The sequence below is a fragment of the Trichosurus vulpecula genome, chromosome 1 (assembly GCF_011100635.1).
Source record: "Trichosurus vulpecula isolate mTriVul1 chromosome 1, mTriVul1.pri, whole genome shotgun sequence".
Lineage (NCBI taxonomy): Eukaryota > Metazoa > Chordata > Mammalia > Diprotodontia > Phalangeridae > Trichosurus > Trichosurus vulpecula.
Window position 1 is genome coordinate 521,190,615 of NC_050573.1, and position 139,907 is coordinate 521,330,521.

Genomic DNA, 139,907 nt, shown 5'->3' on the forward strand with positions numbered 1-139,907 from the left:
TTCCACCTCATGTCTAGGTTCTCCTTTCTCTGTTCACTAACCCCTATATTTATAGGACTCAGACACTGAATATGCTGTGGTTAAGTAATCTCTTGAACATAAGAGAAAATGAAAGGAAAACATTAAGTGCTCCTATGTGGAGCTGTCTACCTTCAGGTATCTCTTAAAACTTCTTCCCACTTACCCTCCTAGTTCTTCAAGTGTGGCCGAGAAAATTCCTGAAACTCATGAACACCTAGATCATGGAAAGAGCAAGAAATGTGCATCCTAGACCCCAGCTCTGGATCACAGACTATACCAGAGGTAATCAAAGGAGAGAAAAGCAGTTTTTCCCCTCTAGCTCAACAGCCTAGCAGGAACTGTACCTGCCAGACCTGGCACTTGAAATTGACTGGTATTGTTTTTACAGCACTGCTCTCCTGAAGTCTTGGTTGGCCACTTGAGTCTCTGGCCATAGCCAACAGTAGCTGGGAGCCTAGCCATCCCCATCACCCTATAGAAGTTATATAATCTTAGTAGTCAGATGGCAAGGACGATCATTGGAACCTTTCTGTCATCCTTTTGCTCTCTGAATCATCATCATCACCTTGGGCCCAGAGTAATATAATAATAACTTAAATAGATTGTATTTCAAATGAGCAGAACAGACTACAATTTCTATAGTCAAAAAGCCAAGTCAACATTCACTAAGTGCCTTCTATGTGCCAGGCACTCTGAGAAGAGAGAGTTCATGCTGATCTAGAGTGGGTAGGGAAGGGTTCTTGGAAAAGCAAAGATCTGATGGACGTAAAAGGATGGATAGAATTTAGCTCAGCAGAGAGGAATGGAGGCGTGGCTTTACAGGAATGAGCCTGGCACGACAATGAGAAGGAGACAATGGGAAAACCTCTCTGATTGTTCTTTAGTCATTTACAATCATGTCTGATTCTGTGACCCCATTTGGGGTTTTCTTGGCAAAGACACTGGAGTGGTTTGTCATTTCCTTCTCTAGCTCGTTTTACAGATAAGGAAACTGAATCAATCGAGGTTAAGTGACTTGTCCAAGGTCACAGAGCTAATAAGTGTCTGAGTCTGAATTTGAACTCAGAAAGATGAGTCTTCCTGACTCCAGGCTAAGTACTCTATCCACTCTGCCGCCTTTGAGCAGAAGGAGACAATGTAAGTCTGGAAAGAGAGAGAGATCCCAGATTACAGAGGCTTTTGAATGCTAGACTAAGGAGTTTAGACTTTAACCTATAGACAGAGTTACAGGTTTTTAAGTAGTAGAATGATTTGGTCAGATCTATTCCTCAGGAAGATTTCCCTAGCAATGTGTGCATGATGGGAATAGACTGCAGGCAGAGAAATCAGTAGGGAGGTTCTCATTGCAGTCCAGGAGAGAGGTTTTGAGGGCCTGGACTCATGCAATGTTATGAATTAGAAAATTCTAGTGGAGGTAAGATTGACATCATTTAGTGCCAGTTGGGCGTAGGGGATGAAGGAGAAGGAGGATTAAGGAATGATGGAGATACTAATGATACTACCAGTGACAGACTCAAGGAAGTCAAGGCAGGGGATCAGGTTCTAAAGAAGAGTTAATCTAATGGTGATCCTTGACATGACTGTTCCATTCTAGAAACCCTCCTTGGTTTCCTAGGCTTTGACTTTACCATTCCTTCTCAAAGTGTAAGAGTACCTCTCAGCACACAGGTACTCAAAATCTGCTCTCCTTCATCCTCTGCACTAAACAACCTGCAAAAGCCACATCTTGTATCAATGGAAAAAGGGTAAATGGGGGTTCTCCCTACCCCCTACCACTTGCCCCCAGTACCTTCCTTCTGGGATTACCTCCCACTTAAACATTTGTTTTTATCTTGTATATTTGTAATCATTTATACATGGTCTCCTCCATGAGCTCCTGGAGATCAGAGACCCTCCCCTTTTTTTTTCTTTTCTTTGTACCCCTAGTGCTTAGCACAGTGCTCGGCACATGGTAAATGCTTAATAAAGGTTAATTAATGATGATGATGGACAATGGTGGTCGTAGAAAGGGAATGGGAAGTGTCATGCCCACTGTGTATGAGCCCTACCTAGGGATTTTTGCTACTAGGACAAGGACCACAAAGGAGCCAGGGACAAGCAGTCAATTGGGGGTGCGCAGAAAGGGTAGCTCAGGGGAAGAATTCACCCTATACCACCATTTGGTTAGCTTCTTTATTTAAAACTGATTTTTATCTCTGCGATAGGGACTGGATTTATGGTTTTATTAGCATAGAGAATTTCCAAATGTGGAAATTCCCTCTCTCAAAGCAGGTTAGCCTTATCTCTACAACTTTTAGTCTCAAGGAGTTGCCTAGGGTACTGAAAGGTGAGGCACTGCTCAGGGTCACACAGCCAGTGCTTGTCGGAAGCTAGACTCAAACCTGGGTCTTCCTGACTCAGAGGCCAGCTCCCTATCCACTGCACTACATTGCCTCTATTTTTATTAACCAATTGTTAAACTGTCAATTCTAGCTACTGAAGGATGTACAAGTGCCCTCTAAACACAGCATTCTGTAAATTTGGACTTGGAAGGAAAACTCCAGTTACCCATCCCTCCTGTTGCTATGGGTGTCTTTACATAGCTGGACCCCTCCAGATTTATGTATGTGCCAGAATGTCTTTGCATTTGAGTCAAGGTGTGAGGGTGTGTCTGTCTAGTTGTTCCTCTGTTGGTTTTTATTTATCATTTTAAAAATAAAAACTGCGTTCATGGAGTCACGTCTATGTCGTCTTTCAATGTACTGTTGGGATTTCTCTGGCGGGGATAGGGGCTTTGTGAATTAAAGCTTATTGGGCAACCAATGCAGCAAGCAGAGATCTGCTATGGGGGGGAGGGTTGGGGGAGGGTGTAGAGGTTGTTGGGCGTGGGGGGTGAGCAGTATGAGTCTGCTGGTGTCTAGGCTCCAGGCTGCATCAGGGACTCTGCAGTCTAGAACTGGCTCATCTATGTCTGGTGTCACAATGAAAAGATTCACATTATTTTTATTTTCCCAAGTTTGCACACACACACACACACACACACACCACAGATAGAAACACAAGGGCATGTATACACACACAGTCGTAAAGAAACACACAGGTACACTGGCAAAACAAACGAAACCCAAACCATGAACTGATATAAAAAAGGACACATCGACACACTACCTTTCTTGCTACCCTACCCTTCGTTTTCCCTATCTGCCCCTTCCAAATCCTTTTTAATCACCCTTTTTTTCTGTCTTTGTCTCTGTCTCTGTCTCTCTGTGTCTCTGCATGTCTCTCTTTGTCTCTTTGCTTCTGTCTCTCTGTGCGTGTCTGTCCTGACCTTCCCTTCTCTCCATCACAACGAATGTTCCCTACCACCCCTTCCCCTCCCTCTATTGCATCCCTCTCTACCCTCCCCTCCCTTCCCTTTTTCTCCCCTTCCCCCGGACTACATCCCCCAGGCGCCCCCAGACCCTGCGTTGCGCATGCCTCCTGCTCCCCCCACCCCGTTCTTCCCCCTCCCTCCCCTCCACCTTCCCCCCTCCCCCGCGCCTCCTCTCCCGCATCCCTCCATCCCTCTGCCGCAGCCGCATCGCCACCGCAGCCCTGGTACAGCCGAGCCCGGCCCAGGCCCCTGATCCTACCCCTGTTCCGGCCAGGCTCGGTCCCCTGCTCCCTTCCCTGGGGAACCCAGGTGGCTCAGGTAGCCCTCTAGTCCCCAGGCTCCGGGGAACCCCTGCGCCCCCGGCCCGTGCCCCCTCACAGCTTAGGCAGGAGGGAGAGACGAGGAAGAGGAGGAGGAGCCGCCGCAAGATGAAGGATCGGACCCAGGAGCTGCGGAGTGTGAGCTGGGGGGCAGGGAGGAGGTGGGGTGAGAGAGAATCAAGGGGCAGCAAGCACCCCGTTATTTGGGGAGGGGGGTATGGAGAAGGCATTGAGATGAGGGGCGGAGAATTCTACAAGAGGTGGCTTAATGAGATGGATATACTGGTTAGCTCAGGGGGATTCCAGTATTTCCAGAGTGTACCCCCATATTCGGAGGGGATTGGGAAAGCCTAGGAGGTATTAGGAGACTGAGATGAGAAGAGGAATTTGGGGAGGTAGACCGGGGCCTCTGATACTCTGTATTTCCAAAAGAGGACCTAGTATATGGCAGGGGATGGGATATGTTTAGGAGAGAATGGGGAAGAAGGGCCCCCTGGAGATGGGAGGTGAAGGGGTCTGGGGCTCAAAGACTGTCATATGATGATATTTGGGAGAGTGAGAGACTGTAAGGACTAGAATAGACTAATGGTAGCTGTGTAACAAACTGCTGTGCTCCAGTGTCTTCAGTGGGGATCATAATATTGGTAGGGGGGAGGAATAAGAGGAAGCCCTGGCTGGGTAGCTGAAGAAGAGGCATGTGGGGGAAGGGGCTTGTGTAAACATTTTCCCCCACCTTTTCTCTGAATGGGGGTTCCTGAGATTTGAAGAACCTGAGAGAGCTTGGAAAGGCCTAGAGGGAGGAGGTATAGACAGACAGCAACTGTAATCGTCAGGACACCCCAATATTGGATTGGGCTTGGGACCAAGTATGAGATGTGGGAGAAAGGGGAGTTGGCGGAGGAAGGCTCAGGGGAACAAGGCACTGTGATAGTTTGTGTGGGATGGGAAAGCGCCTTGGAGTGACAAAAGGTACTGGGTATGCTGATTGGGGAACGTGATGGGAAGTGGTTTGGGGCAGCAAAAGTCCCCTATGTCTGGGGGAAGGTGAAATGCATGAAGATGATAGGAGATTCTGGACCCCGAGGGGCAGTAGGAGACTTGGGGGAAGGATGAGTTTGAGGGGTTGAGGGTCACACATTTTGCAGAGGAAATGTTGCTATTTTGGAAGGAGAATTGAGAAGCTCAAGAGAGTCTGGGATGTGGGAATTTGAAGAGGAGGGAGGGGTCCACAGGCTCATGAGGAAGGACTCCAGCAATTAGGAACAGTGAGAAAAGGACTGAAAGAAACACAGAGACTTGGAAACATTTGGATAGGGATGAAGGTGTTTGGTTTGAAGGGGTGACTGGTAATTCAAGGCCTTCTATAAAACTAGGATGCCCCCAGAGAAGGAGGGGAAAAGCAGTTGATGGCTGAAGGTATCAGGGACACTGATACTTAGTCCTTGACATTTTAGGGGCAACAAGAGAAAGGGAATGTTAAAGAAATTGTTTTGGGAAACTGAGTCGTCTGGTGGAGAGGGAACTGGGACACTTTAGACAGAAGGAGGGAGCTGAGGGTTAGGAGATGTCATTTTGAAGGATAGGGCCCCCCAGATTTTAGGAAGAAGGACGATCAGGGAAAGGGAGACAGATTATGTGGCTTGGGATAAAGTGAATTTGTGGGATTGTGGTATAAAAGGGAAGAATGAGAACATAGAGGGTCCTTGAATATATTCTGAAGGGGTGATTCTAGGGGGGGGAAAGGGGAGGAAACTTTATATCCGAGTAGGCTAAGGAGACACTGGTTCGGATGTGAGGAATTGTGGGGGTGGCAGAATTGTCACCCAAATGTTGGAAGGAGGGGTTGGAGGAGCTGGGGAGTTCTTGGGAGGAGTGACTAGGGACTGATACAGTCATTCTGGGAGATCAGGACCGGATGTACTCGTTGGTCAATCAATGACCATTTATACTGGTGCGGGGGGGATCAGGCCTCCATTGGTTTAGGAAGAGTTGGAGGAGTTAAATTCTAGTTAAGAGAAGAGGAAAGGGAGGAAGGGGGGAGACTGAGTGAAGATTATCCTGGCTATCATATTTTGGGGGTGAAGTTCAAAGGGTATTGGAGAAAACAGATACCTTGAAAGAGACTGGGGAGGGAGGAAAAACTGGAAAGCTTTGGACTATAGGGACATAGTCCAGAGAAATGAGAGGGATTGTCCCTTCTGGGTTTTGAAGGCACATACTGGGAAACTACAGGAGGGGGATATTATTGGGCTGAGGTAGTCACTGATTGGTGACCTAAGTCCAGGGAGTGAAGCCTTGGATTTGAGGAAAGAAGAGGTCTGGAAAGGGGAAAAAAAGAGGGTTGGTAGGGGAACCTGGAGAAGGAAAATGATGGAGCCTGTGGGGAAAGGAGAAAGAGGGAGGTGAAGGAATAGTGGGAGGCAGGAGGCTGGAAGAGGTGGAAGTCAGGAGCAGCTGGAGACACCCGAAGGGGCAATGGATGCCCGAAACTGGGGAGGACAGATGGAGTGAAAAGGAGGTAAGGCCTCGAGGGTGAAGATAGAAAAGAACATGGGGTCAGGAGGGAACAGAAGCTAGATTGAGAGACTGGGGAGAAATAGAAAGGCCAGAAAACACAGCAGCAGAGAATCTGGGAAAGCAGGAGCCTAGGAAGAGTTAGGAGAGAATGAGCTCAAGGAGAACAGATAGAAAACTGCCTTAGAGGAAGAGGGAGATTTGGGGAAAGGGAGACTAGAGCAGGAGTTCCTGACCTGAGTCTGTGGATAGATTTCGGTTGGTCTGTGATCATGAATGGGGAAATGTGTGTGTGTGTGTGTGTGTGTGTATCTTTATTTTTCACTAACCTCTAATTGAAATTGAGCATCCTTCGATTATGAATGTAGGTGATAAGCCACAGTAGTATTAGGCTTCATCAGACTCCCAGAGGGGTCCATGATCTGCCTCCACCCCCCAAAAAAGTTAAGAACCCCTGTTAGAGTTAGGATTAGAAAAGGAGACAAGAGACAGGGGTGCAGTGGAGACTTGGAGATATGGAGGGATAAAGAACAGATGGAGGAAGGAGTGAACAAGAAATAAGGCGTACTTGAAGGAAAGAAGTATTTAGTGTCAGAACTTGGGGTATAAATGAGGACATAGTGAGTGGGGCACCCTGAGTGAGAAAATAATTGGCCTGGGAGGAACCCAGGCACGAAGCTGGCCCTGGGGGTAAAGGAAAAGGGATGGGGAAGAATGAAGAGAGAGTAAGAGGTGAGCCTGGAACATACAAAGAGTAAGCTAGAAAGGGGGGAAGGAAAAGGGGACCTAGTGCTGTAGGATGGAAGGGGAAAGGAATTGGGAGAGGGCTCAGGTCATGGGAGGAAAAGGTATGTAGGAAAGGGGCCAGGAGAGAAAGGGGAAAGAGAGAGGGGAGGGAATGGAGACTGGATCAGGATAGGGGAGCCAGAAGGACAGAAGCCATTATAACTACTACTTGGGCCCCGTTAGAACTCAGATTTGGGCATAATTTCCCCAAAGGGAGTTAATATTCCCCCAGGGGAGAGAGAGAGAGAAAGAGAGAGAGAGAAGAGAGAGAGAGAGAATGTGTGTGTACACATGCTTACATGTTTTCCATTTGATCTCTCACCCAGTTTGCTTATGTGTCTCTCTGTTTGGGTTTCGATCTCAGTGTCTCTCTGTTTGGGTTGTCATCTCTATATGTCTCTCCATCACCATCTGTCTCTCAGTCACTGCTTCCCTGTCTTTTGCTCATGTGTACTGGCTGTCTCCGACTGACTCACTTTCTCTCTGTTTTCTCCATTTTTTTCCTTTCTTTTTCTCCCTTTCTCTCTCTTTTCTGTGTCTCTTTATTTTTCCCCTTTCCACCTTGTATTTCTCTGTGTCTCTTCTTTTCTCTCTCTTATCTCCCTTCTCCAAACTCTCCCCTTCTAGTCTCTCTTATCATCTGTGGGTTTCCAATTCCCAAGGAGTTTGACTTTATTGGGCCCTTAAAGGGCTGGACATACCAGGCAGGAGACAAGACAGGATTTGGATGGCCTCCTCCCAGCTTGCATTTCCCTGAGTGAGCCAGTGCCTGAGTAACAGCTCTTAGGCCGGCTGGAGGCCCAAGCTTTGTACCCTCCCGCAGGCTTACAATCTGGAGCCAGCTGGAGGCAGCAGCCCAAGATCTGGTGTGCTGGAGGTACAAGGCAGGGAAACCCTGGGTTGGAGGTTCTGGGAAGAAGGCTTGGGGAAAAGATGAGGGAGGGTAGCTCTGGAAGGGAGGCACCCACATAAGCAGCTGCATTCTCTCACATAACCTACATTTTCAGGGACCCCCTCTGCATGTTACACAGCCTTAGTCTTTCCTTAGAAGATTTTGGAAATTGTGGGGGTTGGGGAAGAATTAAAAACAACAGACATTTTTCCATTTTCATTTCAAATCTAACCTGCCTGCAACATGCTTTCTTTTGGTCTGGGTCTAATTCCTCTAAGACCGAGAAGCTATATTCATTGTTCTTGGAATCATAGAACCACAGAAAGTTGCAAATGGGAAGGGACCTTTTAAGACATTGTAGTGTACCATAATAGAAGGGACCTTGGAGCCCAGTGCAGAGGGTCAAAACTTTTTTGTGTTATGGATCCCTTTGATAGTCTAGTGAAGCCCATGGACCTCTTCTTAGAATAATGTTTATAAACGCACAACATAAACTACTTATGATTATAGAGGAAACCAATTATGTTGAAATACAGTTAATGAAATGTAAAAAAACCGAGATCCAGTCCAACATACACTCTGTGGAACATTTTATACCATTTTATATCATTTTTTGTAGTTTCAATAAGACCCAGAGCCTGAATTAATGACCAACTGGAAGGAGAGCCTTGGCCTGGGCTTCTTTGTTCTCTGAAGTTTGCTCAGAGAATACCTTTTTCCTCTGTCAACAAGGCCAGATCAGGCTGACCTAGGAACAGTCTTTCCCCTGTTAACCATTAAAGGATGAGACCCTAATCCCGAGAAACTACCTCGCTTAATATATTATGGGCATATACTATGTTATGGAACGTTAATGGTAAATTAAACACAGAAACGCTGGGTTGTAGTTTTAACTGACACTTGTCAACACTCTTATCTTATTGTATTTACAACCTATTCCACTAAGGAAAATCGTTGTCTTGTACCGGTTAAACATACGTGGGGATCATAAAACTGAGTAACACAAAAACATGCTGAATTGTGACTGTTCTAAAAATATAAAAACCTGTTCATTCTTATGTACAAGTCAGTCAGACTTTCTCTGGCTCAATCCCATGCATGTATGTCTGTCCGCTATGCTTAAGTGAATAAATGAATAAGTAATATAAATTTTTATATCGCTTAGGTCTGTTTGCCTCCTTTAACCAAACTCTCAGGTCAACAACGCACACAAATTTTTTTTTACAGTAAAAGAAACTGAGGCCTATTGAGAGGAAGAGATTTAGTTAAAGCTACACAAGCAGTCAGTAGCAAAATTAGGACTAAGACCCAGGGGAATCCTGGTAGTGAATTGAGATTGGACATAGACTCTAGGTCTGATGAATTGCAGCTACTAACCTTGAAGTTGGTCACCAGTTGTCCATATGACTAAGAGGAAGCTAGCAGGAGGGGCTCCTTCTATGAGTGAACCAGAGAAGAGAAAAAGAAGGAGCCAACCCAAGCAGAGAAAGAGAGATCAGCTCCCTGTGGAAACCAGCCTGTTGGTGGAAAGTTACATGATTTCCAGGCCTTGGAAGAAGACAGGCATACTGTGAAAGCTAATAGAAAGATCACTGGCCAAAGAATCCGGAAGCCTGAATTTCAGTCTAGCCTCTGATTTAAGCAAATGTTTCAGGTCTCTCAACCTCAATTCCCTCATCTTTTAAATTAGGGTGATAGACCCACTTCCCTGCCTCTCTCACAGATCAGATGGTAAGGGAATTCATTGGAGACTCAGCTGAAAGGACACAAGTTAGGCCTTAAGAAGTTTCTAAGGCCATCCATAACAGGATGGAGGGAGGGAGGCTGGGGATGGGAGAGCTCTCAGGTTTTTGGCCCAGAGGTGGAAGGATCCAGTGACTTATAGAAAGGAAGACAGAGTTGAGAATTTAAACAAAAGTCTCCAGAGGAAACAGGCTATGCAGGGAGAGTTTTTCAGTTCAACAATTTTTTGTGCAGTACCTGGTTTTCTCCTCAATCATTTCCATCCACCCTTTGGAGGGCAGAAAGAGCCTTTTGCTGGGACCTTTGGGAGCCCAGGGCTGAGGTCCATCTTCAGTGGGGCAGGAAGGGGTGGCTGGCATGTCCTCCAGCCACTAGGGCTAAGTAAGGCACCCATGAGGAGGGAGGAAGAAGAAGAAGAGGAGGGTGGGAAGAGATGGGGACAGGATCTGAGATGGAGGCCAGAGGCCTCTGGAAGGTAGCAGCTACAGGAGGCAGAAGAAAAAAAAACAGAACAGAAACAGAAAGGAAATATATGTATATTGAGCTGCATCTGTGTGTATCCGTCTGTATGTGTGAGTGTGAGTTTATGAGAGTGTGTGTGTGTGTGTGTGTGTGTGTGTGTGTCTTCTGTGCTATGTCTCATTGTGTAGACACCTGTCCACGGATAGACATGTTGAGGTGTACTCTGGTGCAAATTTCCCTGTTGTATATGTGTATGACCATGTACCATAGAAAGGTGTCTCTCCCTGGTATACACCTACCCTATGGTCCTGAATCTGTCTGTGCCCCCATACATATATTCCTGGGGGATTCCGAGTGTGTCTTAATATGTCTGTCTGTTCCCATGCCTGTGTATACCCCTCTACATATATTCTTTTGTTTTTGGTAATTTTTAAATTCATTTTACACTTAAACACAAAATGAGAAAAGAAAAAAAGAACATTTCCATGTACACAGCAGAACATGAAAGGATTCAATAAAAAAAACAAATTTCCATTTCAAGAAAACCTATAAAATAAATGCTACACATTGTTTTCAAAGCTGCCCAGCTTTTCTTTGCTTCCTTGTAGTTTTTCTTTTATTCTCTGCTGTGCATTTTTTATTTTATTTTTTCCCCTTCCTCCCTAGTCCCCACTTTAGAGAAGGCTACAATTAAACTCATGTAAACTCATGTATATGTACACATATACACATATATACACACACATACATACATATACTTAGATATCTATAAACACACACACACACACACATATATATACATATATACATACATTCATACAATACATGCACTTTTCCACCTGTCATCTATTTCTCTGGAGGTGGATAGCATCTTCCTTCATGGGTCCAAGTCTTTCCATGTTTTCCTGAACAATCAGCTTATCATGTCCTACACCACGGCAATATTCCAACCCAATCACATCCTGCCTGAGAGATTGTCTATGAAAGTTTTTTTCCCCAGTTTTCTGCATTCTTCCTATTCTTGGCTACATTGGTTTTATTTATACAAGAAAATTTTAATTGAAAATAATCAAAATTATCCACTTTACCCTTTAACAATGCTCTCGCCTTATAATAAAGTTTAAGGTCTGATACTGCTGAATCTACTTCCTCTACATCTTTTTTGCTTGGTTTCTTTGAAATTCCTCACATTTTGTTCTTCCAAATGAACTTTGTTATTATTTTTTCTAACTCAGTAAGATAATGTTTTAGTAATTTAATTGGGATGGCATTGAATAAATAGATTAGTTAGGTAAAACTGTCATTTTTTTATTATATTGGCTTTACCTACCTATGGACAATAAATATTATTCCAATTATTTAGATCTGACTTTATTTGTATAAAGTGTATTATGGTTATGTTCATATAGTTCCTGTGTCTGTTTTGGCAGTTGTATACATATACTCTTGGGTATATCTGGGTGTCCACGTTATATATTAGTGAATCTTCATGTGTTCCCTTGCACAAGAATTCTTGGAGCTGTTAGTTGCTTTCTCTCTCTGTGAATGAGCACTGAGTGTTTCTGTCTTTATGTCAGTGGGGTCTGTGTAGAAATGAAGGCTGGACATCCCCAAATACTTAGCATCCCCAGAATGGACAGAGATGGGACCACACCACAACTGTCTCCCTGGGGCATGGGTGATACAGGAGCATGATAGCTGAAATCTCTGTTGTCTGGAGTTCTGTCTAGTCTCTAGCTTCTAGGCTTTGTCTTGTTTCTGTCTGGGATTTCACTTGAAAACTCTGTTTGGGCTTAAGTGATGTCTGAGGGCTTTTTGTTTGTTTATTTCCTGAGGATCTGAGGGTTTTGGCCAGGCTCCATTTGGGGTCTAGGTGGCCCCTGCTTAGACATTGAGGCTTTATCAAAACTCTGAGACTTTGGGTTCTGTCTAGGTTCTGTGCTGTCCGAGTGCTGTCTAGATTCTGTCCAAGTTCTGCTTAGGCTCTGTCTAGGCACTATCTAGATTCTGTCTAGGCTGTCTGGGCTCTGCTACAGTTGTCTAGACCCTGTCTAGGTTACAGCTGAGACTTTACCTGGGTTCTTTTTGGGTATTGTCTAGGTTTTGCCTAAGCTCTGTCTGAGACTGTCTGGGTTCTGTCTTGGGTTTGGCTTTGCACTCATCTGGGCCTACACCTAGGCTTCTGGGATTTCTGCCTAGGCTCCCTCGACATTCTCAGGTTCAAATCTGAGGCTCTGTCTGGGCAAAATTTATATGCTTGGTTCTGCCTAGGTTTCATCTTGGGCCCCATCATGGCTCCAGTCCTGTCCTGGCAGGTATCCCAGCTCCCATTTCCTTCCCCAAACCCAGATCCCAGATCTGTGGGAATCACTTTCTCAGGTGTCTTTTTGAGGCTCAGCCTGGGATATGCTTCAGGATTTGGGCTCCTACTGGATCCTTGTAGGACCACTAGCTTGGGTTGCTCTAGGGCTCTGTATGGGTGCCAGACAGTGAGATAGACGGGCTCCGCATGGTGGACCCTGGATTTGACCTGAAGGACCTTCTTTGCCAGGACCCAGGAAGGGCTGGGAGGAACCCTTCCTTCTGCTCTTCTCTTCTGAGAACTGAGGGATGTGAGCAGATCTACACTGAGACTTAGGGGGTAGAAGCAGTCTGTAGAACAGGTGGGAGGGGATGCATGTGTCTGTCAGTGTGTGTGTGTGTGTGTGTGTGTGTGTGTGTGTGTGTGTGTGTGTATGGGCCTTTGTGTGTTGGTGCATGTCTGTGTGTATCAGTGTGTGGGTGGATGACAGCAGTTCGTGTATCAGTGTGCGGGTGTGTCTGTGTGAATGTGTGAGTGTGTGCCTCTTTATGCCTGTGGGTATTGGGGGTGGGGGGCTGAACAGTGCCACAGGAAAATCCAAGCAATAGAAAGTAAGTGGGTGTCAAGTTAGGGGAATGAAAAGCAGAGAACTGCGTGGAGTGGAGTGGAGGGGTGGGGAAGGGGAAGAGCATCTCGGAGGCCTGCACAGGACGTCAGGGCTGAAGAATTGCGTGAGGTCTCAGCCTTCTCCTGTTCTCTCCTGTCCCAGCTCCCCAGCTATGGCCCTGACTATGTTTGGCTCCCCACAGGCAGGCAGCAGGGCTGTGACCTTGCAAAGGGGACACAGCCAGATGAGGGAGGAGCAAGAAGGATGTGGGGAATGGGGGACCTCAAGGGGGGAGGCTGAGACTGAGCCAGGCCAAAGTGGGTGAGAAGAACCAGGGTCGGGTATGGACATGTCGCTCCTGCCCACCCATACCCGGTCCTTGAGTTTCATGGCAGGGGAACAAAGAAGCAGGATTCTGCCTCTTTTTCTTGGTCCCAGAGCTGGAAGTGCTTGGATGAGGGGGACTGGGGTGGAGGGTAGTGGCTTTGACCTTGACAGGACAGAAATGTATATTGCCTACCGTTGCTTTCCAGGCAAAAGACAGTGATGATGAAGAGGAGGTGGTACATGTGGACCGGGATCATTTCATGGATGAGTTCTTTGAACAGGTAAAAATTTCACCAGAGGCTCCAGTCCCTGTCCTGGCAGGTATCCCAGCTCCTACTTCCTTCCCCAAACCCAAATCCCAAATCTCCAGGCTTCATCTCCCTCTGGGCCTCATCTACCCACCAAACTTCCTTGAGTATTTTTTTTTCCTTACCAGAACTACGATTTCATGGGTGTCCCGAGCTCTCTATAAAGAACTCCCTAAAACACTGCAGATTGACCATTTCTTGGCAAATTATATTTTTAGAGCATTGTCTGGAGAGTCACACAGCCAGCATGTGGGGTCTTCCTGACTCTGAGGTTAGCTCTCATTCATGACCTCTCTCTACTTCGGTTTTTGTCACCATTGATACCATACTACCAATGAACCAGGGGCATTCTCACCTCCCCTTCAAGGCCCAGGACCCTGCCTCCATTGCCAGCACTCTGGGGCCCTTCCACCTGTTATCCTGGGTCTCTCCACCCGTCCCCCCTCTGTTCAAACTCTGCAGGTGGAAGAGATCCGAGGCTGTATTGAAAAGCTGTCTGAGGATGTGGAGCAGGTGAAGAAACAGCACAGCGCCATCTTGGCCGCCCCCAACCCTGATGAAAGTGAGTGGGGGGGAGGATACCAAGGACCCAGGCTGGGAAGGGGTCCTCAAGCTAGGACAGGGGGAGGGGGAAAAGGTCCTCCATTGGCTCATTGTCATAATCAGCCACCAAATCCTATGGATTCTAACCCAAAGTATCTCTATCCCTTCCTCCCTATTATCACCACTGACACCTTCTTTCGAAGGACCTAACTACCGCCTACCTGGAATATTACAATAGGCTTCCCAATAGGTCTTCCCACCACCTCTTCCTCCCCACCCTTATCTATCCTTGCTTCCAGAATACTCATTCTTACACATAGACCTAGTCGTGCCTCTCCTTTAATAATAAAAAAAAAAATCACTAATTCCCTATTTATTTCCTCAAAGTTCAAACTCTTCTGCCTAGCATTCAAGGCCCTCCATGACTTAATGCTAACACCTTTCCAGCTTTGTTTCTTATTACACTTCCGCACGTTCTCCAGGTCGAATCTGCACTCTGTCTCCTAAACATGCCCTAAGCTTTTCTACCTCAGGGCCTTTCTTTAGGGCTCTCTCTGCCTACATGTTCTCTCTTTCCGTTTCCCTTGTTATTTCTCCCCATCCTGTAGGCCCAGTTCAGAAAGCCCTCTCCCTCCCCAACCCCCTTGTTGGTAGTGACCTTCCCCTTGGACCTCACGTAGCACTTTGTTTTTCGTGTCCATAAAACATTTACAAGTAATACCATGTACAATATATAGTTAACTGTATTTGTCTCTTATCCTCTTACTTTATTGAAAGGTCCACAAAGGCAGGTGCCATGTCTTACCCTTTGCCCCCAGCTACTCCAAGACAAGACATATTTCACATATATCCCTTTTTTCCTCCACCAACTCTCTCTTGGGTTTCCTCGTCCCCAAAACAAAAAGTTGATGATAATGAGAGGTCTCATTTCTAAAGCACTTTATGATTTAAAAGATGCTTTCCTCACCTCAGTACTCTTAAGATGAAAATTGGTGATATGTGCAAAATTGAGCAAGACTTGTAAATCTTATCTCCATTTTACAGAGGGGAAAACAGACCCAGAGAGAGGAGGGTCACCTGGCTAGCAAATTATCTATGCTGAGATTTGAACATGGAACCAGAGATCAATCCCATCAATGAATTAAGGTTCACACAAGCGAAATAACTTACTCAAAGTCACATAGGTAGCAAATGGCAAAGCTGAGATTCAAACCCCTAGCCTCTGACTCCAAAGCCAGTCCTTTTTTCACTTCAGCACACCGGCCTCTCGGGTCTTCCAACGAATGCAGTGTATTCTCTGCTACATTGTGGTCACTCTCTGATGACATAGTTTGCCTGCTCTCTCCCCTCCACCTACACAGTCATGGGGTTGTCGGAACAAGACCTCCATGACTAACTCCTGTCTCATCATCATCCTCACCCACCCTGTGATTGATTTCCTATCACTTCACCGCTCCCCCCCCAAAAAACCCTACAGTGTTTTCTAGTGTTCCCAAATTCCCCATGATTGGTTGAAGGAACAGGGGATGTTTAGCCAGGAGATGAGAAAACTCAGTGGGGATGTGATGGCTGCCTTCAAGTAGTTGGGATGCTGTCACATGGAACAGTAATTAAACTTGTTCATCTGGACCTCAGAAGGCAGAACCGGGAGCAATAATAAAAACTCAAACTGAGAAAGATTTACAAAGTACTTTCCTCACAATGACCTGGGAGGTAGGTAGTATTATTCCCATCTTACAGAGGAAGAAGCTGAAGCTCAGGAAAGTTAAATTATTTCTCCCAGGATCACACAGCTATTAAGTGGCAGAGCTACGACCTGAACCCATATCTCTTGACCCTAAGTGCAAAACCACAGCACCTTTTGCAAAGATGCAGAGATTTCTGCTCCATATTAGGAAGTTTTCCTCTATAAATTAGAGATAACCAAAAGTATAATGGGCTGTCCCGGAAGGTGGTGAGTTCCTCATCACTAGTTCTCCATCAGTGGAGAGAGAGAGAGAGAGAGAGAGAGAGAGAGAGAGAGAGGGAGAGAGAGAGAGAGTCCTTAGTCAATGGACTAATGACTTGGTCAGTTATGGGTTACACCAGATGATCTCTGAGACCCTTTCGGATTGATTCTAACCTTTAACTTTTCCCCATTGGCTAGCACAGAATTCTGCTCACACTGGAAACCTAATAATTGTTTGTTGAACTTGAATTTGGATTTAGACTTGACCTTTTCCCTTTTTTCCCTTTCAGAAACCAAACAGGAGCTGGAAGACCTGACTGCAGACATCAAGAAGACGGCCAACAAGGTTCGATCCAAGTTGAAAGGTGAGGAACATACCTCCTAAGGCCTTGGGATCTCACTGATTTAGTCTGTGGGGGGAAATGCTATCCCTCCACCAAGATAAAAAATATCATCTCCTATATAGATTTACGGGTAAATCCCATTTGTTTATCGGACTCCCAAACAACCTCAGACTTCATCACTGACTATTGAGAAACAAACAGGTGAACAGGGAAGTAAGCTCACCCCTCCCCACTGAGAAAGAATAGAGATTCTGTCCCCAATGGCTACCATTAGCATGTGTTATCATGACAGGTGTGTCTCCTATTTGACTGGCACCAATTTAAAAAAAATCCAAAACCCATTTCCCCAGAAACCTGAGGGAATGAACTCTGAACCCTGTACTAGTATGAGCTCAGCCTTATTTCCACTCAGCAAATGCTTGTGAAGTCCTAGGCTGAGTACTGATTGAGCGCATCCCTGTGATATAGTGGAAACAACTCAGGGCCGGAAGTCACGAGACCTGGGTTCTGAATTCTAATCCTGACCTCTCTTACTATGTGACCTTGGAGAAGCCATTTCCCTTCTCTGGGCCTCAGTGTTCCCATTTTGTAAAATGAAGGGGTTGCTCCTGGATGGCCTTTAAGCTCTTTTCCAACATTCTCTGGTTCCATATGCTAAGATTCCATCCAGGCCTGAGACTGTTGTGTTCTGTGTTCCAAGTTCCCTTCCAGTGAGGACTGTCTGTGTTCTAAAGTGGCCAGCTCTGATTTTAGAGATCCTCTGTTGCTGGAGTTCCCAGCCTGTGGACCGCTGACCATAATGGGGGGCCATGGAGTAGTAATTGCAATCACTTTGCAAAGTAATTTTTAAAATTATTACAGAGTCCACACACTCTTATAGGCTCTTGTTTAGTCATTGGCAATGTTCATTTCTTCAGCTTCCGGATACTAGTAGTACAATAAAACATATATTAGGCAGCGAGGTGGTGCAGTGGTTAGAGCTCTGGACCTGGAGTCAGGAAGACCTGAGTTCAGATTTGATCTCTGACACCTACTAAGTGTGTGATCCCGGGCAATTTGCTGCCTCAATTTACTCATCTCTAAAATGGAGGCAGTAATACCACCTACTTCTTAGTGTTATATAGTGAGGATAAATTGAGATATTTGTGAAATGTTTTGCAAACCTTAAAGCGCTATATGAATTTTAGCCATGGTTATTGACGTCATGATTGGATAATTGTGTGAAATGTTTTGGTTTTAAAAAGAGACCCTTATACTTGAAAGGGACACTGTTAAAGGCAGTGGAGACAGAGGATCTGGGTTTGAACCCCACCTCTGACACTTAGTACCTGCGCAATCTTGGACAAGGTCCTTCACCTCATCTGTAAAATGAGTGGGTGGGCTTGACGGCCTCTGAGCTCAGGATGTGTGACCTGATCAAAACTGTCCAATCATAAGATCCTAGATTTAGACTGGGAAGGTTATGCAAAGTCCTCAGTCCCATCTCCTCATTTTATAGCTGAAGGAACTGAGGCTTGGAGAAGGGAGATAACTTTCCCAAGGCCAGCACAGTAAGGGAGGCCAGAACTAACCTCTTGCTCAAGGTCTCAGGGGTAAGGGAATAGCAAATGCAGGATTTGAACCCAGGCAGATCCTCTAACTCCAAACTCAATGCTGTTTCCACCCTGCCACCAAAGCTGCCACCCACTCATTTTATTTATAAAGCTTTATTGATGCTTTTTGGTTTTTTGTTTTTTTAACACCAAAGTCATTCCCTCTTTAATCACACCCCATGCCCGACCCTTCCTCTCAACCACCAGAGGACTCTCCTGAACAAAGGAAAGCATTTAGGCAAAACTAACACAGGGACCTCGTCTGAGAGCGTGGGCAGCATTCCCAACCCGGTATGTCAATCTGACGCTTAGTTTGTCAAATCACTCCATTTTATAGAGCAGGAAAACTGAGGTCCGGACCGACTTGCCCAGGGTCATCAGTAAGTGGCAGCTAGAGGAGGAGTGTATGCTCTGACTCTAAGTCAAGTCTCCTTCCCCTACAACATGGAGCCTCCTCAGCAATATGACTGTTCCTGCAGTTGTCTTAAAGCTGCCAGTGACTGGCAGGCTGCTGGTTATTAATCTCTGTTTTATGGTCCAAGCTTCATGCATAGATAGAGGAGCCAAGGTTCTTAGACACAGCCCTTAGGCCTTAAATGGCCCCAAAGATTCCTCCATCTCCAGTCTTCTTACACTGTACTCCCCGCCATGCAGTCCATGATCCAGTTACACTGGTCTACTCGGTCTTCCTCCTACATGAAGCTCCATGTCTTGGCTATGTGCATTTTTCACTGGCCATGTACCCTATTTCTGGAAAGCTCTCGGACTTCCCTTCTACCTTTAACTTCCTTCAAATTCCACCTTTTCCAAGAGGCCTTTCCTGGTCTCTTCCCTCCCTTCCCCTGTACTTTCCCCTCTGATATTTCCATTTATCAACTCTGTATCTGTACATTTATCTCTGTGTACATAATTACTTACATGTCTTCTCCCCCTCATCACAGTGTAAGCTTCTTGAGGGCAGGGTTTTGGTTTTTTTTGTTTTTTTTTGCCTTTCTGCGTGTCATCTGCATTTAATACAGTACCCAGTGTATAGTAAGCACTTAATAAATGCTTATTAATCATTAAGGGAAGATTGAATTACATTTAATAGAGTTTTAGGCTCAAAGTATGTTTTATTACATTCCCAATTCTCCGAAGATTGGGAATCAGTGCATGGCTATTCTCAGTTGTAGAAGATTACTATTACCCAAGATATGCTGCCTCGAGCATTCCAGATAAACTGAAGCCTGTCACAGGAAGCTGTGATTAGGTTGGGAAGGAGGGTCATAGGAAGTCTTGTGGGTCGCCCCTCCCTGCCTGATGGTCTCCCTTTTGTCCTTCCCCACACTCTTCGCTCTGCTTACCTGCTCTTCTGGCAGCCATCGAGCAAAGTATCGAGCAGGAGGAAGGACTGAACCGGTCTTCCGCTGACCTTCGTATCCGAAAGACCCAGGTAGGAGGGAACAACTCCTCCCCAGGAATGCTCCCCACCCATCCTTTGCCCCAAGCAGTACAGCAGTCTGGTGGAGTCATCTCTGGCCTGCCCAGATGGGTCTTCACATCCCAGTCATCTGACTTTTCAGAAGCCTGCCCAGCCCTGAGCTCTAGAGGGGCACAGACGGTGCCCATCCCCAAACTAGGGGGTGCAAGGTAGAGGTGGGGAGGGGGGAAATAGGACTTAACCAGCTCCCCACACCTGGCTTTCTCTTTCCCTTTGCTCTCTATTTTTCACTCTCTTTGCCCACCTTTGCCCCACCCATCAACCGCTTCCCCTTGGTCACTTAATCTTTGTCTCTTCATCTCTGGCCTGTCACTATCTGCATGTTTTCGTCCTCTCCCTTCCCTACCTTTCTTCTGCTTCTTCTTTCATCCTCATTGTCTCTTTCCACCCTCGTTCCTGTATCTCTCTCCCACTTCCTCCACCATCTTTCTCCTTTATCTTCTCTGTCTACCTTTCTCTTCTCATCTCTGTCTCTTTCTCCTCTTCCCCCTGCCCTTCTCTTTCTTATCCTTTTCTTTTCTTCCTCTCTTCCCTCTTTCCTCCTCCTCCTCCTTCCCCTCCTCCTCCTCTTTTCCTCTTTCTCTCTTTCTCTCTCCCTCCTCTTTTCATACCATTCACTCATCTCTCTCTCTCTCTCTCTCTCTCTGTCGCTCTGTCTCTCTCTGTCTCTGTCTCTCTGTCTCTCTATCTCTCTGTCACTCTGTCTCTATCTCTGTCTCTCTCTCTCCCTCTTTCCTTCCCTGCCTTAACTTGCCTCCTCTCTCTTGGCCTCACCTGGGGTCTCTTCGGCCCTCCACCCCCTGAAGCACTCCACACTGTCTCGGAAGTTCGTGGAGGTGATGACCGAATATAATGCAACGCAGTCCAAGTACCGAGACCGATGCAAGGACCGGATCCAGCGACAACTCGAGATCAGTGCGTATTTGGCCCTCCCCTCCCTGTCCACCCAACCTTCCCCAAATTCTGACCTGCTCCTGGTCTGTACTTGAGGTTCACAGACCCTGGGACCAATCTGGGATCTACAGGTTCCAGGACAGAAATGGGGTGGGGAGAGAGGTCTAGACTGAGGCTGGGCCCACCTCTTTTAGGCCTACACTGAAGAGTGGCTTGGGGACTCCCCTAGGCCCAGACCATTCCCTGGATATCCATCCCATCTTCCCTTCAACTGGCCCCTCCTCTACAACATCCCTTTCTCTCTGCAGCCGGAAGGACCACAACCAACGAGGAGCTGGAGGACATGCTAGAGAGTGGAAAGCTGGCCATCTTTACGGATGATGTGAGGGAGGGACAGGGGTGGCGGGTGGGGGAGGCCTCGGCATTCTGAGATTATCCTTCAGCCTAGGACAGAACTGTTTTGGCTCATTTGTCTGTGTCCAGAAACAGTTCCTAGGGACTCTCTCTCCTCTTGAGTTCTCTATTATTATTATTTTTTCTCAATCAAGCCCTGTATTTCTGTCTTGACATCTTTCTGCCTCTTTCCCTCTCCCTATCTTCCTCTTTCTGTCTTGCCCATTTCTCTCTCTTACACAGTAATCAATCAGTCAACAAGCATGTATTAAGTACCTACTGCATGCCATACATGGGCCCCTTAATTGTCGGGATGGGCCTCTCTGGGAGCTAGGGAAGATGTCAGAACTAAGGACTGTCAGAAGGGTCAGATCTAGGACCAAAGGAGTTCATTTTACAATGGAGGGAATGAAGCTGATGTGTCTGCTGCTGAGGTCCATTCTCCATTCCAATCCCCACCCCAACCCCTACCCCCAGATCAAGATGGACTCACAGATGACCAAGCAGGCTTTGAATGAGATTGAGACAAGGCACAATGAGATCATCAAACTGGAGACCAGCATCAGGGAGCTGCACGACATGTTTGTAGACATGGCCATGCTCGTGGAAAGCCAGGTAGAGTTGTGTGAGCCCAGCCTGCTAGCCCTTGTCCCGCCCCATGGCCCTCCCCAGACCTCTGCCTATCATCTTTGGCTGCTGGACCACCTGGAGCCACACGGGACCCTTATCTCTGCAGGGGGAGATGATCGACCGAATTGAATACAACGTGGAACACTCTGTGGACTATGTGGAGCGGGCTGTGTCCGACACCAAGAAAGCCGTGAAATATCAGAGCAAGGCCCGGAGGGTGAGAGGGTTGGGCTGGAGCTGGGCCGGGTTGAGTGGAAGGGAAGGGAGTTGGGACTGGGAGGCAGAAGGCTGGGGTTTAGGGCGAGAAGTATGAGGTAAGTGGTGAAATAGGGTGGAAAGACCTAATCTCCTGCTCTGACCTCTTCCTTATTTCTGTTTGTCTTTCTTTCCTGCCCTCTTCCTCTGTGCCCACACCCCCTTTCTCTCTTCACATTCCCAATTCACCTCATCCTCTTTGGCCCTGCTCATCGCCTGCTGTCATCTTTGTTTCTCCTGTTTAACTTCCTTCCTTTTTCTCCCCTCCCTTTCTCCTCTATTTCCTCCTTCAACTTATCTTTTTTCTCTACCTCCTCCTATCTCCTCTCTCTCTCTCTCTCTCTCTCTCTCTCTCTCTCTCTCTCTCTCTCTCTCTCTCCCCTTCTTCCCCTCCTCTTCCTTCTTCCCCTCCCCTTCCTTCTTCCCCTCCCCCTCCCCCTCTCCCCCTCCCCCTCCCCCTCTCCCCCTCCCCCTTCCTCTCCCTCTCCCTCCCTTTCTCTCTCTCTCTCTCTCTCCTCCTCTTTATTCCTATCTCCATCCTCTTCCTCTCTCACCTCTCTTTTCATTCTCTATCCCTGCTTTTCACCCCTCCCTTCTCCTTCTTTTCTTCTTCCTTCTCTTTCTAACCTCTTCTCTTGTTTTTCTTTTCTCTCACCTTCTTCCTTTTTTACCTTCCTCTTTCATCTTTTTCCTTCTTCCTGTTCTTCTCTCTTACCTTCTCCTTTCTCTCACTGCCTTCATTATTTCCTTCCCCCTTCACTTTAAACTCCTGTCTTTCTCCTTCTTCCTATTCACTTTCTCCTTTTCCTTGCTCTCCTCTTCTCTTTCCTTTCCCTCCTCTTCTTCCCCCCTCTTTTCCCACTTTTCTTCCTCTTCTCCCTTTCCCCTCCTCTTTTTACTTCTCTCCTCTCTTACCTCTCTTCTCCTTTCTCCTCTCTTCCTCTTTCCTTTTTTTCTTCCTTCCTCTTCTCCCCCTCTGCTGTCTCTTTGTTCTTCTCCTTCCCCTTCTCTCCTTTCTCTTTTCCTCTTCTCCCCCCTTTACTTCCTCTTTCCTCCTTTTCTCATCTCTTCCTCTCCTCCCCTTTCCTGTCTCTCTTCATCTCCTCCCCCCTTCCTGTCCCTTCATCCTCTCCTCCCTTTCCTCCCTCTTTTCTCCTCTCTGCTCTCCTTGCCCTTCTTCCTTTCCTCCTCTCCTCCCTCCCTCCCTCTGTCTCCCTGTCTCCTTCTACTTTCTCCCACCTGCAGAAGAAAATCATGATCATCATCTGCTGTGTGGTGCTGGGGGTGGTGCTTGCGTCGTCCATCGGGGGGACGCTGGGCTTGTAGACCTGTCCCCTCATTTTCCCCTCATCTCCCCAGAACCCTCTCACCAGAATGGGAGCAATACCCATCCATCCATCCATCCATCCATCCATCCATCCATCCATCCATCCATCCCCAGGCTTCCCCCAGCCCCTCCCCCTCCATCCACTCCAGTCTCAGCCTCTAAGATTGGATCCAGGCAGTTCCCCCTCCCCCACCCACCGCCCATAATGTGGACCTGAGCAATCCCCTCCCCAACCTGAAGTGGGACCCCCGTGTCTCATGCCCCCCTCCCCCCGCATGTAGATTACAGCAGGCATGAGCCCTTGCCACCTGCCTCTCCCCACACAGGCCTAGCACCATAGGGGCCCACATGCTGGCAATGTGTAGGGTGGGCACGTGTGTACTCGGGTGTGCGTGCACGCTGGATCCCCTCACCACCCCCCGCTCCCCTCCCCCATTGTCCCATCCCATGCGTCTGCCTGTGGCCTGAGCTGTCGTATACATCGTGGCCAAGTGTATCCCTCCATCAATCCCCGCCGTGTGCGTCCAATACGGATTGTAGGGGCTCTGATAGTGGGAGAAGGTGCGGACATGTACGTGGATCTGTATGCACACTCACCGGCACTGACCAAGTTTGTCTGAGGGACAGCTTCCGCATCCACACACACACACACATGCACGCACGCAGGTTTGTATGCTTATAAACTGTAGACGACATCCTGTGATGTGAACATCCACCCTCGTCTAGCCCATTCACCCAGGATATATGGATCATAGGTCAGGGCGCATATGTGCTTGGTTACACACATGGAGGCGTAAATGATGTGAGTTGGTATGTATATAGTGACACGCTCATTTCTTCCCAGCCAAGAGTAGGTAGCCACGTGTACACATACACCTTCTTGCTCTGTTTATCCACACAGTATGCAGATACCTATTGTGTTTGTTGTATTGCCAGTCTTTGTTTAAGCAGTATGAAAATTCACACACATACACACACACACACACACACACACACACGCACGCACGCATGCACGCAAATATGCCTCTATACGAGATGTACATAAATGACCTTTGCATGTGTGTGCATGCTCCCGCACACAGTTACCTCCAGGAGGGATGTGTGGAGTGTGGTTGTATGTTTTCCCCAGGCAGAGCCCACCACACTGTGTATATAACATCTGTTTTTGTGGGCACAGAGATATATATTTCTATGACCTATCTATACATATTTGCGTGTGTGTCTGTGTATACATGTGACTACACAATGTGTATATAACCCAGTACGTATCACATACACACATATATTTATCAGCACAGCTGTGTGTCCTGTATGGGTTTGTGCGCATCTGTGTTTAATCTGAGATCATTTCCCGCCCTCCTCCCCCCACTTCAGGTCTGCTCAAGTTCATGTGGAAATGCAAGCACAGACACAGAGTCACTCAAATATTGTGCAACCAGGCATTTTGCCACAAGATTGTGGATCCTTCATATACACACAACCAGATTGCTATCTGCACCGTTTCTGCCTCTAGCCTTCATGTTGGTGCATATAGAGGCCCTGACACCCCAAAGCTGGCAGGGGCCTCACCTGGGTGGCTGCATAACACATACACACGTGCTCACATAGGCATGTACACAGACATGCACACACATGCCTCATTTGTCGGAGACAGCCTGGGGGAAATGATGGGTGTGAATTTGGCATACCTCCTGGAGCCTGACAGCTAAAAGAACAGAGGGGGTGGGCAGCCAAAGGCCTGAGAGCAGGATTTCTTTCTGTCCCTGAGGCCAGTCTTCCCTATTCCCTCTGCTTTAGTCTTCTAGGCCCAGCACCCATCTTTCTCCCAACTGTGTGATGATCCTGTTACTGAGGCGTCCCATACTTACTCCCTCTGTGCCTCGGTAACATGGGCTTTGGCTGCCATCCATGGCAGAACTCAACCTGCCCTGAGATGCACTCAGCCTACGCTCGAGCTCCATAGTTAGTTTTTGAGCCATGAAGCTATTAATTAGTAACTTTATTTTGCTTTGTATTTGTCTCAGATGCATCAGGACTACCGTATTTCCTCATGTATCAACTGCCTTTGTTCTAAGGCCATGCCTGGAGCATAGAACAGTTCATATGAGGGTTGGGCTTTCCTCTTCTACCCCTACCCCTCCGCTCCCTGAATTAAGCGGGGGCTGGCCAGGAAGTACAGCTGCCATGTGGGTAGACCCTTCATCCTTGTGGTGCAGCTAGGGCAGTGTGGGGGTGAGGAGGAAGGTCTCCCATGACTTCACTCAGGGCCTTGTTTAGGTTGGCATAGCCTGGGAGCTCATGATAATTCAGCCTTGCTCTCCACACCTAGGGGCCCCATATTCCTCTCACTGGTTGGAGAGAACCAGGGCTGGACCTCCCTTATGGTAGCAATAAATAATTTCCCAGCCAGGAAAGACATGCCCTCTCAGGGATGGGCAGCAATGTGTGTGTGTGTATGTATATATGCATCAGTATGTGTATTAATGTCTTCGTTTTGTGTGTATCTCAGTACACACACACACACATACGCACACAAATACACATATACACACAAGCAACAGGTTCCAGGGACCCTCTTTGGTCCACTGGTTGAATTATGCACCAGACACAGATGACATTGGAATGCCCTCTCCCAGGCTACAGTTATCATCACCATGTTCAGATATGTGTCTATTTCATTTGCACACCCACCAACATGGTTGGATATATGCCAACATGCACACATACACATCACCCTTGGATCATTGATATCATTGCATTGACATAATCCCTTAGTCTCCCTCCACTGTACCACCTCTTAGGCATACATATATCTGCTCCTGCACATACCTGGCCTTCATGAATCTGCCCTCAGGGGATGGTTAATTAGGGACTTTTAGGCCTAGCTGATCCCATATGGAACATACACTAGAGGTCAAGTTGACATGTAAGTGAACTTCCCACGGCCCACAACATTTCTCACACATATGTGCATCACCCACCCCCTCGGTCAGATCAGGTATGTTCTGGTATGTAGATAATGGCTGTGGTTGCTATGCCTCTTTCAGAGAGGTTCTTTTCCAGCCCTGGTCAGCAGAGGCCTCTCTGTTTCCAGGAAATGGCAAGCCGGCTTCTCAGCACAGAAAGTATTTGCTATCTGAGCTCCTTTCCTCCCATTCCTGTCTCTTTCCAATCTCATTGGTTGAGGCCTTTGTGGAAACCTAATAACCAAAACCCTTTTTTAGTGGGGAGCCACTGGGCCCTCACATCCTTCACTGTTCTAGACTTAGACTGTCTTTCACAGCCTCTCTGCCCCTTCATCACCCACCCTCAGGTCCCCTCAGCCCCTGCTAAAGTCCTCAAACCAGGAAGCCCAGACCAGCCTAGGATAAAGGCCAATTAATGCAAAAACAGACAAACTACTCCCCACCCATCTGCACATACACACATACATTAACACATATGGAAAGGAATTTTGTGTAGTGGAAAGAATCCTAGAATGAGCATTCAGGAAACCTAGGTCCTAGTCTTTGCTCTGCCTCTCAGTCTGTGTGACTGGGCATATCTCTTCCCTTCTCCCGCTCTGGGCTTCAGCTTCCTCCTCAAAAAATGGCGGTATAGACTAGATGCTCTAAGGTCTTTTCAAATTCTGACATTCTGTGGTTTTTACACATACACATATGTAAACACATATTTTCTTGCCCACTCTGTGTTCAGAGACAGCTCCCACAGGGTGCAAATTCCACATCACTTCACCCTGTTCGGTCTACGTGGTAGATGTGCCCACACGCCCATCCTGTGTTTGCCAGTTGTCCCCGTTTCCACCTTCTTCCACTCCCCCATCTAAGGGTTTCCGTAAGAACCTCTGAGAATCCCATCAGAACTCCTTTCACCATTTGGGTCTTCCTGTGGGCTGGGAGGTTATGCCCCAGTGATCCCACGACATCTCCCAGAAAGTCTTGTCTCTTTCGCCCTGGGGTTTCTGTCCTTGGTTCTGGGGGTGAGAGGTGGAGATGCATCCAAGAGTCATCAGAGGCATGTGTCCATCCGTGCTTGCTGCTTGTGCCTGTGTGTTCAGGTGTCTTGTCTGGGTACAGATGTGTTTGCATGTAAATGGAAAAGTGTGCGCAGCCGTCCACACAAAAGAATACCCTCAGGGTATGTGGGCATCCGCTCTATCTCCCCAAGTGCAAAGCCCTCCATGGATCCTGTCCACATGTATCCACGGGTTCAGGCTGGCCTAGGGGTGGGATGGAGGGGGTAGCCGGGGGCACCTGTCCCCTCCCCTTCCACACGCCCCCCTCCCCCAGTTCTGCCTCTCACTAAGCACACTGTGTGTACATCCCATGTGGCCGTGGGTCTCTACACACGCTCCCGACGCGCTCCCAAGCGTGTACACTATGTGTCTATGCATTGCCCCGCCCTTCCCCCTCCGGCTCTCCCCTCTGCCTCCCCGACCCGCCTCGAAGGACACGATGGATGGACGGTCCCAGGCTCTCCCCAGCACCCCCTCTCCGCTGTGCAGCCGTGTGCGTTGGCGTGTGTTTCCGTGTCGCTGGCGTGTCGCGTGATGTAGCCGTGTTTGCTGACATGAGCCCTTGCCCCCCCCACCCCCGCCTCCGTTTCTCCCGTTGGTTTTTAGAGTTCCTCTCATCCTCCGCCCGCCCCCACCTCCCCATCCCCCCTTGCCCCCGCAGAGCGAGGACGGGGTGCCTGGGACGCCGGGGGCTGGGACCAGGACATCGGGATCCCGTGGAGAGGGATGCGGCGAGGGAGAGGACCGAGGACGGGAAAGCCTGCCCGGCTCCGGGGCCGATTCTGCTCTCGACTCTTCGTCCTTCTCCACTGGTCCCTCAAGGCTCCTCCCTGTCCGCCCCCCGCCACCCCCCCCCCCCCGCCCCCGGACGTCCTCACCATTGGTGCCCAAGAAGCAAACGGAAAAAAAAAAGGAAAATTATGACCCCGACCCCACCCCACAGCCTTGCATGTCCCGTCCCGAGACCTTCCCACCCTGGGCCGGGCCGGGCCCCCACGGGAAAATAGCAAACGTCCAGCCAGCGGGCCAGCCGTGTGCTGCCTCTCCTTCCCCTCCCCGCCGCTGGGGATGGGGGTCGCGACGGGGCGGAGGGGAGGGGGGCGCTGTCGGCGCGACGTGCGAGTGCTCCAGGGGGTTTGCACAAGGGTGAGGGCAGGCGGAGGGGCACAGGCGCCAGAGGCAGGAGTGTCAACACGGCGTGATCCCTGCCCTGGGTCCGAAGCCAGCCGCCGGGACCAGAGGCGGGCGTAGGGTGAACTCAATTATTTAGACACGAGGAAGAAGCAAATATGTTTAATGTCTAAGTGCTTGGGGAGGTCGGTATTGGGTTAATACTGTGGCAAAGGTGGCAGAGCCAGTCTTATGGGGGGTTCCTACAGGATAACAAGGCAGCAAACGGCGAAACAGAATGTTAAGAGTTCCCAGGCGAGGCCTGGAGTTCGTGGCTAGCTAGGAGGCCAGATCTAGAACCCTGGGTGTTCTCAGGAATGGAAGAAGCTGCTGTCATTGGGGGGGATGGTGGTGGGTGGGAAGGGAAGTGGAAAGGCACTGAATGCAGGTACACCTCTCCCCAAGGCCCTGTCTTTTCATGCCCAGTGGAGAGGGACAGTTATCCTCTCAGTTGGGTATCAGAGAATGGCATTTAGCACCGCTCTACCTTTTCTGAGCTCTGGTCACTAGAAACATATGTGGAATTTCCCTCAGTAGAGTTAGAGAAAAGAATCTAAAAATATGAAACTTGCTGCACTTCTCAGGATTTGGCCCTTAGATGAAAAATCTGGATAGGGTCATTTATGGGAAACCAGGCTAACCTTCACTCAGGGCTTAGGTGAGGAGAGCCCTTGGCTGAGATGAGGATGGAATCTGGAACCCAGGATCTCCTACCTTCAGAGCCTGGTCATGGGGAAGGGGACCAGGACACCCCATTCTGGACTTCACCCAGGAAATAGTACGGTCTCTACTGTCCTCCCAGCCATAGAGTGGCTGATAGCCAAAATGCCTCTGGGCCTTGTCTGTTCGAACAGTGAAAGTGGTATTTACCAAGGACAGAGTATAGGGGTTAATTAAAGCTGTGTAGACCACCAGAGGCCGGAGTAACCACTGCAAGAAAGCATTGATGGTGGCCAGGAGAAATAGCAGGAAGTAAGGCAGAACGGGCCGAGTTCCTAGGAGGCGAATGCCGCAGGGGCCCAGGATTTCCAAGTTGAAGTCCTCATAGCTCTTATAAGGCGAGTCATCATAGCAGAAGTAAACTTGCCCACCCATTGTGGCGGCTCTGGAGCCTAGCTCCCTAGCTGCCAGCACGTGCATCCAAGCAACATTGCCTGAGGGAACAGATCAGATGCTACTCAAACACAGAGATACTGCAAACACCTAGTCTCCTTCCTTGACCACATAGACACTGAGTCCCCTTCCCAGCCTGTACCTCACCTGTACAGGTGGCCAGCCCCTTTCCCAGGTCTGACCCCTCTTTCCTACATATATAAATGCAGTTTCCCTAGGCCCAGTCCTTGCTGTGCCAAAACCTGACCTTTGTCTGCATGGAGGTTTCACACACCCTGGCCCTTATTCCATCTGGACACTGTTGAGCACCCACCCCTCTCCTCCAACCAGAGGGTTTGGTTCTTACCTGCATAAACTCGGCCATGTTCCACAGAGGAAGGGACAGTCCTGAAAAGCCACCCACCCGTGTGCTGGGCATTGGAGTAAAAGTCGAGCATGAGCTGGTGGCCTTCGCCATAGATCCCCGTGGGACGAAGAGCACATGTCACCAAGGGAAGTCCACCACGGACCTGAGCAGAAGTAGCTGTTGAGACCCAAGCTTCTTGTCCCTCCCCTACCCCCTTTCCAGCTCACCTAACTAAATTCATTTGTGTGTGTGTCACGGAGGCAAACAGGTGAACCCCACACCCCCAAACTGTGAGACCTCAGGCATCTTCCAATGGCTTGTTTCTTCAATGTACGTACAAAAACATACAAGAGGACTCATATCTCTGTCCTTGAAAGAGCCACATACCAGGGATCGGAAGACCTGAATTGCAGTCTTGGCTCTACATGGGCCTCAGTTTCCCCAGTGGATGGACTCAATGCCCTCTAAGCTCCAGTGCTGTAGGATTCCCAGACCCAAGCATCTGAGCCCTCTTACCTTTCTTCCGTTGGCCTCAAGGACTAGCCTCTCGGCCTGGGCCTTGCTTCGGGGATAGGGTTCTGTATGTATCACCTCATAGGGGGTGTCCTCACTGCCCCTGGATGTGGGAGACAGGGCATACAGTGAGCCCCCTATACCCAGTGGGATAGGTCTGATACGGCAGTACTTAAATAGGCTTCTGATGTGTTTACAATTTTCAAAGGCCTTTACAAACATCATCTTGTTTTCCTCACAACTGCCTTGTGAAATACATGCAAGTATTATGATATTATTAATTTTTTAGATGAAGAAGACCACATGGTATAGTGTATAGAAAGCTGATCTTGGAGTCAGGAAGATCTGGGTTCAAGTCTCAACTCTGACACATATTCTGTGACCCTGGACAAGTCATTTAACCTCTCAGTAGTACCTCAGGAAACACTCAAAAGATTAAGTCCAGTTTTGCCCATGTGTTCGTCCATGTCAGAAATACCTTGTCACTGATGATCTGGGAAATGGACTCAGAGAGGTTGTCGCTTCCATGGCAGAGCCAGGCCTAGAACCCAGTTTTTCTCAGTTCAAGGTTTTCTTGAACTGGTTTTTTTGGTCCAGAACTTTTCCCGTTACACTATTCACATAATTCTGCTTTCAAGTTTACAAAGGATTTCTAGCACCCCCAACAAAACTAAGATGACTTCATTATCATTTTATAGCATAGGGCCCCTGCAGGAGTTGGGAAGGGTGGGGGGAAGTACCGGTAGAAGGGGTGTCCCTTGGTGTTGGGCCCCAGGGCCTCCATGCTGCTAGTGTACACCAGGAACCGAGTCCCAGTCTGCACACAGGCTTCAATCACATTCTGAGTCCCTAGGGGGAGGAGGTGGAGTTTGTTCTCCTTTCTCCCCAGCTTCCCTCCTATTCTAAGCACCCCCCCCATCTCCACCCTGCAACACCTCCCCCCCCCACTGGGCAAAGTTTTCTTGACAGAGAATTCCAGGGGAAAACCAGTGGGTGCGAGGGAGAGGGAAAGAGAAAGGGACACGGTCAGGTTAATTGCACAAATTGGGGAGAGCACTACACAGATGGGCTAGGCTGGACTGTCAGACTAGTTTTAAAGATTCCTCACCTTGAACATTAACCCTGTGGATGACCTCAGGGTCATTCCTTCCCCACACATCCACCAGCCCTGCCACGTGAATGACTACATCTGCTCCAGCTACAGCTGCCACCACATCCTCTGCACGAGTCACATCCCCCTGGATTGGGGTCACCTGCATAGGACCTAAGAGAGAACAGATGTTGGCCCACATGACATATTCCTCCCAGTCCCTCTCCTCCCCACCCCCATTAGAGTAACACCCTCCAAATCATCACTTTCCATCTATGAGTCACTCTTCCCTGTCCAGATGCTATCCAGCCATAAACACTTCCCCATGAAGACTGGAGGGAGAAACTGGGTTGCCTCCCTTTGTGATGGGGATCAGGGAAAGAATTTGGCCCTGGGAAAGAACAGGACCTGGGGATTGGAGTGGTGGGTTTCTGATAGGTCCAGAGGTAACCTCCTCTTCCCTCACCTGGGTTCAGTGCCTCCAGCCAGGGCCCCAGGTGAAGGTCAAATACCCGAAGCTCTCTGAGCCGGGGCTCCATCGACAGCAGGGTCTTAACCACATGTTCCCCCAAGAAGCCACAGCCCCCTGTCACCAGGTACACCAGATCTGGGTCTCCGTCGGTCATATCTAGTTGTAGGGAGAAAGACAGGCTGGGCTGCGCATGTTGATCAGTGCCTATTCAGACCCTCCACCTCCTCCAGGGCTATCTTCTCTGCTCTTCCCCAAATGGCTTATTTTTGGTCGCTGGGAGCCCGGCCATACTCACCCGTCTCCTACAAAAAGCTCATCCGTGATTCTTGGCATAGGCAGAACATGCATATTATGGCCAGACAGCTGAACTCAGCCTGGCTTTACTGTCCAAAAATATACTGGAGCCAATGTTTGTTTAATCAACGGATGGGAGCAGGGTGGGGTGGGAGGAGGGAGGATCCTGGTAAATTGAGTCCCAACGGCAGTTTGTTCCTGACTTAAGCTGAGGAAATCAGGAGGAAAGCGGGAGGACAGGTTGTAACTGTTTAAGAGGGTGGAGGGGGTTGTGTGAAAGTGAAGAGAGGAGATAGGGTTGAGGGCACTGGGTGGAACTAAGGACGAGAACCTCCTACCTGGAAGAGGTCAGCTCTGCAGTGGTCTGTCAGCTCCTACAGCTTGTAAGACACCTCCTAAAACCCTTTAGGACAAAACCTTGGCCACCCCTTTTTATAAAACCGTTCCCCTTTCCTTTTCCGTCCTCCCTCCCCCATCCCAACTGTTATCCTAAGTACGGCCCCTTCTGGGAACCAGCCAACCTAGTCGGGAGCGACAGCCCTTTGGCCCCGCCTCCTCCTCTGGTGGAGAAAGCACCTCCTGCTGACCCAGACCGGCTACTGCATCGGCCAGCCAGTTGGACCTGGTGTAGGATTTATAGCGGTGACCATCCAGTAACCCTCAATTCCAACCCTCAAGGCTAAGGCTGTCTAGACTCATGGCAAACAAAAGGAAGGGAAGTCAATGGGAATGTTAAAGAGAAAATGGCTAGAAGGCCCATCACCACTATCTATTATTTCCCTTCGCTGTTCTCCCCACACACTCCAGGGTTGGGCAGCACAGGGCAGGGCAAGGGGCTCTGGTAAGGGAAGCAAGGGCGGAGGAAGAGATCTGAACACCTCAGAGGAACCCATTCATATAATTTCTGGTCACAATCCATGCCATCAGCTAGTCCCTGGGCAAGCTTCTCTGCATGTAATAGGCAGAACTGGAATATTTCAGCATCAAGATGAGAATGGGGAGATGGACAGGTCCCTGGGCACACCACTTCCTATTCCCTTTAACCCAACAGATGATCTTTAAGGTCTTTTCCAGCTCTAAATTCATAATCCTAAATCGCCCATGCTCATGCACCTCAGAAGTCCAGTCCTCCTTATCCATTCTCCCATTATCAGGTACTGACAAATCCCAACCACCACAGAGCCATAAAGGATGGACAACTTTTGTACAATAAAGTTTAATCACAATTATAAAAATGTGGCGTCGGGTCCGAGGCATCCGCGCTATTAACATATGTACAAAACCAGGCCAACAGGAGTGGGGAGGATAGAGCTGGGGTCAAACCCTGGGGGCCTGTGCCATCTGTCTTCTCCCAGCCCCTGGCCAGCTGTGCAGCCACTTATGGGGTGGGAATTTGAACATGGCCCTTTGAAGAACAGGGCAGAGGCAGCTTGGGGTGGACAGGAGACACCCTCCCATGTCACAATCCCCCTTGCCCCAGGCCTGGCCTTGATGCCTCTAAAGCCCAAAGTGAAGGCCCAGGTTTCAGATAACCCCTTGTGGCCTTTTAGGCCTAGTACGGCCAGACGACAAGGCCAGGGAAATTATAGACCCCTGTCTTCCCTGGTTTGGGGGAGGAGGGAGTATCAATACCAGGGAAGGGAGAGATTCCCAGCTGGGGTCCAGGAAAGAGCTCTCCTGAGGGGGGAAAAATATGGCCAGCTGCTCCAGAGACCCCAAAATGGAGAAGAAAAGAGGTGTAAGGGGAATAGCCCCCAATAAAACAAAGCTGGGGGGGGATAGGAAAGTCCTCCCCCTCAAAGAACAGCATCTGTACAGGCCGGCACCCCAGGTTTCCACAGGAAACAGCCGCTAGCAGCTACAAAACATTTACAGTTTCTTCTCCGAAAAGAAAAAAAAAGTGGGGGCAGAACCTGCCTCATGTTTTGGGCATTCCCCACAACCCAGAATCTGGGAGACCCATACTCCCCACAAGGGGAGGGGGGAACACTCCAATTTTATTTTTTCCTGTATCTAGGTTCCTAAACGGTGGGGTGGATTTTCTCTGCTCACCCTGCAGAGACCTCATGCCCCCTACCACTCTCCCACCTTATCTTGGGAACCACAGGAAACGGAGGCTCAGGGTCTAAGTCTGAACCCCAGAACATAAGTCAAAGGGCAATTCAAGCCCTAGCTGGTTCTCTAGCCTGTGGCAGGAATAAATTAGGGGCATGTGTGTGTATTGGAGGAGGGGGTGGTAGGGTAAAGCCAGCCCCTCCATAGGGACCTCAGTTGAGGGAACCCCGGCAACTTTCAGTGCCACACAAACACGGGATCTTGTTGTCTTCCAAGGGGAATTTGTAGTCATAGGTGATCTCTTCATCCACCCCAATTGGCTGCTTGGAGTAGATTACAATCTTCTTCTGGGCCTCAATGGTGATCACCTTGGCATAGCAGTTGGGCTACGGGTGGAGAAGGGAGTTATTAGCTTTGATTTTGGCTCCTTAGCTACTGCATCCTTCTCTCCCCAGAACCAAGCACCCTGAGTCATGTATCCCCTGCCTCTGCCTTCACCTTGCTCTCTAGCTCCTAAGCCCAAGTAAGTGGTCCAAAACCAGTCCCTGCCCCCAGGCCCAGCTCTCACCGTGCAGCAGTGATTGATAAATCGTGCCAGATTCCCACATTTTGTGGCATCGATGATAGTGTCATGGTCCACTCGAAACAGATAGCTGCTGCCAATCCCCTCCTGCACATACCGTTTCTCCCTCATGTCAGCCACCACCTGACAAGCCAAGAGAGTTCAGAAAAAGTTTTCCAGAGAAGACCAAGACCTTCCTCCTTCCGCATCTAACTCTCTGAAACTTTCAGTATAAATGATACTAGACGTCACGTTTGTTATCCAAATACCCTTCAGTCACACTTGCTTTGGCATACTAGGCTTTCCACTCTTTAGGTCTGTGACTGTCTACCTTGCCTCTGTGCTCACTCCATAAAACAATTCTCTCCATCTCACACCTCCTCCATGCCCATTAAATTGTCGTTTCATCATGAAATAGCTCTAAAACTTCCACTTCCTCCATGAAGCCTTCCTGAGTTGATCTGGTTCCTTCCATTAACCCACATGGACATGGTTGTTTCAATGTTACCACTATTCTCCAGTTGCATACTTACCCTTAGTCCCTATAAAGGGGATTTTTATAGAGGACATGCCCTATGTTTGATGTGTCCACATCACTGTATATCTCTTAGGTTCTAATTTTGCCTCAGAGCAGTGATCACATCTCCCTTAAGAATATCACATGTGATTTGATGCCTAACCATTTTTATACTGGTAGTAAAGATAAAGTAGCTTGTTCACCTGACGTATGTTCTGTCCCACATACTCTATAACCATCTCATCAGCTGCAATGGGTTCCATAGCAAAAAGACCCCATTCATGGATCCGGCTCCTGCCAAATCGGAGTTTTTTCTTCCGAAACTACAGGGTTGGAGAAGACAGAAGGGAGAAATTCAGGCATAAAGAATACCATCAAGCCCTGCCTCTTTCCCCACTGCCCAAGCCAAGTTCTTTACTTTCTCATTATGGCTGTGATTCATGAACACAATGGGTATGTGGTGCTGGGGGACTGCCCCCCCCCCCAGATAAAAGGCCACATTCTCTCCCTTCTTTTCTGTTCCAAGACACCCCCAATTCCTTGCTCCCCACAATGGTGCGTGCGTAACACATGTGTGCGTGCGTGTGCGTGTGTATAAAAAAATAAAAATCAAAGGTCCTCCCCAGCCTTGAAACTCCACCCTATTTACTGCTTAAGGCTTCTTTCCTGTTATGGCTATGCTCCATGCCCAACAGCAGTTGCACCCCAAAATCTCAGAGCTCTGTATGCTCCCCACCTCCCTCAAAGCTGTTCTCACCTTGAGCTGATTCAATTTCAGCAGGTCACTGTCCACAATGGCTGAGGTACCAATGGCACTAAGCAGCCTACGTTGCTCTGACCTTCTTTCTGATAGCACCCGGTTTGTCCCCTGGGAAGTAAAAGGACCTCATCAGTGGGGAAGCGCAGGGAAAAGAACAGAAATTGGTCAGCTGCAGAGAACGGCCCTGGCATCATTACCTGGGTGTCTGAGCCCTCTAGTTGACGCGCTGAGACAGGACAGACATCCAAGTACTTATCCTTTTCTTTCTTGCTGATGGGGTAGTAACCCTCGCTCCGAGCTGAGCCTGTCTGATGCTCCCTGGGCCCATCCAGGGGCTTTCGCTTACGTTTGGGAGTGGTCAAGTTGGTGAGTGATATAAGGTTAAGGAAGAAAACAGGTTTTTCAGCGGCCCACTCCCAGGCCCTTTCAGAGGCTCGACGATCTTTTGCAGCTCTCCCTGACCACCACCCAGTCTGGAAGGAGAGCAACCTAAACTGGATGTGAGAGTGAATGCTGAGGTGGGGAAAGAAGGCAAGAGACAGACATATAACCAATTCTAATAACCTACCTCCCTGTCACAACACAGATCTCCCCAAGACCACGGAAACGTATCAGGCAGAGAAAGGAAATGAAGTGAACAAGAATGAAGGTGAAAAGTAGCAGACAAAACAAAAGAGTACTCGATAATGACTAAAATGACCGCTTGAGGCTTCTGGCACAATAGCTCCCCCATCTGCTGGCCCCTGACCCACAGCGGTCTAGGATATTGGTGTGATGTACCCAGTGGGTATCATTGAGCCAGTCGGCTCCGCCGTCCTGCTGCAGCAGCCTCTCGTAGGTGAGTCGTAAGTAGCCCATGTCCTCAGCATCAAGCCCAGAATTCCAGATGTCGTACAGGATGGTCATCTGCTCAAACTCACTTCGGGGTTCATAGCTGGGTGGGGGCGGAGGGGCAGGTGGCAAGGGCTGTCGACGGCGCCTAGCATGGGATCGAAGACTCCGCCGCCTCAAGGCGCCCTCCCCATCACTGCTGCTGCTACTACTCTCTGATGACTCTGACTCTTCTTCCTCCTCCTCCTCCTCCTCTTCTTCCTCCTCCACCTCAGCGACCACTACCTCAGGAGCTTCTAGGACCTCATCGGCAGGTGAGCTGAAGACAGTGGCAGGGGAAGGAAGTGGATCCAGGGGTCTGGAAACTGGGGCAGGGGGAGCAGGCCGCACAGCCAGAGCATAATTGTGCTCCAGAAGAACATGAATGATTGAGGGACCCGCCGGACCCAAACGCTCAGCTTCATCCGAGGTCTCTGTGGCCTCAGAATCATCCCCTACAGGCAGAGTGACGAGCCCTCGCCGAGCTGGAGTCAGAGCCAAATCTGCCAACACTGCTAAGTCAACTTCAGTCCCGGGCTCTTCTTCTTCTGGCAGACGACCCCGACCTCCACTCCGGTTCCGCCCCACCCGGGAGCCATCCTCTGGCCAGCTCTTGACCAGAGAAGCATGGTCCAGGGGCAAATTTCGAATGGTCCGATCCCCACCCCGGGAGATTTTACGGGGAAAGGGACCAGGAGGCTTAGCTGGAGGTGCAACAGGTGGGGGAGCCTCAGGGGTTGGGGTGGTTGGGGTTTCCTCTGATGCAGAGAAGGAGACTGTTTTCCGACGCTTCTTCGGTGGTGGGAGAAGTGGGATAGGAGAAGATGGACATTCTTCAGGACGAGGGGCAAGAGGTAGGGGAGGAGAGGCTTGGGAGACAGCTGGTGGCTCTGGGGGATGCTGAGGTGTCTCAGGCAATGGTTCCTCAGGAGGACCTAGTGAAAGGGATGTGATAAAGAGAGCATCACAAATTTCAGCCTTTGATCTGATATATTCTTGTAATAATGCTGTCAGACACACAATTATAACAATTTACTGGCCACTACTCAGGGAGGCATGCTATCATAGGATCAAGCGCCACAGGAAACCTTAGTTGAAGGTAATCTAACTAAACAAGTCATTTTACAGATGAGAAAACTCAGACCCTGAGTGGGGAAATGACATTTTCAAAATCACAAAATTAATACATGGGAGAACAAAGATTTGAACCCAGGTCTTTTGACACTAAATCCAAGTGATCTTTCTACTACTCCACAATGATTTTGCCACTCCTGTTTCCTCTATTCACTCAAAACTCAAAATTCTTTCCAAACAGAGGGCACATACATACACGCATAGTCTCCCAGCCTCTTTTTTCATACTCAACTCTCCCATAAATCTACCTACCTGGAGGCCTCACTGGGACCTTCTCCAACTCAGGAACAGGTATGACAGGTGGAACTAAAGCCTTCTCTTGTTCTGGCTCCTCCACAGGGACAGGGAGATCTGATGGGATGTCCCGAGGGGGTGACAAGGCTGAAGAAACTGCTGATGGCTCCTCGTCCTCCTCCTCCTCTTCTTCAGATGCAGAGGAGGAAGTTGAGGAAGAGGAGGAGGAAGAAGGGCTTGAGGAAGAGCTGCTAGAGGAGCTGCTGCTCTCTGAGTCTGAAGTGCTGTCATTCTCACCTTCTGATTCAGCATACAGAGAATATTTGGAGGAGGAGGCACTCTCCTCATCCTCACCTGGAAGTCCAATTGAGAAAAGGTAAAGAAAAGCAGCCAAGATAGCAGAGTAGGACCCATCTGGAGCTCATCACACTTAACAGAGGGGATAGGGATCAGAACTTCAAGGGATTCAAGGGATGCGAAGGAAAATAACAGGAGCCAAATGCAATGCTGAAACATAGGACCTTGCAGAGGAGACAGCTGACCACATCTACAAGAAATGTTCTCCTCCTACCCTCCCTTATGGTTTCCAAAATGATAGCTTCAACTCACCTCCAGATGCCTCAGCTTCCTTCTTACTGGTTTCCATGGTTTCACTGTGCTCTTCTTCCTCTTCCTCATCCTCATCATCTTCTTCCTCCTTAGGAAAAGGGATAAAAATAAGTGACTGATTCTCCAGACTTACGAAGTGGGTCTCAAGCCCCTAACCAAAACAGGGGGGTCACATAAAGTCAACGAGGAGATTTCCTGGGCCACAATATGCTTGGATCCAGAGGTCGGAACATAGACTCCAGTATCATTCCCACTGCCCAGATTGAAAAAGTAAAATGTGCCTGGATCTTTGAAAGGGAGAGATGAAGCAATAGAGAAAGAAGACCCAACAAGGTAGTCAAATCACAAACAAGCACAGAGATGTTCTGCTGACATACAGCTAAACTCTTTACCACCATCACCAGCAAAGACATCTCACTCACCTTCTCAGAGGAAGACTCTTGTGATGCCTCTTCCCCTTCACTGTCCAGAGCAAAAGGTTTTCTGTGTTTGCCCTGGGCCTTACTCCTCTCCTCTTCTCGCTTTGGGCCCTTCATCCCTGGTCGACTTGACTCTCCAGCTTCCTTGTCTCGATCGGGTTCTAGACATCAATGTTATTATGGTAACATGTTATCAAGAATAATCTTTAGTATCTACCTAGTACTTCTAAAATTTTTCAAACAATACCTCATCTTTTACGTTAATGAAACAGGCAGTGGGAGAGTTATGCCTATTTGCAGTTAAGAAAGTGGATACACAGTGAAGTGACTTGCTTGAAGTCACAGCAAATTAGTAGTAGAACCAAGACTAAAGCAACTTAGCTTCCAATCCTGGGAAATGCCTCCAAAAACTATTCTGCCCAATTCCAGAATCTCCCCTCTACTCAACTCCTGTGGACATCTTGGCCCCATGCCTCAAATTCTTCCTCCATAGTTCCCCTCTCCTCTCAGAAACTGGATATTCTGTTTTGCTCTCAAGACTTGGACTCTCACTCACCATCTTCATCCTCTTCAGCTGGGGTAGAAGGCCGAGGCCGCTTCTCTTCTCCACCCTCTGAAATTTCAGAAGGCTCTTTCCGCTTTACCTGAAGTAGGGAAAGGATAAAGAAGAGACACATGCTTATCTAGACTCCAAGTGCGTTTCCTACTACTTCCAACCCTTACATGGGAACTCTCATCATCCCCCATTTTTTCCTGCTCAGACTCTAGGAGTCCCAGTTTCTAGCACCTTGAATGAAGGCAGTCGAAGTGCTCCTCGAAGCCCAGAGCCAAATCCAAAGCCTTCAAGGCCTGCAGCACCCCCACTCTTGGCCCAGTCCACAAGGGAGAGCAGCCCTGGCTCCTTTAGTTTTGTCTTCTCCTTGTCTTCTTCTTTTGCCTGTTGTTTGGCTGCATTCTGGAAAGGCTATGAAGAAGGGACAGGCAAGTATGAACACTGAGGAATCCAGAATCTTACAAGTGATTCCTTTCATCCAAAAATCACTCCCAGGTCCTATGTATCCAGCCAATTCCAATGTTTTCCTCTATCTTCTTTTCTTCCCCAAAGTTCATCTCTTAAGCCCAGGGACAGGACTATAGAATCCCAGAGATGAAAGGCCTGTGTACAGTTCAACCTCTGCCCAAAGCACCCACCTTATCTCTGACCTCTCCAAGAGTGATTACCTAGACAATACTTCTAATGATGGGTGGCTTATCATTATCAACTCATTCCATTTTTGGAAAGCTCCAACATTTCAGTAAATCTTTAGAGCGAGTTGAAATCTGCCTCCTAATAACGGTCACATGACAGCTTGTGGGAAATTTAAATAGTCAGTTGTATCTCCTCTATTGCCCATCCCTTGGGGGAAATCTTCTCTTCTCCAAACTAAATTCCCTCAGTTCCTTCCATCATTCTTCATAAAACAATCTTTCAAGTGCACATTAGCTTTGCTTTCATCCCAGCCCCTCAGCAGCCCTCACTCTCACCTTAGCCTTTTCCTCTTTACTTTCCCACCACTGGTCAAAAGCTCCAAAAGCTACATTTTCCACCATCTTGCGATTAAGATCCCGTTGCATGATGTTCTTCATCTCTTGCACCAGGGTAGCCAGCACCCGGCCCACTGTGCCAGCAGGAGGTGGTGCCTTCCCCTCTGCCATTTCTACCTCCTCCCCAAGAGGTGGGTGTTCCTCCTCCCTTAAGGCAGAGGAGGAAGGCAAGGGCTCTGCCTGTAAGGGCAGGTGATAGGTCTCACGGGCATAAGCCCCTCGGTTCTCCTGTCCAGGGGCATACAGAGTGTAGGGTAGTGCATAGGCAGCTTCTTGATGTGGAGAGAATGGAAGGAAATGCTCCCCAAAACCTCCACTAGGGGGCGCTGCTGATGCAGCAGTGACCCCTGTACCCTGCCTCAGCTGGTGCAACCTGGTCAACATTTGGGTCTGCATCTGGAAGGACATGGGCATCCCTCCCCACTGAGCCCCAAGTCGGTCCATTAGCTCAAGGGAGTTGACAAAGTCGTAGATGTGTGCGGGAGGGGGAGGGGGTGGAGGATATTCAGGGGGTGGGGGTGCCTCTGGCCGGGGAGGAAGAAGATAGGCAGGCTGATGGGGATAGCCCAGGGGAAGAGGAGCCAGAAAGGGTGGAGGTGGAGGTGGTGGAGGTGGTGGAGGTGGAGGTTGTGGGGGTGAGGGGGCCGTTGGGGGTGATCCTCCACCATCATCATCTGAGATTTCCATGTCCTCACCAGAAGAATGAAGAGAGGCCTAGAAGAACGTGGGAGAGAAGAGTTAGAAGGATTCCGCTCTCTGTTTTCCAATTCATTGGTTTTATTTCTAAAAAATTGAGAAGCCAAGATTCCCTCTCAGAATTCAAGCTGTTTCTCAGGTTTTTCTCTTCTCACCTGGTCCTGTCCATTGGCTTTGGGAGATTCTCCAGGTGCCCCAGGTTCAATACTCCCCATAGGAACTACATCCTCAAAATTTGCTGGGGCTGGGGGAGGTGTGCAAGGCCCATGAGTTGGTCCCAGGAGGACCTCACTCCCAGCTTCTCTGGCCCCAGGGCCCAAACTACTGTTGTCCTCCTCTTCTTCCGTGTCTGAGGCCAAGAAGGAAAACTTGGATCGCTGTTCCTTCAGCAGCATTTCAATCCGGGAATCTAGGCTGCTATGCTGGGCAAAGGGCACACTCTCATTGGTGATCTCTGGGGCAGGTGAGCAAGATCGAATTGGGGAGCCTGGGTGAGGTGAACTTCTGGCTTCCTCTTGTTCAGGGCTGGCCCCCCTACCCCCTCCACTGACAGGTTCCGGAGGCTCTGGAGGTGCAACCTCTGGGGCAGGAGGTCGATAGTCTTGGTCAGCAGGGCGACTGGGCTCAGGGGGCAGGTAGGAGGTGTAGGAGGGTGGGAAGCGCTCAGGGAAAGGGGTTCCTGGGGGCTCCTCCCGGGGTGCACGACGGGGTGGGTAGGAGGCATGGCGCTGGTATCGGCTACTGCTCTCATAATATGCTGGATAGTGTGAGTCAGAACCACGGTAGTGAGAAGAGGAGGAGGAAGAAGAGGATGAAGAGGAAGAGGATGAAGATGAAGAGGAGGAGGATGACGAGGATGACGATGACGACGATGATGATGAAGAAGAAGAGGCAACAGTGGTAGCTGAAGAAGAGAAGTGTCGGCGGGAATAGGAATCCTGATAGCTGTTCTCTGACCGACGAGGCTTATAGGAAGAGGTGGCAGAAGAAGAGGAATCTGGATGGTAACTCGAATAGCCAGGAGTTCCTTGCCTAAAGAAAAAAAAAAGTCCAAAAGGGTTAAGAATAAAAAATCCCTTCCTAAGCTTATGTGGCATCAAACCCAAGTATTCTAGTTTTTAGGCCCCTAAAATCCTTTTAAAAATACAGCTCTCATAGGAGCCAGGCTTCTCATATTCCTAAAACAGACTGTAAATTCCCTGACTACAAGGACCATGTATTCCACACAGCACCTGGCACAAGGCCTGGCATATGTAGTAGATATTCAAAAAATGTTTTTTCAAAGAATAACAGAAGCAAACTTCTTAGACTCAGATACTTTGCCTTCCAAGTATTAGCTCCCAGACTTCAGTACCTGAGAGAACCCAGGTATTTCCCCCTTCCATACCTGCTGGAATAGGCAGAGTCCTGGGAATACGGGGTGCTACCCCGGGAGGTATAAGGCGTCCCTTGAGAGGATTGTGGCGTGAACTGGCCATAGGAGGATGGGGTGTCTTGCCGGCTACTAGAGTAAGTTGTATCCTGAGAGCAGGGTGTGCCATTGCCAGGTGTGACTGGCACAGAAGTGCTTGATGGGTAGGCTGAATCAGATGAAGGCCGGCGTCGAGATTCCGTCTTGAGAGAGAGGGAGAAAAGAACATCGTTAGCATATACTCACTGAACCCTCTTCAAATCAAGCACTTTCCCACTTACAAAAAGACCCCAGCACTTTTCCCCAGGCCCTTCCTACTCACATTCACTTTTATTCCTCACCTGGAAGTCCTTACTCACCAGTCCCTCCCTTTTCAATCTCCCAACTACCCTGAATCCAGTTCCTTCCAGGAATCCAGGCATGTGCCTCTCAGAATCCAGATGGCCCAACCCCAGGTAATGACAGCTTCTCACCGTCTCAGTGGGTATTGCAGATCCTTGGAACTTCTCATTCAGGACTTTGCCCTCTGTGGGCACTGTTTGGGGGGTATAGGAGCCATTGACAATCAGTTCATAGTATTTCATTCGTTGTTGCCCTGGAAGACAGGAATCAAAAAAGTCAGTCTAAACAAGCGGAGAGTTCTCCATTCTCTATCTGACAGACCAGCTTCCCTCTCTAGCTTTAAATTCCCCACCTCTACCCTCCCTTGGTCTTAGAACATGAAGGTCAGTTTCTCTCACCCATCTCTAACTTTAGGATCTCAATTCTTCTTCCTTTCCCAATTATCTAGATTTCTTTTTTTCCAAATAGGAACAGATCAGGATTGTAAGAGACAGGGAAGGAACATCACCTTTGATGTCAAGCTGGGCGTGGATGATATTGCCCATGACTGGGGTGTGATGGAGATGTTTTACGGTCTCTTTGGCACCCCGAGTGCTGGCAAAGAGCACTCGGGCTAGGCCTAGATGCTTTCGGGTTCGGGGGTGCAACAGGATCTCCACCTCTTCCACCTCTCCATACTTGCGGCACATGTCCTTCAGGAAGGTCTCCCGAACGTTGTCATTCAGCCGGGCAAAGGTCACTTCCTTCAGTGGGACCTGCCCAATGTAGAACTCGTCAAGCTGTAGAGGGGAAAGCAGGAGCTGGGTCAGGATCCAGAGTCACCCTGGCATGGAACAGAGGCTTCAGGAAGATCTGCTCACGGACAAGAGGAAGAGCCACAGGACACCAAGCCTTGGTCCACTCTGTAGATTCGTGTGTATGTGTTATGGGCAGGAGGGACAGGAAAGAGGGAACTCTATTGAACACTAAGAGAGATGGCTACAGAGATGACTCCAATAAGATGATCCCATGATGCACAAAAGTTAAGTCATGGTCATGTAAGAACCAGAAAAATGAATCTCATAAAAAGCCACAGAAAAAGGACCAAATGGGCACCAAGAGGAAAATGTCTACAAATCCAAAGACCTTAATCCCAAGATGAGGAAAGTCAAGAAAGGGAAGTCCTATGAAAAGACACACAATTTAGAGTTGGAAGTAACCTCATAGGTCATCTAGTCCAACACAAATCTGTGGAGGAATCCCCTCTACAATATCCTAAGATGGGCAATCCAATGTAATTTATTTCCTTGTCTATCTGCTTTTGGACAATTGCAACGACTAGAATGATTATCTGAGGTACCTAGGAGACAGAGTAGACAGAGCTCTGAGCCGGGAGTCAGGAAGACCTGAGTTTAACTCTGGCCTCAGACATTTACTAGCTGTAACACAGGGCAAGTTACTTAATCTCTGTTTGTCTCTATTTCCTCAACCAAAAACAGGGATAGTAACAGTACCAACAAAACAGGGTTATTTTGGGGATCAAATGAAGTAATATTTGTAATGGGATTAGCAGAGGACCTGGCGCACAGTAGGTGCTTAATAAAGCCATCCTTCCTTCCTTCTCTGACTTAGACAAGATCTGCCTCTCCTAACTTCCTCTCACTGTTTGTAGTTACACCCTGAGGCCACAAAACCCAAGACCAATCCCTCTTCCACATGAGAATGTAAATAAAGTGCTCTGTAAACCTTGAAACACATATATTCTAGTAGTTATTCTGTGTAACAGCTCTTGAAATATTTAGAGACCGTGATCTTATCTGTTTATATTCCATAGCCCCCAGTCCGCCTTTCTCCAGGCTAAACCTCTATAGCTCTTTTAAATCTTGTATGTAATGGTCTCAAATTCCTTTAACATCCCAGTCTCTCTCCTCTAGAAAAGTTCTAGATAGATCACTGTCTTTTTAAAAATGTGGCACCCAGAACTGAGCAAATTATTCCAGATGTGATCTCACCAGGACGGACTACGGGGGGAACATAAACCCTCTCATTCAGGATGCTGTTTCTATTTAATGCAGCCCAATTCAAATTAGCTCCTCATTTTGTGAGATCTGCAACTATGACAAGCATGCCAAGGAAGATCACAAGACGACATGAGAGGGCAACTTCTGGGACTCCAGAGTCTTTAACACCACCCCTATGACCTAGGGGTAGAGCTTAGGATACTATCATTTTTATACAACACAAAACCCAGACTCAGAAATCATAGGAAACAGACTTCTTTTCTGCTCTCATAGTTGAGTAAGTTCTCATCAGAATGTCAATCATCCCTTCTCCAAAGGCCAAAGCCCACCTAGACTCAACCGTAAGGTGAAATTATGAGCTGCTAGGTTAGGACACTTTGCTCAATTATTCACAAATGCTATGTACAGCGCTCAAAGACAAGCCCTTTCTTTGGTTGCCTGCATGGATTTGCATGTTTTCCTATAACTGTCATCCTCCATAAAAACTATCAGATCACAGAAGTAATGCAGACTTACCTTAAACTTAGGGACTGGGAGGGAAAGGTCCCTGTTTTTGGACCAGGTGAGTCGTTGACGGGGGTCTTGGAGCTTGCTAACAATCTTGTATCCTGCATCCTGGGATGAAAGATAGGGGAAGGCAATTTAATCACTTTGGGGGAAGTAATTTAAAAACTTAGGCACAGAGTTGGCTGAAATGTAGGACTGCCAACTTTCTGAAACAAGAGCAGGGTACAAAGAGCAGAAATTTTAGGAGACAGAAAATTACCTACCCAAGAACGTTGGGGGGAACAGTTTAGGCAAAATAACTCACGTTGACACTGAAGTGAATCCCGTCATAGCGGTAAACCTTCTGTGGGAGCCGGTGCAGTGCAGGGTCCACGATGAGTTTGTAGTTTCGCCACTGGAAGTTGGGGGGCTTTTGCCCATCTCCCCCTCCTTCCTGGTCCATCCTGGCTCATTTACACTATAAACAATTAAAGGAAGGGAGTAAGGCCCTGAACTCCCAGAGCCTTCCTTCATACTCATCTATACGCAGAATCTTTCCAGGGCCCCAACCCAGCCCCCACAGACAACCACAGCCCTTTCAGGATACTTTGTCCCCCACGAACAGACATAGACCTCTTGGTCCCAAGTACCAAACAGCGCCTCGAATATACCTGCCCAGTCCTCCTTCCCCCCAAACACATCCCTCTGCCCATACCTATTCCCACAGCTTCCTCTCATCCACAGTCTTCTGCCACCTATGCTTCCAACCTTCCTCCGTGGACATTGCAGAAACCCCCATCTCCGCAGCCTTCTTCCCCCATGCCTCCTTCCTTTAGGCGCCCGTTCTCCCACACCTAATCCTGCTCCCCTATTCACGCCCTTTACAGCCCTTCCCCCCCTCCTTTCAGGCACATTTCCCACGAGTGCAACCTTCCCCCATCGATAGCCCCTCGCAGCCTCCCCTCCCCTCAAATTCAAACCCACAGCCTCTCTCTCCCCCCAGACATACCCTGCCCTTATAAATACTCCCTACAACCCCCCAGCCCCAGAAGGGAGGCCCCCCATGTCCCCTCTGCACGCTTCCTCTCCCTTTCCTCCAGACACGGCGCCCCTGAGCCCCTTCCCCAGACCCACAACACACCTCCTGAAGTGCCTCCCAAGTCCCGTGCACACACACCTCCCCCTCAGCCCCGGTCCCCTGCCCCAGCCTTAGGTGCCCTGGGACACGTCTTTGCTCAAACTCCCATAAGGACCCCAACCTAGAACGCCCTCCCCTCAGCCCCTCACGCCCCCTGCCCGGCCCCTCCCCCCTCGAACCGGAGGCGCGCCCCCCCTAAGCCCCGCCCCCTCCGCCTGTCTCCTCACCGGCTGCCGCCCAGGCCCGGTGCACCGCTCTCCAACCCCTTCCTACACCCCCCCACCCCAGCCGCCTGGGGCCCGGGGACCCTGCGGCTCCAAGCCAGGAATGTGGAACCTTCCTCCGGGGCCGCGCGGGGCTGCGGAAACACCGCGAGACCCTCCGGCCCCGGCCCGGGCCCGGGCCCCGGGCTCCGGCCCCCGGCGGCGGGAGGGGGGGACGGGAGTAGGGCAGCGGGAGGGGGCGGCGCGCGCCGCACTCCCCTCTCCTGGCGCACCCCCGCGAGCCGCCCCCTCCCCACCCGCGCGCGCCGTCCCCTCCCCGCCGAGCGCGCGCGCGCACCGCGTTCCACACTCACCCGCTCGGGGCGAGCGAGTCGCTCCCTCCCCTTCCCTTCCCCACCTCGCTCCACCTCAGCGGCGGCGCGAGACCCGGGCCCCGCAGCGGCAGCGGCGGCGGCGGCGCCCCCACCACCACCTCCCTCCTCCCCGGCGCGCGCACCAAACACCACCGCCACCTGCGCGAGGCCCGGCGGGCTCTGCGTTCACCGGAGCACATTCGACACCGGCGCCTCCAGGAGCCTTGCGGGTGGCAGAGAAGCGGTTCCACCTCTTTCTTCCCTCCGGCCCGCACGGGAAGAAGCAGTGGGGGGAGCCGGCAGGCCTGTCGCATCCCTTGAAGAGCGGGCCTCACCACTGCTCTCCCCTGTCCGGTTCCGAACGTGTGACGAATCTGCAGCTGCTAAAGCAGCGCCGAGTCCCTGAGGAAAAGGGGGCGGAGTGAACGGGCGGAGGCTGGGCCGGAGCTGGCGAGGAGAGGTTAGCTGGTTGGGCAGCCGTAGATTCGCCAGAGGCGAATCGGCGGCGGCAGAACTGGCGCTACTTCCTGCATCCGTCTGCCTGTGAAGAGGGGGAATTCCGGATTCGCAGATTCACCACAGGCCCCGCATCCTGGCTTCGCTGGGGGTGCCCGGTCTATATCTGGGAAATGACGCCGGTGTTAGTGTACGGCCACTCGTATCCCTGCCGGCGGTCGAACTCGGCTTCTCACCCTTGGTTGGTGTCTCTCATAAATGCCGCTAAATTTTCCCACTTTGGCATTAGACGCAGCAGATGAATCCAAACGGACCCACGTCTGAATTAAAAGGCTGGGTCGGGGCCGTCCTAAATAGGCTTGTCATCGGAGGGACGAATCTGCGGATGACCATCCCGGCGCTGGACAGGCACGCGAATCTGCGAGCGGGAGCCGGACGGCTAGCGGGAGGGGCGGAGCTTGGGGGCGGAGCGAAGAGATGGAGCGGGTGTGGGGGGTGGTTCTTGCAGAAGTCCCGGGTCGACCCCAAAACCTACTCCCAGCCCCCCTCCCGCGTGGATCTTGTGGCCATTACAGCGGTACTTTTAACCTGGGGGGCGGAACCGTGGGCTCTGCTGCTCGTCGGCCGTGACCTTGAACACACACCTTGGGCAAGCGTGACCACTTGTCCAGCTTGAGTTTTCTGGTCTGTGAAATGGGAATAATTCCCCACACACCTCCCAGGGCCAGTAAGGCTGTTCAGTGTGGCCCAAGTGTGGAGGATTAGGATGGCAAGAACACGGGGTCAAGAGTTGGAATACCTGGACAAAGCAGCCCCCTTCGCTGGGTTTGATGAGGGCACAGTCTCTGGGAACCCCTTGAACTCTCCTTGAATCTTCCCACTTGATCTGGCCTGAGGCTATAACCATTAGGCCCAAATGCCTACCTTGCCTAGCCCTCTATTGTCCAGCTGTTTCCCAACATTAATCCTGATCAAAATATCTATACCCTAGCTCTGCTCCCCTAGCCCTCTATTGTCTTGTCATTTCCATGTAGTCTTCAGCTATTTCCCACCCTGGAGTCTGACCTCATCCCAGTCCCTTCAAGCTCCTCTTTTGACTCTTCCTCAAACCCCTCCTCTGGTCACCCCTGACCACCCCTCAATCCCTCCCACAATCTTTGTGTATATAATCTCCATCTTGCCTCCATGAAGGTGCTCAGATCCAGTCTAGCTCAGATTGATCTGGCCTGCTTGTTACAAGTGTCACAAAGGGTAGGATCTCTTGGGGCAGACCAATATGGCTAACCCTTAATAAACTTTGTCTTTTCCCTTGGCTGAGAAGGCTTGAGTCGAATTCTTTCGGCAGGACATGGTGTGTCGAGCACCCCTCAACCCCAAATCTCTTCAGGTTCACTCTCTCATCTCTTAAAGGGCTGAGACTAGATGATCTCTGAGGTTCTTTTCTCTCTGAATCCTATGACCTTTTGGGAAAAAATGGTGGGATGGCCCCTTGCTCTGGAGGACAGACTAACAGTTTAGGATCTAGAGGAAATGCAATAAAACCTCAGGGAGGGTTGGAGCAACCTGACCTATCCCTGTCCCCCTCCTCCTCCCTCCCACCCCCCCTTGCCAAAAAAGTCTAGAAATATTTTCCAGAACTGTCAATTCTCAGGATCCCTATGTTTCCTCCATTCCCAGTTTCTACATGAAAAGAAGATAAGGCCCAGCATAGACTCCTTATGACAGACCCCCTTCTTAGGCCTCTTGGCATTTGCATTGGGATCAGCCAGGGAATAGGAAATTGGGGGCTACATTCCCCCTCCCCACCCCTGGGCAGAGAAGGGAGGTGCCAAAGACCATCTTGGCTGGAAACCTTGCCCCAGATTCTATTCCCATGGTCATCCTGGCCCTTCGGGTGAGGTTAGGCCTTACCCAAGGGCCCTGTGAGTCCAACCCCCTCCTCTCCAATAACTACCTTTTTTTTTTTTTGGTAGCCCACCTACTCTGACCAGCTCAGCCCATCTATGCCCCACTCCCACCTCTACCCTCCTCAGCTCAGCCCACTTGGAGTTAATCTTTTCTGCTCCTCTCTGAGCCAGGGAACAACTTGGTTTTAGTTTTCAAGACTTGCCATCTTCATAAATCTGGAAGCTTCCCTCTCTGTCAGAACCTGCTGGGTCTTCTGCTATCTCCAAGTAACAGCAATCTCTTTGATCTTTACCCCACTTCATTCCCTCCCTACCAAGGCACACTTCTTTTCTGAAACCCAAACCCCAATTCCTCAGCCTCTGCCCTCATTGCGACACTCTCTACCTTTGCTCCTCAATAACCAGGAATAAATGATCCCACCTGTTGCTCTTTCCTTCCAAGATACAGAGAGCCAGCCCTACACTACCCTCCACAGCCACAGTGATGTGTTCCAAACAAGGTTTATTGTACAAAAAAAAAAGGTACAGTGAAAATTCAGTGTCAGAGTTGATCCAGCATCATTACAGAGGAAGGGGAGGGATCCCTGGGGTGCTCAGTGTGAGGCAAAGCCTATGTGGCATGTGACTGCTGGGATTGGCCAGGACTTTCTCCATGGAAGCCTGTTCCCCTTTACCAGTCCCTCTCCCCTGTTCCAACCCTGACCAGGAGGAGGGAAAGATGGAACTTTGAGAGGGACCTGTGATGTTGGCACAAAGACCAGGAAAAAAAGGCTGTGTTTGGAGGTAAGGCAATTTCTTCTGATGCATCAGAACCATAGGGCAGTACTTACAATAAAGAGGCAACAGGAGGGGGCCCTCCAATTTGGAGGCAATGTTGTGTGACCTAACCCTAGGGCTTCTAAGAACTTGGAAACAAAATGTGAAAGTTGGAGGTCAGCATTGGAGGACCTACCCAAGTGTAAAGGTGAATAACAATTCCAAGGGGTGGGGGGGGAGGGGAGAGGAGATAGGGAGACAAGTCTTATACCCTAAGGAGAACCTACCTCCACCCCACGGCCCTGGAGCTCAAGAGGTAGGACCAAGACTGAACTTGGGCAATCCTGAAAGGCTTCCTTAAACAGCATGCTTGGAGGATTCCTTAGAGATGTCAGCTCTGGCTTTGAGAATTCCTCCAGGAAGCACCAATCTACTGGGAGAGAACCTAGGAAATGGTAGGAGCTAACACTTTAGGAGCAACCAAAATGGGCAGAGCTGCCACCAATACATCCTCAATGATATGAAAATCATCACAGATCAAACGTATGTTTCTCCAAAGAGGATGCCTTTGTGAGGAGGATCTCAGAATATACCAAGCCCCATCACAATAGGCTCTATGGGAAAGGGAAGGCAAGGGAATCGGGGCTCAGTTTAGAGAAAACCAAATGGGTAGTGCTGTGTGTCACTGGGATCTCCCTTAAAGGCCAGCCTGACCTGAGCCTTCCCACTATTCTCAGGGCTTCGGGGCTGAGGGGGAGGAAATCATGTCCCTCTACCTGAGTGCATCCTTCCACTTTGTGATAGGTGGTATAGGGCTCCTCCTCTCGGCCCAGGGCTCCTGGCAGGTGGTTGTGGACCTGGATCAGGCTGCCAGGGGCCTCCTTCCTGGGCCTACCTTGAGGAGACCCTGTAGTTCTGTTGCTGGGGCCCCTTCCAATCCATTGCTGTGATGGCTGCTGCTTCATCTTCCATTTGCTTCTTCCCAAAGCCCTGTTCCTTCCCTTGCTCTCTCCCACCTCACACAGCCTGAAGTTCTCCCTGGAGGCGGCTCAGCTCTTCCAGTTCCTGCTGGTGTCGGTCTGTTTTATGAGCGACCAGAGATCGGTAAAAGTGGAGGGCAAAGGCAACAAAAACCAGGCCCACGGGTACCATGATCACTGTTGAGGCCATTGCGGCATGCCACCCAGGCCCATGTGGTGAGGCCACTGGCCCCTCGCACTTCTGTGGGCAGGTCACAGTTGAAGGCCCAGCTCTGGGTGGCGTTTCCGAGACTGAGGTCACAGTTGGGGGATTCAAGGGGACCACTGGCTCTGTCAGGGATAGTCCAGGACTTGGGCCCATGGAGGTTGGTGCATCAGGTAAAGGGCTCTCTGGACCCCCTGAGGTCAAGGAGGAAGGGATTTCAGGCACAGGGGCCACTGTAGGCCCCCCAATGGGCATGAACTTCACCCAGCCAACCAAGACCACTTCGGCCAGGAAGAGAAAAGTGCCCAAGGCTGTGGAAAAACCCCAGGCCAGCTCCACATAGCGGTGGAGTCGCTGATGGGGAGACTGGTGGACAGAATTGAGGTTGTGGATGTTGCTGACGGCCTCAATGTGGGGCAGCAGGCAGGTTGACACCATGAGGGCGAAGAGATGGACAGCCACCAGCACTGTGGTACAGGCACTAAAAGCCACCAGCAGCCCCGGGGGGTAGTCGTGGTTGGTCTCTAGTTGGACCTCCACCATGGCCACCTAGAGAGGAGAGCAGGGGTTCAGGTTCCTGGTTTCTAACTTCCAAGCCTTCCCACCTAGACCCCCCTGGTAGACTTTACTCCCTTCATATAACCCAGGACATCTAGCTTTCTAGCTGTATTCTTTCTTTGGATCTTCTAGGGTTTACCCAATTACTCTAGAGCTTGATGGAAGGGAAAGGAGAGGGAAGGAGGGCAGGGCTCCAGGTAAGGAGGTAGGAGAAATGTGGGGGGAGGGGAATACTTTGGACCCAGTTATTTTAGGAAATTGGGACATAGCAGATCGCAACAGGTGCTGCTCAAAGATAGGGATCTGGGCCAGTCTCATCAGAGAAAATGCAACCAGAAGCCCTCCCCCGTCCCTTTGATGATCATCCTGGCACTCTGCTGCCATTTCCCTACTTTCTTCATCCCCTTAGCCAGCCCCTCTTTTCCATTAAAATTTTAGTAAGCTGCCTTACAGACTAGAACTCACTCTCTACCCTGGGCTACATTTCCCCTTCTGAACCCAGGCATCAGTTTTCCTGCCCTTACAGGAGGGCCTGGCCCTTTAAGCCGTCACCTCAGCAACATGGCAGCAGGGGCTGGACTGTCTCCCTAGGAGCAAATTTGGGCCTCAGGGCTAAGATTTGCTTTAGCCTTGTTATAGGCCCTACCTACAAGGGTGCCCTATTCTTCTCTGGGGTTAATGTCATCCTGCCCTATCCACATTTTTACCCTTCAGTAACTACTACTCTCCTTAGCAGGCCAAGACTTTCTTTTCCCCCAACACCACCTTCTAGGTTGCCTTGGTCCTCAAAAATTCATCCTGGTCTTTCCCTGAACAGGCAGAAACATGGGGGGCGGGGATGGGGATGGGACAGGGAGTATATGTGACAGCCAGTTTGGATTAACCCTTGGCCTTTCTCTACCTGCCCCCCTACACACACACTTTTCACACCTTCAGATATATAATCTTGTCAAACCTCACTATTTTAAGTGAGGAAATTGAGGCCCAGGGAGGTAAAGTCACTTATGAATTAACGGCAGAGCTCAAACAAGAACCTAGGTTTCCTAACTCCCAACTTTGAGCTTTCTATCTCACTAAACTAACCCCTGAATCTTCTGTCCCTTTCCTTTCATCAGGATGACACTGCTACTTAAGCCTTGCTCCATCAGGTTATGAAGTTCCCCATCTCATTCCTGGCATGGTGAAAAGGATTCTGTACTGGTCTTTTAATCCGGAGATTTGCATTCTATAGACAAACTCACTGGGTGACCTTGGGCTAGTCACTTCTCTATAACTTCGGTTTCCCCAATGATTTCTAAGACCCCTCGTAGCTGGAAAATTCTGCAATGCTGTACCCCTTATCACTTTCCAAAACACGTATCACCCTCCCGATCTGCATTCCAAAGCTTTCTCTTCTCTAATAGCTTCAAACTCCTTAAGCTCTGGGCATTCCCACCCCGTGGTGCTGTTCTCACCCCACAGGAATTAGTGCTTGGCTGTAAGTCAGACTAGCATTCGGTTATCAGCCCTGGCTGTGGAACATCCCTCCCCACTGGCTGAACCACATCCGGATTCTGACTGTTAACACCCTTGTTGGCAGCCTTCGGAGCACCTACTACCCTGGAGCCCTATTGCCCTCCCCATCCAGCACTAACCTTTACTCTACCTACTGTCCTTCCCTTACCTCCTTCCTCCACTGCTACATCCCCAACGATTCCTCACCCCTATGCCTCTAGAAGCAACCTCCTCACCATGGCAAAACCGGAGAGCAAGGCAGATGTTCGGCTGGAGGCCTTGAGTTTGGCTCGGCTGAGGTAGAGGCGGCGCCAGCTAAGGGCCCGCAATGAGTGCTGGCTGGCTCCCATGAGGTCCAGGTAGCCTCGATGCACAAAGTCCCGGTAGGTGGCTGAACCTCCAGGGCTCTCTCCAGCCTCAGGGTTGAGGGGGGCCTGTTCTCCTGCATCCCCCTCTCCTCCTTTCATCCTGGAGTGTCCAGGTAAACGGGGAGGGGGGGAAAGGAGAGACTCCGGGGCTGAGGCAGGGACTAAGCCTAAAGAAGAGAGGCTCTAGGAATTGGACTACCTGCTTCCTAAGAAAGGGAGCAAAGCAGAACCTGCAGATTCAGAAGCCAAGAAGCTATGCCGGCGCAAGGACAGTTCTAAGAATTCAAAGGAAATGGGGGAGCGCCCCTGGGCATCCCCAGTTTGCGGATCAGCTCTAGAAGTGGGGTGGAGGTACGGAAGCAGGGAGAGCGGAGCATCAGAACTAAATGGAGTGAGGATGCTTGGGTTCCCGGAAGGAAGAAGTCAGTTTAGAGCCTCAGGCAAAAGGCCCCAGAGGAGCAGGAGGCGGGAGCCCCAAGGGCTGAGAAGGAGGAGAGGCAGAAACAGGAACTGGATCTAGGGGCGGGGACGGGGGGGGGGCAGCCACATGATGAGGGAGGAGCTGGGGAGAGACCAAATCCACAGTCCGAGTACTCTGGCCCAGAGACCCAGAAATGTTCCAGCACTGAGCTACCTCTCCGGCACTCGGGAATCTTGGTTCCTGGCTTCTTCTTGAATGAAACCAGGTTACTTCCCATCACTCCCCAGCTCTGGCCCTGCATTTCAATCTGAGGAAAATGGGGGGGGGGAGGGATGGACACAGAAACGGCAAGGGTCTGCATCTTAGATACGGCCCCTCCTTTCTGGGTCTGAAGAGTTAAATCTTACGGGACAAAGTCCCATAAAACCAACTCAGTCAGAATCTCAAACTCAGGGTAGAGGATGAGATTGGAGTAGTCTTGGGAAGGGACCGTGTAAATTAGCCAGTCCAGTCTCTCTCCTGCTGGAATCCACTCTACATTCCCCAAAGTGTTCACATTTCCACGGACCAGGAGTTCCACCCAAACTACCCAACCTTTCCACTCCAACAAAGCAGACACACCACAGCCCTCAGCTGGAAGATTTTATGTTTTATAGCAAACCATATTGTACAATTCCGAGATCCAGGGGGCCTGGGGCCCAGCCCAGCTCCCTCCCCTTGCTCCCATTTTCTCCCTTTCCTCTTGTGTGCCCTCATCCTTTCAAATCCTCTCTAGCTTCATCTCCAGACTGTCTCACCCTCCCCCTAAGCCCCCACCCTCCCGGCCTTTGGTCCACCTCTTCCCTCCCTCCCCCCAATCCTTTTCCCTCCCTGTTACCTGAGGTATGTGGTTCACTCTGCCCTCTGCCCTCCCCCCTCTCTCCCAAGTGGTTTAGTCCATGTGGCCTGAGGATAGCCTCCTCAACCACTCCTCCCTTTGGGCCTTGAGGTATCTTCCCCAGAATAAACCCATAGGGTGGAGCTAGCTGTAGAGGACCCCCCCCAGCCACGCCTCTTGGGTGGAGTTTCAGGGGGAGTGGCTGTTACTATAGTGACAGGGATGCATAAGAGAGGAGAGGAGAAAGAGAAAAAAAAACCCTGGAAGTTCCCATGGCAACCTAGAAGGGCCTTTCCAGTTGGGGCACTGGCTTTGGGAGTGTGTCCATTGGTTGCTATTTACATGGCAACCAGGAGTGGCATTTTCCTGGGCAAATGGGATGCAAGTTTCCATGACAACAGAAGGGGTGGAAATAACCAGCTTTGGGGAGTCCCTTCTCCCCATCACTGGCTGTCTGGCCCCCGGGGGAGGGTGGGAGAGGATAGATACAGTAAGAGTAAGACTGGGAATGTCCCAGTCCAAATTGCCAACAACCCAATCCAAACTGATAACTTTCCCACCCCCTTTCCCCTCCCCCCAACTCCCACCTCCCCATCCCCAAAGTCCCCTAAGTTCAAGTAACACTTCAGTACAGATGAATGTTCAAGTATTTTTCAGGGAAGGAGGGTGGTCTGGAGATCCCTCACTCCCCTGGCAGGGCCCCGATTCCCTGTACAGCAGTAAAGGCCCCTGTCCTCCCCCCACCTCCACAATTAGCTGCCATGTCAGTGACGGTTCAAGAGTTGGAGAGGGGAGAGGAAGGGACAGAGTCTTAGGGTAATAAGGATGGGAAGGGGGGAGCCCTTGGCCTGCCTGATGCTCCCCCATAGCTTGCTCCCATCCCCCTCCTTCCCTCTACAGCCTCACCTCATCCCTCTTTCCCCAACCCCGATTTAAGTTGTTCCCTCTGAGCTGCCCTCAATCTGACACCCGTTTCTCCCACTTCCTGTTTTCCCTTTTTAACCCTCCCCCACCCTCCCCCAAATACGTGGTCCTTGTTCCCTTTATGCTTCAGTTTGTTTGTCTGCTTACCGCCCCTCCCCCCACTGTCTTCCCCATCCCCCTGGATCCCCATTAGCAATGTGCAGATTGCCCCACCACCAGAACCTTCCCCAGCCACATTCCCAATCCCCTCCACCTAAATGCTGCCCCCCTAAACTTCCCCCCTCTTTTCAAGCCCCCCAGTCCCTCCCCCAAATCAGTACCTCTGCCCCACTTCCCCCCAGGACAATGAAGTAGGCAGGGGCATGGGAGGGGAAGACATTAACCCCCAGGGATATATCAGTGCAGGGGGTTGGGGGTTGTTCTTGAGTCTCTGTATGGGAGAATCAAGTCAGAAGGTAGAGAGACCCAGCCCCTGGGTGATGGATTGGGGAGATGGGGAAAGGGGCCCCAAGATAAGGGCTTGCAAGTCCTGGGGGAAGTTGGGGGGCACCCCACTAGCTGTCCTTGAGCAGCAGCTTCTCCTCAGGGCATCGGAAGGGACCAGGGGGACCTGCAGCTGCCAGCCTGGCACAGGCTTCAGGTGAGAGTTGGCGACAGGAGCGAAGGTCCAGGCGTCGAAGTCTGGGGCATCGGCGGAAGAGCGGGAGGCAGTGATCCGTGAGGCGGTGGCAACCTGAGGGTAGCAGCGGCTGATATGGGGCTCACTCTGGGGAGGGGGCGAAGCTACTAATGAGGGCTGAGGAACTCCTGATGGCAGGAAAATGGGTGAGGGGTGCTTACCCGCTAGGTTGAGGTGAACAAGGGTCTCGCGGAGCGGGGAGGTGGGGGCTGTGAGGAGGTGGACACTGGGATCCCCAACATGGGCGCAGTGGCTGAGGTCAAGGGCACTGAGCTGGGGAGCATGGCGTAGGAGAAGGCGGAGGGAGGCATCTGTCAGCTCCAGGCCAGCCAGGCGCAGCTCAGCCACCCCCTGCAGCCGTCCCCTGCTCTCCGTTTGCCCTAAAGGTACAGGAGAGGGAGTCAGGCGCTAGAAGGATAGGTATGTTCTTTCCCCAGTTCAGGGTACTAACCAGAACCCTAGCACCTATGCTTCCCACCCCAACACACACACAGGAACAGGTGCTGAAAGAGCTTGGGAGGGACAGATTAAGATGTAAATCACAGAAGGGAACAGCCATACCTTTCTCACACACTTCTACCCCAAATACCCAGTGGCATTCTCTCCACTCTGCTAAGTTCTAACAGAATCGATGGAATGGAAGAAAACCCAAGTCTTGGTCTCAGCTCTACTTTTATCATCGTCTTACTTTGTACCTCCCTGAGCCTCAGGTTTCTCATCTGTAAAATAGGCGTACTATTTTTAAAGAGTTGGCCCCATAGACCTGAGAGACCACCCAGTTGGAACCATTCATTTTAAAGGCAAACAACTTGTTCTGCCTATGCAGAAAGGTATTAGGAGGTGCAAACCAGAAATGGATATGAAAATGTTTTGAAACATCTGAAGGACTACACAGAAGGGATATCATTGTTACCAGTCACCATTCTTCAGGCTCAAGCACTCCAAATCCCACTTAGCCCAATGTGATCTCTGTTTTCACAACTCTTGGCACATTTTCTATGTCACTTATGTGGCCCTGAACTAGCAATATGTGGTATTATATGCTAATGTTTCAAGTGCAAAATTCTCCAATGTTTAATTGTATTGAAAGCTACCTAAGAAGGGTTAGCACCCTGATCACAAGTGGAGTGATGTGAAGAATTGCTAAATTATTAGTGTGGTGAAGCAGAAAAATCAGTCAGAGATCTAAGCTCTAGTCCCACCTTCAAGTAGCTTATGTCCCTAGTTAAGTCACTTTCCTTCTTTGGACCTCAGTTTTCTTACCAATAACTGAGTTAAAGGGATGTTGGGGGCAAGAGGAAGGACAGTTTAAAAAAGGGACAGGACTATTGCCTGAGGTGGATGGGATAACTGATGATGCACTGCTAAGTACGACTACTCAATTCCTATTGGACTTTGGCTTTTCCCTACCAAGGAGAATGATCTCACACCCAGAAATAAAGGACAAAGTGGGTAACAGGGAAACAAAACTCAAGATAAGTAAAAAGGAAGGAAAAGGGCACCTAGTTACTCTCCATGAGTTAGAGTCATCATTAGGCCTAGATGCACTGAATTCCAGGGAACTGAAAGAACAGGATGACACAACTGCTAAGTTGCTGCTGGTGATCTTCAAAAACTATGGAGGATGAGAGCCACACCAAAAACTAGAGATAGGCAAATGGTATGCCCGTTTTCAAAAATGAGAAGACAGATTCTTACAACTATTTGCTGGTGAGCTTGACTTCAATTCCTGGCAAAACTCTAGAGCTCATTACTAAAGAGTCAGCTTACAAAGTTCTTAGAAAAAAAAGCAACAATCACTATGGATTTCTATCAAAACAAGTCATATTTTGGTCCCTTTGCCCCTTGGTTCTGCTTACCTGTTTTTTATTTTGTTTTGTTATAAGGGGGAGAGCTATTGGGGAGAAGAGAGATCAAGAAATTTTTGTAGTATAAAAGAAAAGCATCAATAACTTTTTTTTTTAAAGACACAGAAAAAGGAATTCCTGCCAGACTAAGCTCATTTCCTTTTTTGACATACTCACTAGAATGGCAGACTGACATAGCTGTAGCATACATGGATTTCACCTAAGCAACTGACAAAATCTCTCAAGAGACATCTGTGAACAAGTTAGAGATATGTGGTTAGATAATGGTACAGCCAGTATTCAGAATTGGGTGAATTATCAATCAGACCCAAAGTGTGGCAACTAATGGAATGATGTCAAACTAGAGGAAAATCACTAGTGGTATGGCATAGGCATTCCATTCTGCTCAACATTTTTATCAGTGCTTTACAGGGAGACATAGATGGAATATTCCTCAGATATTAATTCTACTAAATAAGATAAATTATTTATCAATACGATCTTCGCATCATTTCTCTGAGGTTCAGATCTCCAAGATCTATAGAGAACTAATACAAACATATAAGAATAAAAGCCATTCCCCAAATGATAAGCAGTCAAAGGGTCTGAATAGTTCAGTTCAATTGTAAAAGAGAATTGTAAAACTATGAACAACCATATGAAAGATTATTCTAAATCATGAATAATAAGAGAAGTAGAAATCAAAACAACTCTGAAATTTTGCCTCACACTGAACAAACTGGCAAAGATGGGGATAGTCAGAAAAAAGATGAGGACAGTCGGTGTTGGGATGGTTTTTGAAACGCAGGCACACTAATAAACTGTTAGTACAGTTCTGAATTGGTCCAACCATTCTGGAAAACAATTTAGAGCTATGCTAAGAAAGGGACTAAAATGTCCAAACTCCTTCTCCAGAGTCCATTGTAAGGGACATATCCCAAGGAGGTTAAAGATTAGAAGAAAGGCATTAAATACTTAAACTAAAATATTGATAATAGCACTTTTGTAGCAGCAAAGAAATGGAAACAAAGCAGATGTCCACATATAGCTAAACAAACTGTGGTACAGAAATATATGGAATATCATACTACACCTTAAGAAATGATGAATATAAAAAGTATGGGAAGCTTTATATGAACTGAAACAAAGCGAAGAAATCAGAACTGGGAAAATATATATATTAGGGCTGCAGTAGTGTCAATGAAAAGAACAGCAGTAATATAATCAAAACTGAATGTCGTGAAATTATAATGACCAAGCTTGGCCCCCAAGCAGAGGTGCAGAGGTGGGGAGCTGTGGGTACAGAATACTGCATATACTGTCAGTGTTATGAAGGGTGGTTTTCTAGGAGAAGCAGAGGAGAGAGCTATCCATAACTATTTTAAAAGGTTTAGGGGGAAAGAACAGATAACCCTACGAATCTAAAATAAATGTTCTATACTTAGTTCAAAAAATTAACTACATGAAGTATAGATGGGGAAGACACAAACAGGTCACCAATCCAGTCTGGAGGTCTAAGTCTAAGAGGTCTGAAAGGACTGAAAGCTCATTGTAATGTTGTTTGTCCTTAGTCTCCAAGAGGACCATCATGGGACAATGTCCTGACTTGCTCAGAAATTGGATTTAAGTGAGGCAGAGTTGCCCAAAATGTCAGCCTCACTCTCTCTTCCAGAGTCATCAAAGTCTGTCAGCAGGGCAAAAGTTACGACAACTGGTGATGGCCCAGAATGCAGTGGGTAACCTTGGTCTTCAATGTGTGACCAAGCTCTAAGTGCCCCACATTGTCTGCTTCATGGCCACTGGAACAAATTGTTCTCATCTACCCATTCCACTGGGAAAGCCTTCACAGGCTTGGGGGAAACACTCTCCTAATTCACCAACGGTTTGAGGCCTCAATCTGGTTTTACTAGTGTGCGACTGCTGCTCATGCTAACCACTTCTTGGAGCTACAGGTGAGAGCTGGGTGACAGGCGGACACCAAAGGTAGATGAGCAGCCTTAAAAAGGGCTTAGCAAGTCCTCACACCAGAGCTGTCATCAGGAAGGACTAGCAACTCTAATGTGAAGTGGATGATGTAATACGATGAATGTAAGCTCCTCGAGGGCTTTTTTGTCTCTTTCATATATTTCCTCAGCTCCTAGCACAGTGCCTGGCACATAGGTCGGTGCTTAATAAATGCTTACTGTCTGCTTTTAGTTTAGGCTGAATTAGTAGAAACACAACACATACTGCACTGGCAAGCTTATAGTCTGGCCATGATGATCTGACCACATTTAGAATATTTGTTCAGTTCTAAGTGCTACATTCTAGCAACAATATTAACAAGTTGAAGTGTATCCAATGGAGAATAATCGGGACAGTGAGGAGAGCTCAAAATCATGACATACAAAAATCAGTTCAAAGAGGTTTTAAACTTAGAAGAGTGGACTAAAGGGGGCCAGGGGAAGGGACATAAACGTCTTCAAGTTTCTGAAAGACTGTCACATGGAAGAAGGATTAGACTGTTTTGCTTCTCCTTAATGAGTGACACTTGTTGCTGTTGTTTGCCTTTAGGTGGCACGGTGGAGTCAGGAAGACCCGAGTTATCTTCGTGAGTTTGAGTATGACTTCAGACACTTACTAGCTGTGTGACCCTGAGCAAGGCACTGAAACGTGTTTGCCTCAGTTTCCTCATCTGTCAAATGAGCAAGAGAAGGAAATGGCAAACCACTCCAGTATCTCTGCCAAGAAAACCCCAAACGGGGCTACAAAATGGGGAATACTTGTGCTGTCTGACACAGAGAAAAGTCCCTAACAATGAAGAGCTGTTAAAAAGTGAAATGGGCAGCACTGAGAAATAATGAGTTTCCCATTACTGGAGGTTTTTTAATAAGAAATTGACTGTTCTTTGAGACTATTACAAACGGGTTTCCTTTTCATGTATGAGTTCAACTGCATGATCTCTGAGGTTCTCTCCAACCCTGAAATCTTCTCTAATAGTCTCAAAGAACAGTCAATTTCTTATAAAAAACCTCCAGTAATTTCTACTGTTGAAAGACGACCCATCCTTCAAATCCCAGCTGAAAGCCCACCTGCTTCATCAAGCCTTTGCCAACCAATCAAGCCAGGAGCAGCCTGTCTTTCCTTGCACGTGGCAGTGTTTTTGTGATCTCTCATGGCATCGATCATATCCAGCCTAGTGTTAGTAATATACATTGGGATCTCATGTCTCCATTTCCTAAGCGAGCACCATCAGAGAAAGGACTGTTCTTATTTGTCTTTGCATAGGCTACAGAGCCTTGCACTCAGTAGGTTCTCAACTGGTGTCTGATGAATAAATGGATGACTAGGATGTGGATAGAAATGGGAGAGATTTCACCTTGAAAGAGCCTGAAAACTAGAGCCTTCTAAGAGGCAGCACCTGGTTTGGTGTCGGGTGGAGGCAACAGTAGCTCCCTGAGCTGGGAGTCCTTAACATCCTCAATCCAACGGAGGTCCAAAAGCCGCAGTGCAGGCAATGGGGCTGAGCCCAATGCTGAGACTGAGAGCCAAGAGCAGCCTGAAAGCACCAGCTCCTGCAAGCCTGCGGGACAGGGCAGAGGTTCAAATTTTCAGCCCTAAGGAGTCCCCCCAGATCAGCCTCTAACTTGGCCTTCCCCACCTTCATACCTTGTAGCCTGTTCAGGAGCCACATGAGCTGCTTCTTGGAAACTCCTGTCCAGCTGAGGTCCAGGGCCCGGGGTTGCCGCCTAACCACACCACTCAGCATTGGTGGAGTTAGTGACTTCCTTCGGCTCAGGTCCATCCGGGGCCACAGACGCTTGTCATAGCACCTGGGAGCCACAAGGTGAAGACAAGAGACCAAAAGCCACAACAAGGTTCAGCTGTGTTCCAGGAGATCCTCTCACTGCCCTGTCCAGGTCCTGTTTTAAGCCTGGGCCCCTGACACGTGTCCTGGCTCCCAAGGCTCTTACCACTGTTCTTTCTTCCCTCTGACTCCTCACCTCTCTCTCCTTCCCATGGACTCTTATGTTCTTATGAAGAGGGAGAGAAGGGCTCTAAGAGAAAGGCACTCCAGCAACTTCTCCACCTGACTCTGGGGCAGCAGCAGCAACAGCAGACAAGCCATGCACCCAGCTGGGCCTGAGCACCCAGAGGCTCATCGGCCCCACCATCTCACCAACCTCTGTCCCACCGTCCTTCTCTCTACATTCTTTCAACCCAACAACTTTCAGTGCTGTCCTCCTGACTCCCAAATCTCCATCCTCAGTTCTTACTCATTAGAGATGCCTAATGTATGACAGACATCTCTCCCTAGATGTCCCCCAGGCACTTCAAACTTAACAACACACAATCTGTCCAAAAAATCACTTTCCTAACTTCCCCATTTCTGTTAATGGCACTACCACTTCTCCCATTTATCCTGAATTCAAGCATCAGAAGTCATCTTTTAATCCCTCCTCTCCCTCAACACTCAACCATTCATCAAGTCCTGTCAATTCTCTTATAATCTCATACGCTCATCCTCCTTTAAATTTTCAATGCTATTTACGGCCCCAGTACCTCTTTCCGGGACGACTGCAATAGCCCTTAGTCTCTCCTAAAGCCAGTTCATCCAGATTAATCTAACTTAACGTATACCACTCCCTTACTCAAAAACCTTGAATGACTTTCCCTGCTGAAAACAAAGTCCAAACTCCTTGGGCTAGCATTTAATGCCCTCCACAATCTTGCCGCTTTCTAGCTTCATCTTCTATTCCTTCTCTCCATTCACTTTTAGATTCCAATACCCCCCTCCTCACAAAGTCTTCCCTGAACTCCCAAGCCAAAATAACAGAATCACTGACTATAGAGCTGGAAGGAACCTTAGAGGTCACTGATCATTTAGTCCAACCTCCTTATTTGACAGAGCTGGTAACTGAGGCCCAGAAAATAACCCACCTAAGGTCACACAGCTAATAAATATCTATTAAAAAGCAAAGCAGCAGAACCCAGACTTAAGCAACTTCTTACTTACGGGCCATCTCAACCTTCTTTGGTATCTCTTATAGTTATTTGTGACCCTCTCCAATTAGATTATAAACACTTAGAAGGAAAGGACCATGTCTTATTCTTTTTTGTATCCTTAATACATAGTGGAGGGTAGACAGAGCTGAGGGGTCTTGCACATTTTTTCCCTGGAGCTGTGCTTTTATTGATGTAGAGTGTTCTCAGTGAAGATTTTCCTCTAATTTCTTCTACCAGTAGAGACCAGCATTTTTTTTCTGCAAACAATGGCCTCAGAGAGCTCCCTGGAGCTCTGAGAGGTTACATACAACTAATATGAGGCAGGGAGTGGATTAGAATCCAGGCCCTTCCTCCACTCTGAGGCCAGCTCTTTATCTGCTACTTATACTACCTCTACCCTGGTGTATACTTATTAAGTCCTTCACATTATGCATCTCTAACACTTGCTTGCGTCCTTTTTCCTATCCCTAGCAACCTCCCAATCACTCTCCCTCCTTTCTCGATGAGCTTAGTGGAAATGAAAGTCTCTGCCCCCTACCCAGAATCCCTCTTCCTTGTCCCTGGTAACATCCTATTTATGTTGATGACCCTGCGAACATCCTGGCCTCCTAGTTTATCAAAGCCCTCAATCCCCAGAACTCCATTCTCTACTCTATCTCAGCCACCAACAGTAATTTAGAACCAAACATCACCCAAGACAGTTCTACTTAAAGATCCTGAATTCTGAAATCCCTCTCTCTGATCACAATCCCCTGTCCTTCCACATCTCCTACTGAACCTCTTAAAACCTGTTCTTTATCTTGATAGCGACCTCTGGTCCTGTAATCCTTTCTCATTTTCTATACCTTCACCTTTGTCCTGACCTCACTCCACTCAGAATCTTTGGTTAACAAGTTCAAAAAGAATCCCTTTCCCTCCTGTCTGAGGTGTTCACACTCTGTGAACTTTGGTTCCTCCTCACTATCTACCTTCTTTCTATTCCCAAGCTGCTGGTGGAAGTTACAAAGCCATGTTAACTGAGTTCCCTACAAATTCATATCAGCTAGCTTCAGAGGAGTGCTCATGACAGCATGACAATATTTTTGTTCTTCTCAGAATGACTATCATACTTTCTTGGCTGTTCCAAACTTTTCTCCTCAAGTCTCCAGCTCCATCTTCACCCCCACCTCTAGAAGCAGATGATTTTGCTTCACACTTCACTGAGAAGACTGAGGTTATCTACCATGAACACCCTCGTTTTTCCTCCTCCAAACTTCAAAACTTCTCTTTACCCATTCCTCTGCTCCAGTCTCAAAGGTCTCTCTCCTTGCCAAAGCTAACCCCTCCACCTGAGCCCTTGACCCAATCTTCTTCAGGGGTTTCCCCTTCATCAACCATTGCTTTTTTCAGTTTCTATGAGTTCAGTCCTCAGTGCCTACAGGCATGCTTGGGTCTTCCCTAGAAGTGCTTAGCTCAGTGCCTGGCACATAGTAGGTGTTAATAAATGTTTACTATCTTTAAAAACCTGATACTTAACTCTGCCATCACCTCACTGCTCAACTAGTAAAACAGTCTACACTCCGTGCCTTAGAGTTCCTCATCAAATAGTCATTCACTTCTCAAGTCCTTGTAACATGGATTGTGATCCCACCACTCTACTGAAACTGCTCTTCTCAATGGTTACCAATTACTTCTTGACTGTTAAAGCCAATGGACTTTCCTTCATCCTCCTTGATTTTTTTTTGATCATTCAATACTGCTGACCAGTCCTTCTTCCTGGATAATCTCACCTTCCTTGGTTTCATAATATAGCTCGCTCCAAGGTTTCCTCCTACCTATCTGGCTGCTCCTTCTCAGTCTCCTTTCCCCCTTGGTAATCTTTTCTGTTGCCATGGGTTCAATTATCACTGCTATGGAGATGACTCCCTAACCTATATGTCCATTCCTAATCTCTCCCCTAAATTCCAGTCCCCACATTTCCAATGGCCTACTGGTCATCTGTCCCTGGATGCCCTAAAGCAATGTTACTAAAAAATAGAAATGGGGGCCACTAAACCCTACATAAGAATCCTTCTATGGGCCGTATATTGACTTAGAAAACTACATGTTAACATTATCTATGTTATATTGCATTTTCATTTTGTTAAAGATTTCCTAATTATATTTTAACATGGTTTCGGCTCCACTCAGGAATGTTGCAGGCCACAATGCAGCAGCCAGGCCTCATGTTTGACAGCTCTGTCCTACAGTGACCTCAAACTCAACTTGTCCTAGACTGAGATGATGTTCCTGCCATCCCTAATCCCAACTCCTCTTTTTCTGTCGATGGCTTCATCGTCCTCCAAGTCACTCGGGTTTGAAACACTATAGAATTATCTTTGGTTCTTTCCTCTACCTCTTCTCCCACACACATTCAGATGCCAAGTTCTGGTGATTCTATCCCCACAATATCCTTCACATCCATGTCCTTCCCTCTTCACCCAGGTATGATCCCAGTTCAGGCCCTCATCACCTTTTGTCTAGACTACTGTAATAACTCTTAATTTATTTCTGTTTCCAGCCCTCTTCCAATCCATCCTCCATGTAGTTGCCAAAATAATCTCCTTAAAACAGAGATCTGACCATTTTCATCTCCTGCTTAAAAAAAAAATACATTCAGTGGATCCCCATTGCTTTTAGGATAAAATCCCTCATCTTGGCTTTAAGGATTTTCTGTAAACTGGCTCTCATCTAGCTTTCCAGATTTATTTCAAAATGCTTCTCTTCATATGTTCTATGATCCAAACTGGAACTGAGTTCCTTGAGCTTAACATGCCATTTCCCACTTTCATTCAAGCAGACCATCCCTCCCCAATCCTCTCCTGTGTCCTTCAGAACCCTCATCTTCTTTCAAAGTTCAGCTCAGATGCCACCTTTCCTATGAGTCTTCCATGATCCTTCCCCCAAGTGAAAATATACTCTCCTTCCTATAATGCAATGCTCTCTCCTATGCCCCAATTCATATTCCCTACCTTGAATGACACTAGTTTTTTCACATATCATCAACCTTGTCCTGCTTCTTCCAGTAGAATATAAGCTCCTTGAGAGTAGGGGCTGTCATTTTTAATCTTTGTGTCTAGCACTTAACACATAGCAAGGACTTGATAAATGTTTATTGCTTCTCATTCAATTCAACTGACTGAAGTAGTTATAGCTTGTCCACATCTCTACGTAATATTAGAGACTGCCCCTCACTTACAAATTTTAAGAGGGAAATGTAGCTGGCTTTAAGAAGGAGAATTCTGCTTACACATCCCTTGCCCCTTTTCCTTGTCTCACACTGCCACCCCCCAGGTGCAAGCTGGGTGGGAAGCATCTCTTCACTATCAACAACAGCTTGCTGCTGGAGCTGCCTGACTCAAGTCTCTCCCCACACCAGTCCAGCCTCCACTCAGCTGTCAACTGATCTTCCTAAAGCACGAGTCTATGTCAGTTTACTTAAGTGGCTCCCTACTGCCTCCAAGGTCAAATAAAATCTCTGTTTGGCTTTTAAATGCCCTTTCCTCTCTTAGTATTTTATACCCTATGCCCTCTCCCTCACCCCCTCTCATCTATTCTAGGATCTAGTGTTGTCTGGGTTCCTTGTTGTTCCTTGAACAAGACACTCCATCTTCTGACTCTGGGCATTTTCATTTGCTTGTCTTCCATGCCTGGATATCTCCCTCCTAGCTTCCCTGGTTTTCTTCAAGTCTCAGCTAAAGTCCCAGATTTCTACCCGTTTAATGTTAGTTCCTTCCTTCTGTTGGATACCTCCAGCTTATCCTGTCTACATCCTGTTTGTACATAGTTGTATGTTTTCTCCCCCATTATACTGTGAGCTCCTTAAGAGCAGTGACCATCTTTTGCCTTTCTTAGCACAATGTCTGGCACATAGTAGGACCTTAATTAATGCTTGCTGACTTACAGACATGTAAAGACTCAGCTCCATCTAGCAGACCAAGAAAGCCATTTCTACAGACCTTTTACCTACCCACAGTCTATCAGACAAAGGAGGAAATACAGAGAAAGGTGAAATGAGCTGGCTAACAGAAGGGGTTGGAAGCTATGTGACCACAGCTAGGAGCCAGGATGCACCACTCTCCAACCTCTGTAATACACTATCCAAGGAACCACTCACCATCGGCTCCAGGTCCGGCAGACCCTCATGCAGATGCACAATTCTCTGGGCCCGAGGTGCTGGAAGACTCGAAGCCAGGCAGCCCGTGGTAGAGGGTGGTCAGGCCCCGCTACCAAGGGCAACGTATCAGGCTCTGGGCTTCGTGGTGGCGGCCTCACCACATGTCTCTCAAGCTGTGGGGGGCGGGGTGGGGGTGCAGGACCCAAGGGCCAGCTCAGCAGAGGGCCCCCACTCCCAGGCCGCCAGGCCCGACGGCCACCCCTGTTCTCCTTCTCCCCAGAGTTGCCCCGGGGGGGCCGTCGCCCATTTCGGGCCTCCCCAGGGGCCTCATCCTCACTGAGGGACGTAGCTGATGAGTCTGAATCCGAGTCTGAGTCTGAGGAAGATGATGAAGTGTCTGGTACCCGCTCGAGCAACTGGCACATCCGCTTGAAACGCTCCAGCTTTTCCCGCTGTGGGGAAGGGGCTGGGGCTGCAGGACCCTCGGGAGATGCTGAAGGGGGCTTTGGTTTCTGCAAAGAAAGAAGATGAAATACTTGTTCAATAACTGCCCTATTGAACCCTTGAAAAGTCCCAAGGAAGTTGAGCTGAAAAAGAACCAGGCAGCCTCGAATTTCCATGAAAATATAAGAAACAGAATGGAATGGTACACAGAAAACACTGAAGGAGCGAGAGACCTAAGCTCTCATCTGAGCTGTCACTAAGCAGCTGTACAACTCTGGGCAGCCATTTAGGTTCTCTAAGGCATGACTTTGCTCGAGGGGATTAGACTGGATGAGTATATTAATAATCACTTACATGTATGTAGTGCTTAGTAATAACAGTTCACGTTTATGGAGTGCATTACTTTACAAAGTCTCAAAGGCGCTGTAAAGTGGGTAGTATTAAGTGTTATTGACCCCCTTTTACAGATTACAAAACTAAGGCTAAGAGAGGCAGTGATTTTCCTACCATCATACTGCTAGTAAAGAGGACAGAGATGGATCCAGGCCCAGATCCTGAATTTCTAGCCACTTTTCTTTCCATTACCCATTAGGCTGTTCTAGTTTACGAAGTGCTTTCACATACACTCTCATGTGGGCCTCACAACAACTCTGTGACTTGGGCAGGTCAGGTAGTATCATCTCCATGTTATGTGTAAGGAAGCTGACATTCCATGATATGCCCATGATTACTGTGCTAGTAAAGTGGCGGAGTGGGCTCTCAGACGTTCATCGTTTGTTTTAGATCAGTACCATGGCCCACCTGCCCCAGCTCTAGGAATCTGAGCCTTAGATTCTTCAACCCCATTTCACTGTAGTCTCTTTCTCATACTTCTCCTTTCCAAGCTCCAGGAACTGGTTGAAAAACAAGCAGCTAAGACTTTTATTTCCATGGTAGGTGAAAGCCCATGATTTCCCTCCCACCCAAGCTCTCAGATCTTAAGATCTTGCCCCAAGGTGGAAGGCTGAAACATCTTGGCTCTCATCCAGAGCACCTGGAGGGCCAAGGTGGGGCAGAATAGGACATCCAGTTCCAACCTGATCAGGCCTCAAAGGGAAAGGGCAATCATCCATCTCCACTCACCTTCTTCAGGTGCTTCTCTCTTCCTCCTTTTATCTGTTCAGGTGGATGGGATAGTGGTAGTGTAGAAAGTAAAGAGACTCTGTTAGGCCCTTTACACCTTGCGAAACTGAAGTTTCTGCCCCTAGCTTGGACTACAAATCCCAGAAGCCCCCATCCCAGACAAGACTGAGCATGCTCACCTTTCAATCATACCGTCTCCTTTCCACTGAGCATGCTCCTGCTCTTCTTTCTTCCTACTCAGGCCCTCTCCAGCCCCTCCTTTTTCCTCCTCCCTAGGAGCCAACTTGAGCATGCTCTCTCCTCCTCTCCAACTCTGTCTAAATCACTCCCCTACTCCCTGGACTTCCCCTACCACCCCCTCCCTTACCTATACCTCCCAGACTCCTACAAGCCACACTGAGCATGCTCCACCCTCCCCCATCTCCCCACCCATCCCTTAAACAACATTCCAGCTCTAGAACTACATCTCCCAGAAATCCCACAGGGAGCCCACAAAGTGCTGACTCCCAGTCCTTCGCCCTTTTTTGTCATCAGGACTACATCCTCCAGAATCCTTTCTACCTGGCCCTCAGAGGGCATGATGCCCCCCAGCCTTTACCTTCTTCCTAGGTGTGGGGGGTTCATTCCCCACCTCTCGCTCCTTCCGCTTATGAGGTCCAGGGCCATCCTCTGAGGGAGCCCCTGGAGGCAGGGGGCCTTTTCGTCGGGGGAGGGGTGGTGGGAGCTCCTCGGTTAGCTTCCAGCCGCTTCCCAGCCCTGGCCCCTCCTCCCCATTGTCAGCTCTTCTGCGTCCAGGCCCCTCCCCAGAATCCTAGAGTAGGGAAGAAAAAATGAAGATCCATCCTCTTCTTCCAAATCCTTCCCACCCAGAGTTCCAGCCTCCTAGCCAGCTAGGGCAGAGGAGAAGCCAAGTGGCTCTTTATTCCACCCCACCCCACTCCCACCCCTGGCTCTCAGATCCCCACCCTACCTTGCTGGTCCTGCCTTCCTGGGTACACCGAGGACACTCCCAGCAGTTTGGGATCTCAGTGTTGATGACACCCTCAGCCTTTCCCATCTAGTAGAAACAGAAAGGGAAGAGTGGGTTCTGTATATCCTATCCTGACCTATAAGCCAATCCCCTTTTGTTAAATTCTGCTCCAAGTTTCTTCCCCATGTCAACATTCTACCCTCCACCACCACCATACTGTACTCTAGTGGGCCCTCAGCTCTTCTTCCCAGCCTCTCCTCATACCTTCCCAGTTCCTTCCTCCTTGCACTAAGCATTTTGTATATTTTCTACTCTGGTCCAAGCGACCCTCCCCAGTCCCCAAACCTTGCCTTGAGACAGCCTGGGTGGACGATCTCATTGCAGATTGTACACTCCATAAGGCTCAGAGCAAATTTCTCCTCTTCTCCCTCCACTGTGTCCTCCTTTCCAGCCTCTCCACACAGCAAACACACAGCTGTGTGGGGCAGCACGGGCTGCAAGCAAGAGAGGAAAGTAAAGGGCACAGGAAAAGAAAGGGTCAGTGGCTAATCAAACACTTATGAATGACTCTGAGGTGGAGATAAAGAGACATCCTTCAAACTTATAGTAGTCAATTAGTAAATGTTGAACTGAACTGGAGGGCAAAATAAGTTACGGCTAGCTCTGAATGGAGAGACAGGGGCTAAGTCTAACAGAGGGACCCGAAGGTTTCTAGACAGGGCAGCAGCAGTAGCTGGTTGATATAGAGGGAACTTCGAAGAGCACAAGGAGGCTGTGGGGATATAACAGTGTGGCTTTGGGGAGGAAAGTATCCACAACTGAGAATCTCCAGGCGTTGGGATTTGCTAGAAAGACTCAATAAGGTAAAGAGTGGGAGACAAAAAAGAAGAGACCCCAAAGCCATCTCTGGGCTAGATGACCCAGCATGAAGATGCAACAGTTTCTGAGGAGGAGTGGGGAGAGTATGCAACCAGGACATCCACCTGGCTTGAAGGTGGAATCTGGAGAAAGGGTAGGGAAAAAGGAGAAGGAAGTGGACAATAAGAAACTGAAGGGCAGAGATGGGCAAGGAAGAAATCAGAAAAGAGAAGGGGAACCAAGGGAGAAGAGAAGCCACAAGAGCAGAATATAGTTGTAAAAGCTGAAGAGCTGGTGTCTGGGCATCAATCCCTGGGAAGACTCTCAGCAAGCAAATCCAGCACATGTAACACCTGCCACCTGATCTTACTGGGAGAGGGTCTGAAGAAGAAAGATGTTGGATGGGACAGCTGGCTCTGGATCAAGCCATTCTGGTGACAAAGACTATTCCCATATCCTAGGCTCTGGACCAGCACTCAGCAGTGGTTAAATACAACAGAAATACATAGCCTACTCTCTAGAGAGAAAGTATCAGCAAATACCCTGAAAAGGAAAATGAGGGTTTCTCTGCGTCCGTCAAGGAAAAGGTAAACTCTATTAGCTAATAACAGCTTCTAAATGCAGCTGACTTGAGATCAAGAGCATAACCCAGCCTAACAGAAGGTCCAGAGGCTTAGAAATGGCCTAGTGGACTGAGGGAGCCCAAGCAAGTCAACCGATGGGGTAAGGGACACAGAAAGGGAAAACTCACAGCAGTACACTGGCGGAGCAGACAGGACTGCTTCATTCGCCCGGGACCCCCGAACTTCTTCATATCCCGGCAGAAGTGGCAGTCCCCGCACTCGGTTCGAACACAGGCCCGGCAGCGCCGGCAGCGGGTTCGGCGTCTGCGCGCTCCGGCCCCCGGCCCCCGGCCGCTGGACGACATTGGGGGCGTCAGCAACGCCGAGGGCTGTATGAGGAAGAAAAATGTCAGGAAAAGTCAGCCCAGCACTCTTTTCTCCATTCCCTTCACTGCCTCCACAACAACTTCTGTCCAGCTCTCTCCGCTTCTCCGGAGGACGTGATGGAATCAGGGAGTCCTAATTAACTTTTCCCCATGGCTGTCCTTCAATCCGATCCTCCCTCTGCCCTCCCTCCCTCCTGGAGGCCAAAGGCCACCCCATTCAGTCCACACCCGATCTCCCTCTACTCCTCAAGAGTTCTGCAATAGATCCACTGATCCCTCAGCCTCCAGACCTCAGATCCACCCTTCACCTTCCTCAGTGCCTCCCTTCCCTGGAGAGCCCACTGGAGATGCCCAGTCTCCTCTGATACTCCCACCTTCAAACTCCCCAGGAAGGCCAAGACATCCCAGTGGAGGTTACCTCAGGAAGCTCCTGACTCTTCCCCTCGATCTCCAAATGCAGCTCTCCCCAGGCTCTCCCCAACCTGAAATTCCCAGATATACCTCCAAGGTCCCCTCTGATCCCCGGCTGTGAGTTCCACACTCCCCCCTCCACCCAACCCTACAATATAAACAAGCTAGAATTTGCCCACGAATCTCTCCTCAACCCAACCCTCAGGAAGCCTTTAAAACTAGGATCCCACCTCATCTTCTGACATTTCTCTTCAAAAATTTTCAGGTTCTCAAGAAGCCTCTATCTCTCCTACATATCCCCAGATCCTATATGACTGTATCCTTTGCCCACAAGATTCCTGGGTCTCTTCTACTATCCTTTTCCTCGACGGTATTGGACTCCCACCTCCCTAGAAAGCACCTGACTAGAAAGAGATACTTATGATCCTGTAAACTCTCCTCTGCCCAGATTCCAAGACACCTAACTCCTTCACAAAATCTACACTTCTACCTTCAGATTCTTAGTTTACCTAGGCAATCACCCAGATTCTCAAAATTTTCAGAATTCAATCTGATCTCACATTATCCAAGAGTCCCAGATTCTCTAAACTGTTTTCTGCTCCTAATTGTGTAGAAACCCCTTGAACTTCCCTTTCTACAGTAACTAGATTCTCCAAGATCCCATACAGAAAACTCTGATTGCTGGGAGTTTTCCACCCCATCCTCCTGGTCCAGAGATGGCATTCCCCAGCTCCCTTCCCAATTCCCCTAGGCGTCCAAGTCCTTAATTCTCTAGGGATCTGTAGCTCTCCCTAGTCCATAAAAGAGGAGAAAATGAGATTGGGAAAAATTCTAAAGATTTCCAAGGGTGAGCCAAGATCCACGAGGGGAATATAAATCCCCCAGGATTGTAAAATGACAAGGAGGACTATGGAGTGAAGTGGAAGCTGGGATGAAGGAAGCCAGGAGCTCAGGTCCTGGGCATTGGGAAGGGCTCCGTGGAAAAGTCAGAGATACTGAAGGGGCCTGGAAAGAGTCAGAGATGAGCTGAAGATGAATTGAAGGAGATGGGAAAGAAATCTAGATTCGTGGGGGGCACAGAAGGAAGCAGAGAGGCATCAACCCACCTCACACGTGTCCCAGGAGCCATCTCTCCCTTCTCGGAAGCTCCCGGTGGGTCGTCGGCCATCAGCAGTGGGGACAGGGGGTGGAGGGCGCTGGGTGCTCACAACTCCGGGGTCCAGGCCCCCTGAGGCTGCACAGCCTCCCCTGGAGGCTGGGGCAGTGGGTAGAGATAGGTGAAAGCACCTACTGGGGTGCTCAGGTGTGGATCCCCTTGGAGGAGAGGCCCTCCCACTGGTTTTCGTGCTAGGTTTCCAGGAGAGTCCCTGGTTTGGGGGGATTCAGTTCTTCAGCCCCACCCCCAGGTCAATAGGCTCAGGTTCTTGGGTTCCTTGGCTATTGGGAGGTCAAGTCCTTCCCCAGTGTCTCTTGGTTTAGGGGTTCCAATTCTCCCACTTCCCTGCTTCAGTGACTCCTACCCTTTTCCCTCTTAAGTGGCTCTGGCCTGTTAACTCCCACCTTTCCCTCCCCACCACCCTAGCACCCCTCCGGCTATTCCTGAGTTCCAGGCCCACCCCCCCCTCCCCGTTTCCCGGGGTCCAGGCCCTTCCCACCGCTGGTTCCTGGGGAGGGGAGGGGGGGGTCACCTTAACCTTCCCCCCCTCCCCTGAGCCCGTTCCACCCTCCTGTGACCCCCTCCCTGGCAGGGAAGGGGGGAGGGGAGGGGGGGGGTGAAGGAAGCGACTCTGGCCCCGCCCACCCCGGCCCGTGAGCCCCCCCACCCCCCTCCCCCGCAATCGCCCCTAAGAAGAAATAAATTTAAATAAATTTGAATAAAACCCCCCTCGAGTAGGAGGAAGGGAGGGAGGGAGGAAGGGGGAGGGGAGGGGGGAGGGGGCAGTTGGGGTGTCTCAGCCCCCCCGGCCCCCTGGCCCCGCGCTGCTCCGGCCCCGGGCCCCAGCCGCCTCTCTCATCCCTCCTCAGCTCCTTCCTCCTTCCTCCTCTCCTCCCCCTCCTTCTCTCCTCCTTCTTCCCTCCCTCCTTCCCTCCCTCCCTCCTTCCTTCTTCCAGGCCAACCCCTCCCCCTTTTCCCCCTACACCTCCACCTTCCTGGAATGAGGCGCGCGGAGCACGACGGGTATTGTAGTCTTCTAGCCCTCGGGGCAGTCGTGGGAGACAATGGAACGCCGGAGAGGGCAAAAACTACATAGGAGATGGCGGCCAACGGGTCCGGCTGGGGACCTCCCTGCAAGCCAAGGACGACGGGAATTGTATTCCAACAGGCCCTGAGAGTTTCATTGGGGAACACAGAACGGGAACAAGAACAGGGACTACAAACAAGATGGCATCTTCCTCCGCTCTCCTCTCCAAGATCTCAGCCTCTTTTCCTCTACAATCCCCTGCGCGTGTGGGACCCGACGGGAGTCTCAGGCCGTCCACTTCCTTTCCTCTCCAGTTATCCCTGTCAGGAACAATGGAGAAAGGTGAAGACGGATAAGGACTACGTGCAAGATGGCGTTAGGGGGGACTAACTGGCTCGCCTGTCGCGCGGGGTGCGATAGGAATAGTAGTCCGCTAGCTTGCAACAATACTTAAAGACAACGAACCCGGAAAAGAGATAAAACTACAACCAAGATGGCGACCGAGACTGACACTCCCCGCCGCCTCTTTTTAGTTCTATCTCTCACTCACCACCAGTATCAAAAAAAAAAATACGATAGCGCAAGGCACGACGGGAATTGCAGTTTTATAGACTCCACCTCTTTTCTCCGGCGGAGACAATGGAAAAGGGAATGGGGCGGGGACTATAGGCAAGATGGCGGCAAAAAGATATATGAAACGAGCATTTATGGGTTTTTTGGGAGTTGTAGTCTGAAGTCCACGGCTACTCATTTCAGACCTGTGAAAAAAGGACTCTAGCGAAGATGGTGGCATAAGCGGTCTTTACCTGCGCGGTGTATGCTGGGAGGCGTAGTATCTTCCTTAGCCCCAGGGAGAGGGGTTCGTTGGCCAGTGGAAGATTGCGTCATGGTCGTGACGTAATAGGGAAATCAAACAGGGCAAAAAGGAAAGCGGGTTGGGTCCGCACAGTCTGCTGGGAAATGTAGTCGGCCCCTATTGGCGTCTTAGCGGAGGATGAAGGTCCCAGGCACGGACAGAAGAGAGGCCCACACAGGACACCCTGGGATTTGTAGTTCTTGTGATAATGCGCTGTTCTTTAAAGGGGTTTCTTAAAGGTACAGCGCAAGATCCAAGCAGTCCCTCCTTCAAGGTCTGACCTTCCGTGTGTGACGACCCGGGAAGGGAGCCGCCAGGTGCTTGCCTCTCCCAATGCCCTACGGTGAAGCGTACCTCCCCCGCTCCCCCCAGGGCTGCTGTGGGAGTGGCAGGCTCAGCTGTTTGTGCTCCGGTCCAGTGAATTTCCAAGCCCAAGTGCTTTCTCTATGAGACAGAGAAGTTCTTCCTTATAGCAGAGCAAAGGTGTCCAAATATGCAATCTGTGGCCCTCAGGTCACTGGGAGAGGATGAGCAAGTACTTGGGATCTGTACCTCTGGTTGGCCCCCACCCACGGAGCGAAAAAAACAAACAAAAGCTAGCGCAGAGGAACAGCGATGATGACGTTTGTATTTGAATAGTTTGCTTTATAAAAGGAGTTTTCCGCATGTCTGGGGACTAGGGGACAAGGTCTTTGCAGACACAGCTGGAATACCAACAGTGGATCCTGCGGCACCGCCCCCGCCTCCCACGCTCCAGTACACTCACTCACTCGCGCGCGCACGCGCACGCACGCACACTCTCACTAGCGATGTTTTGGCGCCGCCTTGAGGTTAATAAGAACTTCCATAACCTTTGCACAGTAGGCTTCTTTCGGATGGGAGGCGCAGTGTTTATTCCCAGCCTCTGAACGCTCTTTTGGAAAGGTTTAGAGGGTAGGGGAGGCAAGCCTTCTCCATGAGGTGAAGAAGAAGTAAGAGAAAAGCAGACAGTACTAACACTAGAAGGACTAGACGCACCAAGTGATGCAAAAATTTTATTACAATTTGCTTTGAAATCAAAAATGTTCATCCCATCCCTCTTTTCTTTCCCTTATGGATTAAAAAATGCACTGTATCAATTGACACAGCTTGGTCCTTCAAGGTATTGTTAAATTTCGGTCTTTTTAATATTAAACACCCTCCGTGAAAAGAAAAAAGGAAGTTTATCAAAGCAACCATGGGAAGAGTTCTTTTGGGTGTCACATACATATAATCTAGGTAAGGGGTGGGGAGCCTGAAGCCTCGAAGCCACATGTAACCTTCTAGGTCCTTGGGTGGCTTTTTGACTGAGTCCAAGTTTTACTGAACAAGTCCTTTTTTTTTTTTTTTGGAGGGGGGAAGACAGGGCAATTGGGGTTAAGTGACTTGCCCAAGGTAACACAGCTAGTAAGTGTGTCAAGTGTCTGAGGTCAAATTTGAACTCAGCTCCTCCTGACTCCAGGGCCAGTGCTCTACTCACTGCGCCACCTAGCTGCCCAGCAACAAAGCCCTTTATTAAGGGATTTGTTCTGTGAGGTTTGGATTGAGTCAAAGGGTGGTACTTGAGGACCTAGAGGCCACAGGTTCCCCACCCCTGATTAGATTCATTATTGTGGGGACTCCAGCTACCAAATCACCAGACCATCAAATGCAAACATGACTTAGTAGGTAAGTCTTAGGCAGTTGCCTGAGGGACATAGCAGTAAAATGACTTGCCCAGGGTCAACTAGCTAAGAAATGTCAGATACTAAATTCAAATCCATGATTCAAGACCAGCATTCTATCTACTCGCCCTTGCCAACTACCTACATTTATGTGTGTTTATTTTTACATGTTTTTGCATGTATTTATGGCTCCTCCCAGAAAAAGGGTTCCTGCTCTGTACTCATCCTGGAGGCAGCCTGACCCTAAAGAGAAGAGTCAGGTTTTTCTTTCACTTTATCTGTCTCTCTCTAGTTCATTGTTCCAGGGAAAATCTCTAAACAATTCTTAGGTATGGTGTATGTCTATTATCTTCCCATAAGTGGGCTAAAGGGGTCCCTTCTCATAAACATGTCTAATATACAAAATAGACATCAGATATAGGACTGCAATTTATTTCCTCTACCCAGGATGCATTGGGAGACCTTGGCCCTTTTAGGCTAAGGCCTTTTCAGATTCTCACTTAGAGTGAGGTAAAGCCCATTCAGTGAATAGGCCTCTTTAAGAAGTGAGTCAAGAAATGGCCCCTTTAATTAGAAAAAGAGGGAAAAACAACCCAGCTGGGAGAGGAAGACCCTCAGGGTTGCTATTCCAAAGAGAAACAGTTACCATGGACATTTGCTGTAAGCCAGGACGGCCCGAAATACAGCCATTAAGTGAAGCTTGGGCAGGGACTTATTGTGGTCCAATCCATGAGCTTGAGAGTGAACTGGGTTTAAGGTTTTGTGAAAGAGAAAGAAAGAGAGAGAGAGAGAGAGAGAGAGAAGGGGAGGAGGGAAGGAAGAAAGGAAGTAAGGAAGGAAGGTAGGAAGGAAGGAAGGAAGGAAGGTAGGAAGGAAGGAAGGAAGGACAGATGGCTCTGGAGGAAAAAGTGAGGCTGGTGACCTCGCACAACCCTCCCTCACTCAAAGTCAAGTGCAAGTCATGTCAAGTGATGTCATGGTCCTCTTCAAAAAGGAAAGACAAACACAATTTCCTCTACCAGCGAAGAAAAGCATACAACACAAAAGACATAAGCATACATTAACAAATATTGTAAAGGAAAAAATGGCGGTTCATCACCATCATATAATTTCCCTAAAACATAAAGGTATTTTGTGGTACTGCTGGACAAATATTTCACTTTTGCCTCACCCTTGTGCTGTCTAAGGTCCAGGTCTGCTGGCTACTCAGGCACATCCCTGTAGTCCCTTCATGGTCTGGACAACCTTTTTTTTTTTAATTAATTTATTTATTTTTAGTTTTTAACATTCACTTCCATAAGATTTTGAGTTTTGAATTTTCTCCCCTACACTCTCCTGCCCCCTCCCCAAGACAGCGTGAAATCTGATATAGGCTCTACTTACATGTTCATATTAAACATTTTCACATGAGTCATGATGTAAAGAAGAACTAATGGGAAGAACCAGGAGAAAGAAGAAACAAAACAAAACAACAAAAGAAAAGAAAGCAAATAATATGCTTCCATCTGCATTCAGACTCCAAAGTTCTTTCTCTGGACATGGACGGTATTTACCATTGTTAGTCTTTTGGAGTTGTCTTAGATCCTTGCATTGCTGAGAAAAGCTAAGTCTATCAAAGTCAGTCACTGCACAATGTGGCTGTCACTGTGTACAATGTTCTCCTGGTTCTGCTCATTTCACTCAGCATTAGTTCATATAAGTCTTTATAGGTTTTTCTGAAGTTTGCCTGCTCATCATCTCTTATAGCACAATAGTATTGCGTTACATTCATATACCACAACTTGTTGAGCCATTGCCCAATTGATGTACATCCCCTCAATTTCCATTTCTTTGTCATCACAAAAAGAGCTGCTATAAATATTTTTGTACATGTAGGTCCTTTTCCCATTTTTATGCTCTCTTCAGGATATAGACCTAGAAGTACTGGGTCAAAGGGTATGTACAATTTTATAGCCCTTTAGGCATAGTTCCAAATTGCTCTCCAGAATGATTAGATCAATTCACAACTCCAACAACAATATATTAGTATTCCAATTTTCCCACATCTTCTCCAACATTTACCGTTTTCCTGTTTTGTCATGTTAGCCAATCTGATAGGTGTGATGTGGTATCTCAGAGTTGTTTGACTTTTGTAACAACAATGTTGCTAGCAGCTGCTGTGGTTGTGTAAGACCAATAACACCAGCACACAGAAGGGCTGCCAACACAGATTCTTTGATCTGCTTTTTTAAGGAAAGCAACTTTAAGGGGTTAACAATCTCAGTTTAATTAAACATACATATATCATTCACTTAGTTCAGGGGGAAAAGATCAGTCCCCTGAACTTCAGGGCAAATACAAACAGAAATTACAAGCATACATTATAAACAGAGCAAATAACACAAACCAGTCTATCCATAAGCAATAGTTACCAGAGAAGCACCAACATCTGGGTTATCAAGGGGGGTAGGCACTGTTTCAACAGCTTGCCCAGAGTCTCATCACTCATACCCCCAAAGGCAAAATGCTTACCTCAGAAGTCTTACACCCAGTTCAGGACCCTGAGGGCTGGGGCCAACTTAGCATTTAGGGTATGGGAAAGTGCTTCAATCACTGCACCACATCATATACAAATCAATGACTCTTGATGGCCCCAGTGCAGAGAAGCTCTCCAAGACAAAAGATCCCACTTTACCTGCCCCATTCAAACAAAGGCTAGACTCATTAAAGGCACCTGATAGCCTTAGCATCACAAAAGAGAAGAACAGCAAAAAGTCCTGCCCTGATTACCATTACAGCTTTGCATTTCTCTAATCAATAGTGATTTGAAGCATTTTTTCATAGGACTATAGATAGTTTTTATTTCTTCCTCTGCAAACTTCCTTTTCATATTCTTTGACCAACAGTCTGGACAATCATCTGGACAACCATCACTGAATCTGCCATTGACTCATTTACCCAAGTACTTTCTAACGCATAACTCTAACCAAGATTGGAAACATCTGTATCAGGATTGCTGGTTTATACTCTCATAATCAATCAAGGAGAATACACAAAGCAAAAGGGTCAACCAAGTTGTTAGTGTTCTTTGTCTCCCTTAATGTTCCTTATACTGTAATTGTATATACTTATTGTATACGTCCCCCACCCCGAGAAAAATATAAGCTTCATGAAGTCAGGTATAATTAAATTTGTGTCTTTATATCTTCAGTACCTAGCATAGTGTCCTGAAAATAATAGTTGCTTAATAAATGATTATTGAATTAAATTGAATCCTTATAAGTTAACCAGTCATAAAGTCTCTTTATTCTTTCCTTCATAACATCTTTCCCATTCATCCCTTCCACTCTATTCTGAGTCCAATGACCTTAGATCAAGCCCTGGTAATTTCCTGCTGGTAGTATAGTGACAGCTTCCTATCTAATCTCTCATTTCTTTAATCTTTATTTCAAAGGTTGCCCAAGATTCTTTCTAATCTACAAGACTGGCCTTGTTTTTCACCTGCTCAAAAAAATTTAGTGGCTCTCCATAGTTTATAAAATAAAATGTTAACCTTCAGCCTGGCATTCAAAGACAATCTTTTTCTTAACCATTCTACTAAACATTATTCAGGAAACAAGAGTATATACTTCCTTATAGTATTTTTTCTTATAGTATTCTTCTATTTCTTATAGGATTTTAAAATTTTCTTTCTTATTTATTATTTTATTTGTTTGTTTATTATTTTCCATTACTCCCCTATGTGGACCTATCAAGTCAATCTTCCTATGGCTCTACAAATAGGCTATCCTCATTCTTCACCACCAACCCTTTGCTTAATTTATTTCCGCGCCCCTCTCCCCGGAATGGCTCTTTCCCCTCCTCTCTGCTCATCCAAATCCTATCCCTTCTTTTAATCCCTATTCTATCTAACAGCTCTCTGACCATCCCAGTTGGTGGAGGTGGGGGGGGCAGTGTAATAAATGTAAATGTAGTAAATGTATAACAGTTGGCTCTCCAGAAAAAAGAAATGTACTCATGACAACCTTTTAAGTTTAATCCTATGCATTATTAGTATTGTCTCCATCACTTTCTAAAGTCTAGACAGCCAACAAAATAAGTCAAGCCCTGATTTACAGCACTTGCTGATTTCTGAGGTGTAAAGGCTTACATTGAAAATTTAACAATAGTCTTTCAGGAGCCAGTGTGAGCAGGCTCCAGTACAACCTTGGACATATTATACTATACATATATACAATATAGGGAGAAATAGCTAGATCCTAGAACAGCTATAGAGATAGAGATAAAGATGGATAGTCAAGTGAATTCAGAGTTGTTTTAATAATTGGACTCAAATGAAGAGGTTTAAGGTTGAGGGGTGCTTGGCACCCCGAAATATTGACGCACCGGGTCCTGCCGAAAGAATTCGACTCAAGCCTTCTCAGCCAAGGGAAAAGACAAAGTTTATTAGGGATTCACCACAACGGGCTGTCTTAAGAAATCCCCCCACCTTGTGACGCCTGTTTCCACAAGCGGGCCAGATTCAACCTACTGAATTAGATTGAATCTGAGCACCTTCATGGAGGCAAGATGGAGATCATATACACAAAGACTGTAGGAGGGATTGAGGGGTGGTCTGGGGTGACTAGAGGAGGGGTCCAGGGAGGGTCTTGAGGGGAAGTCCAAGGAGGGCAAGGTGAGGTAATGGGATTAAGGGTGGGAAGCAGCTGAACAACAAAGGGCAAGGCTAGGTAGAGACCTGGGCCCAATGATAATTCGAGGCTTGTGGCCCTAGGGGAAGGCCAGATCCAGCTGGAAGATTCAAGGACAGCTCAAGGGGGCTCCCAGAGACTGAATTCCAGATTCAAGGGGGTTCCCAGAGACTGTGCCCTCATCACAAAGAGTTGTCATTAATTGGTCAATATCAACTTGGAGGGAGATCTCCAATGGCGTGAACTGGGGATTGGTGCCTAACCCTGTGGTATTCAACATTTTTATCAACTTCTTAGATGTAGGCAGAGATGGTATGTCTATCAGATTAGAAGATGATGCAGAGCTCTGTAGGGCACCTGACATGTTCAATAACAAAACTCTATATCCAAAAAGATCTTGACACACTAGAGCATTGAATTTTCTAATGAGATGAAATGTAATAGGGACAAATATAGAGCCTTGCACTTAGGTTTAAAACGACCAACTTTACAAGCATAAGCCTGGGAAAGGGAAGACATATCCAGACAGCAGTTCTTGCATGTGTATGTGTGAAAGGGAAATCTGAGAAAATACAACACTTTTTGTAGTAGCAAAGACCTGGAAACAAAGCAGATACCCATTGTGGAAAATATTATACTATTTTATATCATTTCTAATTTCAACTAGACCCAGAGCCTGAATTAATGAGTAACTGGATGAAGATCCAGGACCTAGGCTTCTTTGTTCTCTCTAAAAGTTTGCTCAGGTAATAATACCCTTACCACTGTCAACAAGGCCAGATACCTGTTAGCCATTAAGGGATGAGACCCTTAGATAACACCAAGAGAGATTACCTTGCTTAATATTCTACAGGTATATACTATGTTATGGAATGTAATGAGACACAAAGACGCTGGGCTGTAGTCTCAACTGACTTTTGTTAACATCCTTTACAACTCTGTTCAATTAAGGAAAATCCTCTTCTTGTATCATGGTTAAACATACATGGGGGTCATAAAAATGAGGTCATACAGGCTTGCTAGCTCTGCTAAAATAACGCCTATAAGTTTTCTCATTGCTTTGTTCAGGCAGTCAGAGTTTACGCTCTGACTCCTTGTACGTACAAGTAAGCTAGCTTCGCTATGCTTTAAGGGAAAATAATAAACAACATGGATTTTTCTATCACCTAGCTCTGTTGTTTCCTTCAACCAAATTTTCAGGTTTAACACCATCAACTGGGCAAATTATGGCACGTGGAATAGAATTTTACTGTATAATGGGGTTTGGAGCATGCCTAAATTGCCTAACGTGTCTTTATCTACCATGTGAGAGTGGTCTCCTTTGATCTGATAAGCAGCCAGAACAGACTTCATCTTCAAAAATGTCCAAACTAAGAAAGTCTCTCTTTCCTGTGCCCTCTTTCCTGCTTCATCCAAAGGGTGAATATCACAGTTCACCCAGAGCCCTGGTGCTATGAACTGCATTGAAAGAGGAGATACCTTCCCCCACCCTCTACCCCTTTTACCTGGCTTGGAGAAATGAGTCTGAGGTCTCTGTTTGACCTCAGTTTTGGGTACCAGGAGTTTGAGCCATGGCAACCTTGGAGTCAAGATTGCAGGCAGGATATTACAGCCAGATAGCCTGGCAAGGAAACCTGAAGAAAGCAGGGTAGCTGGGGTTCTAGCCCAAGGTGGGCTTTGGACTTGGAACTAGGGCTATGTGCTATATGGAAACTGAGCTAAGTCATTAACCTAATCTCCCTTTCCCATTGACTGGGATGGTATGGGGGGTGGGGTGGGGAGGGGATTATGCTACCCATGTGTTAATGGGATTAAATTTGATTAAATTTGTATATTTGCTATTATACCTTTTTAAAGTAAATATTTCTTTGTAAAAGCTAGTCCAATTGTTAATGGCTAAATATAACTGGGGTACAGGGGACCATCCCCTAACTTGGTAGAAAACCATTGGCAGGGGCTGGAGCCATTTGCAGAAAGCCTCGATATCCCAAAGCCCTGTAAGGACTGTGTATGTGTTGGGGGGGCGGGCCAGCTGAAATATGATATACCTGGCCTTCAGGCAGTGGGAGCCAGGGCAGTCAGTGTTAACTGCATTGTAAAAGAGGATATGTATGATTAATATGGAGGAGCATGGGAAGACGTACATGAACTGATGCAGAGTGAAGTAATCAGTGCAAACTCCTGCTGCTGCCAGTCAGTTTCAGCCAATGTCCTACAGATCTTTTGAATTTAAAAGGTCATCTCCAAGCCTGGACTCACTCACCTCAAAATCACTATTCCAGCTGTTGTGCTGTTTTTCTCTCAATTATCAAATCATATGTATTCTGGGAGCTCCTATCAGATCTGACTACTTCTACAGCTGCCAACTTGTGGATGGACTCCTTGATCCTTCTGTCACATCTGCCCCTGATCCCAAGTGGACATCTGAGCCCATAGGACACCTTGCCCTCCGATTTCAAAGGAGCCTGAAGGGGACAGCATCAGACGCAGGCAGCCCCTCCCGAGACTCTGGACCTGGACCAGAACCTGTATGAAGGACAACTCTCTTTCTGAGTCCCTTGCGTTCCCAAGACTGTTTACTTGTACCTTTGGTGTCTTTAGCTTATTTTACTTAAGTTCTCTAGTTTCCCCATTGAGCTACCTACTGATCCCCCTTGCAACTTGCTTTCCCTGCTTGTTTACAAGTAGTTTATAATTACTGTCCATCTCTGGGGATGTCCAAACACAGAAAGAAAAAACCTGAATCCACCTAGATAAGGATTTTTAGAACTTTTAAGGTAGAGGTTTTTTCCTTAATTGGTCTTCAGGCGAAACCTTCAGTTTGCCTTTGACCAAAAGGGGGAAATGTGGAATGTTTTATACCATTTTGTATATACCATTAATGAGTAACTGGAAGAAGATCCAGGACCTGGGCTTCTTTGTTCTCTAAACTTTGCTCAGGAAATACCCCTACCTCTGTTGACAAGGCCAGATCAGACTTACTTAAGGATATTTTTCCCTTGTTAGTCATTGAGGGATGAGACCCTAATCCTGAGAGGAGCACCTTGCTTGATATTTTACAGGTATATACTTTAACTGACTCTTGTCTTTACAAACTTTTCACTTGGCATGTTGATGAAGGGAGAGCACCGGCTTTGGGAGTCCTAATGCAGTCCTTAGTTGCCTAAGCCAGTTGCCTGTTTTAAAAACAATTAGACTCCCTGGCTGCTACAGCCACTCTAATTGAAGAAGCTTCTGAATTTCTGCCTGAAGCCTTGCCCTCTATTGTTACTATATGCAAGCCTTCAGTTACTTCCCAAATCCCTGCTTTACAGGATGCGTTTAGGGAATTTTTACTGCAAGTTTTTCACCTGGCACTAGCCTAAGCTGATATTGAGTGATTTTCAGGGGACCAATGTCCCCCCTGGCTCACCACCCTGCTAGCACTTTGGCTGGCCCCCCCTTCATTTTATTGATCCTGTCTGTAACTATAGGTTCCTGATTACTTTCTTATATCCCCAACCTTATTCGTTCTCATGTTAATTCTGTCCCTGTCTTAGTGGCCCAAACCTCAGGTGCTCTGAATCAAGTCATTCCTTTTCAAATATTTGAAATGTTCCATAAAAGAAGTGGGAGATGTGATACCTGAGTAGCCAGCTATTGCTAAAAAACCCTGCCCCAGCCCCTAACTGCAAACCCCAGTCTGCATAAAAAAAAAAAAAAAACAGACTTAGTTCCTGCCGTTTGGCGAGTGTCCTGGGCCCCTAAGACATTTCCAAGGAATGTAAGCTAATTACCAGGATGGTGATGAGGGTTTGGGGTGAGAGGTGCTTGACACCCCAAAGTACCTACACGCCGGGTCCTGCCGAAAGAATTCGACTCAAGCCTTCTCAGCCAAGGGAAGGGATAAAGTTTATTAAGAGTTAGCCAAATAAGCCTGCCCCGAGAGATCCCACCCCTTGCAACGCCTGTAAGGAAAAAGGGCCAGACCCATCTGAGCTAGATTGGTTCTGACCACCTTCATGGAGGCAAGATGGAGATTATATACACAAAGGTTGTGGGAGGGATTGAGGGGTGGTCTGGGGTGACCAGAAGAGAGGTCTAGGGAGGGACTTAAGGATGAGGTCAGACTCCAGGGTGGGGGAAATAGCTGAAGGCTATATGGAAATGACAACCCATCAAGGGCTGGGGTAGCCAGCTAGGGTATAGATATTTTGATCAGGATTAAGGATGGGAAACAGGATTAAGGGTGGGAAACAGCTGGACAATGGACACTGGGCAAGGTAGGCATTTGGGCTTAATGGTTGTAGCCTCAGGCCAATGCCAGGTCAGTGGGAAGATTCAAGGAGAGTTCAAGGGTTCAAGGGGTTCCCAGAGACTGTGCCCTCATCAATGGAAGCCTTGGCTCTAGACATTATCTTGAATTATATGACTTTTGCCTTATCTTGAGCCTTCCTAGCTTCAAGAGTTGGAGACAGAGATCCTGGGTTGTAATTCCAATTGACACTTTGTCAACTATCTGATATGTTGTATTTACAATCTATTCAGGAGGTTCCTATATTGTATCATGGTCATAAAAAGCGAAATAACACAGGCTTGCTGAGTCTGCAAAGTAACATATGTAAACTTCAAGAGATAATTAAGCACTGAATCCTGTATTGTCTATATAAACTACCCTCTCCATTTAAACGTGGTCATTTGATTTGGGAATTTTCCCCGAATGACCGCTGGCTAATAAACTTCTCCATTCAAAACTTATACTCTGTGGCGTGTCTCACTTGCTTCTGGTATAACACAGCATCCACATTCAGGAAAGAAATCCAAAATGGAAGAGGCAGCTAGAGCTCTAACATCCCTTCTTAGGCTTTGTAGGCAGGACATACAATTTAGCTCCCATGTGCTTCTGGGATGGGAAAATGAGTGAACTGCCCTTCCCCCGCCCCTCATGGGAAGTCTCAGAGTTATGTAATGTCACCTGAAGAATCAAAGGAAGAGAGAGCCAGAGGGCAGAATTACTGCCTTTTTAAAAGGTTCACTGAGTCATCCTCCCCCCCCCCCACCCCTACCCCCCACCCCTGCAGCTGAGTGACCAATAAGGAGATTACTTTGTCATCTCCAAAGTGCCTAAACTGAGCTCAAACACATGGTCAGCCAGAAGCGGTTAGGGAAGCTTTGTGTTAGAGGCCCAGTTACAACTAAAACATTATAAATGGAAAGACCAACAAACAAAACAATCCGAAATGAATGTTGTGAAAGTATAACGACCAATTTCGGCCTTAAAGAACAGATATGAGTATGCACCTCCCTTCTTTCTTTTCAAAGGTGAAAGACTATGGGTACGGAACACTACATATAATTTGGGATTCTGTTGCTATATTGGTTAGTATTGCTGAACTGTTTTTTTTCTGTTTTATTTATGATAAGGAATGGCTTTCTAGGAGGGGAAAAGTGATATATACTAGGAAGTGAAAATAATATAAAAAGATGTATCAATAATACTTTTTTTTTTCTAAAAAAGATTTGAGGAATTTAATGCATGAATCAGCAGTGCAACATGGCAGCCAAAAAGGGAGGAGGGAGGGAAGGGAGCAAGGATTTATTAAGTACCTACTATACACCAAACATTTTACAAATATTATCTCATTTGATCCTCATATTCATATGAGGTAGGTGCTATTATTATCCCCGTGTTACATAAAACAAGACTGAGGTTAAGTGACTTGCCCAGGGTCACACAGTATCTAAGGTCAAATTTGAACTCAGGTCTTCCTTACTTTAGCACTCTATCCACTGCACACTTAGCTGCCTTAAAAAAATAATAATGATATCCTAAACTAGAATCAATGTCTAGGAAGAGGGAAGTAATGGTTCCACTCTGTCCCCGTCAGGAATCATTTGAAGTATTGTGTTGAGTTTTGTACACCACATTTAGAGTTTACATAGATAAGCTAAAGTCCATCTTACCAGAATAGGTGATAGGACTGAGAATATGCCTTATGAGAATTGGTTGAGGGAAGTGGGCTGTTTAGTCTGGAGAAAAAAAGTCTTGTTGGGGGAAGAGGGAATAGTAGCTATATTCAAGTACATATACTTGTATATATGTTATATATAGACAATAAAATGTATACACACACACACACACACACACACACACACACACACACACATATATATATGATGAGGGCACAGTCTCTGGGAACCCCTTGAACCCTAGAACTCTCCTTGAATCTTCCCACTCCACCTGGCCTTGGCCTGAGGCTATAACCATTAAGCCCAAATGCCTACCTTGCCCAGTCCTCTATTGTCCAGCTGTTTCCTACCCTTAATCTTGTCTTCCCATTCCTTAAACCTGATCAAAATATCTATACCCTAGCTCTGCTACCCCAGCCCTTTATGGGTTGTCATTTCCATATAGCCTTCAGCTATTTCCCCCACCCTGGAGTCTGACTTCATCCCAGTCCTTTCAAGCTCCTCCTTAGACTCCTCCTTAAGTCCTCCCCTAGACCCCTCCTCTGGCCACCCCAGACCACCCCTCAATCCCTCCCACAACCTTTGTGTATATAATCTCTATCTTGCCTCCATGAAGGTGGTCAGATCCAATCTAGCTCAGATTGGTCTGGCCCGCTTTCCTTACAGGTGTCGCAAGGGGTGGGATGTCTTGGGGGCAGGCCTGTGTGGCTAACTCTTAATAAACTTTATCTTTTCCCTTGGCTGAGAAAGCATGAGTCGAATTCTTTCGGCAGGACCCGGTGTTTCGGTACTTTGGGGTGTCGAGAACCTCTCACCCCAAACCCTCATCATATATATATATATATATATATATATATACACACAGTATATGTCTATGTGGGCAAGAGGTATTTTAGGGCAGAACTAGTGACAATGGGGGAAGGATGCCTAAAGACAGAATTAGACTTAGTAAAAGAAAAACTTTTTCAATAATGTGAACTGTCCCATGTTGGAATGGGCTGCTTTGGGAGGTGGTAGGTTCCTTTTCACTAGAGGTCTTCACAGATAGGTTGGATAGCCGCTTGTCGATGATATTGCAAAGGAAATTCCTATTCAGGGACAAATTGTACTAAATGACTTCTGAGATCCCCTTCGAACTCCTGATTCTGTGTCTTCAAATCATGTCCTCTTTCCCTCCACGTAGCTGGGCATTCCATGGACCAAGCATTGGCCTTAGAGACAGAGGATCTAGATTTGTTGGGGAAACTGAAGTTTGGAGACAGGAAGTGATTTGGTCAGAGTAAATCTAGAGTTGCTGTCGCAATTAGAGGTCAGGTTTCTTGATTCCAATTATAGTATGTATCATGTCCTACTATACGTATCTCTTTCAGGCTGCGCTTCCCAGAAGGCAGTGTCTTCACTATCTTTCTGTTGGTCTTTTCTCAAAGTGGAATATCTACCACCACTATGCTTCATGAAGAGAATAATGGATTTGGGACTAAAGGATGAACCTTAAGCAGACCCACGTTCCTCACTTATGGTCATCCTAGGAGGAGAACTAGACACATACCTCTTAACCAGGGTTGGGAGAACAAGAAGAAAAGAAAATGACTGGACTGATGATTCTCCTCCCTTCCCTAGCCATGTCTATATACTAGATCTAATCCGGGAGGGAACAGGAAAAGACAAGATGGCAGAGGAAGACCACCATATACTCCTTTCACCTCTAGTCTCTCCTCTTTTCATTCCATCCACTTCATAACAATGCCGAATTAGCCTTCTTAGAATACGAGTCACTTTTCTACCAAGGGCCAGAACCATAACTGCCTGCTACTTCAAGTCTAAACTCTATTTAACCTTCAGGGTCTTCCATAATCTGGCCCCACCCATCACTTTGTCTCCCACTGCTCCCCAACATGGGCACTTTGCTCCAGCCAGTCCTGTACCAAGTAAATATGACATGAATACTCTTCTCTTTATAACTTGTTCTATCCACTACCTGGGTTGTCTCTCATGAGACTAGGGCTACTTAAGGCATTCAGGCTGAGGATTCCAGTAGTGTTGCAGTTGGGGATACATGATATCATCTAATTTAGAATGGAAGCACACTAATCTAACCTTGTCATTTTATGTTTGAGGAAACTGAGTCCAAAAGAGGCATCTGTTCTAAGTCATGCAGATGTTAAATAACATAGAGAAGATTTGACCCCAGCTCTTATGACTCCAGATTCAGTGTTCCTTCCATTAACTACATTGTTCCCATACCTATAGAACTGGGATTAGATATAACCTATAAAGTTATGTGTACAGATACCAATAAAGTTGAAGTTATTGATTTTTGTAGTGGTTATTGTCATCATCGTCATCATCATTATTATTAAATAAGTTTTGGGAAAAGTTGATTGAAAGGCAGTGGACTTTGGTAGTAAGGTAAGTGTAAACAAAAAGCAACCTATTAGCCACATTCTTTTTTTTTTTTTGGTGAAGCAGTTGGGGTTAAATGACTTGCATAAGGTCACACAGCTAGTAAGCGTCAAGTGTCTCAGATCAGCTTTGAACTCAGGTCCTCCTGACTCCAGGGCCAATGTTCTATCCACTGGGCCACCTAGCTGCCTCTTTTTTTGGGTTGTTTTGTTGTTTGTTTTGGGTGGGTGTTTTGGTTTTTTTAGTCAATTGGGGTTAAGTGACTTGTCCAGGGTCACATAGCTAGTATCTAAGGTCAAATTTGAATTCAGATCCTCTTGACTCAAGGGCTCTGTCCCCTGTACCTCCTTACTGTCCTAGCCACATTCATTTTTAAAATAAAAAACATTATAAAGAACAAGTATGACCCCAAAATGAGACAGGTAGATCATGTAGTGAGAAGGAGAGTGAACAGATGGCCAGTCTAAATATTCACCCGGTTGTCTAACATATTAAGAAAATATGAGAAGGACCTTCCTCTTCTATGGATAGAAAGACAGGGGCAAGAATCAATTCTAATTGGTAGAAGGGGTTACCACATTAACAAGATCACACAGATCCACCTACCCATCTAAGGAAGAGTTGGGGTGATTAATACCTGTAAAGTCAAGTCCAGCTTTGGAACAGCGAGAGGGGTCAGACTCTCAACTAATAATCTCAATAAATTAGTAGAGACTATGATGTTAAACCTGAAGCAAATCCAGGGTCTGTGTTACTACCAGGATTCCCATCAGCTTGTGAGAAGCAGCATGGTGGGAATGGACAGGGTGCTGGAATTAGTAGTCAGGAAAGCCTGGGCAAAGATCTTGCCTCAGACAATCAGTAGCTGTGTGATCCTAGGCAAGTCAGTTAACCTCTCTGTGTCTTAGTTTCTTCCCCCATAAAATGAGGGGGTTGGATTCAGTGACCTGTAAGGTCCCTTACAGCGCTAAATCTATGAACACTGAAAACAACACGTAGGACTCATCATTAGCACTGCCTTTTTTGAGAGGTTGGGGGAGACGGGGTATCTGGTTTCTTGAGAATCTGTGTGGTCTCAGCTTTCTTGGGACGATCTCTTTTACTGAGGGAGGGAGTAGAGGACAGGAAAAGAGTTTCTGGGACCAGGGGAGACACAAGAATGGAAATAAAACTGGAGGCAAGGGGGTGGGATAGGCCTGGATACAATGGAACCTAGAAAAGGGGAGAGAGAGATGAAAATTAGAGAAAGGGGGTAAAGATGAGTCTCAGAGAGAGGTGAGAACAGGTCTTAGAAGAGGGAAAATAAGGTCTGAGAAATTCCAGAAGACCTAGAGAGAGAAGAGAGGAAGAATCTTAAGACCTAAGACATGAGAAAGAGGGGTGCTGATGTGGTGGGGGAGGAATATCACGTCCAGATCACCAAATGAATAACCTGTAGCCAGGCACCCTAAATTGCCCCCTCCCCTCCTGGCTCCACGTATACCCTTCACCTGTGAATAGGTCCCAGATCGGGTTCCTGCCTCCTTCCCCCTCCTGCCAGCCCCACGCCTCACTGAGCCTTCTCAATGAGTCCAAGCTAATCCCCTGACATCACCTACACCCCCATACAGTCCCCTCAGCAAGAGGCCTGTTTGCCAAAGGGCCAAAGCAATCTCCTAGCCCTTTCTCTTCTCCAGATATCTGGATTCACATAAGCTTCCAAGTATATTATCCATGCTTTTGCACCTGGCTTGCCATCTTGAAGCTGGTTCCCAAGTCACCTTTTTCTTGCCCTGACTTTTCTGAAGTCCTTGATTCTCCAGTTAGACTTCTACTCCCTGGCCTGACCTGTCAGCCCCAAGACCCCAGGAAGCTGGTATCTCTAAGTCCCAGGCAGCTGGCTGCTGTTCCTCCCTTTCCATCCAGCAATGGAGGCCTCAGGGCAGGTAGGATGGGACAGTATCGTGGTCCCAAAGCCTGGATGGGTTTAGGGTGGTGGGCTAGGCACTGGATGACTCCGAGGTTGGGCAATGGGTGACAAATGAACACAGGACCCATTAAGGATCAGGGAGGGGTCTAGGAGAGCAAGATCTCCCCCAATGGCTCCCGGCTTTTTCTAATATGACAATTCTTGTCAAATGACAGAACATTAACTCCTGATAGTAGTACTAATAATATCTGTGGATTGAAAAAATACATGATAACAAAAGGTTACATCCAATGACATGCCAGTGAATTTATATTTTATTAATCACAATGAACTACACATATATTTGAAAAATAGTAATATGTGTGAGATGTTATAGCATGCTTGCTAAACAGATAAAAATGACATGGTTTGATGTGCATGTTGAGTCTCAGACCCCTTGTAGTAATTCAGAGACAAATTCCCCCTCTACTGACCCCGCCCCAACTTCTCAGCCTGTAACCTAAAGGGTGGGAACCACTGCTCTGTTCCAGGGATCCAGCTGCTTTACCCTAGTACTCAAGTTATTAGGGGACCGCTATACGTGCTGTATTTCTGTATCCCCAACAGTAGATAGGAATCACATGGTAGGTATTTGGTGAATTTTTGTGGAATAATTGTTCCCAGCTCAGAATCCAGATGTTCTTGCCCTCCAGGAACCCATTTGCCCTCTTCTCCTTGCCAATAGCCTTCCTAGTTTGCTGGGTGCCAAGGTTGGGGTGGGGGTAGGGTTGGGAGGGTGCTGAAGGACAGAGGAAGCCTATGCTGAGGGGCGGAGTGGAGCCGCCTCTGGGGGAAACCAGATCTCACGACGTGCGGAGCTGCAGGGATCGGGGCAGCCCCATTGTCCCCCATAATCCCCTCCCCGCCCTCAGCCCTCTCCCTCCCTTGCTTCTGGTATTTTACAGACCAGGCAATGGAGGAAGGGTGGGGGGAACCAGGGAAAGCAGGGTTGGGGGCCATGGTCATGCTGTTGGGGAACCCCTTTGCAGCCTCTTTACCTGCCTGTTCCCAGACTCTTTTCTCCTTGGGCTCTCCTTGGCCTCCCCCCCATTCACCCTCTTTCTTTCTCTGTTTTTCCCCCTTCCCTTCTCTCTGTTTCTTCATCTTTGTTGACTCCCCCAAACTTTTCTTCCCATGACATCTCTCACCTTCTACGGTTGTACCAGAAGAGAGCGAGACACACCACAGAGTTTAGCTGGTGGCCATTGGGGTACTGCACCACAAATCAATGGCAATGTGTTGGGGTGACAGCTTGGCTTATATAGGATATGTGGGGGTGCAGGGTGGGGGGAACTGGAACAAAGGTCCTGGCTGATCAAAAGATTCAGTCAGGTTATGGTACTAGTGGGATAATCTCATTTACATTCCTTGGTGGAGTCACGGAGCCCCAGGGACATCTGCTAGAAAGGGTCTGCCTGGGTTATCCTTCAGTGGGATGGTCCTATCTATTGATATTCCTTGGTGGAGTCATGGAGTCCCAGGGGGTTTGCTAAATGCCAAAGATATCTGAGTCCATTGTTTCTGGGGGTGCTTGTCAGTAGCTAGGGGTTTCTCAGGGGTTCCTAATTTTCCTTGTATTACATTCCCCACTTTTTTTTTCATGGGGGGTTTCAAATCCTTGAAAAAGGAAAGACCTGATGGGGCATAGCAATAAAAATTAGGAGGCCAACCAAAACGCTAAGCAGGGGTGACAATAAAAGGAACGCTAGGTCGTTGGCCCCAGGGGAAGGCCAGACCTAGTTGGAAGACTCAAGGAGAGTCCAAGGAGCTTCCCTGGGTACTGTACTCCAGAAATTAAAAAAAAAATGGTAAAAAACATTCCACCTTTCCCCCTTTTTGGTCAAAGGCAAACTGAAAGTTTCGCCTAAGGACCAATTAATCCAATAATAAAATCCCTATCTAGGTGGAGTCAGGTTTTCCCTTTTCTGTATTTGGACATCCCCAGGGATGGGCAGAAATTGTAAACTAATTGTAAGTAAGCAGAGGGAACATAATAAAAATTCAGGAAAACAGTTTTGGGAACACAGGGACTCAGAAGGGAAAAAAACAGGTCTTTGCTCAGGTTCTGGTTCCGGATCCCGTGAGAAAGCCATTTGCATCCTATGCTGTCCCTCTCAGGCTCTTAGAACCGCAGGGCGAGATCTCCTATAGGCCCAGATGTCCACTCCTCACACGGGGTTCCCAGAACGCATGTAATTTGATGAGTAAGAAAAGAAACACAACATAGGTCCCAGCCACGCAGGGCTGAGTCCAAACAATTACAATAAAGTTTTTCCCATAATTCACAAACTGCACAATTACATTGGGTCAGGTACAGACCAATTACCTAGATGACTTACAATAGAGGGGGAGATTTGCATGTCACATGTTTTATATTCATAAATTGGATAACAAGAAAACTTAAACCTGAACCATACAAAGTAATGCAATCATTATTAACAGTCATATATAACATCATAAACTTTTAGCCATGCCATGTCTGTTTGATAGCATTCACAAATAGTTCACAAACCATCCTTAACAAAGCCAAAAATGTTTCTGATTCAATTCCAGCAATTAATTGCACATTTTGTATACAAAGTAACTTTAAATTACAGGCACAATGTTCATTTAAAGCAGTATTTTCAGGGGTCTTTTGGACCTCCTTTTCCATTTGGCTAATTCTGCCTTTCAAGGCATTCTTCTCCTCATTGGCTTTTTGGAGCTCTTTTGCCATTTGAGTTAGTCTATTTTTTAAGGTGTTGTTTTCTTCAGTGTATTTTTCAGTATTTTTTTGGGTCTCCTTTAGCAAGTCATTGACTTGTTTTTCATGGTTTTCTCGCATCCTTCTTATTTCTCTTCCCAATTTTTCCTCTACTTCTCTAACTTGCTTTTCCAAATCCTTTTTGAGTTCTTCTATGGTCTGGGGCCAGTTCATGTTTTTCTTGGAGGCTTTGGTTGTAGGCTCTATGACTTTGTTGTCTTCTTTAGGCTGTATGTTTTGGTCTTCTTTGTCACCAAAGAAAGAATCCAAAGTCTGAGACTGAATCTGGGCGCGTTTTCGCGTCCTGGCCATATTCCCAACCAACTAACTTGACCCTTGAGTTTTTCAGTGGGGTATGACTGCTTGTAGATTACAGAGTTCTATGTTCTACGTTTGGGGGGGATGTGCCAGCTCTGCCACACCAGCACTCCTCCTTCCCCAAGGACCCCCAGTCCAGACTGGGCTCAGATCTTCGGCAGGCTGTGCACCCCTGCTGTGATCCGCCACTTAATTCCTCCCACCAGGTGGGCCTGGAGCCGGAAGTAACAACAGCTGTAACTGCCCCACCTCCACTGCCCCCGGGGCTGGAAGCCGAACCGCGAACTCCTTCCACTCCCGCAGCTTTTCCCACTAACCTTCTCCGCAGTCTTTGGTGTTTGTGGGTCGAGGGGTCTGGTAACTGCCGCAGCTCACATATTCAGGGCGCTAGGGCCCCCTCCGCCCGGCTTCCGGTCTGGATCGTCCACGCCGCTCAGGCTGGGCTCTGCTCCACTCCGTTCCCAGCTCCCAGCTCCCAGCTCCCAGCTCCGTGTGGAATAGAGCTCACCCAGAGACCATCCGGGCTGTCCTGGGCTGGAGCCCTGCTTCCCTCTGCTGTTCTGTGGGTTCTGCCGTTCTAGAATTGGTTCAGAGCCATTTTTATAGGTTTTTGGAGGGACTTGGGTACGGAGCTCACTCTAGTCCGTGCTTACCAGCCGCCATCTTGGCTCCTTAAAGCAGTATTTTAAAATCCCAGATGCCTGATTGTAGTTATCCGGTCCCTTGATAGTAAAAGAGAGTTCCGCGTCTCTGGTTCAGATCTAGAAATTCTCAGACAATTTTAACTTAAGGGTGGTGATGAGGGCACAGTCTCTGGGAACCCCCTTGAATCTGGAATACAGTCTCTGGGAGCCCCCTTGAACTGTCCTTGAATCTTCCAACTGGATCTGGCCTTCCCCTAAGGCCACAAGCCTCACATCATCATTAGGCCCAAATCTCTACCTACCCTTACCCTTTATTGTCCAGCTACTTCCCCACCCTTGATATATCAGTATCCATGCCTTCAGCTACTTCCCACCCTGAATCCCATTACCCCACCTTATCCTCCTTAGACTTCCCCTCAACACCATCCCTAAACCCCTCCTCTAGTCACCCCAGACCACCCCTCAATCCCTCCTACAATCTTTGTGTATACAATTTCCATCTTGCCTCCATGAAGGTGCTCAGATTCAATCTAATTCAGTAGGTTGAATCTGGCCCGCTTGTGGAAACAGGCGTCACAAGGTGGGGGGATTTCTTAAGACAGCCTGTTGTGGTGAATCCCTAATAAACTTTGTCTTTTCCCTTGGCTGAGAAGGCTTGAGTCGAATTCTTTCGGCAGGACCCGGTGCGTCGATATTTTGGGGTGTCGAGCACCTCTCAACCTTTTACCTCTTCAATAACAAACTTAGAAATAAGTACACCACAAGCAATTATCATGTATTTAAAACTTGAAACAGATTCCAATTAATTACCAATCTAGTGATCATAACTGAGTTGGATAAGCAAATCAAATCTGATTCATAACCACTAGTGGTAACATTTTAATTTCTAAGGCCCAATACTCTCTGCATTGAAAAAGAAAAGGTTACTGTTTATAAAACCACATTTTAACAAAATAGTTGATTTATAACAAGAACAATTTCAACTGAACTTCCAGACAAAACTTGGAGGTGATAAATGTTTAGGTTACAGTAATTGTCCAACTTCTTAACCTAATGCAACTCTAACAAAATATTTTTATATTATAGAAATGTAATGATGCCCTAAACATTATTATGTATGTAAAATTTGAACTACTCATTTCAGCCTAGGTAGATACATTTCTAAACCAAATATGACAGTTTAAAATTACCAACTTTTCATCACATCCTTTAAAAGCATCCAATTCACATATATCAAGCTCAAATTAAAATACAGTATAATTTTAGAAATACAGAAACAACAAATTTCAGATGACATCAATTGCATTTCCAGATACAATGTAGGAATTGTTGGTCCTATTACTTCTGATATTATATATTAATACGTTAATATATAAATACGTGTACCACATATATTAATACATTAACATCCCAAATACACTTTATTTAGCTGTATATTCTTCAGCACCACTACCACTGGCCCAGGTATAGGAACTTTTGCCTAGCCATGAATGAACTTATGAAAGAAAGAGAAACTTAATTTTGCACCCACTTTTTCCAAGCTTCATCTTATACAAAAATGCCTAAAAGGATTTTTTTCGGACTTCCAAGGAAGATAAAGAGGGAGTGGTCCTTGAGAGCACACGGCTTGCAACTCTCCCACTCATTCTTTTTTACCAAGCTAAAGTATTTCTCAGTTTCCCCTTCAGCCTGCGGTCTCAGATAAAGGGGAAAAATCCCTTTTAGTTTTCTAAGGGCTCCTCCCTAGGTGGGGCCTGGCAGCCCCTTGAGGGCAAGGAGCCTACCCTTCCAAGCACTAACTAACCAGCCCTATTTCTTTGCAAGTTTCCTTTTAGCTTCAGCTCTGATAATCCTTCAATGTGGAGGGTGGGGGAAGGGTGTGGCCAGGAGCACATGGCAGCCAAGAGGAGCACACGGACTCCTGACTAGACAGGTAGTCTCAAGCTGCTATTCTACAACCCCCCTAAATTCCTTATACAGGTTTTCTATCTGTCTCTTTCACAAATTTTACCTTTAAACTTTACCACAAGGACGGGCTACAAAGGTACCCAGGGGCACAGGACTGACTGTCAGTCTGTGAATTTCTGTCCCTCTCCTCCTTTTGCCCGGTGGGGAGGGCGATTTAAGTTTTTCCCTACAGTTCTCCTGCATTCTCTTCTAATCTGATCTGGGAGGAGAGGAGTTTGATTTAACTGCTCTAACCTCTACTTCAGCCCTAGTGAAAGGATCTCAATGATTGTAATTCAAGTAAACTTCACCCCCTTGCTCACTCCCAAAAACCTCTTTTGTACTTGAATCTAAGGGCATCAGGGACTAAGACAAATGCGAGAGTCCCACTGAAGACTTTAACGGAGGTTTTAGCCAGAAGGCATTCATTGGGAGGAGATGTTTCAGCAAGAGTGAGCTCCTGGAATGACTTTACAATTTCAGGAGTTCTTTCTTCCCAAATTCAACTAACCAATTTCCAAACTTTTAACAATTTAAAACCCAGAATTTGCCAAATGTTAACCCATTCCCCGTAGTTCCACGTTGGCCAAACGGGAGCCACAAGGAAGGGAGTCTGTTTCCCTAGTGGCAGCCTGATATCTCTGGCTGCCTATGTTTCAGTTTTTTTTTTTTAAACGACGTTTCACAATTTTGACATAGACACACGAACAGAGACAAACTCAAAACGTAACAAAATTCACGGTGTGGATCGAATTGAAGGCTAAGCAGGTCCCCTCAGAGGAAAAATTTCCTCCTCAAAGATACGACCCCCAACCTCTCTCACACCTCAAACAGACCCGGTAGCATGGGTTAACTGAGGCTAAGCAGGTCCCCTCAGAGGAAAGAAAATAAACCAGGTTTCCTCTTCAAGGAAAACACCCCAATCTTCCCACACCCAACACAAAACAGATAACCAATGGCATGAGTTAACTGGGGCTAAGCAGGTCCCCTCAGAGGAAAGAAAATAAACCAGGTTTCTTCTTCAAGGAAAACACCCCAATCTTCCCACACCCCAATAGGAAGGGTGGCATCCCAGCCCCCCTAACTCTGTACCACAGCCTCGTCAGGGTTTATCATGATAACAGAGACCCAAATGGCTAGCCCCAAACCAGAAACCAAACCAGAAAAACCTTCCCTCTAGAGGTGTGAAAACCAGAATTCTCCATAGACCAAAAAGGGACAGGTCAGCAAAGAGCCCATTCTCCAAGACCATCACTCCACATCAGAGTCCTAGGTAAAGAAATCCCCAGGAGCCAGCCCTCTGAAGTGAGAGAAGGTGGATGGGGGGCAGAGACTCCCTGTTGAGGTCTGGAATTCTGTGTGTTTCTCCAGGGTGGTAACACGTAATACCGCCTCATCTCGCTGGGGCCTCCAAAATGTTGTACCCGAAGAGAGCGAGACACACCACAGAGTATAAGTTTTAAGTGGAGAATTTATTAGCCGGCGGCCATTGGGGTACTGCACCACAAATCAATGGCAATGTGTTGGGGTGACAGCTTGGCTTATATAGGATATGTGGGGGTGCAGGGTGGGGGAGAACTGGAACAAAGGTCCTGGCTGATCAAAAGATTCAGTCAGGTTATGGTACTAGTGGGATAATCTCATTTACATTCCTTGGTGGAGTCACGGAGCCCCAGGGTGGGATGGTCCTATCTATTGATATTCCTTGGTGGAGTCATGGAGTCCCAGGGGGTTTGCTAAATGCCAAAGATATCTGAGTCCATTGTTTCTGGGGGTGCTTGTCAGTAGCTAGGGGTTTCTCAGGGGTTCCTAATTTTCCTTGTATTACACTACAGTCTCCTTTACCTTTTCTCATGCCACCCTCTTCTCTATCCAATTCCCACTCCTGCTTCCTGGGCTCCCCCACCCCTTTTCTTCCCTCCTCCAGGGTGTGGTTCTCTGCCTGTCCTGTCCAAAGCCTCAGGGATAAAAGGTATATAAAGAACCTCAGGGTCGGCCAGAGAGAACAGGTGCCCCAGGGACTTAAGGAGACCTAAGGGACGGCAAAGGAACAAGTATGGCCAACTCACTAGGTAAGTAGCTGAAACTTGTGGAGGACAGAAGTCCTGAATCATAGGACCTGAGGAACCTAGGATCTAGACTAAGAAATCGGACCAAGAATTCTGGGGCCAGATCCACACATTGATGTGTGCTTTGGGCCTGGTTGACTGGGGTTTGTCTTTTTTTCTCTTCATCTGCTGGGAATTTTTATAGGACAAGGTTCTTGCCTTCTGAAGAAATGGAGGTTGAATCCTCACAGAGAAATCTCAGACCTGCCTCTGATTTTCTTTCCTGTAGCTCAACCAGTTGTCCTCTGCTTGTTGTCCCTGCTGCTGGCACCCTCTGTCCTGGGTGCCCCGGTATCCCTGGCTGCCTCCATCAACCAAGCCTATAACTTGGCCCTCTACATGCAGAAGAACGCATCGGTGCTGCTGCAAACTTACGTGAGTGATCGTGAACAGCTGGGCAGATGGGAGGTTCTTACATTGGAGATAGGATGGGGCTGCAGGAAAGAGGCTCTTCCCGGTGGGGAGAAGCCAGTGATGTCAAGGAGAAGCCTCCTTCAGCAGGGGAAAGGAAGGGAATTCTGGAAATAGGAAACTGAGGGAAGGAACACAAAGAAAGCTCTCAACTCCATCTTGAAAAGTCCCATATAAATGCAAATTATTGTAATTTTTACTATTGCCTCAAGAGCTACCAGGGAGATTATGAAAGCAGTGGCTTAGGAGTCAGAAGAACTGGGTTTTAGTCAGGGGTGTATTGGAGCCAGCCCCTACCAGCTCCCAAGATGAAATTTTTGGTGTGTGTATCTACACCTCAGAAATTGGCACATAGATACAAATCAGAGTCCAACTTGTTTTGTTGACTGTCTAGACTTCAGAAAATGTTGGATGTGATGTTAATAGTGCAGATTAAATTTAAAAGTGCTCACTCCTACATTTATTTTCCTGCAAAGCTGGTTGTTAAACATTTACCAGCACATCTCTGATTCTGTTCCCAGCTCTGCTATTAAATGTGTGAACAAGTCATTTTTGCCCCCCTCTGGTGCCTGGATTCCTTCTCTATAAACTGAAGGTTAACACAGATTTTGCATATTAATTGGGGTGGAGTTAGGGGTTAATAGCTCTTTGGAGGGCTGTTATGTGGAAGAAAGATTAGACTATCTCTTTGACTCCCAGAGGGTAGAAGTGGCAAAATATTAAATTTAGGCTTAATAGAAAGAGAAGCTGTCTAACAATTCGAGCCATCCAAAAAAAAAAGAATTGGCTGCCTCTGCAAGTTCCCCATCGTGAGAGGTCTTTAAGCAGAAGCCTGTAGTTTGTGTAATAGAAGCAATTGACTTATAATTACAAGAGAACAGAATACGTAGGTGGTACAGTGGGTAGAGCACTGGCCCTCAAGTCAGGAGGAACCCGTGTTCAAATCTAGCCTCAGACATTTACTTGTGTGACCCTGGGCAAGTCACTTAACCATTAATTGCCATCAAAAAAAAAAAGAATGAGAACAGCAATTAAATGCCATCTTTAACATTGGCTGTGTGACCATGGACAAGTCCATTTACCTCCCTTATATTCAGTTTTCTCGTCTATAAAGTAAGAATGGTAGTATCTACAGCGCCTCAATACAGGGCCGTATTGAGAATCAAACATGATGAAGTGTGTGTAGGGTTTTGTAAACCTGAGAGGGATGTAAAGATGTCAGCTTCTGTTGTTCAAGGGGACTCTCGTGTCAGGTGTGAGTTGGAGCAGAAGATCCTTATTCCCCTTCCAGCTTTAAGAATCTGTGACTGGATAATCTCTAAGGTCTTTTCCATTTATGGGATTCTGTGGTTGGAGAAATTTAAAGAAGCGAAGGGAATAAACATTTAAATAGCACCTACTTTTTGCCAGGCACTGTGCAAATATTATCTTATTTGATTCTCACAACAACCCTGTAAGGTAGGTGGTATTATCCTCACTTTACAATTGAGGAAAGTGAGGCAAACAGAGGTTTAAGTGACTCTCCCAGGGTCACACCACAAGTAAGTGTCTGAGGCTGGATTTAAACTCAGGTCATTTATGATTCTAGCTAGGCCCAGTGATCTATGCACTGTATTACCTAAATCCTTTCACCTGAAATGAGAAAGATAGCATTTATTAAAGAATATTTATAAATTCATAATTTATATATATTGATATTTTATATATAAAAGAATATTTACAAAAGATTTTCATAAAAGATATGTTATTTTATAAGTTATTAATATTTTTTAAAAGAATAAGCATTTATTAAATGCCTACTATGTGCCAGGCAAGTGCATTACAACTATATCATTTGATCCTTATAACAAACGCATTATCCCCATTTTACAGTTGAGTAAACTGAAGCAAGCAGTTACTTGTCCAGGGTCACATAGGTAGTGTCAGACACTGGATCTGAACTCAGGACTTCCTGACTCCAGGTCCTGTACTCTGTCCCAGGTGCCACCTAAGTCCCTATGTGACTTGAGTATCCTGGTCACACTCTATGTACTTTCTATCATTTACACAGCTCCAGTACCAAGGCAGCCCCTTCAGTGACCCGGGCTTCTCAGCCCCTGAGCTCCAGCTGAGCAGCCTGGCCCCCGCAGCTGTCCCCTTCGTGTCGTGGCGTGACCTGGGAGATGGCGAGAGGTTGGTCCAGGTCCGAGGTGCTTTCTCAGCCCTGGCCCAGCACCTGCAGCTTGTGAGTGATGACCAGGCTGACCTGAATCCTGACAGTTCTGTCTTGCTATCTCAACTTGCAGCTGCGAGGCTACGAGCCCAGGGCCTGATGGGCAATATAGCTTCTGTCATGGCGGCCCTGGGGGTATCCATTCCTCCTGAAGTGGATGCTCTTGGCCCTGCACCCTTTGGAGCCTCTGCCTTTCAGAAGAAATGTCGGGGCTATGTAGTGACCCGGGAATACGGACAGTGGACAGACAGGGCTGTGCGGGACTTGGCTCTGCTTAAGGCCAAATATGTTATGGAGTGAGCAGGCTGAACTTCCTGTCTGAAATGGCAACTTTTGAGCCTCACCGTGGACAATTTCCTGTCCTACTATCGGCACACTTTTGAGAGGAAGAGAAAGACTTGCAACCTCTGAGTGAAAGAAGCCATCATCTAGGGGTTCTCAGTTTCTTTATTTAATACCCTATTTATATTGTATCCCTGAAATTTGTGTTTAATTTATCCCAAGAAACAACCCCAATCCCCCGACTCTAAGAACTGTACATAGAAGGGTATTTTGTTAATTTACCAAAAATTAATTTATTCTCAGAAATAAAAATCTTTTTCAGGGGTATCTTTTTCACAGACTAAGCTCTTAGCTTTGTGTGTTAAAATCAGAGTATTAGAGGAATGAGGAAGGGAAAGAGGTATAGAGGGGTAAAAAGGTGGACTAGGGCTATGGGGAACAACAGAGGTCCTTGAGGGGACAGGGTATGAATTGGGGATGATGCAGGAGACCAAGTGGGCTTCAAAGATAATTAGGCTGAAGGCTCCTCTCGGTAAATGTTTTGGAACGTTCTTCTATAGCGATCTCTTAAGCAAACATTGACTGACCCTAGGGCCCAACCCAAAGCTGAGCAGCACAGAAGAGAGAGAATGAAGTAGACTGAGAGGCTCTGAGATGGAGATAACAGGAGGGGTATGCTAGTGGAGGGACAGTGAAAGATGAGGATGGAGGGGGAAGGAAGCTAGTTGGTGACCCTTCATGGGGGAAGATGTGGGGTAAGGTGGGCTCCTCTCTCAGCCTAGCCCTGCCTGCATCAGCTGACCCAGGTCACCTTCTGTGCAGCTTACCCACTCCTGGTACAACCCACATACCCTGTAGCCCAACAACTTAGCCAGGAAGACCCCAGGAGATTCAGGGAGTATGGGGTGGGGCCCTGGGGGCCCTGGGGTTGCACCTAGTGCCCCCAGAATAACCTCTACAGCACTCCCCAGCGCCCTTGACTGGTGAGAGGCATCTTCTAGCCGTCGGAGGAGCCGACGGGCAAAAGGGTTGAGGTCAGCCTGGAGGCGGCGGATGGTGTCCAGTAGTGGGGACAGTGAATTCAGGGCAGCTGCATCAAGCTGCAGCCTCTCAAGGGTGGGAAGCCCTGAATGAGTTGGGGCTGGGGAGTTCAGCCCGGGCACTGGTAACCCTGGGGGAGAGAAGCTGGGCAGCCCGAATGGGTCCCCCTGGTGCTGGACCTGTAAGGGAAGGGTGGGGAGAGGTGTTAGGAGGAGTCTTTTCTTTCCCTTGGACAGACCCTCCCTGGAGGATCCAACTTAAGGCAACAGATTCCCAGTCTTCTATAAAAGTCCCAGGCAAGAGCAAGTCCTCTGAATAGGAACTACCTATGCTATAAAATTACCTTATTTTCTACCAGCCTTGGTGAAGCCTCTTTGCTGCTCTTGCTGGGTTCTCATTAGGGAAACTGATCCTCCTCATCAATAACCCAAGATTTTTCCTTTCCACCCCCCCAAATATTCTACAGGTGAAAGACTTCTGTTCTCCCTCCCAGGGGAATGCTCCCCTTTGCATGGCTGGATCCCAATTAGAATTACAGAATCTAGAATAATTTTATAGGAAACTGAGGCACAGAAGGGATAACTGAGTTGCCCAGGGTCACATAAGTGTAAGCAGAGGTAGAAATAGAACCTAGTTCTTTGTCACTTGCACTGTAGTTTTTCCAAGTCAGTGTTAGTGGGGAGGTCCTATGGCAGAGACACTCTAAAACAGTGATAATCTAACAGTAAATAGCCTATGGATCACAGGGATTTGACTTTGGATGCATGGCATAATATTGCCCTCCCACCTTCCACCAATTTCACTTGTGCCAATATTAATGTTTCTGTCTCATCAACACTCAGCAGCTTGTCAGAGGAGGCTGGTGGTGGTGAGGCAGGTGGGGGTGGGAGGGAGCCTGCTAGGCCATGGAAAGATAAAGTTTTTGGTGATTAACAACTTGACCTGAATGGAAAAGCTGACAGGAGGTGGATTTTCCTTTACATGTGTGGGAATGAGTTCTCATCTTCCTTGTTTCTAATTCTGAAGCTGCCTACCCTTTAAGACAAAGCCAAGCCTGGTCTGTCATCAAGAACTGTAGCCTGAGAATCTATGGTCCTGGATTTTAATCCTAGTTTTAACATTGATTCACTGTGTGACCCTGGTCAAGTCCTATCCACTTCTCAGTTTCTTCTGTATTGGGGTGAGGTTGGATTAGATGGTCTTTCCAGGGTTTACCCAGAAAACTGAATAATTCAAAGGGTATAGAGCAATCTTCCCCACCCTTCTCCATCCCTTCTCCACCCCACCATCTCCCACCTCTGTACTCACGTATTCCTGAAGCAGCTGCTCTGCATAGCTAGTGAGGAGCCTTGCAAGACTGTGGGTCTGACGGATCTTGGCCTCAAGGTGGGAGAAAGATGAGGCCGAAGAATGGGACTGTAAGTCCACTGGAGGGGACAGGGGAGGATGAGGAGGGATCAAAACCCAGGTCCCCTGACATGACCGGTCTCCCCTCCTCCCATAGCGTACTATTTTTAGTGTCTAACTCATAGCTTGGTTCCACATTTTCAACTTATGCCAATTAGGGCTATAGTCCTATCTTCTCCTATCCTAATTATCTGAAAGGAGAAATTGATCTACCAGGGCTGGAGGTAGGGAAGCAAGGAGATATGGGGCCTGGAGGGGAGGCTTGAATGTCTACATTGAGGATAATTACAATTCCTAGGTGATTATGTATTGTAGTACCCTGGAGTACTCTTTGATAAAACCAACTACAGTTAGGAATCCTGACAATCTGACTGATTAATAACTTGAATTGGCCCTAGACTCCTCTAAACTGGCAGTTCAGTTACTCAAGAGATTAGAAAAATCTAATTCTTAACAGTTTACATCCTAGTCCCACTGTATACATCCCCAAAGCCAAGAAAGGGAGCTGCTAGGGCAGAAGTTCTTAACTTTTTTGTGTGTCATACACTCTTTTGGCAGCCTGGCAAAACCTATGGACCTCTTCTCAGAATTACGTTTTTAAATGCATACAATAAAATACATATTAATTATATTGAAAGTTATCAAAATATTAAAACAAAACAAATTCATGGACCTTAGGTTTAGAATTCCTGCGCTACGGTATAGAAAACACTTGACTACACATCCTGGCTTCGCTTTACTCTTGACTAGGAGAAAACTACATTTCCCAGGATGCAAAGAATTTAACTGACACTAGGCACATGGTGCTTAATACTGTAGGGGGAGGACTACTAAGAAGGAAGCGGCATGCAAAGGTGACCAAGTTCTTTAACCCACGTCTGGCCCCAAAGACCTATCACCCAAGGTTCCTTTGCCACTTTCCGTATCTTTTTCTGCTCAGTTCTTTCTCTCTCTCTCTCTCTCTCACTCTCTCTCTCTCTCACACACACACACACACACACACACACACGATCCCCAACTTTCTTCCCAAGACCCTCCCTCCCTTAACTTGAGTAACTTAGCGCTTAGCTTTGGTTCTCCTTTATAAAAAGCAAAGCTCTTACTTGCATTCTACCCTCCCCCACCTCGGTTCCCTTCCCCTCCCCTCCCCACTCCCCACCTAGTCGCTACTTGGCCCTCCTACTCTATTCAGACTCTGAGACTCTTACTCCTCAGCCAGAGGCTGGTATTTTTGCCAAAGACTTTCACCCCCAGACTCTTTCCCCCTCTCCAACATATAAGGTATTTAGTTTCTCAGCTCATTTCCACAGCCCACTTCCACCTCAAGTCCTAACCTTTTAGTTTCTTCCTCCAAGCCCTTCCCTATTTTCCTAATCAGGTCCCTTTCCTTTCTCAGAATCCATACATTTGGCTCTTTAGCCACTAAGCTGTCCTTTCCAGAACACAGACATTACATTACAGCTCCGGGCACCTAACTTGTAGGTCCGTACTCTGCTCCTATTAACCTGCAGTCTTGCCCAGTTCCCAGCTTTCTCTCCTAGACCCAATTTTTCCAAGACCCAGAAGTCCCTTACCCTTGTTTCCCTCCCTCTGGCTCATGTTGGCCCCCTCCGTCCCCTGGCTGGTCCCGGTTCCCTACATGCCCCCTCCTCCCCTTCCCAGAGAGAAGAAGGAGGGAGGGAAAGGGGGGGGCAGGGGGCGTGGTCCACTATCAACCAATCAGGGCCCACCCCCAAACTCCCCCCACCTCATCCCAAACCCAGATTCCAGGGCCCTGAGCTCACCTTTCAGCCCTGCCCTGAGGAGTGGAGTAAGGCCTGGGAGACATACTATAGGTCTTGGGGAGATAGAAATCATAAGGATTTTGGGGTGTTCCCTCCCAGGGAGCTTCAACTTTTCTCCTGGTCTAGAAACTGGACAGAGAACTGTCACCTTGCTGGGTGAGGTCACCCAGACAGCAAAGGGGCAGGCAGAGACTGTCAGAGTTCTGAGAGGGCAGTTAAGAGGAAAGAAGCTAGGAGTTGGGGTGGGGGTGGGGGGGAAGGAAGAGGTGGACTCCTGGGTTCAGAGAGGGAACTGGCATCCCTGGAATTTGAAGAATGTGCCTACTGGATAGCTTTCCTGGGGATACACCAAGGGAACTACCCCCAGGAGTTGGGGGTGGACAGAGGAATGGGAAGAGATTTGCAGAGGTAGATGGGGAAGGTGGCACTGGAGCTGTATTATAGTCACAGGGATGTGCAGATACCAAGAGATGGACCACCATATGTTTGAACAGATAGTCATATTAGACAGTCAAGCAAACTGACAGACAGACACTTTTTAAAAGTATATCCAATATAGTGTGGGCGCCTGCACAGGTATGCACAAACAACACTTAGACCCACGGCACAACCGCATTAGGTGACTATTAAACCAGCACCCACAGATGCTGTACAGAATGAGCCACGTGTTTTCTGAAGGACTCTCACAAACATGCTCAGGTAGAAGGCGTGCTCCCCAATTTGATACAGTTGCATTAATGCCCACAGTGATACATAATTGCCAACAGATACACACATACACGCACATGCACACAGAGGCAGAAACTCCACAGGCACAAGGGGGCAGTCAAAGGATCTCAAATCGAAATCGGGTAGGAACCTCCCCCTTCCCCTGCCCCCAGCCGTGGCCCTGCCTCTGCTGCCAGGCCCAGGTCCTGTCTTTGGAGGGCAGGGGGCGCTGTGGGGGAGCCAGGGTGGGCGGGGAAGCAACTCAGGATGGGGGCGGAGTGTCTGGTCCAGAGGACTGCTGCTCCTTGGTTTCCTGGCTGCAGCAGGGAAATCCCCAAGCCAGAGCAGGACTAGGGGGCGGCTGGGGTAGGGGCGGTCTTGGAGGAGAAGCCAGAGAGAAGTGACAGGGAAGAGACAGACACTGACGACAGGGAGCAGAAGAAAGGGAAGGAGAGACAGTGAGGGAGGCAGGAAGAGTGACTCACAGAGAGAAGGGAAGACGACAGACAGCACTGGGAAGGGAGGAGAGCAAAGAGAAAAACATTTTTATTTTTTTAAAGCAGGAAGACAGGATGGAAAACCAAGAGGGAAAGGGAGAGAGGGAGTGAAACAAGCAGACGGGGAGATTGAGAAGTGGGGGAAACAGGAAGCCAGTGAACAAGGGGTAGGGGGAGAAAGGGATAGCCTGGAAGGGAGGAAGAGGCAAAACTGAGCAAGGCGCAGAGGAAGCTCGAGGGGAGAGGGGCATCAAGTGACCCAGAGAAAGGGGTCTGGGGAGTCCAGGAGGGGCAGAGCCAGGGTCCCTAGTGCAGGCCAGGTGGGCCTCGGGAGAAGCAACACCTCAGTTCTGATGGCGGGCCGGACGGTGAGGGCTGAGACCAGGAGCCGGGCCAAGGATGACATCAAGAAGGTGATGGCAACCATCGAAAAGGTCCGGAGATGGTGAGAGTGGGGGCCCAGGGACTGGAAGGCTTGGGTATGAGACAGGGAGGAGGGAAAGGGATGTGGGGCAGTAATATGGGGTGAGAGAAGTGGGATGAGGGTCTCAGACAGACCACCCTTCAAAGCTGTGGATATCTAGATCCGTCCCACTAGGCTGCTGTTTTCCCCTTCTCCAAAGATAGCTGTGCCATAAAACAGTGTGTTTTTATGTGTTGGCGAGGTGTGTGTGTGTGTGCTCGAGTGCGAGTGAGTGTGAGAGAGAGAGAGAGAGGAAGAAAGAGGGAGAGAATATATATATATATATATATATATATATACACATATCTGGCTCTGGTTGACCTGGCTCTGTGGATCACCCCCAGGGAGAAACGCTGGGTGACAGTGGGAGACACTTCCCTCCGTATCTACAAGTGGGTGCCTGTGGTGGACCCACATGAGGAGGTGAGAGAATTCTGTTTCCTTTATGACATCCTTGCTTCCCTACTATTCATTTTCTTTCTTTTCTTTGTAACATTATCAGTCTTTCCCCCAAACCAGATTCTCACCTGCTCTACCTGTTTTCCTCAGTGTCACTACCATCTATCCCAGTCTCCCCCTAACCATTGGATTCTTCTCTCTCATATCCTGTAGGTTCCTAAGCTCTGATGAATCTTATCGCTGCAGTAACATCTGCATCTGTCCTCTCCTTTCTGTTTCCACTTGCCACCACCCAGAACAGGCTCTCATTATAACCCACCTAGGTTATTGCAATAGCCTTTAAAATTTATCCTTCATATTGCTGCCAGATGTTTTCCCTCCCCCTCCCCGCTCAGCCTGCCATATCTAGTCAAGTCCCTCCTTTGCCCAAAATCTTCCATGGGTTCTTGTTGTCTGTCTATTGAAGGTCGAAGCTCTTTTGCCTGGCACTCAAGGCCCTCCACAACTAGGCATCACCCAGCTTTACACACTCCCCCCTGCAGCTTTCTTCCATTTTTACTGACTGCTTAAGCCAAAGTAGACTGTTTTCTGTCCCCTGTGCTTTCCTGTTGATTTCTTGCACCTGAAATGTCTTCATCCCCTTCTCACCTGTTGAATTTTTACCCATTTTTAAAAGCTCAACTCAGATATTACTTCTGCCAAGAAGCTTTCTCTGGCCCCCATCAGTAACAACTGCACCCCTCCCCCCAAACCATAGAATAGTCTTTACAAGTATGCAATGAACTGAGTATATATTCTTTTGGATTATTGTTATATGTGTACCATCTCCTTAACTAAGGCAGCTCCTGGAGGGCTGGTCTCTAATTTAAATAATAGAGGTCTCTAATTAAATTTTTTTTTTATCCCCTAAATGCCTTACCACAATTCCCAGAACACTGAAGGTACCTAATGAATGTTTGTTGAAAAGAGCTGAACTCCTTCAGGGTCTGACTCTCTTCCCCTTCTTGGGAAACTTTCCTGCTCCCTCTCCCAACTAATTCATTCCTTTTTTCTCTACCACTCTCAAACTCCTTTGCTTCTTTTCCCTTCTGTAGGAACGTCGACGGGTGGGAAGCGGGGCTGAAAGGCCCCGAGTCAGGGAGCGGAGGGGTCGGGGAGCCAGCCCAAGAGGGGGTGGTCCCCTCATCTTACTTGACCTCAGTGGTATGTAGGGGTACCTGGAGGGTGGGAGAATGGAAGTCTTGGGTTGGGGGGGGAGGGGAGGGAGAGGACATTCTTAGGCAGAGGAAGCTGAGGCACCAAAGGCCCACCCCTCCCAGCCTCTCTTCTCAGCAGATGAGAACAGCAATCAGAGCTTCCACTCAGAGGGTTCCCTGCAAAAGGGCGCAGAGCCCAGCCCAGGGGGAACTCCTCAGCCTAGCCGACCTGCCTCACCTGCTGCTCCACCAGATGGGACTTCTGAAGATGCTCAGCCCCCGAGGCTGGGTCAGGAAAGAGGTAAGAACACAAACAACCCCTCCATTGGCTCCCTCACTGTGATCTTTAGCTCCTTGTTGCCTGGGATAACCTGCTTTCTTGTTATTTCAGATCCAGGGGGTGTGACCATGGGTGGGACAGATGAACCCCCAATGCTGACCAAGGAAGAGCCTGTGCCTGAGTTATTGGAGGCTGAGGTGAGAAAGGTTGGAGAAGGAGGCCTGGCCTTGGAGCAGTAGGGAATGAGGGATGTGGGAAGGACTGGGAGGTGAGGGGGGTGGGCAATATGCTTGGAATCTAGGAGAAATTATCCCCAGTTCCTCCTTGCCAGGTTCCTGAAACTTACCCAGTCTTTGAACCAGTGCCCCCTGTGCCTGAGGCAGCTGTGGGTGAAACTGAAGACTCAGAGGGGGCACCCCCTCTCAAGCGCATCTGTCCAGATGCCCCTGAAGGCAGTCCACTCCCCCCAGATCCTTGAGCCTAAAAAGCTGATCCATAACCTGTTGTGTCCCTCCTGGCTTTTTACAAATAAAGAACCTTTTATAGCCAAGTATCCTATCACTTCAGCCAGAACACCAAGGTTCTGCCTGACATCCTTCTGTTCTCTGTCCAGGAACCTGGGCTGTCCCAACAATACAAGGAAAAGTGGACACTGGGCACCCATAAATACCTGTATGTCTCCTATTGGAGAAGGGAAATGAGGAAGAGGGGAATGAGAAAACAGACTGTGTCCTGGGTCCTAGGAAGTATTAGGGTTCTTCTCTCTTCTGTCCTCCTCTTGTGCTCTCCCTTCTACCCTTTCTTTTCCATTTTCTTTCCTTCCTGTCTTACAACTTAAATCCTCCCCTGTGCAAGCTCCCCTTTTTATCTTTAAATTTTTTTTTAAATTATGAACTTAGTCACCAACACAAACATTTCAACATATAAAGAATGAGATCATATGAGGAAATTTGAATTTGTTGTGTAGCTTAAAGAAATACATATTACGTTTAACAAGGTAGTAACAAAATTACTGTGTCCCCTTTGGTATTTTTTTCTTCTGTTCATTTAAAGCATGTTTTTATGGATATTCTGTTATCTCATAACTATCAGTTTCCAGACCTTCCCTTCAGTAGGTCTCTCTTGAAACAATTAAGCAAAACAAACCAACACACTGGCCAGCCATGTGTGAGAATGTTTCTCATTCTTCACTTCTAGTCTACCACCTACCTCTCTGCCAAAAGGTGGGCTGTGTGTTTCATCATGAATCTTTTGAAGTCATAATTGGGCCATGCTTTGGTTGGAGTTCTGAGGTCTTTTAAATTTGTTTCCTGTCACGTTATTATTGTGGTCTTCTGATTGTTTTAATTTCATTCTACTTCAGTTCATGCAGGTCTTTCCATACTTTCCTGAATACATAATATTAATAATTTCTTATGATACAGTAATATTCCCATATATTCCTATACTACAACTTATTTGTGCAGCTATTCCCCAGTTGAAGGGTACTAATTTTTGTTCCCAATTCTTTACTGTAACAAAAAGTGCTCTTATGGTCTTATAAAATTATATGGGTATTTAGGTATCCTTGGCCCGATTGGAGTTTAATGTTGAGCCATTATTTTTCTACAAGTATTCTAAGATCGTTTGGACTATATGTGATACAGAATACTTGTTTGCTCAGATGGATTTGTAGTTGTACTTCTAGGGAAAACCATTTGTCTAAACCCTTCATATCCTTCCTCTGCCAAGTGAGCCACATTTTGAAGCAAATTTATAATTTTCTTTACCAGATAGAGTTGTTGAGGGGTTCCATACTATCATAGCATCAGACTGCATATGGAGTCTTTTACTGGTTTTCTATACATGTCTAGGTTAAGTTTTCCTTGATATCACTTCTATACATACCCCTGTTTATAAGTCTCACTGTGTGAATGGAACTAGAATGAGATGTTTCCAAAACATAGTCAGTAGCAGGAACAGTTAAAGGTCTTTTTATGTTGACTGTGGGATGCAACATAAATTTCCCCACATGCCTTCTATTATAGGACCTTAGGTTAAGCTTAATGTTCAAAGCCTCCAACAGCACCTTCAAGGAAGTAACTGAATGAGTAACTACAAACCCTACTCATTCAGAAGCATCTTGTTTTAGAGCTGGAAGATGACCTCCGAGGATGTCTAGTCCAATGGTATCAAACTCTGTTCCATACAGAAGGAGCCCTGAGGGCTGCATGTTGACTTAGTTTTATAATGTAATGTTATCTCCATTTTATTGTATTTTAAAATATCTCCCAATTACATTTCAGCCTGGTTCTCGTCTCAAGAGTGCAGTGGGCCATACTGCCTATCTGTCTGACACCTTTGATCTGGTCCAACTCCCTAATTTTCCAGATGAGGAAAAAAGTTGAGAGGTGAAGTGACTGTCCAAGGTTATGAAGGTAAATGGCAGAAGTAGCATTTGAACCAGATCCATCCTGCCTCAGTGTCTGTTAAGGCCAGGAAGTAAATCCTAAGCAGGGATATGGGCTGGAAAAGACAAGAGACCATAGCATTAATTCATCTATCATGATCCCTTAATTTCAAAGATTAGTTAATAGAGACTCAGAGACTAAGGTAGTTTCCAAAGGTGGTCAGCAGCTCAGCAGAGATTTGAATCCAAGCCTTCTGATTGTAAGTCAAGGCAATTTCCTTTAGTGTTGCTCTCCCAGTGGTGGTAGCACACTGAGCCAAGGGTTCTCTGAGAAACAGACTTCCACAGTGGCTGAAGTTTCTTCTACTAAGGGTCCCCCATCCCCTCCCCCACCAGGTGACTAGAGCTATTCGTTGGCCAAAGCCTTTCCCTCTTAGATGACTAACATTTTGGGGATGAATAAGAAATAAGCATGCCCCACAGCAAGACTTCTTGTATCCTCTTTCTGGAGAGGCTTTCAGATTTCTCTTCTTCACAAATGATCTAAATGGGCTGAAAAGTTGGGCAGGAACCATTGCTTTATCTGCAGCCTGAGACAGGGCCTTCTTCTGATGGGATAGAGAAACTCTCTGATCTTGCTTCTTGTGTTCCCTCTAGTACGGTCACTCCCTGAGCATTAGTCAACTGGAACTTAGGAGTTCCATTTAACCTTCTAGGTTACATCTCCAGGTTCTTCCTTCATTACTAGCTAGTCCTTCGGAAGACTTTTCCTTGTTTGTTTGTTTGTTTTAGGGTTTTATTGATACCTTGTCTTTATATCAATCATTTCTAATATCAGTCATTTATCACCCTTCCCCCTCTTTCCATCTTCCCTTCCATAGAGAAAAATAGTTAAAGCAAGAGCAACAAATACTATAGCCACATTTGACTCTGCACATAACATTTTGAACTTATAGTTCCCTACCTCTCCAACAAAAGGAAGGAGTACATTTTCCTATCATGTTTCCTCAGGAGCCAAGATTGATTATTACAATTTTACTCAGCTACTAGACTTTGCTTTATTCTTCTTTTTGTTAACATTATTGGAATCACTGTATACGTTTGGTTTTATGATTACTTCACTCTGCAATGGTTAATACAAATCTTTCCATTTTCTCTCCCCTTTTTCTTCCTCCTGTGAATTGTAAAAGAGAACCACAGGGACAGAGGATCACAAATCTAAGGCTGGAAGGTACCTTAGAATTAATCTAGTCCAAAGTATTTATTTTACAGAAAAGGAAGCCAAGGCACAAAGAACTTGAATGCCTTGCCCAAGGTCATAAAGTGCTCAATTTGAACTTAGGTGCTATCACGCCAAGTACAGGACTCTTTTTTCAGGGGGAATTCCTCTCTCCAACCTCCAAGGCTTAGAGAGCACAAAAGGAACAAGATACTCTATTTCTGGTCTATGAAGTGGGAAGGGAGACTATTTAGCTAAGCTAGTTTTGCCACATATCCCTGTATTTTTCTTCCTGAAAAGGTAACAGTGTATCCACTTTTCCTAAGAGAAACATGTACCCCCATAAGTATAAGTTACAAACATCTAGAATCAGAGTTCAGTTCCACTTTGTCAGTATCCCTGAATGGAGGAGGCTGGACATTGATACCTTGGTTATGAGGAATGAGAAGTCATAAGAGGGGGTGTAATGTGCCATCTCCACTGAATAAGTCTAATTCTAGTCTTATAGCACTCACTTTCACCTCCGACTCAATCACTGTTTTCCGAAACAAAGGCATTCCAGCTCAGCTCTCTTGCCATCAGATTTTCTCACCATTTTGGACAGCAAAAAGAAGGGAAGGGCATAAGAGGGACAACCTATTAAGGCAGCTGAGCCACTCGATCTGAGATGATCCCTCTTTGAGCCCTGGGACTGAAGGCATCAAGGCGTGGACATTCAGCGGACAAGGGGATTGTGGTGGTTGTCAAGATAGGAAATCAGTAGGGATGTACAATGTCACTGCTGGTTCTTCAGCGATAGGTATGCTGAAGAGGGGTTGAGCATTCTTGAATGGCATCTCTATCCTATCCCATTATAGGGATCTTATGGGTGTGTGAAGCTTACTGAGCTATCAAAGGACAATGTCAAGACTATTGACCCTTACCACTTCCATTTGGGGAGACCTTATTATTGGTTGTCTTCTTGGTTGGAGAGGGGATTATAAATTTGTGGGAATCCCCAAATGATCACTGGTCAAAGGATGTGAACAGGCAGTTTTCAGAGGAAGGAAATGAAGTATATATAGTCATATGGAGAAATACTCTAAATCACGATAATCAGAGAAATGCAAATTAAAGAATTCTGAGGTACCACCTCACACCCATCAGATTGACTAACGTGACAGAAAAGGAAAATGACAAATGCTGGAGGGGATGTGGAAAGGTACATACACTAATGCACTGTTAGCAGAGTTGTGAACTGCTCCAACCATTCAAGAGAACAATTTGGAACTATGCCCAAAGGACTATGACACTGTGCATATCCTTTGACCCAGCAATACTGCTACTAGGTCTGTATCTCAGAGAGATCAAGTAAAAAGGAAAAGGACCCATATGTACAAAAATGTTTATAGCAGCTCTTTTTGGGGTGGCAAGGAACTGGAAATTTAGGGGATATTTATTCATTGAGGAATGGCTAAACAAGTTGTGGCATATGACTGATGTAAGAAATGACAAAGGGGCTGGGGCAGCTAGGTGGTGCAGTGAGTAGAGCACCGGCCCTGGAGTCAGGAGGACCTGAGTTGAAATCTGGCCTCAGACACTTGACACACTTACTAGCGGTGTGACCTTGGGCAAGTCACTTAACCCTAACTGCCCTGCCAAAAAACAAACAAAACAAAACAAAGAAATGACAAAGGGGATGGGATGGTTTCAGAAAAACCTGGGAAGACTTGTGTGAATTGACAAAGTAAGCAGAACTAAAACACTGCATGCAGCAAAAGCAACTTCAAAATGATAACCAACTGTGAAAAACTTAGCTATTCTGATCAATAGAGTGATCCACAATAGTTTCAAAGGATTCATGATGAAAAAATGCTATCTCCAAAGAAAGAACTGATAGACTCAGTGTAGAATGAACCATATTTTCTTTCACTTTATTTTTCAGTTCAAAAAAAAAAACCCATATGAATATGGAAATATTTTGCATGACTTTATATGTATAATGGATATTGTATTTCTTAACTTCTCAATGGGTGGGAGGGGGTAAAGGGAGAAAGAGAATTTGGAACTGAAAACTTAAAAAAATTTTGTGGGAAAACGGAAATCTAGGTCATACTTAAGTAAAAATCTGTAGGGCTTTAAGGTTCAGCTATTTAAAGCCCCCTGGGACATGGCTAATTTATTTGCTTATCCAATAAAAGTATGGCCTATATTTCATTCTATCCCCTATTTTAGATCTAGAGCCATTTTTGCCAGCTTAAGAATACAAATATGTATTTATTGGTTTGCAAAATACTGCTTTGATGGGTCTACACTACTTAATACCTCTCTTGGTGCAGATGACACATCCAGGGTGGTTCTTGTCCCAGTCCTTCCACAAATCCGGTACAGCAGATATACACCTCATGAACTCGGGGCAACCTCTAGGTCTTTTAACTTTTTGAGGCTATCATCACCTAGGTGCAACATTCGGGCCTCCATCTCTGGCTCTGGATACCTGGACAGGATTACCTTTTCTCATCATACGTGTCACAGATAAATTTTTTTTTAACATAATGATTTGTAAATGAGAAAACATAGAAAACAGGGGTTAGGTTTTTTTTTTTTTTCCCCTTCCATCCTTCTCGTCCTTCCTCCCCTGGATTTTTCTGAGCATTCCCGGGTTCGGTCCAGAAGTGGAGCTCGGATAAGAGGCGGGAGCTGCCAGGACATGCGTTCTGCAGCTGGCCGCGGGCGTTCACGGTCATAAAGGCCGAGAGGAAGCCCAGGCATCAGGGTCCGCATGCTTCGGGGTCTCGGGCATCCGAGGATCAGCAGGGTCTCTGCAACCGCGGCACGAGACGGTTGTCCACGTTGCAGCCCCCACGTGCCCGGCTTGCCCCTCCGCCCAGGTCCGAGAGAAGAGGCACCGTTTCCAAGGTGATGGAGCAGGGGCTCCTTCCTCCACCCTCAGCCTAGCTTCGGTTTTAAAAAATTGGGGCGGCCTCCAGCCGGGCCAGACAGGTACTCCCTGATAGGTCAAACGGAGAACAAGAGGCGGGGCCTGGCGGCAAAATTATCGCTTCCGGCAGAGGCGGGAACTGGCCGGGGAACGAGGAAGGAGAAAGCAGCTGCCACGACCGCGTTCTCTTGGTCAGGGTTTGAGGGAATCTACGAGGCCCCGCCCTACCTGCCTCCAATTGGCTGGTCCCGGCTGGGGCGGAGCGGGCCCAAGTGTTTCCATTGGACAGACTGGGGCATCTCTGGAAATCCCTTTCCTTAGGCTGCAATGCTAATCTCCGTTTCTTCTATTCATTGTTTTGAAAAATTAATCTCTCCCTTCCTAAGCAATTTTTAAAAAACAAACGAAAACAAAAAAGATATCCCTCCCTACGAATCTACATTGTCGGGCAAAACATTCCCACCTAGCTATGTTTGACCATGTTCATTCTAAATTCGTCCCTTTGTCAGAAGGTGAATGGCATGCTTCCTCTTCATTCCGTAGGACTAGAGGTTTCTAAACTACCTTTCTGGCCCGACAGAACTGTTCCAAAGGAAACGGACTAACCTTTCTTCCCATTTCATTTTGCTCTCCCCTGCCTCCTCCACTTGAAATGGACTCCCTTCACTTCATGGTCTTAATATCATTTACTTTAAGACCCAGCCCACGTACCTACTACCTCTGTGAAGTCTTTCCTGATTCTCCGCAGTGATTGTTTCCCTCATAAAATACTTTGTATCATTCTGTACTTTTCCCATCCAAGCAAGATATTGTCATCAAGCATTATAATCACGAACTCGTTTGTTCCCTAGTTCTCCTAGTCTGTAAACTACTTGAGGGAAAGAACTGGGACCTAGATCATATGCCTTTCTCTTACACCTAGCATAGGAAAGTGCATTGTATGAAATAAGCACTTAATACATTTTTATTGATTTTTTTGTTTTAATTTTATTTTCAGTTCCAAATTCTCTTCTCTCCCTCTCCCACCCACTAAGAAGGCAAGAAATATAATACCCATTATACTCAATAAATCATCGATCAATAAACACTTATTAGGTGCCTACTATGTGCCAGGCACTATGTTAAGCCCTGGAGACACAAAAGGAGGCAAAAGACAGTTTTTGCCTTAAATGAGCTTACAATCTAAGGTGGGAGACAACATGCAAACAAACGTACAAAATAAGCTACACACAGCAAAAACAGAAAATAATATAGGGAAGGTACAGGGTTTGGGGAAGGCTTCTTATAGAAGGTGGAATTTTAGTTGGTACTTAAGGAAGTCAGGGAGGTCAGTAGTCAGAGTAAAGAAGGGAGACTGTTCCAGACATGAGGGACAGCCAGAGAAAACGTACTGAGTAGAGAGAGATTGAATGTCTTGTGTGTGGAACAGCCAGGAGGTCAGTGTCACTGGACTGAAGATATGTTAGTTGAGTAAGGTATAAGAAGACTAGAAAGGTATTAGGGGGCCAGGTAATAACCTATGAAGGGCTTTGAATGCCAAACAGCAAAATGGAACTACTGGAGTTTACTGGGGGAGGGGGGCAGCACAGAGAAGGGGGTTGGTTAACATGATCAGACCTCCAATTTAGGAAAATGTCTTTGTTGACTGAATGGAGAATGTATTGAAGTGGGGAGACCTGAGGTAGGCAGACACACCAGCAGGCTACTGCAACATTCCAGGCATGAGATGATGAGGTTCTGTCTGCACTAGAGTGGTGGCAGTGTCAGAGGAGAGAAGAGGGGGCCATTGGAGAGATGTTGCCGAGGTAAAATTGACAAACCTTGGCAACAGTTTGGATATGGGGGGTAAGAAATAGTGAGTAGTGGAAAATGACACCTAGGTTGTGAGCCTGAGGGATGGTGTTGCACACTACAGTAACAGGGAAGGTGGGGTGGGGAGGCTAAGGGGAAAGATAATGAATTCTCTTTTGGACATACTGAGTTTAAGATGTCTACTAGGCATCCAATTTGAAATGTCTGAAAGGCAGTTGGAGATGTGACACTGGAGGTCAGCAAAGAATAGGTAGATTTGAGAATCTTCAGCAATCAAATCCATGGGATCCAATGAGTTGGCATCACTATCACTAGCTCCCCCCAAATTAAGAGGGGTCAGGACAGAATACTGAGGGACAAATAAGGTTAGAAGGCATGATCTAGAGGATCTAGTGATAGAGAAAGAGAAACGGGAGACAGAAAGAGAGCAGTCAGGTAGAAGAACCAGGATATCCTGAAAACTTACAGAGAAGAGAGTATCAACAGTATCGAAGGCTGCAGAGAAATCAAGGAGATTGAGGATTGAAAAAAGGCAATGGATTTGGCAACTAAGAGATCATTAGTAACTTTGAGGAGTCAGAGTTCATGAGTCCCTGATGGATCTCTTCCCATTAATAATCAGCCAGTAGAAACTATAGCAAAAACATTTGCTGATGGTAGAAAAAAGAATTGCTATAAAATATCACATTCCCCTTCCCCAAATTGAGGTGTACTTTCCCACAAATACACAAGCAACCATGGAAAGAGAGGGTTAGGCTTAAAGTACAATAGTGGTGAGGATACTACACATGGCAAAGACAATTCACATCTCCATGTACTGAAGAGCTTAGAAATCTTAAGTCCTTCTTCCTCTTCACAGAGTCTACATTAAGCTCCTCTTGAATACAGTATCTTTGGTGAATTTGTTGGTCAGCTGATTTCCCAGGGTCTGCTCCCAACTACACCCTGAATTTTCTATGCTGTGACAACTCACAGCTCTTCAAGTCTGTATCTGTGTCTGAATGTGTCTTCTACTGTTTGAATAGCTGCCCTTCAAAACTACATGGCTAATGCTGGAATGGGAAGGGAGGGGCAGTGCAGCATAGGGAAAGGAGAGAAAAGAATAATTCTCTCTTGGCTGCTTTCATGGGGTATCCTTCAGAGGCAGCTTTCAATTTATAGTGTCTCCAGTTCCTCAGGCTCTCTCTATTTAAAGCCCCTAAGGGAATGACTAGTTTATTTGCTCATCCAATGAAGTTGTTCCCTTTAATCCATTAGGGAATATTTCCATATACACAGAAGAACAGAAAAATAAGACTGTACATGAAATGAAAATTTTTTTTATCATGTAAGCTTTTTTAAAAAGTATATAATAAATTCAACACATTTCAAAATGTCTGTCTCCCTCTGAACTGTCTTCTATTCTCTTCTGTATGTTTTTTAGATGCTTTAGTCACCATCTTTTCATTTTTTGGCATTACTAGCACTAGCACTAATCTACCCCCAAATCACTACCCTAATTAAAAAAGCCCAAAATCCTTCCTTGTAACAAATAACTATAAGAAAATAAAAATATACACATTGGCCATGTTCAAAAAATATCTGTCTAATTCTGTAAGACCAGAAGCCTTCAGGCACTATGGAAAGGGGTCTAAACAAAAGCCCATCCTAGAGCACAGCTCACAGATGGGGAGCAAAGGCAGGCCAAGGAAGCTTTCAGCCTGCATCTTTGTATAGGGACCAGGAGAGAAGAGCCAAATTAGGATTATTGTCAAAATCTAGGGCTTCCAAATCACAGATGAGTGTTTTATAATTGTGTTCATATAGTTCCTGAGTGCGTCTTTGTAGGTAGACTACCAAATTTTTCTATGTGATATAATTATGGAATTTCTCGCTGCTGAGTTTTGTTGCTATTAAACAGAAAAACTGATGATTTATGTGGATTTATTTTATATCCTGCTATTTTGCTAATGATATTGCTTCAGTTAATTTTTAGTTGACTACTAGAAACATATCAAATAATAATGTTGACAATAGACCTCTTTGCTTTACCCCTGACCTTAATGGAAAGGTCTCTATCATTTCTCTTACATATAACGCTACCCCTTGGTTTTGATACCTTATTAAAGAATGAGCTACTTATTTCTGTTTTTAAGTGTTTTATTTTTTACAGAAATGGGTGTTGTATTTTTGTAGGGAGTTAGTGCCAACCCCGGGGCTGCTCAGACCCTAGAGCTTGGCCTGTTTCCTGGGTAATATCAGACAGGCTTAGTAGGAGTTGGAATGGTAGGCCCCCGGAGGAAAGACTTCCGTCCCTAACAGCCCCCCTCCCGCTCGCTCTGGTAGCCATCCTTTCTCACGCAGGCAGAGTCCATCCACCAAGGACTCACAAGCCCAGTAGGAGGAACCCAGCTGGCCATTACCGAATGCTCTTGAACCAGTGCCTAACACAAACATGCTTTAATTAATGGGAACTTCTTTGATACTTTACAAAGGCATCCTGCCCCGTGCCTCACATAGCTCATACAGTATTGATACCAGCCTGTATCCTGCCCGAGCCTTCCCATGCCTCTTTAGATACTGTAGAAACAGCACTCCCCTCCTGTTCCCAGCCTTCCCTGTCACTGTAGAATAGCACTCCCCTCCCGTTCCCATACTCCTATGGAAACCACCTTACCACAACCCTAGTTTTTCCCATACACTTGTAGGAAACATAGTTTACAATAATCCAGATTCTTCCCACCAGATATCGATCCTCCCATGCTCTTATCCCCTTACCCCTTGGACACCTGCTTCTGCTTATGTATTGCAAAACCCTATAAAACTGGATGATGTCCGCCAATAAATCGGAGTTATAACCATTTTTGCTCCTGCCTCATCATTGCGTACTGAGATAGGGCAACTTGCTGGTCAAGACCCTAACATATTTTGTCAAAAGCTTTTTCTACATCCACTGATAAAATTATGTGAATTTTAGCTTTTGTTATTAATATGACCTATAGTGTTTATAGATTTCCAAATATTGAACCAATCCTTCATTCCTAGTATAAACATCACCTGGTCAAGGTATATAACCTTTTTAATATGTTGATATAGGCTCTTTGCTTATATTTTATTCAATATTTTTGCATCAGTATTCAATAGTGGTCTTCAGGTTTTTTTTCTGCTTTGTCTCTTTTAGGTATCAGGAAACTCTGAATCATAGAAATTTGGTAGGATCACTTTTCCTATTTTTTAAAAAAAAATTTATATAATATTGGAATTAGCTGTTTGAATACTTGATAGAATTTACTTCTAAATCCATCTGTGCTGGGAAAGAGGTTTTTGACAGAAAAATCAATGTGAGTACAGGTAAACAAATCAGATGCTTGTCAAAGTAGACCCAGAGATGCCAGGGGCACATAAAGCCTTCAGTACCTGGTAGGTAGTAAGGGACAATAAGCTCAAGTGCTCAGATGAGGGAATCTCCAGGCTGGTCAGAGATCTATAGTGCTCTGACTTCAGACATGGGCTCAGGAAATGGTAGCACTTAAGACTGGGATGCCCCAGGGGTACCAGAAATTCACAGCACTTTGACTTGAGATGTTCTAGAAGGCACTGAAGACCACAGCACTCTGAATCCAGACAATCTAGGAAAGCCTGAAATTTGCCAGCCCTCTAAGCACAGTCATACGGGGAAGTAGAAGCTAACAGCAGGAATCCAGGATATTAAGGTCAGAACTAAATAAGGCTCAACTATCCCCCAAGGATACAGGGAGGCATAGAAGTTAGCTCTGGTACAAAGTCCAAAGTCAGGAATTAAGGTTGGTGATATGAGTAAACAGAATAAGTCACCAAATATCATGAAGAGCTATTATGGATCAAGGGCAAAAAATAACTCCAAAGTAATTATAAGCAGCGCTTCAGAAGGAAAAATGACTTGGCTACACAGTCTATGAGAATACTGGAAGAAATTTTTTTAAAAAGTGAAATAAGAGCTCTGAAGAAAGAATTGTTTTCCAGACTTGACTTTTGTTTGCTTAATTTTTATTTTGAAAGAGTCTGCATGTTATCTGGGCTGCTGGTCTGGGCCTGTCTCAGGCAAATTTGGTAGTTTAGGTTCAACAGTGGAACAAAATGAGACACTTGGAGATTTTTCAACGATTAACAAAAGACAATTTACTTAGCTTGAGCAGACGGATATTCAGTAAGGATAGGTATTGAAAACCCCTTGAGCTGATTCAGGTGGGTGAAGCCAAGCATCTGACAACTTTTCCAGATCCTTATGGCTACTTTGTACTCAGTCAGTTAGGAAAGTTTGTCAATAGTCTGAGCTCTTAGCTCCCTGAACCACCCTAGACTCAAGGAATGTTTCAAGTAGTCCAGGAGTAGGGAACCTGCAGCCTGGAGGCCCCATATGGCCCTTTAGGCCCTCAAGTGTGGCCCTTTGACTGAATCCAAACTTCAGAGAACAAATCCCCTTAATAAAAGGATTTGTTCTGTATAACTTGGACTCAGTCAAAAGGCCACACTGGAGGACCTAGAATGCCACATGTTGCCACAGGTTCCCCACCCCTGAACTAGAATGGGAGGAGGGGTTAATTACTGCTCCTACCACACAAGATTTTTGTTCTTCTAAGATTTTTATTCTCCTTCTTCCTTTCTTCTCTAATATAGTCCCCTTTCTTTCCTTTCAAGACTATTAAAACAGAACACAATTGGTCCCAGGTCTCATTTGTCTTATTCAACTCCCTCTGTGATCCTTGGAAGACAGTAAGGTTCTGAAGGAATATTTGTTTCTTCTCCCTTTATCGGAAGGCAAGCATTTAATTTTCATATAGCCCTTTCCAATTGCTCAAGTATATTGACCTTTCTGGGTTTCTCTTAATTGTTTATTTGCATTTCAAAGTTTTTACTCAGCTTTGGTTTTTTCATTAGGAATGTGTGAAACTCTTCTCTTCCATTAAGAATTAATTTTTCTTTCTGTAGAATTATACTCAGTCTTTCAGGGTAAGTTATTCTTGGTTGTAAGTCAGGTATTATGTGATCTTGACTATGGTTCCTCCGTACTTGTAGTATTCTGGATGCTTGTGGCATTTTTTTTTATCCTAGAAGCTATGAATTTCAGCAATAACACTCCTGAGTGTTTTCATTTATTTCATAAGGTAACTGGTGGATTCTTTTGTGCAGTTTTAGACTGGATAAAGGTGTTTACTGTAGTCTCTATCTGGATTTCTCGACCATTATTCAGTCTGGTACTCTTTTTAGATCTTTGCTGGATTACATGTGTGAAAGCTGAGCTTCTACACAACTGTCATATGCAGTCATCTTAATCAGAAGCCCTCAAACTGCTACCTTAGAAAATTATTTGACATATATATGTAACTGTATCAGGTATGTCCAGCTCTATGTAGTGTTTACAATATTTGTCACAAGCACTTTACTAAAATAGCATAATAAGCCCAAGACTTTACATTTTAATTCAACTGTACCTTTTTTAGACTTTAAAAATATGGATTGGTTCATTGTTAAGAAAAGGATAAACTAAATTATAATTATTGTGTCAATTTGCAGGGCAATTACCTTGGACTCTTCAGTTAAGAATTTACATGAGGATAATGCAGCCACCAGTTCAAATACACGTAATAAACTGGATAATGATCAATAGAATAGACTCTGTCTCTTAATTCAGTATAGTTCCCTATTCAAAGCCATTAAGCATTCCATCTGATGACCCAGTCTCTAATACACCAAAATATAGATTAGAACATTAGTCTCTGTTATCTAAAGGTCCCTAGCAGCCTAGATTTTGTTTCTTAGAAGTAAAACAGGGAATAAACAAAAAAGTTCTCAATCTTATTGGTATGAAAAAATTGGTGTCCAGAATACAACCTTTCATATAATATTTTTTTTTTACTGCTATTTCCTTTCCTTAAATGGGAGTTAACAAATGTTTTAAAAACCATCAACTATCAAAAATCACCTATGTTGAGCTTTTCTTTATAGTCAAGTTTTAAGGAAGGGAAATCTATTGCAAAGTGAAGTGAGCAAAACCAAGAGAACCTTATACACAACAAGAGAAATACTGTAATGATGATCAATTGTGAAGAACTTAGCCAGTCTGATCAATCTGACCAGTTCCAAAGCACTCATGGCAAAAAATGCTATCCATCACCAGAGAGAGAACTGATGATCTCTGAGTGCAGATTGAAGCATATTTCCCCCCCACTCTCTTTATTTTGGGGGGTGATGGGAATAACATTAATACGGAAATATATTTTGCATGATTTCACATGCCTTCTTAATGGGGGGAGGGAGAGAAAGAATTTGGAATTCAAAATTAAAAAATGAATCTTAATTTTTTAATTAACATCTTTTACAATTAAAATTTCTCCCTGTATCCCTCTCCTCCCCTGAGCAGAGTAATTTCATTTAACAAAGGCATAAAATGGATCTAATTGTCAATTTTTTCCTTTTTTCTCAATTTTATTTATATTTTTACTTCTCTGAAGCACTTTACACACCTCCTACTAGATACTTTCTCCTCTCTGGGTTTTCATGACACTGCTCTCTTTTGGTTTTCCTCCTACTTGACTGATCACTCCTCACTCTTTTTTGCTGGATCACCCCCATGTGGTTTTCACTAGATGTGGGCTATACCCTGAAGCTCCATCTTGATCCCTCTTTTATACACACACACACACACACACACACACACACACACACAGAGACATATATACGTATATATACATATATATGTTTTTGGAGAGGGAAGGCAAGGCAAGGCAGTTGGGGTTAAGTTACTTGCCCAAGGTCACATAGCTAGTACATGTATCAGGTGTTTGAGGCTGGATTTGAAGTCAGGTCCTCCTGACTCCAGGGCCAGTGCTATACTCGTTGCACCACCTAGCTGCCCTTCCTTTCTATATTCTTATATACGTGACTGCATCAGCTCCCATGAGTTCAATTATCATTTTTATATAGAGATTTCTAAATCTATCTAGTTTCTCTTCTGAATTCTAGTTCTGCACCATGAACTACTTAATAGATATTAGATATTATTGGCTATTTCATAGTATTCCTATAAGCACTAGGCATATTGCCCATATGCACCTCAAACTCAACATGTCCAAAATAGAACTCAATATCCCCTAAAACCCACCTCTGTTCACAACTACTCTCTTATCCTTGAGGTTACTTTTCTCATCACCCAGGTTTGTAAACTTGGTGTCATCTTTGATGATTCATTCTCATTCATGTTCACATCCAGTCAGTTGACAATCATTATCTTTTTATCTCTACAATATCCTTTGGACCGTCTCCCCTCACACAGCCACCATTCTAGTTTAAGCCGTCATTGCCTGGACTATTACAATGGTCTATTTGGTTTCCCTGCCTCAAATCTCACAACCTTTGATCTAACCGTCACGCTTGCAGCCAAAGTGATTTTTCTAAAGTGAGGGTCTGATTCTCCATCTCCATCCCCCTCCCTCCCAAATAAAATCCAGTAGCTTTTTCTTACCTCTAGGATCAAATATAAATTCCACTGTTTGGCATTTAAAGTGAGTGCTTCACAACCCAGCCCTTCCTAATTTGCCAGACTATTTACATATTACAGTACCTCACCCCCCTTCACAACTTCTATGGTCCAGTCATGCTGGCCCACTTGCCACTGTGTGTAGTGCCACTATACACTTTGCTTCATCTCCTGTGTCTCCATGTCTTGTGCAATGGCTGTCCCCCCATGACTGGAATGCACTCTCTTTCTCTATCTCTCTGTTTTTGCTTCCCAGAATCCTTGGTTTCCTTCAAAACTCTCAGTTCAAGTTCCTCCTTGTGGTCGGCCTTTCCTGGTCCCCCCAGTGGTTATGGCTTTTCCCTTCAAGGTTACTTTGTATTTGATATATATGTATTCTCTCTCATTAGAATATAAACTCTCTGAGGGCAGGAAGTGTTTCATTTTTTTTCTTTGTATCTCCATTACTTAGCACAGTGACTGACTCATAAGAGGTGTTTAGCAAATGCTTGATTAATTGATTTACACCAGGAAGAGAAGCACTGTGCTGCGGTATTTTCACAATGGAAAATGACATCCTTGGCATTCTTAAAACTTATTGATCATCAGTGGAGTCTGTTTTGATGTTGTATCTAGGATGACAGTGGAACTTCAAATGAAACATAAAGAAACAGTATACATTGTACACAGTAACAGTCACATTGTTTCATGACTGCCTTTGACAGACTTAGCTCTTTTCAGCAATACAAGGATCTAAGACAACTAACTCCAAAAGACTCACGATGGAAAATGCTTTCCATGTCCAGAGAAAGAACTTGGAGTCTGAATGCAGATAGAAGCATGCTATTTGCTCTCCTTTTCTTTTGCTATTTTATTTTGTTTCTTTTTTCTTATGGTTCCTCCCATTAGTTCTAATTCTTCTTTATATCATGACCAATGTAAAAATATGTTTAATATGAATGTATAAGTAGCGCCTATATCAGGTTTCATGCTGTCTTGGGGAGGGGGGAGGACAGGGACCAGCAGAAAATTTAAAACTCAAAATCTTATGGAAGTGGATGTTGAAAACTAAAAATAAATTAATTAATTAGGAAAAAAGAAATCTTGAACCTAATAAACTAAGTAAAGGGATGGTTTTTTAATCAGGACTCAATAAAAATATGTTCCAATTAAAGTAAAAGAAACAGTATGATAATCTGTACTATACATGTTGTTTGAAGCTGGTCATAGCAGATATATGCACTTCAAATAAATAAAATAGAATTGTCCTTGTATTGTTTTTGTCTTTTGTATTTAGACTATGATTTTATGGAGGAGAATTCTGTGTGACATTAAGTCATGGAGAAGATTTCACAAGAAATAAGATCCCAGACTTAAGCCACTATTAAACACAAGATCAGCATACACAGAAGCGGTGACTGGCTTTTACAAACTTTACATAAGATCATTAAAATATCTTGCCTTGCTGATGCTAAGCTAAAAGCCAGGGGCCTAATCTACTCCCTTTGCTTCCCCCCCACCTTCACTCTGCTGAAAATGTTGCCTCATAAACAGTCTGAGGCCATTAATAAGAGCTCCTGCTTCTCCCCTCCTCCTAAGTTCACATCCTTCTGACATTCTTCCACTATCTCCTTCACTGTGTTATCTGATGATGACACAACCCCTCTACTTGCCAAGGCCAACCCCTCTACTTGTAGTCTTGATTCTATCTCTTCCTATCTTCTCTAGCTGACTGCTATCAACATCATCTTCAATTTTTTCCTAATCATTCTCTATCTACTGGCCCTTTTCCTCCTGCCTACATATACATCCAATCTCTCTTATCTTTTAAAAAAACCAAAACACCTCACTAGATCCTACTATGCCCACCATCTATCATTCTATATATCCCCTCCCCTTCTCAGCCAAATTCCCTGGGGAAAAACAGCTATAATCCGTAATTCGACATCTTCTCTTACTCTCTTCTAAACCCTCTGCGATTTAGCTCCTGATTTCATCATTCAACTGAAACTGCAATCTCCAAAACTACCAATGGTCTCTTAATTGCCAAATTTAAGACTTTTCTTGATCCTCATCCTTCTTGGCTTCTCAGCATTTGATGCTGTTGACCAGCTTCTCCTGAATATTCTCTCTGGGTTTTCACGAACTGCTCTTTGTTGGTCTTCCCCCTATCTGTGGGACAGCTCCTATCAGTCCACTTTGCTTTCTCTTCTTCCATAACACTCCCCAACTAAGGGTGTCTCCCAACGCTTGGTCTTGGGCTCTTTTCTCTGTTCTCTCTGTCCTCTCTCACTTAGTGACCTTATCACCACCCCTTGAATTCAATTATCATTTGTAGATGATTCCCAGATGGCTACATTTAGCATTAGCCTCTCTCCTGAGCTAGTCACATATGTCTGTGGACATTTCAAACTGGATATCCCGTTGGTATCTCAAACTCAGTACCTCCAAAATAGAACTCATTATCAATCCCTCAATCTTCCTAACTTTCCTATTACTGCCAGTCACCCAGATTTGTAGGCTTGAATTCAACCTCAATTTTTACTCATCCCGCATACCCAATTTGTTGTCAAATCTTGTCATTTCTAGCTTCACGATGTCTCTTACATGTCTCCCCTTCTCTCCATTTACACAATCACCACTTGAATACAGGCCCCCATCACCTGTCACCTAAACAAGGGCTGTCCAAATGCGACCTGAGGGCCACATGCAGCTGGCAGTGTGATTTATGCGGCCAGCCTACAAGCATAGAAATTTACATAAATGCTTTAGTAAAGGAAGCTGAGCTACTGCAGAGCTCTCACTAAAATGGCAAATCAAAATATATTGTCTATTGTTTCAATAAAAACCTAAGGTTGGACAGCCCTGATCTAAACTATTATAATAATAGCCTTCTCCTCATTCCAATCCATCCTTTTTTCAGTTGCCAAAATGATTTTTTTAATGCATAGATCTGACCATGTCACCGTACTACTGAAACGCCAGTGGCTCCTATTACTTAAAGCTCAAATATTAAGTCCTTTGTCCTTTAAACCCCTTTATAACCTGGCCCCTTCCTAAATTTCCAGTCTTCTTATACTTTCCTCCACACACTTTATAATCCAGCTTTACTGGACTACTTGCTGATCTTTACATAAGAGGATCCATTTCCTGGTCCTCTGCCTTTTACATTTGCTGTCTCCCATGCCCTGCCTTAGCTTCTTTCAAGACTCAGCTCAAATCCTATCTTCTGTAGAAAGGCTTTTTTGGTCCTGCCCTTTCCCCTGTATGATCATCTTCTTTCTGCTCTGTATACACCCACATACCTTTGTGTGTGCATGTATGTAAGTTATATGTTGTCTCCCTCCATTAAAATGAAAGCAGGGAGTGTTTTTACCTTTTTATCCCCAGCATGTAGCACAGTACTTGGTACAATGTAAAAGCTTAGTAAATTCCTGTTCATTGGCTGAAAATTCACAATGCTTTCCATGGAGTAGGTGCTTAATAAATATTTGTTGAATTGAATGGGGAACAGACACTTTATTTGAAAAAAAGTTTTTTCGAAAGGTCACTTTAGATGGAGTGAAGGGCAAGTCTGAACCAATTGAGAAATTGGGACCCAAAAGTTTGGAGATCCAGTCGGTCAATGAGCACGTATTAAATGCCTGCTGAGGCATTAAATATCTAATGAAGTAGCCAGTGGCTCAGTGGATAGAGTGCTGGGCCTACAGTCTGGAAGACCTGAATTCAGATCCAGCCTCAGATACTGCCTAGTTGTGTGACCCTGGGCAAATCACTTGACCTCTGATTACCTGACAAAATAGATCCCCAGTATCTTTGTCAAGAAAACCCCAAATGGCATCACAGAGGTCTGGACATGACTGAAATGACTGAACAACAACATGTACTGTGGTAAGTGCTGGGGATACAAAGAAAGGTAAAAGAGTTCTTGCCCCTTAAGCAGCTCACAATTCAATGAGGGAGACGACAAGCAAATAAATATATACAAACAAGCTATATGCACAAGATAAATAGGAAATTATTAATAGAGGGAAGGCACTGGAATTAAGAGGAATTAAGAAATGCTTCTTGTAGAAAGTAGGATTTTAGTTGGGACTTAAAGGGAAGCCCAGTAGTCAAAGATGAGGAGAGATATCATTCCAGGCACTGTGAACAGCCAGAGAAAATGCCCAGAGCCGAGAGATGGAGTATCTTGTTAGTGGAACAGCAAGGAGTCCAGTGTCACAGGATTGAAGAGTATGTGACTAGAAAAAAGGTAGAAGACTAGAAAAATGGGGGTGGGGGAGAAGGGGAACTAGGTTTTGGAGGTTTTTGAATGCTAAACAGATGATTTTCTAGTTGATCTTGGAGGTGATAGGGAGCCACTGGGGTTTTTTGAGGAGGGGAGTGACATGGTTGAACCTGGGTTTTAGGAAAATCATTTGGGGAGCTGAAAGGGGGATGGAATGGAGTGTGGAAGAGATTTGTGGCAGGCAGACCAACAAGCAGGCTCTTAAAATAGTCCGGGTATGAGATCATGAGGGCTCGCACCTGGATGGTGGCAGTATCAGCAGGAAAAAGGAGGCATAGTAGAGAGATGATGCAAAGGTGAAATTGACAGATCAAAGCTCAACATAAATTTTGCTGGGTCTAAGGTTTCAAAATGTCAGAACTGGAAAAGACTTTAGAGATTATCTAGTCCAAAGCTCTCATTTTACTGGTGAGGAAACTGAGGGTCAGGGCAAGTCACTAGAAATTATAAATTTCCCATATTCAGGGTTAACACTTTGATGTCCTTATCTTAAAACTCAAGGCTGTTCTGTGGAAGTCACTGACAGAGCTTGATAGAACTGAGTGGCTTGTGGTTTTATAAGAATACTGGAAGTGTCTGGGTTTGAATTGAATTCCTTCCATTAATGGGTTTATCAAAAAGATTTTCTTTCTCTTCTGATTGGAGAGGGAAGGGTTAAGCCCAGCAAGTACCTATACTCTGGGATCCTAGAGAGGCTGAAGAAGGCAACTTCCTGTTCCACTCAGAAGAGGACTTTTGGGTTAACTAGGGTTTTACCTACTCAGATCCCCCTCTTTGGTCTGACTACATGTTTGGGGAATTTCAGGTTGTCTCCTTTCCAAAAGGAGCAGCTAGGCCCTGTTCAGGGGTACTGTAGAGCCACATCATGTCTGAAAACTACTGGAACCTGCTTTCAATGGGTAAGCACTTTTTTTTCTGGTTCTCTCTGTCTCAAAACCCAGGCAGCTTGTCCCCAAACCCCAAGACATCTCCATCAAACCTGCATACTATGGGGGAAAAATATTTCTACTTTGGAGCTTACTGCTTAAACTACTGGTCTGTCTTAATTCATCAAAGATATTTCCTTCAAATTCCATTTCTTAGGGCTTGAGATGAAGTGGTAACATCTGGATAGAACATCTGGAAGGGTTCTCCTTTCCCTGACATGCCTATCTGTTATTAACCCTTGGGAAAGAAGAGGAAGGGATGCAGACTGAGGATGAACAGAAATGGGGGAGCAGGACCGAATCTCCCAGAGGAACTAGAGTTTCTTTCTTCATACCCATATACCTACCCTCAGGCCTGTTTTCTCTAGTCATAATTTTAATTTCTAAGTTTGCTTTTAATGAGGCTTCCTGCACATTGGTGCTCCTCTTGTGAAATGCCTCTTCCTCCCAATCTTTAATGTCTTAATATACAAATTTGAGCCTGTTCCCCTCATCTTGATTCATCCTCCCTTCTTTGATGGGGTTTTTCCCCAATAGTTTTCTTAGATCCCCACCTCTTCTTCTGGGTTGTGAATATCCTTTTGCAAACCCTAACCAGAAATTCTTAGCATTTTTTTGTGTCATAGACCCCTTTGACAGCCTGGTAAGGTCTATGGACCCCTTCTCAGAATAATGTTTTTAATACATAATATACAATATATAGAATTACAAAGGAAACAAACTGTGTTGAAATACAACTATCAAAACACTAAAAAAAAAAAGTTCACAGACTCCATGTTAAGAACTCCTCCATGCCCCAGACAAACTTTTCCACTTACGGCAACTGAGGCTAGGGCTGGGGTGGGAGACCTGGGGTCCTGAGAAATAGACAAGTCTGGATGGAAAAGAGGGAAGCACTGAGCAATTACCCTACACAACCAGATGTCCCCCATTTGGAAAACGAGGAAGATTTCTTCTATCAGAGGCCATTGGGTACTTGGAAAAAGAGTCACAAGCTGCACACAAATGAAAAGTAACCGTGAAGAAGTTAGCCATGTTAATATTTAATGCCAAAGTTTGCCCTAAGTAACTGTACCATGAACTATCAGGCTATTTTAATAAGTAATAGTGATGAGACTAGATGCATTTAAAATGCTATTAAAACAATTTAAAAGTACTTATCTGTATATACACACATATACATATGTATGTGTGTAGGCAATTGGGGTTAAGTGACTTGCCCAAGGTCACACAGTTAGTGTGTCAAGTGTCTGAGGTTGGATTTGAACTCAGGCTCTCCTGACTCCAGGGCTGGTGCTTTACTCACTGCACCACCTAGCTGCCCCTCTGCTCCTTATTTCTTATAGCATGATGGTATTCCATTATGTTCATACACCACAACTTGTTTAGCCATTCCCCAATTGATGGGCATCCCCTTGATTTCCAATTCTTTGCCACCACAAAAAGAGTATCTATGAATGTTTTTGTACATATGGGTCCTTTTCCCATTTGTATGATCTTTTTGGGATACAGTCCTAGTAGTGGTATTGCTGGGTCAAAGAGTATGTACATTTTTATAGCCCTTTGGGCATAGGTCCAAATTGCTTTCCAGAATGGCTGGATCAGTTTGCAACTCCACCAACAATGCAATAGTGTTCCAATTTTCCCACATCTTCTCCAGCATTTATAATTTTCCTGTTTTGTCATGTTAGCCAATGTGACAAGAGAGATGTGGGACCTAAGAGTTTGTTTGATTTGCATTTCTCTAATCAATAGTGATTTTGAGCATTTTTTCATATGACTATAGATAGCTTTAATTTCTTACTCTGAAAACTGACTTCATATCCTTTGATTCTTATATTTTTATAACTTTGATTCAGTTCCCTTTATATTTTAGAAATGAGGCCTTTATCAGAGACACTGGTTATAAAAATTCTTTCCCAATTTTCTGCTTCCCTCCTAATCTTGGTTGCATTGGCTTTGTTTGTACAAAACCTTTTCAATTTAATGTAATCAAAATTATCCATTTTGTATTTTTAACACTATCTCTTGTTTGGTCATAAATTGTTTCAAGACTCTTTACCATCTGGCTCTAACCTACCTTTCTTAGTTTTATATTACTCCACTTCATGTAGGGTACAGTCTTGTCCAACTGGATTGCTTTCTGCCACCTGCTCTTTTTTTGCTCTCTCCTGTGTCAGTGACTTTGCGCATGCAAAGTCTGAAAAGTCCATATCTGGAATGGACTCCCTTCCATTTCAGTCTATTCAAAGCATTCCCTTCCTTCAAACTCCAAATGAAGTGCCAGTTTAATTAAACAAAGGTTGAGGACCTGCTATATCCAAGGTTCCCAACAAAAGTCCTACTTGGATGCCTAATCTTGGGGTACAGGTGACTGGAATCTCCCTTTACCCCCCCATTTACTGAAGAAATTTAGTTCTAGAAAAATATCATGAAACTGGATTGAGAAGATAAAAATGGACTAAGAAGAAGGGTTTTTGGAAAAGGCTATGGCTCAGGTATCAGGAGGTGAGGTCAGCTAATAAATTAAATAATTATTACCACAGCCTCATCCCCCAAGTAACTGTACCAGTTACTAATCAGAGAACAGAACATAACTTCTGCACAACAGTGTTGAAGATTCTTGCTATGGTGCTAAGAGGAAGAATGATGTGAAGAATTGGCAGAGTGAGGAGGGGGATTGAGTGGCCAGCCCTAACTCTTCCCCTCCAAATAAGAGTATAGAATGCCACGAAGTTAAGCACCCAAGTGCCCAATTGGAAGGATAGTCCTGTCCTGCCAGCTAGTTATAAGTACCATTTGGCCTGAGAAACTAAGTTCCATAGTTAAAGGCATTAGGATCTGCTCTCTACATCTCCTTATCACCCAGGAAGAAGCATTCAGGTCAGAAGTATCCCTAGATCTTGCCCCAGAGGGAGAAGACTTGCTCATTATCAATACCCACGCCAGCTTTGGATGTAACTTTCACCTGGTAAATTAAGTGGTCAGTATTTTGCACTTAGATACCAGAGAAGTATTTTGGGAGGCTGAGAGGCAGCAAATAAAACACTTCTCTTTTTCTCCCCTTGGGCTAGGCTGCTCTAATCAGCACATTTACACTGGCTTCTCCTTTCAGGAGAATTTCACAGGCAATGTAGCTATCTTTATCTTTCTTGTGCAGGTATAAAAGATGACAATTTGGACTAGAAGAGACCATGGTGATAACACTTGTAGAACTCAGGGTTTCAAAGTGGTCTATACAAGCCGAATGTATATCAGCTCTTCTGCTCTTAGGAAAGGTGGTGTTGGTGCTGAGATAGCAATGATGTGAGGTTAGGTCAAAGACTATATTTGGGACATAAAAGGGAAAGGCAAAACTTGTGGAGGAAAGGGAAGATCTCAAAGTAGGAAGAAAGGGGCTGCTTCCACCAGCTCCTATGAATTTCAGCTCCTAGAGTGGCAGAAGTGATTAGGAGTTGAACCTAGGCTCTTAAAGGTTATGCTGACAAAGCTTAAGTCCTGATAGGTGCTACCAATATGAAAAGGCTGATTATGAGTCTAGTGATGTAAATATATCTGTTGACTCTTATAGGGGTTACAACTATATAGAGGTTACAATCTTTATCGGTGGAGGGATTAAAGGATCACAAATTTAAAGCAGGAAGGGACCTCAGAGGTCATCTAGACCAAAAAAGTGTGAAATCCTGGCTCTGCCACTTACTATCTGTTTGACTTTGGGGAAGTCATTTAACCTTTTTTGGTTTTTGCTCACCTGTAAAATGTATCTCTGTGGTTCCTTCCATTTCTAGACCTATGATCTTATGAAACTGAGGCCCAGAGAGATTGAGCACCTAAAGCCAGTGATAAGAAGTAGCAGCTCTGAAATGGACAGCCAGGACCTCTGACTCCAAGTCCAACATTCCATCTACTGTACCATATATATAGACCAGTGAGATTAGAAATCCTTAAAGTATGTCTCCCCTTCTCCTGTGGGAAGTGCTTCCTTCTCAATGAGCACCAGAGAATACACCCGGGAGAGAAGCCCTACAAATGTTCCATATGTGGGAAAAGCTTTAATGAAATCTCTAACCTTGCCACTCACACAGGAGAAAAACCCTTCCCTGAGTGTGGAAAGAATTTTAGCCATAGTTCTAACCTCATTACACACCAATGTATCCACACTGGAGAAAAACCCTATAAATGTAATGAGTGTGGGAAGAGTTTTGGAGATAGTTCTCTCCTAATCTGTCACTGTAAGAACCACTAGGGAGAAAAACCTTACAAATGTCCTGACTGTGGAAGGTGATTCAGTCAGGGTGCCCATCTCATTCAGCATCAGAGAATCCACACCGGGGAAAAGCCTTCTAAGTGTACTAATTGTGCCAAGGCATTTGGCCATAGTACAGACCTCAACCTGCAGTGGAGAAATCACAAACATGTGCAGAAAATCTAGGATTTCTCTGTAAATGGGAGGAAGCTCTGTGAGGAGAGATTAGTGCTCTTCATTCTACTCTGGCATCTAATACTTCTTCCTGAAGCTTATAGCACATTCTTTACCAAGGGACCTGTAATTCACTATGGACAAAACCCTTACTGTGATTAGTAGACAGGTAGGGGAAGTAACTATCTATATTCAATCTTCAATAATCTGCATGTGGCTTATCCACAACAAATGTTTATCCCCAAGTATATCTCCCTATTACCAGCTTCTTGCTTTCTTTTCAATGTCCCTGGTATGTGCTCTGTGAAATAATACCCCATATCAAACAGAATTAGGAAGGTAAATCTGCTGCAAAAATAATTACATAATGCATTCAGAAGCCAGGGACCCTTATATTATTCTCAGTACTATTTCTCGTGTTCCATGATAATCAGAAGATATGGTAATATAAGACCAAGCAATGTGGCTGGCTTTTATGGCATAAGTTATTTGTGCTTGTGAAATGCAACTAGATGGGAGCAAAGCAGGACAGGAGGTACAGTGAAGCAAAATGAACACTAGGGTATGAGACCATTTCAGCTCTAAATATCACCTGATAGTAACTAAGTCAGTTGGAGCCATAGGTGGGTCTAGAGTCATATAGCTGGGTTGCACATGGGAAAAATTTATAAAATTATTTTTTAAAGTATTCAGGAAATCCATTTTAATAAGAGAAAGAGAGAGAGCTCAGGAAAAGATAGCATGAGATTTTCTGCCAGGGAAGACATTTAGTCTATTCCAGAGAACTCTTTTCTAAATTCATAGTGAGAAAGGAAAATGAGTTAGGGAAATGATAGAGGGAGAATAAAAGAATTGTCAAAATGTAATAAGGCAGGATTGACTTCTAGGTCACTTTTGGATGCTGATACAATTTTTTTTGCCCTGTCTGTACAAACACTGGTAATGACTATATTAGCAAATGTGAGAGTGACTAAATTGCATATTGAACAAATTCAGATTTGTCGATGGAGGAAAGTGCCTTTAGTCAACAGCTGTTTTCCCCCAGTTCAATGAATACTGTCTTTTTTGCATCTCCTTCAGCATTTAGCATGGTCCTTTGAATATGGTAGAGCCTTAATACATATTTCTTGATGTTGGAGAAAAGCTTTCTGTATAATAAAGTTGTTTCTATGTCCTAGTGGATAGACTGCAGGAATATTAATTTGTTGATCTGTTTAAATTAGTCCCATACTTTAGGATAGTCTTAAACAATAAATGTGGTTTTTAAAAAAATTACCATTCTTATAAATGTTAGGCAGGTAGGTGGCGCAATGGATAGAAAGCTAGACTTGTCAGGAAGACTTGAGTTAGAATCCTGCCTCAGACATTTAATGTGATCCTAGATAAGTCGCTTAACTTTTTTTAGTCTATTTCTTCATCTGTAAAATGGGAATCATGGCACCTATTTCACGGGGCTATTGTGAGGATCAAATGAGACAACATATGTCAAGTCCTTTGCAAACTTTGGAGTGTTATATAAACATTATAGCTCTTACTATTATTATTGGGTGCTTTTGCGCTTTAGGCAAGCATTTGAGAGCTATAGTTGAAATACTTATAATTTTTGCTTTCCATAAAGTAGCAATTCAAAACACTAAATATTTCATAGCCTCACAGAACTCTGGATTACCTACTCTAAGTCCCTCATTCTGCAGACAGAGACCAAAGAAGTTAAATTACTTTTTGACAGTTACAGAAATAAGTAATTAGTTAGTGGCATACTGGGACTAGAACTGGGGTTTCTCAATTCCCCAGGGCCTTCCCCAAACATAATAACGCTTGTCCAGAATTTTAATGTTAACCGTTCATACAAAGGAACTAAGTAATCAGAGAAGGGTTTGGAAAACAGACAACATTTATGCTCTTGGAATTTTATTTTACTTTCATGAAGATCCACCTTCTCTTCCTCTCCCAGGAAATCTTCCCCCACCCCCCACTGCCACTGAGAAAACAAGAAAAACAAAATCCCTGTTACAAACATTTATAGTAAAGAAAAAGAAATACCTACACTGACAATAGCTAACACACACACACACACACACACACACACACACTAAAATCTGCAGAGACCATCACCTCTCTATCAGGAAGTGGGTAGCACATTTCATCATGAGTCCTCTAGAATTGTAGTTTGTCATTGTAAAAGTCAAAATAAAAAAAAACCCTCAAGCCAAAAAATCAAATTAGAAGGGTTGGACCAATTCACAAGGTTTCTAGAATAAATTAACATCATTGGGGCAACCATATCCACCTTGAAAATGGTAACTTCTTTATTTCATTCCCAGTGAACTGTGCTTTATCAGAAAGCACTGCATGCAAACATTCGCAACTCAAGCTCATTGCAAATCTTAGTGATGTATCTTAAGGAGCCAAATCAGATCTCTAGTTTGGGATCTCTAGTGTCCAGAAAGATCCCTTTCAGGATCTCTCAATTACTAAATCCACTTCCTAATCCCATTACTTGGCAGCAAGGGGTTTGCTACTTGGGACCCTAACATATAAGGCCCTATGCTAAGCAAATCTCTCCATATGAGAGTGTCAGACATTTAAAATAAAACCTAAACTCAAGGTATCCAACAAAATGATGCCCCAGAAAATACAGTATCTAACCAGAGGTTCCCAAAGTGAATGATACTGCCTCCTGGGGGGGTGCTGGAACAATCCAGGGATGTGGGAGTACTCTTGGGTGCAAATGGGGGGGGCACTGAATAAAAATCTTTAATATTTTAGTTTTCAACATTGATTTCCACAAGATTTTGATTTACAAATTTTTTCCCCATTTCTACCCTCCCCCCATTCCAAGATGGCATATAGTCTGATTGCCTCATTCCCCAGTCAGCCCTCCCTTCTTTCACCCCACTCCCCCCATCCCCTTTCCCCTTACTTTCTTGTCGGGCAGGTCAGATTTCTATGCCCCATTCCCTATATATCTTATTTCCCAGCTGCATGCAAAAATCAATTTTTAAAAGCATCTGCTTTTAAAACTTTGAGTTCCAAATTCTCTCCATTCTTCCCTTCCCACCCACCCTCCCTAGGAATGCAAGCAATTCAACATAGATCACACATGCTCTTGTGAAAGGCTAACTATATTTTCTTCCATCCTATCCTATCCCCCTTTATTCAATTTTCTCCCTTGACCCTGTCCCTTTTCAGAAGTGTTTGCTTTTGATTACCTCCTCCCCCTATCTACCCTACCTTCTATAATACCCCCCCCTTTTTTATCCCCTTCCCCTTACTTTCCTGTGGAGTAAGATACCCAATTGAGTGTATATGTTATTCTCTCCTCAAGTTGAATCTGATGAGAGTAAGATTCACTCATTCCCCCTCACTTGCCCCCTTTTCCCTTCCAACAGAACTGCTTTTTCTTGTCACTTTGATGTGAGGTAATTTACCCCATTTTATCTTTCCCTTTCTCCTTCTCTCAATATATTCCTCTCTGATCACTTAAATTTATTTCATTTTTTTAGATATCCTCCCTTTATATTGAACTCA

At 46.3% G+C, this 139,907-nt stretch overlaps 8 protein-coding genes across 14 annotated transcripts; 3 read left to right on the plus strand and 5 right to left on the minus strand.

The window, feature by feature from the left end:
* The first annotated feature begins 3,544 nt into the window (after positions 1-3,544).
* STX1B (syntaxin 1B) lies at positions 3,545-24,239 on the plus strand. Its single transcript, XM_036741302.1, has 10 exons — positions 3,545-3,831; positions 13,533-13,607; positions 14,097-14,196; positions 16,416-16,490; positions 19,420-19,493; positions 20,348-20,456; positions 20,744-20,817; positions 21,306-21,443; positions 21,565-21,675; positions 22,959-24,239. Exons 1-10 carry the CDS (start codon positions 3,802-3,804, stop codon positions 23,037-23,039), a joined length of 867 nt encoding a protein of 288 aa, XP_036597197.1. The 5' UTR covers positions 3,545-3,801; the 3' UTR covers positions 23,040-24,239.
* A 4,093-nt stretch (positions 24,240-28,332) lies between these two features.
* HSD3B7 (hydroxy-delta-5-steroid dehydrogenase, 3 beta- and steroid delta-isomerase 7) lies at positions 28,333-32,567 on the minus strand. Of its 2 annotated transcripts, none has more exons than XM_036741182.1 (7): positions 32,392-32,567; positions 31,754-31,915; positions 31,306-31,461; positions 30,938-31,046; positions 30,201-30,300; positions 29,685-29,847; positions 28,333-29,379 (listed from the first exon to the last, which is right to left on the minus strand). In XM_036741182.1, exons 2-7 carry the CDS (start codon positions 31,911-31,913, stop codon positions 28,880-28,882), a joined length of 1,188 nt encoding a protein of 395 aa, XP_036597077.1. In that variant the 5' UTR covers positions 31,914-31,915; positions 32,392-32,567; the 3' UTR covers positions 28,333-28,879. The 2 variants fall into 2 exon arrangements, with proteins under 2 accessions (XP_036597077.1, XP_036597078.1); XM_036741183.1 differs by lacking the exon at positions 32,392-32,567 and adding an exon at positions 32,055-32,378.
* Positions 32,568-33,270: 703 nt separating this feature from the next.
* SETD1A (SET domain containing 1A, histone lysine methyltransferase) lies at positions 33,271-47,849 on the minus strand. 2 transcript variants are annotated; one of them, XM_036741089.1, is made up of 19 exons: positions 47,607-47,849; positions 46,058-46,210; positions 45,763-45,861; positions 43,755-44,025; positions 43,378-43,499; positions 42,881-43,107; positions 41,649-42,525; positions 40,738-41,511; positions 40,001-40,177; positions 39,770-39,857; positions 39,217-39,374; positions 38,795-38,882; positions 38,204-38,539; positions 36,715-37,752; positions 36,145-36,317; positions 35,945-36,055; positions 35,391-35,510; positions 34,677-34,814; positions 33,271-34,494 (listed from the first exon to the last, which is right to left on the minus strand). In XM_036741089.1, the coding sequence occupies exons 2-19, from the start codon at positions 46,193-46,195 to the stop codon at positions 34,321-34,323; spliced, it is 5,109 nt and encodes a 1,702-aa protein (XP_036596984.1). In that variant the 5' UTR covers positions 46,196-46,210; positions 47,607-47,849; the 3' UTR covers positions 33,271-34,320. The 2 variants fall into 2 exon arrangements, with proteins under 2 accessions (XP_036596984.1, XP_036596983.1); XM_036741088.1 differs by lacking the exon at positions 47,607-47,849 and adding an exon at positions 47,448-47,484.
* A 2,455-nt stretch (positions 47,850-50,304) lies between these two features.
* ORAI3 (ORAI calcium release-activated calcium modulator 3) lies at positions 50,305-54,658 on the minus strand. The gene is made up of 2 exons (XM_036741094.1): positions 54,040-54,658; positions 50,305-52,300 (listed from the first exon to the last, which is right to left on the minus strand). Exons 1-2 carry the CDS (start codon positions 54,268-54,270, stop codon positions 51,584-51,586), a joined length of 948 nt encoding a protein of 315 aa, XP_036596989.1. The 5' UTR covers positions 54,271-54,658; the 3' UTR covers positions 50,305-51,583.
* A 2,077-nt stretch (positions 54,659-56,735) lies between these two features.
* FBXL19 (F-box and leucine rich repeat protein 19) lies at positions 56,736-74,175 on the minus strand. 3 transcript variants are annotated; one of them, XM_036741091.1, is made up of 12 exons: positions 73,901-74,063; positions 72,802-72,865; positions 72,186-72,386; positions 70,927-71,070; positions 70,577-70,663; positions 70,205-70,417; positions 69,607-69,639; positions 68,041-68,552; positions 62,568-62,731; positions 62,320-62,481; positions 57,234-57,452; positions 56,736-57,126 (listed from the first exon to the last, which is right to left on the minus strand). In XM_036741091.1, exons 1-12 carry the CDS (start codon positions 73,960-73,962, stop codon positions 56,948-56,950), a joined length of 2,040 nt encoding a protein of 679 aa, XP_036596986.1. In that variant the 5' UTR covers positions 73,963-74,063; the 3' UTR covers positions 56,736-56,947. The 3 variants fall into 3 exon arrangements, with proteins under 3 accessions (XP_036596986.1, XP_036596988.1, XP_036596987.1); XM_036741093.1 differs by lacking the exon at positions 72,802-72,865 and having other exon boundaries at positions 73,901-74,175; XM_036741092.1 differs by lacking the exon at positions 56,736-57,126 and having other exon boundaries at positions 57,252-57,345.
* Positions 74,176-75,049: 874 nt separating this feature from the next.
* On the plus strand, positions 75,050-103,168 carry LOC118841154 (cardiotrophin-2-like). Its single transcript, XM_036748552.1, has 4 exons — positions 75,050-75,352; positions 76,073-76,176; positions 100,437-100,620; positions 102,707-103,168. Exons 1-4 carry the CDS (start codon positions 75,050-75,052, stop codon positions 103,166-103,168), a joined length of 1,053 nt encoding a protein of 350 aa, XP_036604447.1.
* LOC118829284 (cardiotrophin-1-like) lies at positions 103,126-107,280 on the minus strand. The gene is made up of 3 exons (XM_036736292.1): positions 107,173-107,280; positions 105,500-105,618; positions 103,126-104,370 (listed from the first exon to the last, which is right to left on the minus strand). Exons 1-3 carry the CDS (start codon positions 107,195-107,197, stop codon positions 103,924-103,926), a joined length of 591 nt encoding a protein of 196 aa, XP_036592187.1. The 5' UTR covers positions 107,198-107,280; the 3' UTR covers positions 103,126-103,923.
* Positions 107,281-108,314: 1,034 nt separating this feature from the next.
* BCL7C (BAF chromatin remodeling complex subunit BCL7C) lies at positions 108,315-111,923 on the plus strand. Of its 3 annotated transcripts, none has more exons than XM_036739433.1 (6): positions 108,315-109,032; positions 109,395-109,473; positions 110,544-110,652; positions 110,785-110,946; positions 111,037-111,122; positions 111,257-111,923. In XM_036739433.1, exons 1-6 carry the CDS (start codon positions 108,941-108,943, stop codon positions 111,401-111,403), a joined length of 675 nt encoding a protein of 224 aa, XP_036595328.1. In that variant the 5' UTR covers positions 108,315-108,940; the 3' UTR covers positions 111,404-111,923. The 3 variants fall into 3 exon arrangements, with proteins under 3 accessions (XP_036595328.1, XP_036595313.1, XP_036595320.1); XM_036739418.1 differs by having other exon boundaries at positions 108,639-109,032; positions 111,539-111,818; XM_036739425.1 differs by having other exon boundaries at positions 108,639-109,032; positions 110,782-110,946; positions 111,257-111,600.
* Positions 111,924-139,907: the final 27,984 nt, after the last annotated feature.

Bases quoted from the DNA above. Each gene is read 5' to 3' on its own strand.
- BCL7C (XM_036739418.1), top strand. From the start codon at position 108,941: ATGGCGGGCCGGACGGTGAGGGCTGAGACCAGGAGCCGGGCCAAGGAT. The intron at 110,653-110,784 runs GTATGTAGGGGT...TCTTCTCAGCAG, and splicing joins CATCTTACTTGACCTCAGTG to ATGAGAACAGCAATCAGAGC. The intron at 110,947-111,036 runs GTAAGAACACAA...TTGTTATTTCAG, and splicing joins GAGGCTGGGTCAGGAAAGAG to ATCCAGGGGGTGTGACCATG.
- LOC118829284 (XM_036736292.1), bottom strand. From the start codon at position 107,197: ATGAGCCAGAGGGAGGGAAACAAGG. The intron at 105,619-107,172 runs GTAAGGGACTTC...TGTCCCCTCCAG, and splicing joins CCAGAGGGAGGGAAACAAGG to TGGACTTACAGTCCCATTCT. The intron at 104,371-105,499 runs GTGAGTACAGAG...CTTCCCTTACAG, and splicing joins AGCAGCTGCTTCAGGAATAC to GTCCAGCACCAGGGGGACCC.
- HSD3B7 (XM_036741182.1), bottom strand. From the start codon at position 31,913: ATGACCGACGGAGACCCAGATCTGGTGTACCTGGTGACAGGGGGCTGT. The intron at 31,047-31,305 runs GTGAGGAATCTT...TCCTCCCCCTAG, and splicing joins CCACAGGGTTAATGTTCAAG to GGACTCAGAATGTGATTGAA. The intron at 30,301-30,937 runs GTACTTCCCCCC...TCCCACATCCAG, and splicing joins AAGGGACACCCCTTCTACCG to GGGCAGTGAGGACACCCCCT.
- STX1B (XM_036741302.1), top strand. From the start codon at position 3,802: ATGAAGGATCGGACCCAGGAGCTGCGGAGT. The intron at 14,197-16,415 runs GTGAGTGGGGGG...TTTCCCTTTCAG, and splicing joins CGCCCCCAACCCTGATGAAA to AAACCAAACAGGAGCTGGAA. The intron at 20,818-21,305 runs GTGAGGGAGGGA...CCCTACCCCCAG, and splicing joins TGGCCATCTTTACGGATGAT to ATCAAGATGGACTCACAGAT.
- ORAI3 (XM_036741094.1), bottom strand. From the start codon at position 54,270: ATGAAAGGAGGAGAGGGGGATGCAGGAGAACAGGCCCCCCTCAACCCT. The intron at 52,301-54,039 runs GTGAGGAGGTTG...TCTCCTCTCTAG, and splicing joins TGCTCTCCGGTTTTGCCATG to GTGGCCATGGTGGAGGTCCA.
- FBXL19 (XM_036741091.1), bottom strand. From the start codon at position 73,962: ATGGCCGACGACCCACCGGGAGCTTCCGAGAAGGGAGAGATGGCTCCT. The intron at 70,664-70,926 runs GCAAGGTTTGGG...TGTTTCTACTAG, and splicing joins TCCACCCAGGCTGTCTCAAG to ATGGGAAAGGCTGAGGGTGT. The intron at 57,453-62,319 runs GTGCTGCCTCTT...CTGTACCTTTAG, and splicing joins TCCACCCGACACCAAACCAG to GGCAAACGGAGAGCAGGGGA.
- SETD1A (XM_036741089.1), bottom strand. From the start codon at position 46,195: ATGGACCAGGAAGGAGGGGGAGATGGGCAAAAGCCCCCCAACTTCCAG. The intron at 45,862-46,057 runs GTGAGTTATTTT...CTTTCATCCCAG, and splicing joins GGATTCACTTCAGTGTCAAC to GATGCAGGATACAAGATTGT. The intron at 38,540-38,794 runs GTGAGTTGAAGC...TTGGACTTCCAG, and splicing joins GGAAGCTGAGGCATCTGGAG to GTGAGGATGAGGAGAGTGCC.
- LOC118841154 (XM_036748552.1), top strand. From the start codon at position 75,050: ATGGCGGCCAACGGGTCCGGCTGGGGACCTCCCTGCAAGCCAAGGACG. The intron at 75,353-76,072 runs GTTAGGGGGGAC...GGTTTCTTAAAG, and splicing joins AGGACTACGTGCAAGATGGC to GTACAGCGCAAGATCCAAGC. The intron at 76,177-100,436 runs GTGAAGCGTACC...GAATCCTCACAG, and splicing joins GCCTCTCCCAATGCCCTACG to AGAAATCTCAGACCTGCCTC.